Source organism: Pimephales promelas, chromosome 7, assembly GCF_988280905.1.
Source record: "Pimephales promelas chromosome 7, fPimPro1.hap1.1, whole genome shotgun sequence".
Classification (NCBI taxonomy): domain Eukaryota; kingdom Metazoa; phylum Chordata; class Actinopteri; order Cypriniformes; family Leuciscidae; genus Pimephales; species Pimephales promelas.
Genome location: NC_142775.1, coordinates 28,291,891 through 28,436,069, shown reverse-complemented (window position 1 = coordinate 28,436,069; position 144,179 = coordinate 28,291,891). Strand labels below are relative to the sequence as shown.

Sequence of the window (144,179 nt, the reverse complement as noted above, 5' to 3'; positions counted from 1 at the left end):
AACAATAATCAAATCAGTCAGAATACTGTCAAAATTCATAGTGTTATTATTTGCACTAGCAAATGTAGAAGCCAAACTGACATGTTTGCAATGATGCGTGACAGTTCAGGTTGACATGTCAGTGAGCCAAAAAATGTATTTTAGCACCTAATTCAGTCGAGCACATATTTATAGACATATACTGTAGGCATTTCTTTTTTCAATTCATTCATCAATTGTCTCCTGCCATTAGTGGTTTACTTAAATCTCTAATGCCATATGTGATATTAAGAAAGAGCTTATTTTCCTTAAAATGACTAGCAGTTTCCTCAGCTGAAGTTGAAGAACCCCAAATTTGACCCTTAGAAAGATGGATGGCTCTTCCCTTCAGCGCCTGCAATTGCTTGTCTATATGTGTGTCACAGAACAAAATCCCCCCCCTGCCAACCCAGTGGTCAATGCTGAAGTAAGTCACAACCCGTTCTGTCCTCTCAAGCCGTGCTGTCTCTAAAAGCATCCTCTGTGCACTTTAAAGATGTCACTCACTGGTCTGAGTCAGCAATTTCTGCACTTTAGTCATATCTGTGTTTGCTGATGTCAGGGGTCTTCAATTCCCCACTTGAACACAATAACCTGTTCTTCAGGTGAAAGGGAGACAAAAAGTAACCCTTCCTAAGTTCCTTTCCAATCGTTGTCCATCTATTTTTCATTCTTTTCCTCTGCCCGTCAAAACCTGCAGAAAGGTTGAAGTGGATCGCCGGGCATATGTGCTGAAACGGCGAGGACAATAATCATCTGAAGCAAACAGTCATTTCTCAATGGCCATTTGATTCCACTCAGGATTCATTTTCCACCTTAAATTTCTCCAGAGCATTTTCTTTTATCGTGAGAGAGTGATTTATACCCTCTCACTGTGAATAATAGACCTCTGCCACCAATTAGATGATGGCAGTTGTCTGTCAGGCTGTCTGGGAAGTCAGCCTTGTTCAAATTTATTGTTCCTTGATTGAAGAGAGAAACTCATACGATACGAGTGTGAAGCGATACTGCTCACAATCTATCTCCTGCCAGCCCGTCTAATAATGCATTTAACTTTTTTTCTAAGATGCACCTATATGGGTTTTAATGAGATGACGAGGGACCTGAGCAATTAGGTTTTTCAACTGTCAGACACATTTTAAAAACGATGAAAGAGTCCTCTGAAGCATTGCCCCATCAGTGTGAGAGATAAGATAACAGTTTGGCTGGAATTTGTTTCATATGCCCACTCCATATTTTAAGCACATTAAAGTCATGTTGTATTTCACAATTGGCTGAATGATTGAAGAGCCGCCGTCGTCAAGAGAAGAGCAAGGGAAAGGTGATGGAGGCAGTCACCCCAAATCATAATAAATGCATCAAACATGTGTCTAAAACTTTTGTTCCGGATTGAAGCCTCACACAAGAATCCGCCAAACCTCCAGATGCAGTTTGGGCTCGTTTCCATTTCATTGAGGTCGTCTGCACTCCCACGGCTTCATCTCATAAAAAAATAAACCCCCTCCTCGAACATCACACGCAAAATCAGGGTAAATTCCTTTTGAGCGTTGAGTATTTGTTTAGAGAACTGAAGCTTAAAGAGATTAAGATGACATTTCAATGTTCACAGTGTTTACGGTTCTGCTCTATTTGTGTCTTAATGTCTTGCATTTTAAACACATTGGGCATTTCCTGCTAAAAAGTGGATCATCTGCTCTCTCCTGGATACGGATTTAGAAATAATACAGCACAATCTCCAGCTCCTCAAGTGCTGGGGTATTTTGACAGTTTGAAGTTGAGCCGAGTTTCAAACAGAAGCATCTACAGCAAGCTTTGGGAATCAAATTCAGGTCAAACTCTATGATCCAAAGCAGATTGCTTTTATTTTCAACATCACAAACACAATTGCCTTTTGCAAACCTTGCCACAAAGAGAAAACTTTAGGTAAGATCCGTTTCAATAGAAGTCAGGCTCGTGGCCTCCGTATAGAGCACCAACCCATTGGAAGTGACAGAATCGATACCCACTTGCCTTAAAGCTGAGAATTAGAGTATTGATGCTTTTGTGACTTTCTTAATGGCTTACTGGCAGGCTGAGCACTTAATTATCTTAAAATGATTGAGAAATATACTCAGCTAGATGATTCTACTATGAAACGCGGTGTAAAATTACAGAGAATGTAAGCATAATGTGTACAGCTGCTCAAGTTGAAGATAGAAAAACATAAGCATCCCTCGTACGATGGCTATTATAATTGTCGTTGCTGCAGCAACCAAGCCTCCTCGTCAAATAAGTGCATGCCAAGACGCACGCTTTGATTTTTAAGCTCATTCCACATAGGTTAGAAATGAATAGATTATTGAAGAGATCGAATGCATTTGGTGATATGTCTTTTGTTTTTCATTTATGTTTAACTGCTGAATCGATTTGGGGATATGTACTGTATGTGGCAAGATGTGATTTTTAAGAGAACCATCATTCTCCTAACTTCTTATTGTTTGTGCAAATGAATGAAAGATTTTACTTAACACTAAAGAATAATGCTGTCATTAATAACTATGAAGAACTAATGCAGGACAAATGAGTAGTACTACATTTACACTTAAGCTACTACTATTAACAATATGGATACAAGCTTAACTAACCAGTATGTAATAGCAAATTTAGGAGAAAGATAATTCCTTATTAGGTAATCAATGATTACTGAATGAGGAGAATTTGAGGAGAGATTGTAAAGCACTTTGGGTGTACAGTAGTAAAGCGCTATGTCAATGCTTAATTCCTTCATATCAAATTATAAAGAATTACCAATTAATTACTAATCACAACATTAGCGTGTGTCTCAGACACAATCAACTGTCTTGTTTATGTTTAACATGGTTATAAAATGCATCAATTACTCAAGTGGTACATAGTCACTGTACTAACTGCTGTAATCTGGTCTATTGTTTGAAAGTTAAAAAACACATTTTTTTTTTTTTAAATTAATACCCATTATTTTGAAATTTTGAACATTTAAAAAAAACCTCTTAAAAATTCTGTTATATTCAAAACTGAGTTTTCCCCATTGAAAACTGGTTCGTGTCAAAGGTATAGCAACTATTATCTTTGATACCACAACATGTTTAAGATTCTTAAAATTATTTGAAAGCAGAAGCTCTTTAATGAGTTTTATAACTGGTTTGAAATCAAAAAGTCAGTCCTTACCTTTTCCCCTGGATGGTGGTCTCGCCAAATGGGGCCAAACATAGATTTAAGAAGCCAGACCTGGAAGCTGTCAGTGTAATTGTGCCATCAGAATGTGCAGTCTCAAGCCTGTCACTTGTGAGAGATTTGAAGAGAGGCTAAAACTGCATTTTAGTGCATTGTTAACCATCATTTTTCTTGCTTCAGATGAGACATCTCACAAGAACCGGAACTCAGTCCTAATTTTTACCTCTTGTCTCTTTCTTTACATCCTTCTCTCTCTTTCTTTACATTTCTTACCTACATGAGCTGATGGCGTGTTGGTGTGGATGAGCACCAATGAACTACAAAAACGAAATGGAAACCTATTTACTGACATGTGATGTTGGGCTGTTATCAGCAAAGACCGACTTCCTATACACCTCTGTATTCTGTCAGGCCTCGGCAGGTAGAGATTGAGAGAGAGGGAAAGAGATTTCTGCTTTCTCCTTCCTGATAAGTGAAAGACATCTCCACAGGCCAGGTCACTGTGTGTGAGGCACGACAAGATACTTCTGATTGGAGCTGCGCATTTAGCTCTTATCTGTCCCTGCTGAGTCTGTGTGAGTACAAAGGTAGAAAATGGTCAAAACAGAACAAAATGCAATCATTCAGGAGACCTAAATGATGTATGGCAAACAGACAGCGTCTTTCCCGAGCTCACAGGTAAACTCTATAGGCTAAATGTATTTATTCGTGTATGTGTATGACATTGTTTTATGTGTATGCCTGTCTTGCTGCAACCAAATTGCCTTTGGGAAATGAATAAAGATGAACTGAACTGAACTGAACAGAGCCATTATAATTCTCGGGAATGGTAGAAGTGCCCTTGTTGTGTAGCTGGTGTAATGACTTATGTTTAATGCTTATCGTTGTGATACGCTCGCTCCTCTACTCCTTCGTACATTGCACCTTATTTTGTAGGTGTAACTACTGTAAGGTACATTCTTAAATCCCATCTACACTTTCTATCAAATTTTACGTTAAACAAATTAGTTATTAACTTGTTGTGCACATCCTGCCCTTGTGCTAAATCTGCTGAGAGGCATCAGCAAAGCTTTTAAATAAGTAAAATGTGAACACTGAGAAATAACAATGAAGTTGTTAAGTAGCTCTGTAAGTCGTGCGTCTATGAGGTAGATGTTGCCATGGAGAATTAGGTTCTAAATTCAAACCGCATCTTATGCTGAATGTTTGTGGTCTATAATAAAAATAGATGAGGATTGAAAACTTTCACTGACCTCTGACATTTCCAATTAGCTGTGTAAAAGAATATCAGACATATATATATATATATATATATATATATATATATATATATAGAATACAGTGTGTGTATATATATATATATATATATATATATATATATGTATGTATTACTGTAAAAACTGTACTGTAACTGTACAGTAAACCCTTACTGTAAAAAAATCCCATAAAAAACAGTAAACTGTATAAAACGTAAAACAAGTGTAAAATATTTTAAAATATAAAAGACCTACTGTGACTATATGTCACTGCATCAGCAAGTACACAGTTACTGTATGTTAAATAAAGCAACACACAGCATTTCACCAGGGTCTCTCTGCTCATCCTGGACTGAAGCACAAGCTCTACACTTCAACACAATGGTGACATACAAAACAGACCACACAAAAACACTTTACATCCCAACAGAACATTAAACAAACACAGTTGACAGGTGTTTGAGAACCACTGTCCTACCACACCTATATATTTAATAATAGACAGCATAGTCTGCCATTATGCAAATGTCTTTTCTAGTGAATAAGAATCATAACACAGTTTGAATTACAAATGACTTGTATAGGTGATTCTGTGTTGATTCTTTCTTTTGGGAGCCAATAACTTTATTTATCGAGGACTTTCGTCTTTCCAATGTCAATGTTTTCATTCACAAACAGCTAAATTACACACTGCATGAAAGGGAATATTTGAAAAAAAAAAAAAAAAAAAAAAAAAACATAATAGGGGTAATTTAAAATACAAGTGTTATTTGAAATTTTAATATTTCACAACATTTTTGTTTATTTTTTTACTCCATTTTTGACAATAATGCAGCATTGGTGAGCATAGGAGTTCTTTCAAAAACGTTACCGACCCCAAACCTTTGAATGGTAAGTGTATTTTTTTAAAGAGTAATTTCTGCCATACCTTGTATTTAAGAAAGGACAAGCCAAAAGCAATTAATGTTTCAAAAGCATCTCATATGAGTCTTTTGTGCTGATATCTATTGCCAGTTGAATTGAATGAGGCAAGGCAGTACTTTCATTTCTACTCCGGGGGGTTAACACCGCCACCTTTTCTCACACTCTCTCTGTCAATCTCTCTCTCTCACATTATGTGTGTGAGTATGTGCAAGCATGCATACACAAAAAGTGCCTAGAAATGTCTATGTTATTTTGGTTGTTTGCTTTTTCTTCTTCTTTTTTTTTCTCCACATTTATTATGCAGTTTGCAGCTCAAAGCCTTGGGGTAAACGTAGGTTAAGGCTTCCTGTGGCATTTCAACTTTGCATAATTTCTTTGCTGAGATCCTCCAGCGATGGCTGTTCTACTTTAACCAGCTACACAAACTGGAGAGGTTTATCAAAATCGCATGTAGCTAATGACAATGTGGCGCATCATTTATTTTCATGTCGGTATGCATAGTGGAAGCGTGAGCCAGTAACATAAAGGTTTCTTTGTTTGTACTTTAAGTGGATGTGTTACTCTGTGAAGTCCTTATTTCTTCACCTTTAATTAAGATATATTTGGTATGTAGTGTAGTGTCTGTAAGGTCATAGCTTGGGGCTGAAGTACCTGAGTAGTGCTGGTTTTTTTCGAGTATGCCATTTTGTAGTCTGGCTCAAAAAGCGGGCTTTAATCACAAGGTCAATGACCACACTCTCAGAGTACAATCGCTTGTATATAACTCAGAGATCATGCACCTTCTGTGGTTTCATTATCAGCTATATAAGTTCACATAGGCTTCCTTATAAAGCCATTTCCAAGTGTTTGTCTCTATAGCAACAGAAGGAAATAGTTTGAGTGTTAAAAATGTCCTTGTAGTTAAGAAACTCATGCACACATCAAGTCAAGACAGATTAGCATAGAGGCGTGCTCTCTCTCTCTCTCTCTCTCTCTCTCTCTCTCTCTCTCTCTCTCTCTCTTTCTTTCCCTCTCTCTTCATCAAATAACTTCTCAGCATTGCATTTTCTCCTCTCTCTGCAGATAATTCCCCACCACTCATCATTAGATTAATTCCAATGGCGATTTCATGTCTTTGGAAGTTAAGTAATTTAGGGATTTCCCTACCTAACTGGAGACATCCTTCACAAACAGAAAGGGATAGAGAATATCTCACACATGCTGAGAGATTAACTAAATACATAAATGCAAAGACATTTCCATATACTGTACGAGTGTTTCTTCAACTCCAGGAACTTTTGGCACCGCAAACTTTAAAAAAAAAAAAAAAACATTTTTCAAACTCTCACTGTGTAATTTGTCCTCTATATTTCCACCACATCCCAAATAACATTAACCATAAACCTTTCACACAAACTGCACTGAATAATGTGAAATGCAAATGCCTTTTACAGTTAGCACTCATTGATTAACTTGCAGCAGTTCAGTGCAGCGCAGTCTCATCCGAAGACGTCATATTTCTGACGTTTTGGGACGTCTTTTGACCATATGTCAATATCCGCCTTTTTAGGGCCCCCCTAAACGTCGGTAGATGACGTTATCGGATCCTAACTCTACCCCAGAACTAAACCTACCCCTAAACCTAACCCGTCACCTAACTGACATTAAAAATAAAGCGTCAGTTGTATGACGGCCCGGGATCGTCATCTACCGACGTTTAAGGGGGCCCTAAAAAGGCGGATATTGACGTATGGTCAAAAGACGTCCCAAGACGTCAGTTAATTGATTTAATAGTTAACCCTTTAATCATAATTAATCCTCCAACCCAAGACATTCAAAGCAGACTTGTCCATCAGTAATCCCATCTGAACTGTGCATTTTCCAGAAGGAGAGTGAGTCATAGTTTCTCAATCCTGTGTACCTGCACACATCTGCTAATTAGTTTTCCTCATAATTGCCACTTCTGGTATGGGCTGCGCTTTAGTGGTTCTAATCACTTTGTCCTTAAAACTCAAACTGACAAAAACAGCGATGTAAATCACACATTTGTATGCTGGTCTGAAGTATATGCACTCATGCATCAAGATTTTGGTGTGTGTGTTTGATGAGAAGGTAAGCCTCTTAAACTCTCTAGCAGTTCTTTGGCACTCTGGGCCTTGAGAGAGTTGGAAAACTGACCAAGTTTATGATGAGCTTTGCTCAACAGACCACTGACTTCTTAGTTTTTTTTTTTTTCCACCTAAGCTCCTTACGCAGCACTGCTCATCTGTTTCTCAGTGTCCGGTAAATAGATGTGTTCAGAATCTCTTATTTTGCCCATAAAATGACTTTTCTGCAAGGTGAAAAAGTCCCATTTGAGCGGTGTAACTCTCATCAACCCAACAGCGGTGCTTTATGCTTGCAACACAGGAACGTTTTTGTTCCCCACTTATGAGTGATTTATGAAGTAATTCAAAGGATGGCAGCTGAAGTGAGAGTGCTGTTTAGCCCATACTGTGAGCTCATCATCTTTGCAGTAGCTGTGAATGAACTTCCCAGGAAACAGCTCTGCGTCTTTGGAACCATGGGGACAAAGTCACTTAGCTATTCCTGTTAGATTACAGTACACCTTTACAAGCTCTGTGTCATTATTCATAAGGAGGTGCATTTGTTTTGGTGCTCTTTTGCCCATATACTTACCATAACATTAACATGTACGGGCATTTTCAGAATGGATAAGGCTTTTTCTCACATTGTTAAACAGCTGATTTCCGAAATGTCATGCCAAATCTATTGCTTCCTTTTGGAAAACCTCAAAACACATTTTGTGTTTTATGCATTGAATGTACAAAGTTACAAGATTTCTGATGAGAAAACTATGGACATTCAGCAATCTCTAATGGTAGGTCATATTCTGTCATATTCCTCTAAGTGACATTTTTTTTTCTCCAGAAAACTTTATGAACTGTGATGACTGTTCACAGTAAGGGCCTGTCTATACCAAGAATGATACATGTATCTACATCTGACTCACTCGCTCGAAGGACTATAATGTTTCCTATAAAAGTGCTTTAAAGATATATTGTAATTAGGTTTCAAGATGTTTCCATCCTTCATCATAAATATATCACTCTTAATGTAACCATACAAATCTAAAATTCCTATTTTTTTAATTAAAGAATGTTGCAGTGATTATTGTAAATATCCATGCACACATTTTTTTTCAAATTAATATCCCAATTCTTTAACCAAAAAACGCTAACCTCCACTCCCCTTCACAACGACATCTCTTTATGTCTCGGTGGACGGTGGTGCTAAACAGACATTTTGATCAGCCGCCATTTATCCATCGATCCAATCAATTCCCCAAGGATGAAGTCAAATCCTGCTCTACTTTTTCTCATTCCAGAAGCCATTTCACTTAAATATGCTGTACGTCATAGGGAAGAGAAGACTATTGCAACTGCCGTTTCATGCTGACTTTCAGGTTTACCACTGTTACGGTAAATAACGAATACATGTGATCAAGAATTTCACACAAACATGAACGGTTTCCCCATGCAGATTTTGCGGGTTCATTTTGGTCATGCAAATTCACTGTGTTGTTGACGAACAGAAAGCTACTTGGCTTGAAATTGACTTTTGTGTGAGCTCAGCTGTGCAAAAATTTTGGTTAACACTTTACTTAAAGCCTTTACATTATAAGAGTATTTTTAATGCATGAATTATGCCTTTAATGCACTGTATGATGTCATGAATAATTGTAATAACAGTTATAATACTTTAGAATTCTCACCAATAATATGTTACACCTTTAGAAAGGTGCAATTATTATGCATTTTAACGTTGGTTACAATCATTTATGGAAAGATATAATGCATTGTAACATACATGAATACCTTCACAATTCATTATACATAAATTATTTAAGTAAAGTGTTATGTAATTTACTAACATAACCATACCTTGTTCTTGGTGTGAACGGGCCTTAATTCACAGCACCCTTGTCCCCCCTCAAAATAAAAACGGAAAAGTTGAAACCACAAGCATTCACCCATAGTGACCTCCCTAGGCCCATTCATCTGCCCGGCTCTTTTCTCACTGTCACATAAAAGCATTAAACACGAGGTTGTACACTGTGATTCTCTCTTTCAGTCCTCTTCTGTTATCTGATGTCCTCCAAAGTGGCTAGTTCATCACAGGCTGAGCGTCTGATGCCAGAGACGCAGGGACAGGACCCCGGCCCTCCTCTGTCGACGTCACAGGCTGTAATAGAGACATAAACCTTGAGAATCTGCTTGATTGAGTTGCATCAAACACAAAGAGGATGCTAATCTCATTATGGAGCTCCGCCATATCACTCCTGTCCCAAACCCCTCCATTTTATGGGCTTGTGTAAGTTTTACGAGACATCATTTAACAATTACAGGAGCCTGTCTGTTTGACCTTAAAGGTTTACAACAAGTTGATCTCCGTCAGCTGAATTTGCAACATACGTTATTGCTGATTAGAACAGAACATAATTTTCACTTGTGCCTTTTTAAAAGGAATCGTGGTTACAATAAGGCATTAAAATCGAAGTTAATTTGAAAGTATGTGCCATTTAAATACAAGACTAAGACAGTATATGCATTAACAAGATACTTGTGTGAAAAAAAAAAAAAATGCTTAATTACCCTGTCTGTGTAAAGTTAGATGCACTCTTTCCACTTCGTTGTCATGACAACACTAGCCAGAACCAGAAAGGAATGTTTTGCAATTATCTATAAAGCACTGTTTACTACAGGAATTATTGTGAAATTTTAGATATCTCATAAAAAAAGATTAACGGTAACACCAAGATGTGAATAATTTCAAAATATATATAAATAAAAATGACGTTTTACATTTTTTTCCCTATGATTTGGTAAATAAAGGATTTATTCTACTAAACATCAATGATGCTCATCAAAAAAGTATGTGTGAATGTGTAAATCCTTTTGCTTTAGTATTTGTAAATGATTAACACTCACCAAATCAGTGTTATCTAAAACTAAAGCTGTCAAAATTGTTTTTAATAGTTTTTTTGTCATTTAAATAAAGTACATAAAATAATTATTTTTATTTAATTTTTATTATTTATTTTTATTATTTTACTTCAATAAAATATACATATTATGAAAAAGTAATAAAATAAAAAAAAAACAAATATCAGAAATCTGAAACAACAAGGAATGATTAAAATTATTAAAACTGATGATACAAATGAAGGTTAGTAATTACTAAAATTACTAAGGATTAAACTCAATGAAATCATAAAAATAAAAGCTAATTCAAAATATTAACATCTTATGTAAATAATAGTATAATACTTAGATAATCGGCTATGATGTTGTCCACACAATTTCGTTATTACCGTAATAACCTTCTTTTCTGAGCTGTTATCATCCTCGAAATTATGGCCTTCTATGGCAACACTATCAAGAGCAAAATTAATCTGCTTCAGTCAGGTGATATAGCAGCCACTTGGTACAAGCTGGAGCTCTTCAAAAATTCATAGTTTACAAGCTGTAATTATGAGTAACAAGGTAGTGAACAATTTACAAGTCAGAATTTCATAATTACAGTGATTCAGATATGCTGTGAACGCACCTTAATTCTCAGACCCATCCGACAATACATTTATTTTGCATCGATTTTCCTGGAAGTGATAATTTTGAAGCACAAATTCTTTTTTCAACTTAGATGGAAACAATTGGAAACAAGTGCACTACTGTAAACACATTTTATTTTATCTTTTTAAATAATGGACCGAGTATGTAAAAATCAACATTGTACCATACGTTGCCGATCGAGCTTAACTTAGAGCTTACACCACACATGTTGCCGATAGAGCTTAACCCAGAACATTCCTTTAAGATTCCATTAGAAAATCCTGGCTATGGGTTTATTGACTGAAGGAGAGTTGTGGGAATTTAGCCATACCGCTGTGTTGATAATGCATGTGTCTAGAAGGTGTTTTATCTTGCATTTTTAGCATAGTCTCATTTCTCATAGCATAATTGTAAATTATGGCCGACACGTCACATATCTGTAGCCCACATTTTATGTAAGAGTCAACACAAATCAATGAGCTGCCCTCCTTGTGATAACCACAGACCAAGGGGCTTCTTTTGAGTTCAATAATAGTGATTTATTGGCTTTGTTGCTCTAACTGGATTTCTCAAGTTGCACTCAACACACTCAGCTCTCTGTCACTCAAAGAATCACGAACAGGTAAATGTGAATTTATATTACATGGAAATATTCATCCACTGAAATATTTTCATCCATTTCTCTTTACCAGTTCAGTGTTGACCTTTCACTTTGTGTTGTGGCAATCATAAGTTGTCAGCGTTCGAGAATTGCATTCACAGAGGAAATGAAAAGATGATAATCTTCTACAGTGATAAAAAGAATCCCAGTGCAACAAGGACGTTTTGGGATGCCGTTCGTCTGGATTCATTGTGGGGGGAGGGAGTTGTAGTGTAAAATCCCTTTACTTCTCACTCTGTGTGAATGTGAGAAAATGCCTCAGCGTATAAAGAAGCCTCTAGAGATCTGATAAACCAGCTCCCTTTGAAAATGCATTCAGCATTTTCAGAAATGCTAAATTTGTCAAAACATGCAGCATTTTTCGAATCCAAGTAAAGTTTAAAGATGATTTAGCATGTCTATTTCACTTGATCAAAATTTTGTCCACTTCTGTCAGGTCATACTTACCGACTTATGTTTGTAACACCAAATATTTATTGATTCATAGACATGGCCAAAAATCTATGGAAATTAACAGTTTAACCTCCATTCAAAACTATCAGGTGCATATAATCAACCATACAGTAAGGCAACTTCTTTACACAAACGTTTTAGTAGAATGGGGCATACCAAAAAGGTATAAATGCAACTTTTAGCTCAATCGTGGCAGTTAGGTGTGTATATCTGTCACAATGACGTGATCTGTTTCTATATCTGCATTCAGATAGAACTGGATGTGGCTGGGGCTTAAAATGCTAGTGTGTCAAAATTAAATAGAAAGTCATTTTTAGATTTTATTAACTATTTTATTTATAATTTCCAATTTATAGCTTCCATATGCGTTTTATAATTTGAAATAAAAACACAACAGTGTTCTGTGTTTTTTCTCTACAGGTCACTGCATTGTTATGGACCGTATGCACCAAAGAAACAAGTGTTCAGCCATCTTTAGAATTTGTATATTTCTATGGCATCGCTGTGGAAGAGTAATTAGCCGGTGAAGTGGATTTACTTATTGTAGAGTTAACAAAAGTTATCACAAGCCTTGTAATGTTTAAAGCAGATATCTTAACATGTCAGTAGACCGGGAAGATTTAAAAACGTGCAGTTCATTCATAAATTCTTAACATTGCTGCGGAAATACAAGCTGGAAGACAAAAGACAACAAGCGCAGTGCTGAAAAGGGGTGGGGCTACATAACGTCTATACCTGCACTCTTATTGGTCATCTTGGCCCCTCCTTTCCCCTTTTACACAGTGTGTTTAAAGGGACACTTTACCCATTTCCATTAAGCTTTCCATTGTAAGAAACCCAGTTATGGTTGTGTTACCATCCTCTTTTTCCCGGACATGTCCGGCCGTCGATGTCCAGGATTCAGGTTTTGCTTTCTGCAGTCGCCATACAATGTTTACATACACAGCTTTTGTTTCAATCTAACTGAATTCATTCTGATTGGTGAATCTGAATGTAGTGTTTACATGAACGCTAAAAAAGTGATCGGCTGATGTGCGTTTTAACATTGCTAAGAAAATTCTTGCTCCTCCGTGAGAGATACGAGACCGGTAATCCAGGGCGATCTCGAAACACATTTTCGGGCAGACTCATCACGGAGACTCACTAGTAGCCCTAAACTTGTTGTTTAACTACTGCGCTGTTATCAGTAGGCGTGGCCTCCTAGGGCAGCGAAGCAAGTGCATTCTGGGAGTTGTTCATCCATATAAGCCAAAAATACATTTTCTGGCTTTTCTCAGTCTAGAAAGCTCCAAATTCAAAATTAATTTTGCATTTTTTCTCTACATAAATGACCCATTTTAAAGGTGTAATAACATTTTTGTACAAGTTAATATGAATGTTTAGGGTCTAAATGAAAACATTGTAATATACTTTTATTAAAAAGTTCTCATTAATATTTTAACAAAACACTAATTTTACCTGGTCAAAATCAGCTCTGTTTTCAGTATGCCTCTTTTCATGATTTCTGCTTTTTAACACCTCATGCAGTTTAAGTAAGAGATATGTAAAGACTGTCATATTTAAAGATCTGAGTGAGCACTTTCCTAAAATAAGCCCCCTTGGTAATGTCAATTGAAAGACACTGATGAAACCCAAGGAACAGACAACATAGTCCTAACAAGACATGGAGAGGGAATGAGAGGGTCTGCTGGGATACCTGTGCTGCTGAACCACACACAGAGCTCATCATGTCCAAGCTGAAGGCCCTGCAACCAAAACAAGGTGAAGGGGAAAGGATCAGCAAGGAAACAAATCAAGGAAGCAAGCCTTGGTACTGGCTTTCTTACAGAAAAGTGAGTGAGATGTTTGACAGAGGAGAATCCAATAAGAGTGCTGTTGGCTGAGCATTTCAATTACCCAGTGGGGAAGCAAGCAGACATGGGGAGGTATCAGATGGTGGTTTGACATGCTGTTGGTGGACAGGTCTCAGCAGCTGCCCACTCCTGCAGCCCTCAGGGCAGCTATCACTGTAAACATACTGCCATAACAATGAACACCAGCAAATGCAGGCATGGCAAAAGCACCTTACTAAAGTTATTTGCAGCCCGTTCTGCCTGCGTTCCTACACACCCACATTCGCTAGCTATGCCGACATTTTTAGTATTTTGATGGGAGTTTTTTTTAAAGACGATATTAAGACGGTATTCTTGGTGCCATGTGTAATGGTTTTCAAACATTAGCATAAGCTGATGTTACACATTATTGTCAGGGGGCTGTGAGCAAGTCTGTTCAGCATTAATACTTAATGTACCCCACAGCACCTAATGCAAAAAACAAACAATCAATTTGATTATGCTGTGTTTACTTTTAAATAACATGCTGAGCGCTTCCATGGAGGACTGCCATAAGCCACCTGCACTGTTAAAGGTCACAGACGGGAATTGGCTCTACACCCTGACAATAAGATGATGAGCAATGGTGATGACAAGAGATTTTATCCCTTGCACTCTTTTCTTCATTTTCGAATAACCGGATTGCGCACTGCGAAATGCACTTTGACCAAGGCCAGACAAAGGGTACGAACCAGATTGTTAAATGCTAACCCCGCACTGATTCGATTTTTCATTATTTTGAGATTTTCTTGGAGTGGGTCAAATAACGGTTGTTATGGAGGTCCAGGGTCTCATTTATAAAACTGTGCATAGGATCCTTACTAAAAGTGTACCCGAAAGCCAGAGGTGAAAAGTAAATAATTACAAATACTTTCGTTACAGTACTTTCGATTTTTAAAATATGGTACTTTTACTCCTACTTGAGTAGAATGAAAATGAATTATTCAACTTCGCTACATTTACTTTTCAGTGTTCAGATATACAAATGAACACAAACGTATTTTTTAGTTCCTTCATCCGAGCCTCTGAAGAAACAATGAGTTAATTTTATTTTCTCTGGAAATGCGCCGACACAACTCCCCCACTGAAGACTGTTTCCTCAACCTGGGCCAATACAGAACTGGCCTCGATGAACGTCTGAAAATAAATCGATCAAGCTACCCAGCAACAATTTCTGATGTGTAGCCTAATTGTTCAAATTCAGGCAGGTAATCTTTCTCTCAAAATTGTTCAATACTGTTTATGCATGAGTCAACACCTTCACTGCTGGAACCGCTGGAACAGCCGAGTTCAGTCTTGGATCCTCACCGAAGAAACATATCTACATATTGCCGGCGTCCTCCTTTATACCCACAAGGTGGGGTGGAGTTGCGCCATGCAAATTCCGCAGACCCATGGCATTGCTTTGCCATTTGGCTCGTTTTGTAATAAAGTCGATATGCTTTCTAAGCGAAACCCCATTTGTCGTCATTCGACGGAAGTTACGAGCGTTACATACGTAACCGGGACGTTTCCCAGCACTAATTCTAAGATATTAATTCTATCATACATTAACTCATCTTGAATTATTTGGGATATGTGATTTAAATTAAATTTACAACTGCTTCTTCATAAGGAGAATCTCAATATTGTCATTAGACTGCAAGTGCTGCCTGAAAGAGACTTTGTTGCCGCTCACAGTTGATCCGGATACGGGTTGAACTCATATAGCAGTAATATGAAAGTCCCTTTTCAGGAATGTCAGGGGTGATGTTTTATCTCCATATAAATGTGATCTCTGAGTGCTTTTCAGAGGCTTGCTTTGCCTCATTTTCTCACTAATTATGGTTCTGATGATGCATTCTCCACTACAAAATAATTGTGACTTAAGGCTGTTACCATCTAAAATCACATCTTCATAATCACACATTGGAGATAGTGTACAAACAGTGTATCTGGAGAATAAATGCTTCTTTTTCTTAAAGGTACAGTCTGTAGCATTTTTGTGGGGTGTGTGTGGGGGGGTTACCATTTATCTAAAATAGATATTTGAGAAAATACATAACTAGCCAGTGTTAAAAACTAACTGCTTGCTTTAGCTCGGTTCAAAGCGGTGAGCTTGTAATAATGTTTTTAATTCCAGTGGTACTGGTGGATTTCCGTGGGAGATTCGAGCATGTCTTTGCGTCATTAAATGTAACACGGACCTTTTACATAGTTAGTCAGGATCAAGCAGGTTGTCTTTCTGCTCTTTTTCTCTTGCTGCCAGAAGACAGTCTCCAGCGAATTTGCGGAAAGTTTTGATAATATTTCGTGAAGATACTGGACAAAGAGTGTTTTGACACCATGCAAGTAATTTTTTTTCATTATAGTTTTTTTGGGTTTCTGAGTTGGGTGAATATGTTTCCAAATCTAACTTTATATTGCCTTAATCACTGTCTTATTGGCTCAAACATAGCACCGTGTCACCGTGTTGAATCATGTCAGCAATTGTTAGCTAGGCTTAAAATATGTAATACACAGCAGGGTTAGTTGTAACACATTGTTACAACTAAGCCGCCAAGTGTACAATGATAATCAAATGAAAACAGGGAGCCACACAACTTTTCAGGTTTGAGTATTTATTTATACAATTAACTTTGTTGGACTTTCACAAACAATGTTGAAATTTAAAATGTTTAAAATTTAGTTTACTATGCATTGATCACTTGTTTATTTATTAAAACATGGCCTGTTTTTAATGCAATAATGCTATTGCTTTTAATGCTAATTTGTATTATTATTACTGTTATTTTTATTAATAATAATAATTTTACATTATAATATTTTATGATTTAATGTATTATTATTTATTGCGAAACTGTGCAGCCCTTTTCTATGTCTCTATCCATGATATTGATCCACAATAGAAGGATGATTGGATGAGGATGGATGTATAGATATCTGTCTACACAGATACACAAACAATATCAAACTATACAAATAAAATAGTACTGAATTATGTGTGTTACACACAAGTGTTACAACTAACCCCTCTGTCTGTTACAATTAACCCTGCTTATGGGGTAATTTGTAACATTTTCACTTCTGTCACTTTTAGTGCAACAGTACAAAAAATGGAAGGTCCTAGAATAAAACTTTAAGTGAATCTAACTTAAATAAAAAAAAAAAAAAAGTTGAATCTAACTTAATAATTTTTTTTAATAATTGAGCCAAAACCAAAATATGTTAGGTTGTGCCCCACTCTCCCCTATCGGTAGGACATACAGTCATACAATGCTTGCTTACGTTGTTAAAATTAACAATTCGAAAACAAATTATTTGTATGGTTTTGCGTATATAATAAATATAAATAATAAGCAATTGCTAGATTTAATCAGCGTGATTTACTACAATGTCAGAACCAGAACAAAAGTGGATGTTTCTTACTAGTGTACATGACATTTTCCGGTGAACATTCTTATGTTGGTCATACTTCCAAAAAGAATAATCTGTGATTCTGAATAACAGTATCCACATTTGGTGACTGACAGCCTCACACTCTCCTCAAACATTGTTTTCATCTGCGCTGTGCTGTGTCGAAGGTGTTGAAGTACAACTCACGTAAAGTTGATAATTCCACGAATGACTGCAATTGCAGATTTCAAACAGAGACTGGACTGCAGCTTTAAGTAGCCACGAGACTTATTGACGATGATGTTGTGTGTTAATGAAGATAAAAGGGGAAGAAATGACTGGACAGCAAACAGATGTAGATGATCTGGATGCTTTTGGGTCAGTGATGTAATTAGATTTTTTTACTAAGATCATCTGAGGCTACAATCCATTAAGGTTCAGGAGATTTTCTGTGAAGTCATGCATGTATTTACCATCTGCTGTGTAGCAAGGGCATCCTTCACAACAAGTGCTGCTTGGAATGACTTGATTAAGTTCTTATCACCTTAAAATGCATCTGTTGGTTAGTAAGTGATTATGATATAATCTAACATGGCTAAAATATTTTTCATTAAAGAGCTCACATTTTTTTAAAGAATGATGTGCACAGATACATCGTTTATAAAATAATAATAATAAAAAAAATAACATTCTATAAAAAAATAATAATAATTGTCCATTTTGATATCATGGTGACTTTAAATTCTCCATGAAATCATTATTTATTATTTTTTATTTAGGCTTTTATATTTTATTAGGGCCCAAGCCCTGAAAGGGCGAAGGCCATTTTGTTTTCCTTAGGATGATTATTATTATTATTATTATTATTATTATTATTTATACGACTATTTGGGCACTTTTGGGGCCCTTAACGTGCTCGAAAACTCCTGAAACTTTGCACACAGGTCAGAACCCGCGGCCGTCAGGGCCGGGCTGAAGATGGTACCCGGGCGTGGCAGGGGGGATAGACAGCACCCCCTGGAATGGGGTCAGAAAACTTGGTCCATAAATCAAATACGCTTGCATGTAATAACATGAAACTCGGTGCACATGTAGATCTCATCGATTCATATACTTCATACTATTACTTTTTACCCCAGCCCAACAGGAAGTCGGCTATTTAGGGTTGTTCGTAAAACACATGCAATGGAATTTGAAATACTCCTCCTAGAGAATTCAAACACACAGCACGAAACTCAGTCAGCATGAAGTCAAGACATTAGGATGAAAGTTTGCGAGGGGATTTTTAATATGGTTTGGCCGTGGCGAGGAAACAAATTATGGCGAGAAACGTGACACAGGAAGTGTGTTATGACTGCAGCATACATTAACTGATCTTGATGAAACTTCAGCAGTGTGTTCACTGTAAGGGGCCGATCAAATGGATGTGACTATTGTGAGTCAAAGTTATAGTGCCACCAACACCAACAAATGCTTTGAAATCACCCTCTTATTCGCTTCAAACTTCATCTGTATAATGTAAATACATGGCAGATGTAGACCTGTGAATGGATTCTTGATATCTTTGATACTGTTGCCGTGGCAACGCATCAAACTTTAAAATTCTTTTAGGATGCTTTTGAGACTCTTAGCATGCTTAAAACCGCATGAAACTCAACAGACACATCACATTTATTAGCCAGTAGAAATGTGCAAAGTTTCAGAAATGTGCGTGGTGCAGGGACTAAATAGCGCCACCTTTTGACAAAAGTGGGTTTGTTTTATCTACAGTTACAAAAATCAGCATGTACACTGTACTCCTCAAGCCGGACAACTTTCTAAGTTAACTTTCTAAGTAGATGGCTCAATCAAAGAATTGACATTTTGCTGAACTTTTGTATTGTGTGATTAATAAAGAATATCTAAGTGCTTTTGTTGCTTTGAGTTGAACTTTTGTCACTTTAACATATTAAACAAAAAGTAAATCTTTTAAATGAATACTGTAGCTAATATTAACCATGTTAAAGCTGATGATTATATTTTCATACATATTACTGGTAGTGTTAACTCATGCTTTTCAATGATACATGATACATGCCATTTTTGATGTCATGTAAGTTCAATTAATGTAAGCGTCTCTAGAAAAAAATTATACAGCTTAATTAGTAGACTCCTCCTCTTCTTTCTGATTTGGTTCATTAACAGGATGAGCTGCATTAGGTGTGTGTGTCCACAGATGTGTTTTGTGTTCATTTATGTGCATGTGTGTAGCTGTTACTGTGAGCCTGAATCACAGTTTCATTTGTGGTTCAGTTTGTAATATTTTACTTCTTTTGAGAAATGTGTTGGAAGAAATCTACAAACCCTTGGCAAGTTTTAATTTCATTTTTGGAACTCTTGTATGTGCCCAAACGTTTTGATTTAGCCAGTTGAAGGATATTATTGCTGCTATTGGGGTGGTTATCTGGAAAAAGACAGCTGCTGGGGAAATCACAAAGGATATTAATGCCATGAATGAAATAATAATAATGTCATACATATAAATACTTCATAATGAGTCTCTCCTTGGATTTTCTTTTGCTGACACAGCAATAATGGGAAGAGCTTTATTGCTCTCCGTTAAGAGATGAGGGCTACTGATATTGCATATCTCATGCTTGAAATGTCCCTGAAGGATTTCAGGAAAGAGTTTTCACTCAGCCTCAGGAAAGAATAGAGAAATTTTACTTTCTCAGCCCAGTTTAAGTTTCTTCCTCCTTATCATTTATCGAGAGAACCAACTTGATTAGTTGCCACCCACCATTCATTTATATGGTGGTTAAACAGGGCAATATCCTTTCCAGATACTTTCCATACATTACAAAACCTATAGTGAACCTCTTACAGATGCAGCAACATGGTGTATTAAAGTTGCTTTAGAGGTTAAGACTCAGAATTTATGCCTCGTTTCCACCGAGCGGTACAGGACAGTAAAGTAGAGATTTGACAACTCTAATCCAGATTGCGTTTCCACTACCAACAGTACCCTTACTTGATGGCCATGGCATATGCTTGGAAAGTAGTGATCAATGTCATTCTCGCACGAAGAAGAAAGAAACACACTAAACAACAATGCAGGACATACAGAAGATCTTGTTCTTGCTTCTCAGCATGTGGCTGTTTGCCACAAGAAGAAACGGTATGGTGTTACTGTAAACTGTAAAAAAAAAAATGGCCCCCTCATGTGTTGTCATTCCCCTTGTAGCACGCAAAAGTGACGATTCTCTGTCAACCAATCAATGTTCTGCAGTGAGTCCAGCTCCACCCTTTAGTACTGGACTACTGTGCTAGGTTCTCCAACGGAAGGGTCCCAAAAAGTGGTACGGTACAGTTCGTAATTAGGGTACCATTCACAACTTCTGACAATGGAAATGGCAAAAATTGTGCACTGTACTAAACTGTACTGTACCATACAGCTTGGAGGAAATGAGGCACATACATCATTCTTGTGTGCCTTTCTGTAAATGTAAATGTTGTATTGGACGTGTTATGGCAGTATATTGTGTTCCACTTGCCTGGTCAGAATCCTTAAAGTCACTTGCACTACTCATGCTGAAATAGGTTCACTTTCAGAAGTTATTACAGTAAGTGGCCAGTACTTTTGTGTACTCAAAATCCAAGCCAAACTTTCCATATTTCATTGGAACTAAAGGCCCAGTAGAGCATGTGTTTGAAGTCCTGATAAAGTCCTGGAGCATATTGTTTTGGAGGGTTATAAACACTGAATAACCAAGCAACTTCCATATGCTAATTGAAACTGACCTCAGAACCCTTTTCTGTCCGCCAAATCAATGACCCTATGAGACTCAAAATGCTAATATAAACAAATCAATATCCATCTAATTTATTCAGGTGATTAGACTTAAAAAGGATTTTGTTACAGCCACTGCTGCCAAAAACCAGCCACTGCAGCGCCTTCCTCTAGTATCGCACGTGACATTATTTGAACGACATCCAAGTAAGCCATTTTCGCCTATTTGTTCCCCTCACCCCCACCTCCAACTTTTCATTTTCTCATTCAAGCTATACAAGTGGCAGTGACGGATCTGCTACAAATACATATTCATTATTTCAATTGATCCGCAAGCTTAAGTCGTCTCCCGAGGAGAGGTTGCATGAGTGAGGTGATGTCATGGAGAGATTGTTATCTCTGTTTTCCCAGTGCTGCTCAAATGGAAAACATAGACCGTTTGCTTAAGGATGAGTTAATGGGAATGTTTTGTCTCTCCACTGCCTTAAAGAGAGACAATATTTCAATGTAAACAGGTTTGCCAACTCCTAATCATGATAGAGTAGAATTTGTTTTCAAAAGCTTTTACCCTTTAATTACATTAGAAGCTTTGCTGCAGGGGTTGATCCTGGAACAGTTGAGGAATTCTGCCTGTGACTTAGTCAGCACTTTGAATGGGAATAATACCAAGCCACTTAAAGCTATTAAGTCTGCCAGCGAAACCACATCTGCAGTGTGGATAAACCTTGGCGTCTTGGCTGCGAAATCAAGCGTTGCATTAAGTGTGGGACTTATCAAGCCTTTTAAAATATTACAGTGGGTGTATTAGCCTCATCTGCTATTGATAGGGTGCCTATACCCACTGACTGAATGAAAGTGTGGAGTCAACACATTGCTGGGCTTCTCTAGGATGAGGGCCTTGCCCTTCACATCACCCTGACCTAGCTAACCGCTGTGCTTCAGTTAATGACTCTAGCCTGAGTTGTGCTTTTTCAGCCCCTGCTGTTTAGAGGACAGCTGCTAGCAAATATGCTACATTCATATGTGGAAAGAAAGAAGTGGGTCCCTCTGTGGGCAATTTGATGGTGTGCTGTAGAAGAATTTTCATCTTAATGCACTATGGAGTTGACATTTAAGAGCACAATTTATTATACAGTCAGTATTATGGTGTGGCCTACTTCTGTGTGGATCAGTTGTGTTTATGAAATGAGAGCTTAATTTTACAGTGCCTCTACAATGATGAATTTCTTTATTACTGATGTAGATTTATGTTTTGAGTGGTTGTGGGTTGAGATTTAATTCAGATCTATAGGGAATAGGGTGATGTATAGTGCGGCTGGGAGAATGATGTGTTTATTTCTCTGATTCTTACTGTAGTGACTTGCTTGACTTTTAGTTAATCTCTGACCACTGCTCGCCACCCACTGCTGCTCTTTACTGTGACCACTGTGCTACAAAAAGCCTCTAAAATGTCTCTCTTGTCCAGGCTGATTACAGAGTACTGGTGAAGTATGTGGAGGGCCTAAAAAAATGTGATAAACTTTTTTTTTTTTTTGTCTAGAAAGGGCCTAATCTTAGCCATCCAAAATGTTATCTGAGAATTTCAAAAGAAAAATGGGCTTTAGGGCATTGTGGCTACCTAGATAAGGCAGGTACTGTAGACAAGTTCAACTGATCATGTGATCTCAACATGGCTGCCCCCATGAGGCAACCAGCTTCATGTAAAATAAATCAGCTTTTCTTAGACTGCTGGAATGACTGAATACTTTCTCATGTACAGTAAAATCTATTTTAAACATTTATGTAGTAGTTTCTTACAAAAACAAGTTTAACTTTTAACTTTCATATAATGCAAGAAATATGACCAAAGCAACAACAATGATTTTGCCTAAAAAAAGTAGAATAAATTAAAATTATAGAACAGAAACGCATAGCTTAAATGTTGAAGAATGTGGGAATGTGCTTTTTAATGTGGGGATTTGTCTTCCCATTGACATCCATAAGTTCAGGTGACTGGAAATGCAATTAAGTTCATGCAAAAAAGTTTCACATTTTTCTACACTCCAAAGTTTAAGTTTCGTGAACTCTGACCTGCAAATTTGTATTATTTGAAGACGTGTTGCCAAATATATCCTGGCATGACCTCTTAGTTTCCATCTTCCGTCGTAATAATCTGACAAATTCCCGAACAAGTTGTTTTCGGACTAAAGGCCCTTGCACAGCTCACATTCGGAATTTTCGCACGTTAAAAATTAAATGCGACCTCGCGTTGTGTCAATCCAGCTTGCACACTGCCTCCGAAACTTTCGTCCATCATTAAAAAAATCATTAAAAAATTCAAATCTGGTGAGATTTTATGTTTTTCACATTCGTAACAAGCAGTTTGCGTGTTTTTTTTCTTTTTTTTTTTTTTTTTTTTTTTTTGTAATTCAGAGCCACCGAATCACAAATACAAAAAAAAAAAAAAAAAAGGCACACAAAATTTTCGGACTCTGTGAGCAAGGACCTTAGTTTTGAGTTCTGAAACATGCAGGATGTTTTTATAGTACAATGACCTTTTATATGTCAAAATATCAAGAAAAAAAACATTCTCAATTTATGACGCCTTTAAAATAAGAAAAAAAAAAAAAAAAGGTTTTTGTGGGTGCAATATGTATAATTATTTTATAACAATTATACACAGTGCACCCACATATATTATATAAACACAAACTTTTATTTTGGATGTGAGTAATCGCGATTAATCGTTTGACAGTTTTTTTTTTACTAGTATTTTTATATTTTACATAATATATTTTAATTATTTAATATGCAAATATTGAAGGAGTGGGGCATCTGAACTTTGTGAATGATGGGAGTCTGCAGAAATCTGCTTGAAATTGTACATGCTGAAATACAACTGTAGAAGTTACAGAATCATAAGGCAAAATACATCCTCAAGTCCTGCACTGGTGACGAGTATATTATCAGCTGCAATTATTTTAACACTACTGTTCCGTATTGCATTTTTTTCTCACATAAGTGCAATCTGCATCTCTGTTTTTACTTGTCTGTGTGCTAAAATAACTGTTGCATGTGTGAGGGTGGGGGGGTTGGGCTCCATGGGGAGACTATATGGGTTGTATTGAACAGTGCCTTTGGCAAGAGATGACAGAAACTGTAATTATTCTCCCTAGAATTAGCATAAATGTATTAGTCTATGTTGATGTGCCCATTAGCTATTTTTGCTACAATTTATGGCCTTCAAAGCAAATCAATAAAATATGGTCAAGGATTTGTGTTTTGGTACGCAAACACAGGGAATTAGATAGTCTCACTAAAAGACTAATGCAAGCAAATACTCAAAAATGGCAGAACATAACGGCAGAGGGAGAGATTATGACATAAATGTCTTTATTCAACTAATTACAGGCTGTTTAAAATTGTGTAATTGAATTAATTCAGTCTCTATTTTCAAGCAGTCTTTTGTGTGTATCCAGAACTAGTGGAATGGAAATAGTCTCTCATTGCCCACAAAGGCATGAGGGTGGCCTATGGTGACAATATATCAATATTAAATCAACCAAATTAACCAGAATCCTTGAAAAACTGGATCGTTTCTCATCATTAAATGAACAGAGAGGGTATATTCAGAGGTCTAAATGAAAATTAATGACTGCACTTGCAGTTACATGCCTGTCAGGTCCTAATAGATCTTCTAAATCAGCACTGACTACAATGTTGGGAGGTCTGATCACCTCCTCTCATCCTAATGTCTCTTAAGTTTCCTGTGGATTAGAGGAGCAAGACTGTGCTTCTCTTCTACAGGCACATATTTGATCACATGTTACCATGAAGGTGACATTCTTACTCTCTCCTTTTGTCTTTACCAAGGGAAATTTCCATATAATCGTCACACTTAAGATCCGCTTAAGATAAAGATCAGATTTGGCTTATATTTCTCTGCACTATTTAATGGCTCTGATGAACTGATACGGTATCTTCCATCTCACTCAGACAGCATGGTAGTGCTTTAACCCTGATGTTGTTTTCACATGTACACACTTGGCTCTTTAAAATCTGTGTTTAAGACTTTATCTCTTCATACAATAACCTGACAAAAGTGTATGTTCTGAACTTCGAAAGACTAATGGCGTGTTTGTTGCAATTTGTCATTATCTACACTGGGGCAAGGGAGCACCCTCTCAGGATGATATTTGCCCTGTTTTAGTTGTTTCAATGCTGCCAAATAAATTGAGCACCCCCTCACGGCGTTATGAGCCAATTATGTTATGGTAAATTGGCCTGTCTAGAGCGCTTTCTACTGTACTGTTAGAAGCTGCTCAGCAGCCAATATAGCTTGTGTTTACTTATATTTTTTTTTTTTATGTCACACAGAGGTGGATTCAATGTATTGAGATTCTCAATCATGTCAAACATTGTATCACATACTGAAATAATGATTTTATACACATTGTAAAGATGCTGTAGGAGTGATTTTTGTCAGGTAAATGGCTTTCTTCTGGTGCAAAAGAAGCAAGAAAGGAGCTTCATTTTAGAATCTGGGCCCTGCGATAGGGGAAATAGGGAAAACTGCGAAAATGCGACTTAAACGAAAAATTTTATCAATTTAAACTAAATGTGACTCAATATAGTGTTCCTTACAACTTACTAAAGATCCAGTGATCCATGGATATTGACATGCAGCCAACAATCGTGTTGCCTGACATTTATGTTTGCCTGATTTCGACACCGGGGAAATAAAAGCAATATAGACCTAAACATAAAGCTAATTTGCCTGTGAATGCTTTATATAAATACAATATAGGTAGGTCTAAATCCGGGTGATCACTTACATCAGTGTTATATATAGCCTATACATATCAGATTTTGGTTTGATATTGACAGTTGTTTGTGGGATTATTTCATTGCATTCAAATCCCTCTCTTTTTTTTACTGTACTGAAAGACTAGCTAAAAAGCCTAATGTCTACTTTACTTTATTACTTTAACGGTTAAACTAATCAAGAGAAAAATACAAATAGATGTGTGTATATTACGAAACAAATGCTGTATTTTGTTTTTACCAGTTTTAAAGTTTTATTACATATTTGTTCCTGAAATCCACCCTTATTCTGGGATCAGGATAATCCTGATTTTTTTTAATCAAAGGTATCCCAATCTTACTAAAAAGTTTTGAACAACACACATTGATGATTTCATCCAGATCTAAACCGAGATTGGATTTTGTGATCTAATCTAATTTCAGAATCCTTTTTTCCCCTTTGAACAGCTAGGCCCTGCTTTTTTTCTATGTACATCACAGTTCAATGTTCTGATTAGTATTGATCGGTGAACCTGTTAAATCCCACCAGATTTATACTTACTACATTAATCTAAAAAGATGAATGGAGAATATTACACATCAGAAAAGGTTAAATAAAGAGAAAAGTATTTAAAAGGCAATTTAATTGTCTCAAATGTCATCACTGTCTGACTCCATTAGCAATACTTTTTCATTCCCAGTTCAAAATTGTGCATGATGAGACCACTTGCGGGCCTATCTCATGGTTCTCAGCAGGGTAGTGTGCCATTCACTGCATTGAAAATGCCTTTTAAATTCCAATTTAGTTCCAGTTTGAGGTTTTGAAAGAAGTTTCAAAAAAACTGTGAAATCTGTAGGTTTATACTGTAGGCCTTATGGACAGAACGATGGATGGATAGATACAGTTTATAGATAGAGATCAATGGATGGATACAGTATATAGATGAATATGGATGGATGGATGGATGGATGGATGGATATAGTATATAGATGCATATAGATGGAGATAGATGGATGGATACAGTATATAGATTGATAAAGATTGATGGATGGATACAGTATATAGCTTGATATAGATTGATGGACAGATGGATGGAGACAGTACGTATATAGATGGATATGGATGGGTATGATACAGTATTATAGATGAAGAGTTCAGATGCAAAAGCCTCTAAATGCCATTTGAAATTTTCTTCTTTAATGATGATTTTTATCAAACTTGTATATTTACGTTCAGTAATTTCACTTAAATAACAATTAATAGGTAATTATCATTGCCATTTAAGTGAAATTACTGAACTTAAATATACAAGCTTGATAAAAATTATCATTCTAGAAGAAAATTTCAAATGGCTCTTAGAGGCTTTTGCATCTGAACTCTTCAGATGGATATGGATTGATACAGTTTATAGATATGGATGGATATGGATGGATACAGTATATAGATGGAGTTGGACGTTGGATGGATGGATATGTGGATATAGGGGATATACAGTATATATATATATATATATATATAGAGGGATGGATGTATATATAGATACACGCACATGCACTCACACACACACACACACACACACACACACACATATATATATATATATATATATATATATATATATATATATATATAAATATATATGAAAAGTTCAGATGCAAAAGCCTCTAAGTGCCATTTGAAATTTTCTGCTAGAATGATATTTTTTCAATGAAGATTACCTATTAATTGTCATATAAGTGAAATCACTGAACTTAAATATACTGTGTGTGTGTGTATATATATATATACACACACACACACACACAGTATATAGACGGACAGATAGATCCCAATTCAATTTCCTGTGAGGCACTACAATTGTATTTCAAATTCACACTCATGAATTCAAAGGGAGCTAATTCTTCCATTCTTAATTTTGCTTAACCCTGGTTCACAGGGGGCCCTTAAGATTATGTGCTACACCACTGACACTGCTATGAAATGCTCCAATGAATGAATTAGATATTCTTTTATACCTGCCGCAAGTCTTAATTAACAAAGGCAAAACCTGCTGATTTATATCAGTTATCACACTGATGATCTGCTTTAATGATGGGTAATGTCTATTTCAATCACAGCACTTTCCACCCTTGTGTTTCTCTTTTTATGTTTTTAATTGAAATCATGCCCTGCCCTTGAAGATTATTACAATTTTTGTCAGTAACACTGGTGCGTATCTGTTCATCACAAAAGTACTCCCTAACGCCAGGTGACTTTGAAAGGCCTTTTGAAGTTCAAGAGCCATACAGTGGTAAAAGAGATGCAATATCATCAAAACCACAGGTTTGACAGATGAAAGAAATCCAATAAGACAACTCCTCTTGCATCATTAAACCAAATCACTTTTAATACACAGTAGCTCCTCAGGGTCAAGTGGGGCTCAGAGAGGGTCTGATGAGCCATTAAAGTAACTCCCGTCTTATAGCCGCCTCTGATATGCATGCAGAACAGGCATGCAAAAACTCCATTAAAAGGCATTACGGAGTGGAACGATGCCTAATCAAGCAGGGCTCGAAGGCTTTTTCTTAGTGACTTTCTCACCACAGCTTGCAAGCTATACCTGAAACTGCTTATAGGACATTATTACGGCAGCAGGCTATAATTATGGATTCTTCATTGGGCCGTTTTGTCACGTTAGAAAAGCACATTTTCTTGATGGGAAGCTGAGTGCCTTCAGAAACAAAAACAATCTCCTGGAAATGTTTCTATATGTGTTCTTTGGATTTTCTGTCAAGGTCTGATGCCTTAAAGGAATATCCAGGGTTCCTTACAAGTTAAGATCAATCGACAGCATTTCTGTTGATTACTTTAAAAAGAAACAGAATTGCGAGTTATAATTTGTAGATAGATATTTGTAATACACAATTGCAAGTTTTGAGAAAATAATTTCATTCTAAAATTATAACACGCAATTGCGAAAAAGTTAATTTTACTATATATATATATATATATATATATATATATATATTAAAGTCTGAATTGCGATGTATAAACTCGCAATTGATAAGATAAAATAGATAAAAAAGATGCAATTATTATTTGTTTTATTGTGTGGTGGAAACATGCTCCTATAATTAAAGGCCACACTGTGTATCTGCTAATTGTTGCAAAGCAGTTTTTGTGCAAGTACAGAGATCGACCAAAATAAAAACAAACAAACAAACAAACAAACAAAAAAATATGTCAGGTTACGGATCTTTGTTTTGAGCAAAAACTTTCCGGTTCCGATTTATGGCCAACCAGTGCATATTAAACATCTAAAGGCCCCGGGGCAAATAATTTGCTGACGGGTCCCCTTTCCCCTGAGCCCGGTGCATGGACTACAGGACCTTATTGAAGGCATTAACAAAATGAAGGACTCCTAATGCCAATGAAAATCTCTTGATCAAGTCTCCATCTCTAGTGCCATAGCAATTCAAATCGGTCCTTGTTTAGAAGTCTTGCACTTGATGTTTTCACATCATGTAATCATTTATCTTTATGATTTTTTTAAAGTTTGTTGCAAGCATGAATCACGCTGTTGACTCTTAACCTGTCTGCCTTAAATGTTAGTGAATGATTCTTAAGATCTTTTTTTTTTTTTTGGACTACCTCATTACTACTGTGCAGAACACCCAAGTTGAACGGCAGCTGTGCACGGGGGAGAGGAGACGTCAAAAGCATTGATATGCAGCTCTTGACAGGGTCAGGTGAGGGCTGCCGCCTCCTTGTGAAGATATTTTAATTATCTCTCTGTGGATTTGTGTACTATGTGATAAGCTTTGTGAGACTTGTGAGGCAGAGCTCAGATTTAGAAAGCAATAAATGTTTTCATCAGTCCCACGTGGTTACGGGGTCATCTGCAAAATAAGCCCTTGGAAAGGTTTCATGAGATGGAAATTTTAGACACAGCACAATTTCATTAACTGGATTACACACCAATGGCTCAGTCTATTTGAAAACTCATTTTTGATTGATTTACAATTCATGTATCCTCTGAAAACTTTTTTTTTCAGTGCAATTGTTTACTTGCTGTTTCTTTGTCTAAATCATTTAATAAATGTGTTTTGCATGTTGTTTTCTACTTTTTTTGTAAAAAAAGAGTACTTTTTTTGTAAAAAAAGAGATAAGAAACAATGTTATGTGTGCCAAACTGCCTGACATTTTAGAGCAAGCCTGTTCCAAATAATATCACAGATTTAATTGACATTTTTTAATGACTTGTTCATCTAAATCAGCCTGAAAGCAGATTTAGAGTTGGCTCTCATTACTGTTCAAAATAACATTGTGTTGCGTGTGACTTTTCAAAAGATATGCAGATTATTTTTGTGCTTGACATTATGCTGCTATGTTCTTTATTAACATTTTAAGCATTTCTTTCTCTCTCTGTCTTGGTGAATGTGACTGTTGTCCTTGATGAAATGGGTATTTTTGCATTTGTTTATTGTGTTTTTAATGAGTGCCCGACTTAGGAGATGTACAATTGCGGTACATCTTACAACAATTTTCCTCAAACTGTATTCGTTCTGCATCAGAAAGAGTATCACTGAACCTTCTTTTTTTATCAGGGTCACAGAACTGAGGTTTTAATATTTTCATTAATAACCTCCCAAACCTTGAGCTTTTATCTTTTTGAGTTCAGTTATTGCTTTGGTGAAGTGTAACAATTCATTTTCCATCCCTAAAACCCAAATCAAAGACAATGGGCATTTCATGCCTTTGAGGTATTTCCATTATCTCCTTTAATGTTGTCCTCAGTGCAAACAAAAGTAGTAAGTAGCTTACAATTCTGCACACAGTAAATATAGTCTCAGAAGTGATCCCTTGATGAACTAGTTTGAGCGTATGTTTGCTCTTGGGGTTCGCTGCAGTTTTGGACAGCACCTTTGCTTGTGCTGTCTCCAGGAAGTAGCCTAGCAATGAGTACGAAACTATATCGTAACTACTATAATTATAACGTGATATGCATATTGATGTGATTTGTGATTTTGGTCAAAATAAACTTGCTGTTGAGTTGGTGCTTTTGTCTGAGCAGGATGGTGGTGTACCATCTATTAACCACTGTTCACAAAAATACAGCAAGGTTTTAATTGACAATTTAATTAACATTTCCAGAAAACGAAGAACAAATCTGCATCAGGTGAGTTTTGCTTTTTAATGTTTTTGATTAATTTATGAAGGTACTGTAAACTTTATTGTTATAGACCATATTCAGAGCTGCGCCATGACAGGTATGACAGTGAGGCTGTGAGGGATAGTCTTACCGTGTTTCCCATGTCATCTGCTGTCAAAAGCTGAATAAAGCTCCTAGATTACTTACAATTTATATTGTCAGGAGTTTTTTGTCAACTAAATTTCTCGGAAAGATATTTTTCCAGTGTTTCATGAGCAGAACAAAATGAAAACACATTAAATAACAGTACAGCCCATTGAAGAGATGCATGTCTATCCCTCACAGCCTCGCTTTCATTCTCATTAAAAATCAAAGATAGCGCTGCCGTGAATAAGGCGTATTATATTTTTATAATACAGTGCCATTATATTTTGTTTTGTTGTAAATAAAATATGTAATAAATACCTATAAATATTGTCGCATTCTCCACGTTTCTCACTGACAAGCACCTAACCCGTAAAGATTGGGGCTTAAAGAAAATCCTAAGCTTTCCACTTGTATTTACAATTTTGTTCATGTGTGTTCAGCTTGAAAAAATACAAATTTTCAGCATGACTTGAATGCACCATTAGTTTCTGTTATAGCAATTCCCCTTTCAGCATGCCCATTACTCTGACCTGTAGCTCCTTGTCTCTCCAGAGCAAGATATCCACTAATAGTTTTGATCCGTGCCCACTGGCATTCAGTCGCCTATTTTGCGTACACTGGATGTCATGTTGTGTCAAATGCAAATAGAACCCATTATAATAACTGATGCTGTTGATAATGGATATTGTATACAGATGCGCATTCAGTTGACATACTCCATGCACTTGAGTTTGTTGATAAATGGAAAAGTGTGAGAACGTATGCTTTCATTTGATGCGTCCAATTTAAACAGCTCGTCTCTGTACGGATTTCAGAATGATCCAGCACCTGGAAACAAGTAGATGGTTTATGGCGTCCTGAACGTGTCAGACAATTATATGTTTGTTCGGAACATTTTTATTTTTATTTTTTTAAGTAAATGAAGCACACAGAGAGTGTGCAAAGAAACTTTTGTTGAAAGATTAAAACAACCAACTGGATTGGATCTGACAGTAGCTGAATCACAAACCTTAAAGGTGTTGTATGTAAATTTTTTCTCTACTAAAGCATAAAAATACCATAACACGTTTTCAGATATTTAGTTACTTACTTGTTTCTCTGAAAAACACTTCTAGAGACAGTTATTAGGGCCCAAGCCCTGAAAGGGCGAAGGCCCTATTGTTTTCCTAACGATTATTATTAGGGCCCAAGCCCTGAAAGGGCGAAGGCCCTATTGTTTTCCTTGGGATTATTTTTCTTTAGTATTATTATTTTACTACCTTTTTGGCACTTTTGGAGCCCTTAACATGCTCAAAAACTCTTGAAACTTTGCACACGGGTCAGAACCCGCGGCCATCAGAGCCGGGCTAAAGCTGGTACCTGGGCGTGGCAGGGCGGCTCGTCAGCGCCCCCTGGAACGGGGTCCGAACACTTGGTCCATAACTCAAACACGCTTGTATATAATAATATGAAATTCGGTACACATGTTGATCTCATCGTTTCATCTATACCTCGCGCTCTTACTTTTTACCCCAGCCCAACAGGAAGTCGGCTATTGAGGTTTGTTTGTAAAACGCTCGCAATGGAATGTCAAATACTCCTCCTAGAGCTTTGATCCAAATTCGACGAAACTCGGTCAGCGTGAAGTCAAGACATTGAGGATGAAAGTTTGCGAGGGGATTTTTGATATCTCGAACGGTTTGGCCGTGGCGAGGAAACGAAATCATGGCGAGAAACGTGAAACAGGAAGTGTGTTATAACTTCAGCATACATTAACTGATCTTGATGAAACTTCAGCAGTGTGTTCGCTGTAAGAGGACGATCACATGGATGTGACTATTGTGAGTCAAAGTTATAGCGCCACCAACTGGCAGCAGGAAGTGTGTCACTTTCAAAATGCTTTGATATCACCCTTTTATTTTTACCCGATTTGCTTCAAACTTCATATGTATAATGTAAACATACGGCAGATGTAGACCTGTGAATGGATTCTTGATATCTTTGAAACTGTTGCCGTGGTGACGCATCAAACTTTACCATTCTTTTTGGATGCTTTTGAGACCCTTAGCATGCTTGAAATTGCATGAAACTCAACAGACACATCACATTTATTAGCCAGTGGACACGTGCAAAGTTTCAGAAACGGGCGTGGTGAGGGCTCAGTAGCGCCACCTTTTGACAAAAGTGGGGTTGTTAGTTTTATCTACAGTTACAAAAATCGGTATGTATATTGTACTCCTCGAGCCGGACAACTTTCTAATTGACACTCATTAGCTAGGACCCACAGAAAGTCAGATATGTTTGTTTGAATGTAGAGAAAATCTCAGAATTTTGCCAGTGTCTCAGTGTCCCTCTGTGTGAGTGAGAGGAGGGGCGCCTGTCAGGTTAATTTTAACCCTTTATTTGCTGTGTGCGACTTCACTGGCATTTTCGGGGGCCTTAACATCCTCAAAAACTCTTGAAACTTTGCACACGGGTCAGAACCCATGGCCATCAGAGCTGGGCTGAAGCTGGTAACCGGGCGTGGCAGGGCGGCTCGACAGCGCCCCCTGGACTGGGATTCGAACATTTGTCCATAAATCAAACACACTTGCATGAATTAATATGAAACTCGGTACAATTATAGATCACATCAGGCCAAACAACTTTCGTGCTCTAAGTTTTATGACAGTTCAAATGGAAGTTATTTATGAATTATGAATTATGGGTTGTTTGAATAATTGTCCTAGGAGAAATACATCAAATCACAATGCATGTGTTTACCAATCACAACCAAACTCGGTGTGCATGAAGTCAAGACATTGAGGATGCTAAATTCCGGACGGATTTTTGATATCTCGAACGGTCTGGCCGTGGCGAGGAAATGAATTTTATGACTAAAGAAGGACACAAAGTGTGTTATAACTTTGCTCAATTTACCTACAGTTACAAAACTTACCACGTATATTGTTCTCGTCAAGCCAATCAACTTTCCAATTTAAAGTCATTCGCTCTGAGCAACAGAAAGTCAGATATTGTAGTTTGAATGGATTTATTTCCCCTGCGATTTTCTCTCTCTCTCTCTCTCTCTCTCTCTCTCTCTCTCTCTCTCTCTCTGTGTGTGTGTGTGTGTGTGGGTGTGTGTGTCTGTGTGGGGAGGGGAGGGCTGTTGTCTGTGTTTATGTGTGTGTGTGTGTGGCTGGCTGCGATTTTTCCTACAAGTCCTTGTCTCTAAGTCCTTGTCTTTTTGCATAACAATTTTGCATAACAATATTTTTAAATGACAAAATAGGCATATAACCCCCATCTTTTAAATGTATAGTTTGCTTTAAATAAAAGTAAGATTCTATTTGTAATTGAAGTTGAATGAATTTAAAATTCATGTGCTATATTTCAATATATTTGTTTTCCTTAAGATTTTAAAACACTAACTTCATTCTTATCTGAATTACAAATATTTGTTTCTGTATAAAATAATACTCTGACTAAAAACACATTTGATGTTTTTTTTTTTTTTGGATTTTTATTTACATGTATTTATGTGTGTGTGTGTGTGTGTGTGTGTGCGTGTGTGTGTGTGTGTGTGTGTGTGTGTGTGTGTGTGTGTGTGTGTGTGTGTGTGTGTGTGTGTATAAAGTGAAGGGTTTTTTTTAGATAAAGTAGAATTTCTATAACTATGTGTTGAACTAATAAATCACTCTTGTGTGTGTTAAACACAATCTACTTAATACAGACAACTTCATTATAAAGATAAATAACAAATCCAAAAAATATATGATTATAATCTGACAAAAAAAGCCATTACAAACTATATTAATGGAAAATACACATTGCTCTTTGTATTGTTGTAAAATATTCATGAAAAACAAGATAACAAAAATCAAAAAGATAAATTATTTTAGATATAGCCATGTTTTAAATGTATAGCAGAGATGTTAATTGAGGCAGCAACATACAAACTTTCTAGAACAACATGGACCTGAATAGCTGGTTTTTATGGAGGACAGTGAAGAGGAAGAGGGTGCAAATCAAACAGCTCATTCTCAGACTACACAGCAAACAGCTTAAGTTTTTAGTGCTTTGTTTGAGGTTTTTAGTGCTCTGTCCTATCTATTATCAACATATAATAGATGGAACAGAACAAGAAAGGCAATTAATAATCTGTCATTGCGTCACTGCATTATGATATGAAAGGCTCAGTACAGTGTGGCACAAAACGCTTATGCGCATCCCGAGTGGAGAATGATGCGCTTAAAGCCACATGGAGTTACAGCGCACAGCGCATCGAGTCCGCATTGATGCAAGCTCTACAATACACTTCTTTTTGATAGTCAAAGCGGGGGTTACGTTTTTACACGTCGTACAGAATAACCCTAAAGGCACCAAGGTGGCGGTGCCACCGGCTTTATATTAAATAAAAATATAGCTGTGAGCAGCGATAAAGCGCCAAAGCCGGCGGTACCGCCATCCCGGTGCCTTTGGGTAACTAAAGGCATCAGGGTTGCGGTGCCACCGGCTTGGGCCCGCAATCGCTGCTCGCAGCTATATTTATTATTATTATTTATACGACTATTTGGGCACTTTTGGGGCCCTTAACATGCTCAAAAACTCTTGAAACTTTGCACACGGGTCAGAATCCGCGGCCATCAGGGCCGGGCTGAAGATGGTACCCGGGCGTGGCAGGGGGGCTAGACAGCGCCCCCTGGAACGGGGTCCGAAAACTTGGTCCATAAATCAAACACGCTTGCATGTAATAATATGAAACTCGGTGCACATATAGATCTCATCGTTCATATATACCTCAAACTATTACTTTTTACCCCAGCCCAACAGGAAGTCGGTTATTTAGGGTTGTTCATAAAACACTCGCAATGGAATTTGAAGTACTCCTCCTAGAGAATTCAAACACACGGCACGAAACTCGGTCAGCATGAAGTCAAGGCATTGAGGATGAAAGTTTGCGAGGGGATTTTTGATATCTCGAACGGTTTGGCCGTGGCGAGGAAACGAAATTATGGCGAGAATCGTGAAACAGGAAGTGTGTCAGAACTTCAGCATACATTAACTGATCTTGATGAAACTTCAGCAGTTTGTTTGCTGTAAGAGGACGATCACATGGATGTGAATATTGTGAGTCAAAGTTATAGCGCCACCAACTGGCAGCAGGAAGTGTGTCGCTTTGAAATCACCCTCTTATTTTTACCCGATTTGCTTCAAACTTAATCTGTATAATGTAAATACATAGCAGATGAAGACCTGTGAATGGATTTTTGATATCTTTGATACTGTTGCCGTGGCAATGCATCAAACTTTAAAATTCTTTTTTTTGATGATTTTGAGACTCTTAGCGGCTTTTGGGGCCCTTAACGGGTTTGAAAACTCTTGAAACTTTGCACACAGGTCAGATCCCACAGCCATCAGAGCCGGGCTGAAGATGGTACCTGGGTGTGGCAGGGGGGCTAGACAGCGCCCCCTGGAACGGGGTCCGAACACTTGGTCCATAAATCAAACACGCTTGAATGTAATAATATGAAACTCGGTACACATGTTGATCTCATCGTTTCATCTATACCTCATACTCTTACTTTTTACCCCAGCCCAACAGGAAGTCGGCTATTGAGGTTTGTTTGTAAAACGCTCGCAATGGAATGTGCAATACTCCTCCTAGAGAATTCAAACACACGGCAGGAAACTCGGTCAGCATGAAGTCAAGGCATTGAGGATGAAAGTTTGCGAGGGGATTTTTGATATCTCGAACGGTTTGGCCGTGGCGAGGAAACGAAATTATGGCGAGAAACGTGAAACAGGAAGTGTGTTATAACTTCAGCATACATTAACTGATCTTGATGCAACTTCAGCAGTGTGTTCGCTGTAAGAGGACGATCACATGGATGTGACTATTGTGAGTCAAAGTTATAGCGCCACCAACTGGCAGCAGGAAGTGTGTCACTTTCAAAATGCTTTGAAATCACCCTTTTATTTTTACCCGATTTGCTTCAAACTTAATCTGTATAATGAAAATATACGGCAGATGTAGACCTGTGAATGGATTCTTGATATCTTTTAAACTGTTGCCGTGGCAACGCATCAAACTTTACCATTCTTTTAGGATGCTTTTGAGACCCTTAGCATGCTTCAAATCGCATGAAACTCGACAGACACATCACATTTATTAGCCAGTAGACATGTGCAAAGTTTCAGAAACGGGCGTGGTGAGGGCTCAGTAGCACCACCTTTTGACAAAAGTGGGGTTGTTAGTTTTAACTAGAGTTACAAAAATCAGTATGTATATTGTACTCCTCGAGTCGGACAACTTTCTAATTGACACTCATTAGCTAGGACCCACAGAAAGTCAGATATCTTTGTTTGAATGTAGAGAAAATCTTAGAATTTTGCCAGTCTCTCAGTGTCTCTCTGTGTGAGTGAGAGGAGGGGCGCCTGTCAGGTTAATTTTAACCCTTTATTTGCTGTGTGCGACTTCTCTGGCATTTTCGGGGGCCTTAACATCCTCTAAAACTCTTGAAACTTTGCACACGGGTCAGAACCCATGGCCATCAGGGCCGGGCTGAAGCTGGTCATCGGGCGTGGCAGGGCGGCTCGACAGCGCCCCCTGGACTGGGATTCGAACATTTGTCCATAAATCAAACACACTTGCGTGAATTAATATGAAACTCGGTACAATTATAGATCACATCAGGCCAAACAACTTTCGTGCTCTAAGTTTTACGACAATTAAAATGGAAGTTGAGAATTATGGGTTGTTTGAATAGTTGTCCTAGGAGAAATACATCAAATTACAACGCATGTGTTTACCAATCACAACCAAACTCGGTGTGCAAGAAGTCAAGACATTGAGGATAAAAGTTTGTGAGGGGATTTTTGATATCTCAAACGGTTTGGCCGTGGCGAGGAAACGAAATTATGGCGAGAAACGTGAAACAGGAAGTGTGTTATAACTTCAGCATACATTAACATATCTTGATGAAACTTCATCAGTGTGTTCGCTGTAAGAGGTCGATCACATGGATGTGACTATTTCGAGTCAAAGTTATAGCGCCACCAACTGGCAGCAGGAAGTGTGTCACTTTCAAAATGCTTTGAAATCAACCTCTTATTTTTACCCGATTTGCTTCAAACTTCATCTGTATAATGTAAATACATGGCAGATGAAGACCTGTGAATGGATTCTTGATATCTTTGATACTGTTGCCGTGACAACTTATCAAACTTTAAAATTCTTTTAGGATGCTTTTGAGACTCTTAGCATGCTTGAAATTGCATGAAAATCAACAGACACATCACATTTATTAGCCAGTAGACATGTGCAAAGTTTCAGAAACGGGCATGGTGCAGGGACTAAATAGCGCCACCTTTTGACAAAAGTGGCGTTGTTAGTTTTATCTACAGTTACAAAAATCGGTATATACATTTTACTCCTCAAGCCGGACAACTTTCTAATTCATAGTCATTAGTTTGAATCAAGAGGAAGTCAGATATTTTGGTTTGAATATGGTGAGCCTCTCTCTGAGCCTACTGTACGTCCCTATATGGCAAGCCTTTTTAACATTTAAAAGCTAAGTTTGCCTATCCGGAATTAACATTGTAGATATCAACACGCCACCTTTTGACAAAAGTGACTAGTTTTAATTACATTTTGAATAGTTTGTATTATCATTTAAGATATCTGTAATGTAATTGTGACTAGTCGAAACGACAGATAGAGTATGGCAAGCTGTTTTAACATTTCATTTAATCATGAAAGGGCTAAAGCCTGCGACACCGCCACCCCGGTGCCTTTAGGTAACTAAAGGAACGGGGTTGCGGTGCCACCGGCTTGGGCCCGCCATCGCTGCTCGCAGCTATATTTTTACTTATTATTTTACACGTTCCGTGTTGTCTGTCGGTTTTTGTTTTGGTCTGTGTGATCTTGCCCACTGCCAGTTCATCCAATAGTATTTCGACAACCTGGGATGCCAGTTGGCAGGAAATACAGCGAATTGCACTCTTGAAAATGAGCAAACAAACTGGGTCAGAGATTACAGATTCCACACAACCTAAAAACGCCTCGATATCCATTTAAAAATCTCTATCAACGAGAGCATATTAAAATGCTGATAAATTAACTCTTAAAAGTACAGCCTCCTTGGCTTTCGTTGTCAAATCTAATCGTTCCTGTTGCTTGTCCTCAAACTAGCAACCCGCATGGGCGTCGAGTATGAGGCGGGGGAAACAGCATATTTTATATATACATACATGTGGTTCTGTGGAAGTATAAGAACAGGCTCAACTAATGTGAGTTTGGGGACAATGCTGTTTGTTTGACTGACCAATGACAGATGGTGGGAGTTTGTAACCTGTAACCTGTTTGAAGACCTGCAGAAAACCTATTGTTCATTATTTTTCCAGTTCTGCAAAACTATTTTGGAAAAACTGGTCACAAATAAATTGGAGATCAACCTGTATTTCCTTCCTTTCTCTCTTTTTTCTGCAGATTTTTTTTTTTTTATGTTTTGACCTGTTTGCGCATTTTGCTCAAACGATTTTGCAGATTTTAATGATGGAGGCTTTCTTCCGTGAGCTGGTGCTGACTGCACCATGAATCATCGCTCTTCCACTTTACTCGTCCAGGTTACATTTACATTTTATTAATCTCTCTTTAGCTTTCAGCTTTTTCTTTTCTTTTTTTCTTTTACAATAGACATATTTTGAAGGCAATCCATGTATTTTATTGGTGAATGTTGATAAATGTAAGGTAAAAAATTCTCTCCTTTGGATTGCACACTTTTTCAGTCTTTTATATTACTAAAGCCTGGTAGAGGTTAGATAGATACTGTTGAACACAGAGACAATTAGCTACATTACATTTACATGTACGCAATTTGCAGACGCCTTTATTCAAAACATCTGACATTGCATTCATATACACAATGCATCAGTTGGGGCCATGAGCTTGGCATTAAGACTGTTTGAGCTACAAGAATTTTTGAGGTTACTGCTTCTATGGATATTTGCTGAGTATTCCTCCCTAGTAAACAGCAGGGCATGGTGCTAGCAACAACAAGGTCACAGGTTTGATTTCAATGAACTGTGTAAATGGCTTCAATGGAATGTAGTCACTTTGCATAAAAATGTCTGCCAAATGCATTTTATATGCATATGATATAAACAAATATAAGGAAAGTCGTTTTTTCCTTCTAGGTTTGCCATATTGTCTGAGGTCAGTGTTGCCCTTATGAGTGCTGTTCTTGGCTGTTCTGAAAAGTGCTGTTTGCAGCATTCTCTGAAATGCAATGCCATCTCAGCAGTGGCCGCAACATCCCAGGCCCCTGTGTGTGTGTGTGTGTGTGTGTGTGTTAACTGATACTCTCCTAGATTCAGCTATAACACCCCAAACAACAAGGCTTCAACATAACCAACAAAGGGCTAGACAGAGAATGTAAAAGATCCTCAGCTTGTTTTGTTTTTTTCTTTTCGGAAGATGCTAAAAGTATATGAGAGCCCCACTGCAGCAGTCTCAGACTGATATCCTTACACAGGGAAAAAGACATTAGCAGCTGAGGCATTTAACATCTGCTGATAATGAGAGGTAGTCTGATATGTCTGACATGCTGATCCATTACCACAGGTCATGATGTCCTTTGACCAATTTCCTCCCATCTTTGTGCATTTTCTCTGGTATTTTAGCAATATGTCAGAGATGGCGTGAACCCCTGACATTCATAAACTTAAGAAAAAATAACATACTTTTTTGTACATCAAGTTAAGAGCACAACATTTTGATTCTTGGAGCAAAGGGCTGTCTAATATGTGTTGTTGTTAGGCAAACTGATAGATGAACAGATGGGAACAGTTATTTATAGACCCCATTATCACAGTCCATCAAACACTCATTTATGCCACATGCAATAAGATAATGCAAAATGCCCCCATCTCTGAATTCAAGCCTATAGCCTTATATGCATTTGGCTTCAGGCTTCCTTACCCTTTAAATTTGATGGCTATGACTACACAGCTAAATCTGTTTACAGTGGTTGGCGCTGGTCTCTGGTCGTGCCCGTGTTGTTGCTGTGTATTGTATGCTGTGTCTCTAGGGAAAGTGAGAGATGCTGAAATGCCTCCCTGACATTTACTGAAGGATCATACTCTGGGAGGATATGCTCTGCTTTTGTCAAATGAGGTTAAAACCCATTGACATTTTGTAGGCTGCTGGATACCATCTGTGGCGACAGTCTCTCGCTGGTCTCTCTCTCTTTCCACTCCGGGTTAAAAACACAGTGACATTTGCCCGGCATGTCAAGCACTTGCCTTTTGCCCCTTACCTTGTGTCCATTTCAAACATATCTGTATATCAAGTAAGAATTAGTCTAACCTTCCTTTTTTTATTTCTGATTCCTTAAACATTTTTGTTCTTTCACTGCCACGAGCATGAAGATGTAATTGGAAGCAAAGTTGGATGGAGATCTCTCTTCCCAGGAGTATCTGGCTCAAACAAAGCTGAGAGCGCAATATTTAATCTTTTCCTGTCAGGTCAGCTGTTTCTGAACACCTAAATCTTTTCACAGATTTGTAAAACAGGCATTCTGTCTTGGTTTAATCTAAATGCCTCAAACTGTGTGAATCACTCAAGTCAGAATGAAGCATCCCCATGTGAATGTAATCAGTAAACATTAGTCTAACGTAATCGTTCCTAGCCAGGGGTATGTGTACAGTATCTAGCTATTTTAAAATATTTTATTACTTTTTTATTTTACTTAAATGTTTAGGTACTTAATTATGGTACTTAAAAATGGATAATCATCTTCCAAAGATAATTTATTAACGTAAGGGTCAGTAAGAGGTTTTTGAAAGAAGTCTCTTATGCTCTCCAAGGCTGAAGTTTGATCAAATATTCAGTAATATTATTTCAATTATTTTAATTTAAAATAATTTTCTGTTTAATTATATTTTAAAATGTAATTTAGTCCTGTGATATCGTAGTTCAATTTTCAACAGCTGCTGCTTTCACGGCATGTCGTAATTACAGCAGTCTCGGAATAACGCGCAAGGTTCTATTCTGAGCTGAGCCTCGGACAGGGATTTATGCCTTTCTATGGCACCACTATCAAGGCCTGAATAAATCTGCAGTGGTCAGGTCAGGTCAGCGGTCGCATATTATAAAAATTCCATTCTTACAAACTGTAATTACGAGCTCTACGAGAACATGAACGCTTTTTTCAACTTGAAATCTCGTAATTATGGTCATTTGAACATGACGTTAATGCATCTTTACTCCAGTCTTCAGTGCCACATGATCCTCCAGAAATCATTCTAATATGCTGATTTGCTTCACAAGAGACATGTATTTTTATCATTTATGTTGTTGTTGGGGAACGCGTGATGCACTTTTTTCTAAAGCAGCAATTATTTGAAACTTTTTTTTAAAACAATATACAAGTTTTTACTGTAACTTTTGATCAATTTAATGTATTCTTCTTGCTGAATAAAATAATTAATCACAAAAAAAGTCTTATTGACCCCAAATCTTTGAATAGTTGCATATTATTTGGTGACACTTTGGTTTAGTGTTTGTTTATAAGTTACTTTAACAATGTTGGCTATAATAAACACAAGAGGAATGGAGTACAACAAACTTGCTGTAATAATTTCAAAGGTTAACACGCAGGAGGAGTAACAATATCACAACCACTTAAACTAAAACGAGACCGGACAACAGATCACAGGAAACTGAAGGCTTATACACGGGACGATTAAGTGAAAAAGAACAGGTGTAATCTAATTAAAAACCATGGAAACTAACTAAAACCTGGCAGGCAAAATGGGAACAGAACACAGAAGGGATTTTTAAAAAAAAAAAAGAAAAAAAAAGGTGTAATTAGTTAGTAATTAATTTAATAAAAAGTAAAGTAATAAAGTTTGTTGTTACTGAAGTGATACTTGTGTCTTACTTGCAGGGCTGTAGGAGACTAGGCGTACACAATATAAAAGATTTGGGAAGGACTGGTCTAACACATTCAGCAATCACATACTGTATTTGTTTGGAATATTTGGCCCAACAATAAAAAAAAGGTTGTCTTTAATTTCATCAATTAAAAGCAAACACGACATAAACATTGCCGGTTATACCTGTTACCATCCTAAACGTTTGCATGTGTGTTTAAGTTGATGCAAATGTTTTGCCCTGAGGTAAATTTAGCTGTACACAGGAGGCCTGGCATCATGCAGATGTGTAAGCAGGATTAAACAGTGTTTGCAGAACTATGGGGCTGCTCCCTGCCCTGAGAATCCTGCAGAGAGAAAGAGAAAGGCCCATAGAAGAGCTTGGTACTGTCACTCTAGTGTGGTGATGAATGGAAGCAGAGCACTGTTTAATTGATCTACAAGCTGTGCGGGGCAGCAGGGAGGCCTGTGCCTTCAGGCAGAGCAACAGTGTAAATGTAACGCTTGCATACATGAGCCCTCGCCGCCACTGATCCTATACTCTTGATTCTCTGGTCCCTGATTCACTCATGTTCTCCTCGTATGGGTTTTCAGGGAATTTAAGTTTATGTCTTTGGTTGAATAAGAAAACAATTATTTTCAAAATGTTTTATTTACATGGTATTATGTGCTTCATCTTGCTTAAAATGCCACAAATAACCTTAACATTGATAATAACACAAGGTAATGATTCTAAAGGTGATGACAAAATCAACATCAGTTCTATAAAATGTCAAACAATGCAACATCATTCATTATTTTTGCTCTAGCGTGTGCTGAGAAGTTGATTTTTACCCTTAATTAATTAATTAATGTAATGAATGCATGATCAATCATGGTAATGAATAGTTTTAATGCAGTTTCGTAAAAAAAAAAAATAATACTGTAAAAAAAAATCCAACCTGCTTGTTGGTTTCATTTTTGTAAGCCACATTTAATAGAAATGCTAAATAGTTAAGTAAACCAAAGAAAGAAATAACAGCAATTAAGTAAATCTTTTCAGCTTTAATTCATTGAGCTAAGAATTATTTTTATAACGAATTATGTTATTTTTTTCTTATTTTTTCTTATCACAGTGCTCTCTACCTCCTGTATCTCTCCATGCTCATGCTCTCTTCTCATTACAGACGGATTTTAGGATCCAACCTCTTTTAGATGAGAGGATCAATACAAAGACAGCCCTCACATGTGCTCATTTCTCTGACATAGCCTCACCACTGCCATCAGTACACTTCATGTACAATGGTCACCTCATATGAGCTTCTAATGCCCACTGGTGACCTATTTTAATGATCTACATCCACTACACATAGATGATGAAACCATGAGGAGTAAAAATAGTTGCACCACTTTTTACAAAAAAAATATCTTGTTTCCCGTAAAAAAAAAGATCTAAACATGCTTAAAACAAGATTAATTTACTTGCAAATCAAGATAATAAGTCTGTACTCTTGATTTTATTGTTTTTGATGAATTGTGCTAAAAAGGGTTGCCTGTTTACTGTATGAGTATTTACATATTAATGGCAAGTTAAAAGCGCAAACAAGCCATCTTTTTAAGGCTATTTAGGCAGCAGCTAAGTTCAAATACTGATACACTAATGCAAATTGAGAAGAATGAATTTCGAAGGAAGAATGTAAATAGCAACAAAAGTATTTTGTTTACAAAGTTAATATTTACTCTTACTATTACTAATATCAGTATTGATATTTACCAAAATACAATATCGGTTACAATAGCAACAACAACGCTCTTCAACAATCGTCTCGCGATACTCTTCTTTTCCAATCTCGTGACCTTTTAAGATATGCCTTCTCCAAGTCTCGTCTGCTAAGCTTTTAGCTTAAAATTCACAGACATAAAATATACATAATTCATACTGTGCAGATAGAGCATGAAAAGAACAGAAATATTAAATATAAATAAAGATAAATTACAAGACATCATATATATATATATATATATATATATATATATATATATATGAAGAGTTCAGATGCAAAAGCCTCTAAGTGCCATTTGAAATTTTCTTTCAAAATTTTCTTTCAAAATTCATGGCAATGATAATTACCTATTAATTGTTATTTAAGTGAAATTACTGAACTTAAATATACAAGTTTGATAAAAATCATCATTAAAGAAGATTCAAAGAATTTCAAATGGCATTTAGAGGCTTTTGCATCTGAACTCTTCATGTATATATATATATATATATATATATATATATATATACATATATATATATATATATATATATATATATATATATTATAAATAGATGCCACCTTAATTTGGGACTCTACTTGTCCTTGTTTCCGGATGTGCTTTTATGCTTTCCTGGTCATGCCGTCACCCGCCCGTGACGCTCATTCTCGCCATTGGACTAGTTGACTAGTGCTCAGAAGTGCTCAGACGCATTCACACAGAGGCATTCCCACAGCGTCATTGACACATTGCAAGTTCCCTCGAAAGGGAACTTAATTTCCCCCAAAAATTAAAGAAGATGTTTGGGTATATTTTCTAGGGTGTTTCATTAATTTGAAATGAGTCATTCTAAACCCCAGATAAATAGAATCTTGTGTTATTCATGTGGACGTTTCACACTACAAATTTCTAAACCCTGTGCTAACATTCTTTTTTGAATATTGGTAGTGTCAGTGTCATTTATTGGACAAATGCAGCACTTCTATATTAGGTGTGAAACCTTTCTCCACCCGGAGTTTAGGATGACGTGTCTAAAAAAACCCTTCTGCCAGTCATGGCATAAAAGGGCATAAATGCAGATGCATGGTTTACTCAAGCACACTTTCTGCATTTTAAAGTTAGTTACCAGATTTGCATAGTTCCTTTAGTGGATTGGGTTCTATAACAATGCAGATAGTGAATGGCTGTGTCAGTGGCCGATAATCATGAAATCACCCCTGAAATAGCGGCCCAGAAAAAAAATAAAATAAATAAAAATAAATCAGTTAATAGTGAGACAAAGATTCCCAGAACATCCTTGACTATGTGAATTTTTATATTAGTTGTGATATTCGTGTGGGAATACAATCGAGGGGTTTTCAGAGGTCTGACGAAAGGCTCAGGCTGGGAGCAGATGGCGGGACTGTGCTAAGCTCACGCTGCATTTTGCATTGGGCAGCAGTTTGAGTTCAGTGGTTTGGCAGGAATTCCTCAGAGCCTGGGTCTCATCTGCTCTTATCAGTCGCCTGCAGTTGGGGAACGAGGTTAAAGACAGAGTTACAACATAAGGCATAAGGCGTAAAGCTTCAGGGGCAAGGTTGAGAGAGAGAGAGAGAGAGAGAGAGAGAGAGAGAATATTCCCCAAGAAAAGTCTGATAAATGCAGTGTACATTTTGAGTAGTCCGTCATGTTGCGGCCATCTGCACACTCTGTGAGTCTTACATTCATCACCCAAGTCATTTTTAAATGGAAATGTTCAGGGCAATAAATGGATTCCTTGCCCCTGACATACCAATTTAAGCACAGTGCAGAGCTGGAAGGTTTACTTTCTTACTAAAAATACAGAATATTAATTTTTTCAATGGACTTTTAATCCTCTAATGCTAAATTTCTAGGCAAAGTTACATATTAAAACGAAATGGTGCAGAGATGATTATCAAGTGTAACATGTAGATTCAGCTAGACTCAAATGGAAACACTATGTCATTTTCTCATTGAAAAAAAAAAGAACGCCCTTCCTGAACCTCCACAAGGGAGACACCGGCCCCCTGAGGATCGTTATCTTTATGGCAGTGGTGACGATACACTGTTAACTTCGTGTTCACCTCATGCCAAAGATACAGTTAAAGTTCATCCTTAAAATAAAATTGATATCAATTGAGTCATTTCAAATTCTTATGTCTTTTGGGACTCTGAAGGAAAAATTCTGAAGATTATCCTAGTCACTATTTTACATGCAATGGCATTGACTTTGGACTTGAGTTATCAGTGATATAAGGATATATGGACCCTGTCACAATAAAACAGCTACAAAACAAGGGTAGCAAATCAAAACAGTATTGTGAAAATAGTCTTTTGTTTAACGGTACAGAGACTGTTTGGACCCACAGTATTTTACCTGTACTGTTGTATTTTACCTTTGCTTTCGCCCCTAGGATATATTTTTCTGACTTTCCTCTGTTGTGTAGACAATAACTGAGCACCTTTGTTTTTGTGGAAACATTAAACTTGTTAGTGGGCAGCGAGGCATGGAAAGATATATGCCCTACCAGCTCTCTCACTCTCTTCTCTTGTTCTATAGTCATCCAGACACAAAGACAAGGTTGCCGGCTCATTGGTTGGTGTCTCATTTGCTGTAAATATTTATAAAGCATGAGTTCTAAGATCAACACAAATCAAGGAGAGACGAAGAGACCCGGGAGAGAGTTTTTAAGGTAGTAATATTTAAGTCTGTCTTGCTGCCACTGGGATTAATTTTATAATCGGAGATGATAATATATCTATGATAGTAATAGATATATTATCATCTCCGATCATAGTTTATCTATGAAAGTAGTAGTACACAATACGATCATACATCAATACGAGCTTAGTAGACTATGCTACATTCACATCTTCATATAGAATTGTTTTCGGTCTGCTGGCTGAATTTACTTGACATTTCGACCATGAGTACAACAACTTTTACAGAGGGCCAAAAAGTATTTAGTCAGCCACTGATTATGCAAGTTCTCCTACTTAGAATAATAAGAGAGGTCTGTAATTTTCATACCACTTCAACTGTGAGAGACAAAATGAGAAAAAAAAAGTCCGGGGAGTGAAGATTATGTAGTGACGCTAAACTGTGTGCGACTGCTCCTCCCAGTCTGCGTGTTTGTTTTGAGTTTTGAGTGCATTTTGAGTTTTGTATGGAGGAGATTCTAGCTGTGCTGCTTTTGTGTGCGATTGGTTTACTAACGAGGTAACAAAACGGCAGAAAAGAGACGAGCACCCAAAGCGTATTCAGAAAGCTCGTAATGCTAGATATAAAAGTAGATGTTTGTTGTCAGCAGACATTGACCGTGAGATGGATGGGATGAACGCGCGCCATCGGGCAGAAAGAACAACTGGTAAGAACCAATCAGGTTGTGATCCTGTTCTGGATAGAACTAGCTTACAGAATTAGAATATTACAATAAGCAAACAGGGATGCAGACTTGCAAATCAGTCCATTTTTAATGTAGTGGAAATGAACCGAAATTCAAAGAACTTTTTTGTTTGTTTTATAGTTTAGCTTAAGCGTTTTTGCGTTACTCGGTTCACTAGCTCTGTGATGAACGAACCCTCCCTATCAGTGTTTACACCGTTTATGCCGTTCATGTACATCTAATTAACAGCATTCTAGAAATATTAATTTGTATCTCATTGGGGAATTGGCTTGTCTGGATGTGCAATAGCATGTTGCATTATTTTTTTTTTTGATTGGTAACTATGCTCTTTTATATAATTGTTTGCCTTTCTCCAGTTATCTGTCATCAGGATTGTGGGCTGAGATTGATGACATTCTGCAGGCTCTGTGAAGCCCATTGTGCGATCATTAGGATATTACTTGCCGCATGTCGTCATGCTACATTTGCCAAATTACACTGACATCTTAATGAGAGAGAGGAGGCCTGGTCCTTAGTGAGCCTGACTATAGAAACCCTGCAGTTACAACATGGCAATGTATCATTTCACCCTTTGTTCTCCTTACAGCTTTTTGCCTCTTCTATTTCCCTCTCTCGCACATACTCTCCATTTCTCTCTCGTTCTTTTTTTTTTTCCTCCTTGTGCACACTCACACATGCAGGCACGCCATTTGACTCTTACATCACATAACAGACAGCTTGTGCAAGGCCCTCAATTCGGCCAGAGAGCCTGAGCAATTACTCACTCAGAGAGCCAGGCCTTCACTCAGCCCCGCAGCTACACAGCCAGACCAGTTATCACTCGCTTTGTGCTGTTTGTGGAAACTCCTTTGGCTCAATTGTCATGATTTTTCATACGTCTGCTCTAAAAGGCTGTGAACTGAGAGAAACGGGGGAGGACCAGCAGTACAATACCTCTTAAAAAAACAGCTCTTGAACCTGTGGTGTGTAAGAGACAGACTGAGCGAAGAGAGATGAATGGAACGAGTGAGATTGTGGGTAATAGGGGGGGAACGGGTGGGGAGCAGAGAAGTAAAGAAAGAGAAACATAGACAGAGATGAGAGGGAAAGAAAGAGCAAGAGGGAGATGAACTGCCCTGGGATGTAAATGCTGACAGAATGGCTGTAAGAGTGTACAGCGTCCAGCTGGAAGATGGCCACACTGGGAGATCTCACACCACTCTGAACTGCCCGTCAGTACGGCACTCATCACAACAGGCCTGTTTGAGGAACTTCTCCAAAACACAAAATGATAGAAGTTCAGAAGCACTAATTAAAGAATCAGTTCAACTAAAACCTTTTACTCGTCTTCATGTTCTTCCAAACCTTCCTTCAGAAAGAGATACATTTTGAAGAATGTATTGGCCACTCATTTACAATTAATGGAATTTGAGAATTTTTGTCATTGAATAGCTTTGTGTGTATGTATTCTCGAACGCACCGCCGAAGAGGCTGGCCAGGGACATGGGAGTGTCAAGCAGCCGGGACCACTCGGCATCCCCCACGTCGACCAGTTTCGGCCAAAAGTGTCTCTCCTGGCCTACGGCTGTGGACATCACCAAACCCAGGGAGCGTGTGGTCACCTTCGTTAACCACCCGGAGTGCAAAGTAGGTGGCAGCGCACAGCTCATTGATGAGCCTTGGGTCTGTCCTGCCCTCGTGCATGTCTCTGAGCATCTGGCCCTGGTAGCAGAATGACCAAAGCATGCAGCAAAGCAGCTGCCTGTCCTGCCACACTGTAAGATTTCGCCACTAGCGTAGACGAAAAACCACAGGCTTTGGATGGGTGCTTAGGCTCGCCATGAGAAGAAGCACCCTGTAGACACAGTAGCATCGCAACAGAGTGATCAACTGGGGGGAGCCCAGTGTACCCACGGGCAGAGGCTCCCTTGAGCAGAGGAAAGGTGCATGAAATCAGTGAACGGTCATGGGAAGACATGGGAGACTTCCAGGACTTCGAAATATCTCATCATGCACGTCCAGGAAGAAAGGAATTGGGGTTGGCTGTAGACATGAATCGGCCAACCCGGTCTCATCCCAAGACGTCATATAACTGACGTTTTGGGACGTCTTTTGAGTATACGTCAATATTCGCCTTTTACGTCGGCAGATGAGGTTGATCCTAACTCTACCCCAGACCTAAACCTAACCCTAAACCTAACTGACGTTAAAGGTAAAGCGTCAGTTGTATGACGGCCCGGGATTGCCATCTACCGACGTTTAAGGGGGCCCTAAAAAGGCGGATATTGACGTATGGTCAAAAGACGTCCCAACACGTCAGTTATATGACTTTTTGAGATGAGACTGTGTTAAATCGGCAGCCGCACCCAAAAACCAATCATCTAGCCAGGAGTGCTCTGGAAGAGGTGGAGGGGTCCACTCCAACTCAATGCTCGTGGCCGCTCAGGAAAGCATGGCAGTCATCACGGGATCCGACTCGATGAACGACTGTACACCCGAAGGAGGCAGCGCTGTCGGGTCTTCACTCAATGAATCCTGCCCACCTCGTGATGCAGCTACAGACATGGCGTCATCATGGCGTCATTTGGGTCGTACCTCTAAAGTTCTACCAATTGCTTGTAATTCTATTAGTTGGACTGTTTTGTTTAACACTGTACTTTTAAAGTGGGTCTGCTCAGTGGAAACTTCTCTGTCATCAAATTCCTCTTTTAATAAAGCTCATTATGCATTAAGCACGTGTAGATCTTGATTGGAGTGCAGGGTTTCAAAGTGAGGTTTAAAAATAGCTTCAAAGACTTCAAAATCGTTAGAACAAAAAATCAACACAAGCATGCAATGACCAACATTTGGACGATGCACCCTTTCAAGACAACAGACAGTTTTAGGTAACATGAACCCATCGTCCTGCTTCTTAACTCAACATTTACCCTGGGTAATCCCAAAATTAAGATCTCTCTCAGAGACTCGGAGCATCAATTAGAGATGGGTACATTTAAGCACTGCCATTCGGAGCTTCCTGTTGAAGGTCTACAACTAAAATATCAAAGAAATGGAGTTTCATGTGTGCTGTGCTGCATATTTCATAGATTTCCCGTTACACTTGTTTCCTCTATGCTTGTATCAGAGTGTTTGGAAATCAATGTATCCTTTTATGCATGTACTTGCTCACACTGTAGATAGCCTCTGGTCTGAGCCTCTGTGCCCGAGTCTGCTTTCATGGGTGCCAGTATAAAGACAGAACCTGTCACCACACCAGGTTTGATGTTGTTTTACCGCCTACACTGCACTTCTCTTCTCTTTTGTGTCAGAGGAGGGAGTAGAGATAAAACAGAAATCAGCAGTTGAGGGAATGTTGTTTTAGAAGATTATTGATTAAAAAATTACAAATAAATCCAGGAATTCATAAAGATATTTTCCTTCACCCTCAGCTAGTTGTCAATCTAAGATGTTTCATAATGGCATGCCATGCATAGAGCTTTTTCCCTTACTCTATAGATGTTATATAGGTGTCTTAGAGTTCATTCTGAATCATGGGTGTCATGGACAATATATATATATTTAAATCTTGACCACTGTTATAAACTGTTACAGTGTATTAACTATGTATCTAATGTTTTTAATGTTCAACAGATTGGGGCCAGAAAGATTAAATGTTATAATAATAATAATAATAATAATACTGTTGTACAGCTGTTGTAACATTTTTTTTACCATTTTTTTTACCATGTTACCAAATATTTCTTTTTCAAATGAATGCAAAAAACAAACAAACATTATAATGTGCAAATAATGTGACACGACTGGACTAGTAATGGTGCTGAACAATCAGCAATCATGTGACTTAATTTAGACATGAATGTGTGGTTCGTCACAAACACCTTTTTTCATGATTACCTGTTCCAATCATGGAAAATCAAAGATACAGTATTTTTTGGACGTTACACTGTGATTCCACTTGGCTCAGAAATCGGAGGGGGCACGTGGGCATGACACTTCTGTGCTGAATGTTGAATTTCAGCAGTTGCTCTTAGCAGGCAGCAGTTAATAGCACAGAACGAAATGAGAGAACCCAGAAGTTCACATTTGAATGCAATGAAAATGTTTTTCTGAGAATGATGAGTCAAACTCGCTCCACTGCCTCACCCACTTAAGAAATCCATCATATTAAGTTTTATCAGTGACACTTCATTTGCCGAAGCCATAAAATCAAAGATGTGTGTTAACCATTGATCATTACCATCAATCAATGGCTTTTATTAATTAAAACAAGACATGAACTGGCCCTCTGTGGGTCATAGCAGGAATTGCCGCTCTGAGCTGTTACTTTGTGGCACAAAAGCGGCGGTCTCCTTTTTTCAGGTGTCACTGAAATAGATGATCTCAATAAATAGGGACTTCATTAGCACTCAATCGAGATGCAGGGGGAGGTGCTCAGTGTAAACTTAATCTCAAATGGAATGGATGTGTTTTAAGTGTCCACACCTTGCCAATCTGTCTGAATCGCTGGAGGCTGGATAACCTTTGGTCCTGTTAAAACTTAATGATGTGTCTGCTGCTGCTCGAAGTGCCCACCTCCCGATAATTAGCACATGCACAGGAAAATTAACTGCTTCAGTTTTGAACTCAAATGGATTTGATATCATTGCAGAGTTATTGTGCACTGAGTGCATGGAGAGAGAACATAATTTAATAGATGTTGAATTGGGAATAGATAGAGCTAAGTATGTTTCAAGGTGTGATTGAGAAAGTTAAACTGTAAAAAAAAAATTATAACTGAAATTAACAGTAACTTGGCACGTAAGCTGGATTATTCGTAGGTATTTGTACTTTTACGTGCTAAAGTAAATGCACAATATACAGTAAATGTATGCATCTAAAACGTAAACGTATACACATGAAAAGCTTTAGAAAGATACAATTTATCAATACTTTATATTTATATTATAAATACATATAAATAAATAAATAAATATATATATATATATATATATATATATATATATATATAAAAATCAGAAAGTAGTGTAAGAAAAATTAAAAAGGTACAGGCAATTTCCTTTTAGGGAATGATTAGTTTATGGAAATTTTACTTATAATTAAATTTTAAACCTAAAACACAACACAATGAAAAGGGTGAAAAACCTAAAAAAAAAAAAAAAATTCATTTTAAAAGTACATTTAACCCTGTTTTCCGTCCGTCCGTTTGTTCATTCATTCATTACATTTTCTAATAGTGTATATTTTGTTACATTTTATTGTTATATACTGTAGATATTGCTGCTATTGCACACAGTACATAACAAAAATACAATAAAATTAACCTTTTATTTCCATAAATGCAATATTATATGAACCTAAAAGGATTTGTAATATGTCTCTAAAGTTGTTCATAAAATGCTTATTTCACCCAAACTTGACAAATTCTGTCATACTCTCATGCATGTTGTTCCAAACCAGTAAGACTTTCATTCCTCTTCAGAACACAAATGAAGATAACCTGACATATTTCGGTCCCTCAACAGCCTACACAACTACCACTATATAACAATAAAAACACACACTTTCTCTACTAATACCTAGAGTTAATAGTCCAATCATATTGGTCTGGCATGCTTTTTGCATTGCCTCTGATGTGAACCAAAATCAACAAAAGAACTGGTTTATTTATTTATTAAATACAGTTCAATTTCAATTATCATTTGGGTGCATGCATGGACAATTTATTGTACAAGAGCCAGTAGACAATTGTTTTTCTCTTCATAAGGATATTTTTTTTTCTTTTGCATTTACTGTACTGCATTTGGTTTTTAAAATGTCTTCAGCCTTTTTTTTTTTTTGGAAGGATATTAAGTCTTTTAAATTAATCTTTTTAATGCCACATTTTGAAGTAAAGCATTTTAGTTAGCTTTATAGGTAGAGATTGAACTTTTAGTTGGCATATCTCTTCAGATGCTATCATGCTGTGCTTCATCTCATAGACATTAGCACCATGGCTAATAGCACTGTAACATTTATGGTTATGACTTTTGAATTGCTTACAGTCAGGCACAGTGTAATTGGCATGGCCATATTACAGAAGAATAGGAAAAGTACTGTACTGACCTAAAAGATGAGGCGTTAAAATCTATCTGTTGAATGCAGCGTATTTCATGCTAACAGAATGTTGATTAGCATAGTTGCTCCCTGGTGAGAAGACTGGTACAGTCTTTCTCGCACCTAAATCTCAAGGTGTCTCTGGTGTTGAAATGTGTGTAGAAGCCCCACTGAGTTTTCTCAGTTGCTCTACTGCAACAAAAAACGCATAATTAGATTGAATCGTTTGGCTACTCAAAGAAACTGAGCCCTCGCCTTCAGCACTGACCACTGGTTCTGCACCTGAAATGACGTTCTTTTGAAGTGCAGCGTGAGTGAGACCCATTAAAAAGCATTTAACCTCACCTGGAATTCTCAATAGATACACTGCTCTGTGAAAGGCGGGCACTCCTACACTCACTTAATCACTCCGTTCGCGGATGGCACAAACTCATATTCTGGTGTGCAAATTGGTCATGCTTGGAGTTTACTACAAAATGGCCACTTTGCTTGAAATGAAAAACGGCCTGGTGTCTCAGATGTGATTTATATGGCACTGATGGCTTCACGTGCAGCGGCAAGAGTGTGGGGGTGGATCCACCAGCTGCTGAAATATCACATGACCGGCCCTCATTTCTGTCTCCAGGAGATGCTACCTGATAAATTATGGTTATGTAATTTTATACCACACACCATTAGAGTGACTGCCCTTCACATGGATTTAAAGTGCTTCACCTTCTACCGAGTTGAACTGAAGTGAAAAGGAGCACATTGCAGTCAATTTTCATGAACTGCCTTCAGAATTGTAGCGCAGCACTGCACCTGCCATGTGGTGGTGTGTGAGAGGCTGCAAATAATATGTGTTCTTGTGGATGGATGTTCAGAACCAGAACAGTTCTCTAACGCTTAGGCACATACTCATGCAGCATTTATTTGTCTACTGCACTGTTGTGATTGCTGTCTCCTAGATTAGTACGAAGAGCTTTCCTTTGTATTACAGCCGATAAAAAATGTATCTAACGGCGGGTGACCTTCTGTTTATTTACACAGCATTGGACAAGGGAACAGCTGCTGTTTTGGCAAGGTCTGTCATTGTTCTTAACATGGGTGTCACTTGGTGGTGAGGACAGTTGTGAGGTGGGACACAGGTGCTAGTTATGGCATCAGTTTAGCTCTTAAATATTAATCAGATTATGCACAATTTAATCATAATTATTCAGAGATAAGGTCTAGTAGAGAACTTCCTCATTTTTGGTTTGAAACTGTGACTATACGTAACAATATAATATTTCTATTTATATATAATGCAGTAGATATGAAATATCACTTTTTGGTCTGGTGGCAATGTTTTGTCTTGAGAATGAAGAGATTTGAGTTCCAATTAATTGTAATGTTACCAAAACTGTAGAAGGGACACATTTTGTTTTATGGTTTCATTAGAGCAAGCTGTAGAATAACTAATTCCAGCACCAGATAACAGTCGTTATAACATGACCGTTATCAAACCAAAATGGACACCCCCCTTACAATTTTAGATGTTTCCTTTGTACATCTCTGCCACAAGCTGTTTCATAAATCGGTGGGGATAATATCGGCAGTGGCAGAAAGTATGTTGCCTTTGGTTGCTGCAGGAGCTTGAATCTGCATGAGCCTGGGCAAAATGGGATCAATAATAGACCAATGAGCATTCGTAGTACACTGACTTTCACAACAGTTTTTCAGATTGTACTGAGGGAAATGTCATTGGCGAGACAGTGCATTGATACCAGGTTATTGAATGGCAAAGAAACTAAAAATAGATCATTTTAATGAAAAAGAAGAAGGAGATAATGCGAGGCATAGACATTAAGTATTTCACCAGGCTGTTTTATATCTTGAAGAAGTGTAATGGATCAGACTGCTTTACAGTCTGGATGACATCTTAACTATGATCAAACAGTAGGGTATCTGGCTCTTTACCCCCTGGGATCAAGCTGGTAGAAGAGCATGTTCTCTGTTGTGTAGTGAAAATGGTGTTTCGGCATACATCACTCCTTCCGAGTCAAGATAGGAGGTTAATGGAGTAAAATAATTCATACACATTTCAAACTACGACTCAATCTTTTTAAACTTCAGGGAAGGGTGCCTATGTATATCTATTGGAACCCTCATGCAGTGCTGTAAAAAATATTCACATGTTTACGTGTTTTATCCGTACCTCAAAAACTGTAAAACACTTCACTTAGTAAGAGTGAATAGATTGGTGTTACAGATCATCCATGTTGTGAAGCATTGATCGGTGAGATCTATAAGGCCCAGTGCTTTTCACACCAAAGAGCGAACTGATCTAACCTTGCGATCTCTGAGTAAAACAGCATATTGTTTGGAACTCGGATAACAAGACAGCAAGTAAAGCATTTGAAAATCAATATAGAATAAAACTGGCTCTTAGAAGCCTGAAAGTATGTCCAGGAGCTACCTCGCTTCCAATTCACCCTGCTGCCACGTAGCCTTTCTGTTCTCGGTTGTTCTTTGCTCTGACTATCTTTCTCCCCCCCCCCTCCTAGTCCTGAGGGCCCAGAAGCCCAAGAAGTGCAATCTTGATTTTGGGACGCACTATTATTTGTAAAGATTCCTGACAGCTCCACGCGTCTTCCCAGCAAAGTGTTGAAAATGAAGCGCAAGGATGATGTAGAGAGACAGTCTTTCACGGCCCCTCAGTCTTTGTTTCTGTCACTCGTTCTCTTTCCCTCTCTCTCCTGACACTTTTGCATGCGCTCAGTCTTACCTGTCAGCTTGCAGCACAAAAGTTGTCCTCATCACTGTATTCGGCCCCACCGAAGATGCAGCATGTGCACTCTTGGTGGAGGAACGCTGATTGATGTTTCACTGCGTGCCACCATCATTTCCTATTTAGCTCCATAGCTGCCTCTGTGTAACCCTTGCATATATTACTGGTGCAGGATATCTGACTTTGCAGTATACACAGTATGTAACCACATTATTGATTATAGATTTTTTAAAAGTTTTCCTTTTAAATGTCAATGGAATTTCTCCTGGGGCTTCTGGTGCTTCAAATGACACAAACACCAAAGACTGGAGTAACGATGCTGGAAATTCAGTTTCGCCTATTACAGAGATTAATTGAATTTTAAATATATTTGAATAGAAAAAAAAATGTATTCAGAATTGTAATAGTATTTCACAATATTACTGTTTTTAAGTGCAACCTTGGTGAACACAAGCAGTTTTCTTTCAAAAGCATAAAAAAAAATTCTACCGACCTTAAACTTTTGATGATGCATATTAAATTGCTTTTTGTCCACCTCATGTACTGGAAGACTAATGTAGTGCTTGCAGTATGAAAGGGCTTTGTAGTCACCCTTTGTTGCCTTTAAGATTAGCTCTTTGCTGGGATTCCTGTATGTTGTGGATTAGGAGTTACAAGTATCTTGTTTATGAAGGGATTTGAAGAATTAGGGATGAAACAGAATTGTATACACGCAATGCAAATGTGCTCATTTCCCTCTCCAGTGCGAATATGTAAATGAATACAGTTTTGTAGAAACCTCTTGTTATATCTATTTGCATGATATAAAATGTGCTGGTAAAACTTGCAGCATGTCACAAGAATGTTTTACTATACTGCTTTTGAGAAAGCAGCTATTATTCAGTTGTCTTCTCATAAAGGTTTAATTTGCAGTAAGACGTCCCACAACAATGCGCAGCCACAAATGGAGATTATTGATTCAGTCAATTGCCATAAAATCACATCCATTTCCTGCCTATTCAGCAGTCAGCTGCATAGAGTGTGGTGAATGAAATATCCACACAAGCCCATTACTGAGCCAAAATCCGAATGGAAAAAGAGCACATCAGGCCATCAAGATGAGAATAATCTAATATCTGCCTGCAATTGAAAATTCCTCCATTCAGCGAAATGTCCCTTTTTAAATTTGAGGTCTGACTAGATAGATTAACAGCGCATATTATAGTGGTAATTTGTGTGGAGAGTAAAAGCTTTACCTAGACCTATTACCAAGACAAATAGGAAGGCTGATGCATTTTGCTGGAGTGGATGGGGTGGGGAGGCATCTTGGCGGTCGGAAAAGACGGAGAATTCAAACTGCAAATAGAATTTCTCGAGCGAACAAGATTTAAAAGCCTGCTTAGTCCACCTTTGTTGATGGGCAATGATGATATTTTTACTATGCAAATATGTATTATGGAGAGGTATGCACTCGGTTTCATTTCAACAGCGTGCGACTGGAGTATGTAATTACTTTGTTTAAGATGGGAGCTACATAAGTGTATCGGGCTATTATTTTCCCCATCCCTTCCCTTATTCTTCTGTTTTTATGATGGTTAACTGCGGGCAAAACATTTTATTGCTTGGCGGCGAGGGAGATAAGGGATATGTTCACTCTAGCATTATCACCATAAAGCTCCATTTACTTTCATGAGATCCAGCATGACAACGCGGGGCCGGACGCAGGTCGTTATAATTATATGATACATAGATGATTCCACTCAGGCTGAGAATTGCCAGCAACAGCAAAGCTGGAGAGCATGACACCCACTAGAATGAGATCATTAAATGAGATGTATTCTGGGAGGGGAACCATCTGTCTTGTGCGTACTGGCTGGCTGTATCTTCGTCCATTACCAGGGATGGGTCGCTGCCACCCCACAACTCTGCAGCCACTTTACATGCGAATGATTGTGTGACCTGGGCGTGCCTTTGGCACAGCTGAATTGGATGTTCAATTTGAACCCAGTGTTTCTTTTTCAAATATTTATGGAATCTTTGACAGTACTTTTATGCGATATCCATGGATAATGTAAGGAGAATTATTTAGTTCTTGAGAAATATTGAAGCAGAGAATCTGTAAGAAAAAATTGCACTTATGTGGTTGTGTTCACAAAATGTCCCACAAAATCTTCTTTTAAAGGCAATATATTATTTTCTTTCTTTTTGTTTCCCTGCTCTGTGAAGTGAACTTAATAATAATAATAATAATAATCAAGATATCAAACATACTGCAGTTCTACATAACCTTTTTTCTTCTGATTGAACTTATTAAAATTAAAAATTATTACAAATATTACTAGAGGGCGTGGCTCTCGGGTGATGTTTGACAATCATTTAATCTGCTAAAACTGCCATTTTCTTCCAAATGACTGCAAATTTACATTCAGACCTACCTCCAACCATTAAACAACCAATAAACATCCTACATTTTTTTTTTATCACTTATCCATTTCACTCAGATGTATGGAGAGAAATCTGTTGCTGCTTCTGTTTTAGTGTGACTAAATATTGGTTGTCAGTTTTTCCAATTTTCTAACCTGCACACCCCATAGTGGCATACCAAGCAATTACCAAACTGTGCCTTACTGAAGCATGACAAATTTGAACAATTACTCTTTTAAAAAACAGACTTAAAGGAACCATCAAGAAACCAGAACAGGTTTCTGAGGGAGCTGATCATGTCTAGACTGGAGATGGATTCTCACGATCAAACATTTTCATTGTTTGCGGGATGAATTGTAAGATTAAACCCTTTGACCACAGAGTATCGTGTTCAGTCTGGCAGAAGAAACGTGCGTCCTGGAGTTAATGCAGGACACCAGGCATCGATCAGTCTGTCTGAGCCTGAGACTGCAGCCCAAGCACCTGCTATCACTTTAGGTATTGGTTGCATCAGAGGGAGATAGTGAGTAGCATCCTGTTTTCTTCCAGGTTGTCTTGCATTGATTTCTTTTTCTCTCCTCCTCTTGATTTTGTCGCAGGATTGAAGGCTGACGCCTCGTCTCTGTGTTTGAATGTGATATCTCATGCCCGCTGAGCACAAAGGGCACGAGAGAGGGTTGTTTTCCAGCAGGATCAGGGTCATCTTCAAACAATCACCTTCACCACAGCATTTGGCTGTATTGTTTATATCCGCACATACACGACCACGGGCATTGATCTGCTGTCAATACCAAGGCACTCGGTTCTGAACACACTGCCATCTTGTGTCTTTCTCTCCTTATCTCTCCAATTACTGCACCATCAGTCTCCTGTGACCTCTGCTTATGTACAGTAGATGGCTTTTTTAATCATAGTCTGAGCCTCAAATCCTAGATTCTGTATTGAAAATCATAAGAACAGCTGCGTTTGCACTTAATGAAATGACATTTGAAGTGGATAGTCCGCAAAATCATATTCCATTCGCATATGGATATTTGTACAGTCAGTCTGACTCCCTACATGGTTTTGCACAAAGCTTTAAGTGGTAAACAATATTATTTACATGAATAACTTATTATACTTTAAAAAGTTTAAACTGTTATATAAAAAAGTTAAATATTGTATTTAACTTTTTAGTTAAGTTAAATATAGATTCTTATTGGTTCTTTTTCAAATATATTTTTTTAAAGTTGGTAAAGTTTATGTAAAATAAATATAAATTCTTTTATAGATTATTTTAGGTAGAGAAGGTGTTGCAGGATCTACAAGCAGCAGTAATCTATAAAAAAACAAAAAACAAAAAAACAAAACTGGAGCTCCATTTCTAAGGCACTTGACTCTAAACCGATAGCAGTTTAGCCTGTAAGGCGGGAGCTTCTAGGTTATAAAACCTTATAAATGTAGACGGGGAGGCCCAGCATGCCACCATATAAATATCTTGTAAAGTAATCCCACTAGGCCATGCCTCTGGTGGAGTGTGCTCCAACACCTGGGCACTTTGTAGTGTATGCCAGTGCTATGGCATCGACTATCCATCTGGATAGGGGCTGTTTCGAACGAACGAAAACAAAGAGCTGCTCGGTCTGTCTGAAAAAAGATGAGCGAGATACGTAGGCTCTTAACACCCTGACTGGGCAATGGAGACCTATGTTTTTTTCCTCATTATGAACTGGTAGGGCAGACAGGGAAATAATTTGGGTCCTGAATGATGTGTTGAGAGATTTAGGCACGTGTCCGTGTCTTGGCTTGAATATGACCTTTCATTAGGCCCAAATTAAAGACACTTTGTGCTTACTGAGAGTGCTTGTAGATCCCCTATGTGCTTCATTGATGCAAGAGGTTCCAGGAAGAAAAAAAGACAGTCAGCAGCGTTTCAGAGATAAATTCCCCTTAATATGTATAATGCTAAAATGCTATTAAATGTATTTCCCCCAACCGAGGTGGGACGCTCTCAGACGCGGTCTTCGCAGGGCTGGGCTTATCTGAGGACAGTCATTGTCGCCAAGAAGGCCGTGTCGAAAAAATCCTGACACAATCAACGCTAGGACTGTTCCTCATTGTGAAAGACTTGAGTACACCTCACAAAACCACGGTGCCCTGTCTTTTCCGGTGCCCTCAGGGGTCTGTTCTACTAACCTAGACTCGGCGAGCGATTTCCTGTCGGACACTCGCCCCCTCCGAGGTGGGCTGTGGAGGACTGGTTTGTCACGATAGATCTAAAAGACACTTACTTCCCATGTATCTATCTTCCCTCAACACAAGAAGTTCCTGAGGTTCACTTTTGGGGGCAAAGCATACCAATATCGGGTTCTTCCTTCCAGCCTAGCATTGTCACCCTTAACAGTCACAAAGTGTATGGATGCAGCTATAGCCCCGCTAAGGCTGCAGGGCATCCACATTCTGTATTATATCGACGATTGGGTATTTCTAGCTCAATCGGAACAACAGGCGGTTCAGCATTGAGATGTCATTCTTGCTCACATCAAGAGATTGGGGTTGAGGCTCAACGCGAAGAAGAGTGTGCTTTCTCCATTACAGAGAATCACTTTTCTCAGGGCAGTGTGGAATTCGACGACGATGCAGGCTCAATTGTCACCTGCTCGCATTGCTTCGATTCTCGCCACAGTAGATCAGGTCAATCTAGGCCAGTCATCCACTGTAAAACAGTTCCAGAGACTGTTACGTCTCCCAAGGGGATGCCAGGAGTATGGCAGGACACACAGCGTCCATCCCTTTGGGGAACTCGTTCACAAGTGGAAAATATCATATTTTCCATAGCACGTGAACGCACCATTAATCCGAGACACCTGGGGAGACTTATAAACAAGACAAGGAACACCTGTGGGCACTGAGCAAACAATTAACAAATGACAAGACACATGGTGACAGTCATGTCACAAATCACGTGACAGACAAGAACAAGGAACAAGACACAAAACCCACACCATAACAATATTACCCAGATAGCAAACTGACATTGAATCAACGAAGAAACATGACATCGAAACAACGTTGATCTGACATTGTTTTGCTCATCGAATTAACGTTGAACCAACGTCAGACGCGTCATTCTTTCAAAACTAACGGAAAATCAACAATGCATTGTTTCAACATTTTGAAAGCAAACCAATTTTCGATTTTCATTTAGCTTTGAAGAACGCCGCGTCTGACATTGGTTCAACGTTAATTCGATGAGCAAAATCAATGTTGTTTCAATGTCATGAGAAACGTCGTTTCCACGTTGATTCAATGTCAGTTTGCTGTCTGGGTAGTCAATCCAATCTCACGGCAATTAATAAGTATTTTACGAGGTGGCTAATTTGTATGAATTCATAAGTCCTCACTTGTACGAATTTGAACGATTTTGGCTAAATCATACATATTTTACGAGTTGCCCAATTCGTATGAATTCATACGAATGACATACACCTGACCCCAACCCCTAAACCTACCCATCACTGGGGTTTATAAAAATCGTATGAATTGTGAGTGAGGTTGTACGAATTTGTATGAGTGCACAAAATGTAGCATTGAAAGTTAAATCTATGTCTTGGATGACTAACAATCTTTGTCTAGCGGGGGCAAGAGGGTAGACTCTCTTGTAAAGCAGGTACAGAAGAGAATACTGACGTTAATGAGAGCCAACAGTATCTAAGAATAATTACCAGCCCAAAATGGCTGTTATTCTGTGAGTACCGTCCCACTTCATGCACCAGCTGTACATCAGTAGACACATAATGCTGCCTAATCAGGCAAAGTATATTTTTCTTTTCCCCAAGCATGTTTTGTTGGAGAATTTATTGCCATCAGGCAAATGCCATAAGTCCCCCATCAGTGTAGCAGTTGTGCCCATTGAGATTATTTAGCAATGGTGATTTCATTAACATGGTGGTAATTGTCATATGAACAGATACAATGACAATTATGAAATGGATTTGTTGTGCCACATTCACAAGTGGGTATTTTTCCAGATCTCTTGGGGTTGTCAGGTAATTGCTGCTTTACTTAGCTGCCTGGTGTAATCAGTGCCATAGCTCACAGTATGTTCATAAAGGGCTGATTTGCTCTGAGCTTAGTGAGAGCTGCTATTTTTGTACCGACACTGGTCTCCACAATTACCATTTGGTATGTTAGAGGTATACTAGTTTACTGGACCGAATAAAACACATGCACATGCACATGCACATACACCTGCACACACACACACACCCACTCCCACACACTATAACAAACCATTTTCATAATCAGTATTTTTGTCTCGTTTTCCAGTACAAATATCTAAACATTTATGTAACCAGACTCATTTACTAGAGAATGACAATTGTCTATGATAAAAATACTTGTTTTAAGAAAGCACAATATGTATAATAATGTGTTGATTTAAATTGTAATATATCCCAATGACAAATTGTTGAAACAATAGGGAAAAAAATGGCAAAAAATGCCAATGGTTGAAAACAATGTTTTAATTCAAGATAGGTTATCTTACAACAATTTACATTGTCCATACAACTGTAACACAATTTTGCTTCAACTAAAATTGTAAGGTATAATGTACAGTCAGGGTATGAGAAGCAGGGTCTTGTTCTGAAGAGTTTTATTTACTGAAGAGTCACGGACATGATAGTATGGACATGAACTATGAGTTTGAGTTGAGATTTTATAATGTTGTAAACCCCTAAATGCTGACTGACTGATCAGAGTTCCAGAGAATTGTGTAATCTATCTTGTTTCATTGATGTTTACAGTATATCATTTGATTGGCAAACAGAATACAAATTGTCTGAGAGAAGAGAAAAAAAGCTTCAATGTATTAATTTCCTTATGATGAAGAGATGGGAAAGATCATAATAGAAGTGCTATTTGAATTGGGTTGTGAAATGATATGTGCCACTGCAGTGAACACAGTTGATCATCTTGCATATTGAATTCTTCTAAGTGCTTTTACTCTCCAGTCAATTCATTTTATTGACTCACATATGTGCTTTATTCATAGCTTGTAGTTTTTCATTCAAAAGCAGGCACAAAAACTTGAAGAGACATGCAGTTGGTGCTTGTTCATATTTAATAGTTATTTTCTCACTTCCTGTCACTTGATATATTTCTCTCTGCCATATCCTCTTCTGGAAACCAAGTACAATGAATGACTGTTCAATTTAGTGTGCTGCTTGAGTTTCAATGTGACAACTATAGCCCATTCACAAAGCTCTTTTATTTGCATATTTTACAGAATTTCTGCACCCTTGATACTGGACAATCTGCAATATAGAAAGGTTATTATTCGATTTGTGTAGATGCTTTTTATCCAATTCAGCTTATAGAGTACTTGATGGGGAGCAAAGTCCCTGGAGTAACCTATAGGTTTAATTACATTGCACATGAAAACAACAGCCAGTTTTAAAGACCAGTTCATGTTCTCCTCTTGAGTTTGAATCTCCAATTTTTTACCCCTTTACCCCCACATTATTACCATTCATTGAAGAGAACATATATCGCTGACCTATGATAATATAAATGTAGCATATTCATGTATGCAACATTCTTTTTACTCAATTTATTTATTTATTTATTTTAAAGTAAATTTATAGCGTAACTTTCGGTTTTTTATAGTGTACATACAGTACACGTAAACATACCTCATTGTAATAATAGTGTAACAATATAGCCCATGCTTTCTTAAATAGCGTGGTGCATATTCGTGCATTTATGTGCTTCTATGTTTTAAGGCAAGTAAAACTAAAATATTGTATGTTGTTTTTTTGTGTTTTTTTTCTTTTTTCTTTCTTTTTAATGTACTTTTGTTCCATGTAGTTACAGGCTAAGTGGTGCTTTCTACAAGTTCAGTATCTTACATCTAAAGCCCTGTTTCAAGATCGTTTCTGATAAAACAGAAAGGTTAAGATTAAAATTGGGACACATGCTGCTGTACCTAGAATTTTCGTTTTCTGTGGTTACTTTTTTGGAAGTATGAACAACATAAAAATGTTCACAGTAAAATGTTATCTTAACAAGAAACATCCACTTTTGTTTTGACCAAGTAATGGAAAAACAATCATTGCAGTAAATTGCGCTGATTAAATCTAACGCTCGCTTATCATATCACATCAAACCGTGCAAAAAGCCCTTCCGATATTTATCCTTGTTTTCACATAGGCCCGGTTGCAGTATCTTTTTTTCTATAGCCACTCCGAAGTCTTTTGCATTTTACAACGGGTGAATCTCCAGTTCTCAATGGTGTTTGTCATTTGAACCTTTCTGGAGCCGTCATCAAATTGATAAGTTTAATTATATCAAGGGCTGTGAGAAAATGCTATAAATCTCAACAACATCCTCACACGCAATATAGCCGACTAGCCGAGACTCCTTCTTTATGTACAGATGTAATGACGTGTAATGACACAAATACATTCTCGAATTTCCCACGGAAATCCACCAGTAGCACTGGAATTAAAAACATAATTACAAGCTTACCGTTTTGAATGGAGCTAAGGCAAGCAGATAGTTTTGAACACTGGCTGGTTTTGTATTTGGTCTAAAATGTATTTTGGATTATTTTTTACCCCAAAAAGTTACGGACTACAGCTTTAAATAAATGTTTCATTTCAAATACTAAAGTCCTTATAGAAAGTAATACGTTTTGTCTCTTTTTTATTGTTTTGAGTGCATCATGTAAATGGTTGCAAGAGAAGTACAAACAACTTCAGTACTTTCCCTAGTCCCGTCCTGTTATGTAGGTACAGCATTGTACAATTTTTCGTTTCAGAAGACTTTCGCCTCTTCTGATATCGATTCCCATCCCGTCCCCATCCAATAAATCGCAATGCAATAACCTTTGTGCTTTATTAATTTAGCTATGAAACAAAGTCTCAGCATTCAATTTCAGAAACGTTGTGGTGCTTTTTAATATGGCATGACAGATTGTTGTAGATTGTTGTAGATTGTCGCCTCAGTTCAAGAGAAGCGTCAGTACGAAAGCACATGTGAACTGATCATCTGTTCCTCTTTACTACTATAGCATGAAATAAACACTAATGAACATCTAAAGTACTGTTGAAAGATACAGGGCAACCTACTGAAATGAAACAATCCTGCAATCAGTGTTTCGAGGAAAGATGTCAGTAAAACAGCTTGGAAATATGTTATGTAATGTTACATTTACCTCAAAAAAGCTATTTAATGACCATAATCCTTTGAATTGGTACCAGATTGGTCGTGTTGGCAAGAGATGGAATCATACTAATATATATATATATATATATATAAGCTACATTTACACTTACAATGCTTTACATGAGGCATTTTAAAGACAGCATAGAGCCTCTGCTCCTACACACACCGGAAACTCAGCAATTACAGAAAAGAGCAATTTCACAACATCAAATATGTTTAAACATAAATCTCCCATCAACTGATATTGATCTGTTAAAGCTGTAGAAGTACATTACACTTTGAGAGAGACATCAAAAATAAAAGGAAGTTAATCTGTCAGCAGTATATATGTCACTGATGGATTCTACCAAATCCTCTTAGTATTTGTTAAAAGCTCCTCAGTGGTCTGTTTTTCGCTGTTTTGCCCAGAGGGTGTTATTGCAATATACATGTCTGTGGTCAGGATGTTTGTTTTTGGGAGTTGCAGATATTCCATTGCCCACAGCTGTGCATGAACACCTCCAAGCACTCCAGCTGTGAGGATCAGCACTCCTTTCAGTGGTAGATGGATGAGATGAACTAAGATAGGGCAGAGCTCTGGGGGAGATGCTATCATATGGTCCCTGTTGATGCAGAAACGATAAAAAGCCATACTGTCTCAGACTAAGAGGATGCATTTAACCCTGGACTAATAAGAATCCTGAATAACAGCCAGTAAACCGTTTTTGGCTAAATCCCAATGGACATAAGCAGTTTTATTATTAGCACAGTTGTTATTAATTAGCAACATGTGATTAACTGGCAAGATGAGTTGAATATTTTGATAAGTTGGTTTAGCTTGCACTGTGCTGTAATTTCAAATTTTGATCATGCATAATTTAGATAGGTCAGTCGAAAGTCTTCAGTACTACAAATTCAAAATTTTCAGTAAACAGAACACATAAAAATCCTCTCTCTGTGCCTTACATCACTTTTGTGTGTATGTGTGTGTGTGTGTGTCATTTGCCTCTAAAATTCTGTCATGGAGTATTCACTGAATCATACACATGTAATGAATGATTTGGTGCAATTTGAATTTTAAACCACTTGAAAGGATTTAGGATTTTCCACAGGAACATGGCAGTTGGCATGTTTCCTGTGTGCTGGATTTTCTCATTGTGTATGGATATTAAACAATGGCAAAACTACTACATGCAGAACAAAACCCATCCCTGGAGGACGAGGAGGTGTTGGGCTTTCTCCACACCAGTTTCACCTCTGTAATTACTGACAGAACCCCTGAGGACTTGGAAATGGGAATACTTTGAAATGTTGATTAAAAATAAAAGCAATTTAAAATATAGACTTAGACATCTTCGTGGGAAAACTTGCTAGTCAGATTAAGGGAATAATAAACTATACCTTTAACCTAAAGGGGGTTTTAGCCAAAATGTATACTAACCTTTACTTTATTTATATAACTTTTAACTTTTTATTAATTTATTATTATTTAAATAAGCTTAAAATAAATTAAAGCAAGAGGTCCATTCAATATTTATTTATTTAAATACACTTACACTAAAATAATGCAATTCATTAAACATTTATTTAAATAGTTTATTTATAATAATATTTATTTGAATGATTTTATTTACAATATTTAATCAATAATATATAAAAATACAAAACAACAGCAATACCAACAACAACAACAACAACAACAACATTCTGATGTGAAAAACTGACTGCGTGTTTATGAAATGGCTTTCAGACAATCAATATTGTTGATTAATTTTTGGTGTCTCCCCTGCTCACTTTATTATGCTTCAGCGTCACAATTGATTTGTTTTTCTTGTTCAAGTAGCAAAACATTAATCTGTTACCCTGACGTACCCACTTTGAATATTGATAGAGATTATACATTTACTTTTTTCTCCTGAGATGAACATTCCTTCAGTGATGAATGTAAGATTTTAAAACAAAAAATAAATCAATTGCATCACCCACAGCTTTTTTTGTGAAGAACTGGCCTGTGTTTGAGAGCTCATCAGTGTCACTGCCTGTAAGTTGAAAGGAGGGCTCAGCTTTCTCTAGATTCACCAGTCCTGACATGAAGCCATATACTGATTCAGAATGAGGTGATGTATCTTTTACATACAGTATGTTTGTTCTCCCTAGAGAGTGTAAATGGAGGCACACTATATATGCTAATGTGTCTTGTCCGCTATGATAAGAATGATATCAATCATTGTGTTGTTTTACATTCTTCGTGTAATTTTTTTCCCATATTACGTTAATCTAATATTATATAATTTATTCTAAAGTATGTTTGACACAATTGTTGGGGTGTAACTACTTCCTTAACGGCATTTTTCAGTAACTTCCAGTAGCTCAGCAGTTTTGAAATTATCATATTCCCAGTAACAAGCTACTTTTTTTTTCCAACAGGAGGTTAGGGTTAGGGTATGGGCTATTTTTGTCAAATTGTTTATCGCAATTTTTTTTCAATTGGCTTTAATTTCTAGGAATATACAAAATAACAGGTTTAATTAATGTTGCTGTTAATCAAGGGTTTAAACTGTGTTGTATAACTTATGATGTTATGCAAATTATAAATAGATTAAAATGATAGAATTAAAATGGCCTCCACAGTCAACAGATCTCATTCAATAGATCACCTTTGGGATGTGGTGGAATTGGAGATTCGCATCATGGATGTGCAGTCGAAAAATCTTCAGGAACTGCATGATGCTATTACTGTATGTCAATATGGACCAAAATCCCTGAGAAATGTTTTCCACGCCTTGTTACATCTATGCCACAAAGAATTAGGACACTTCTGAAGCCAACAGGGGTCCAAACACCAAAAGAGGGATTGTGCAGACGGAAGCTTTTAATAAATTTGGCTACATGTGGCCAAAAACTGGTGTGACCGAATTCAAACGGATTTCAAAAAAAAAAAAAAAAAAAAAAAAAGCATGGACAGTATTGTTTGAAAGGACATACCTTCAATTATTTCCGAATGAAATGATTATGCATGTATAGGCGAGAGTGGGGTAAGATGAGCCAAGATAAGAGAAGAGAAAATTAGGCAGAAGTATAATGTAAGTGTCTATAGTAATTTCAGGGTGTTTCCTATCATTTTAAATGATCAGAATACATATATAACGAAGGGTTCTAGAAATATGGCTTCTTGTAAAAAAGTGTTCATGTGGCTGCATATCCATGAAGATTGTTGTATGATAATAACACAGTCATGAAAGTGCGTATCTATACCACGAATGTCATTTCTCGTGGCATTTTTACGCCAAAAATGTTTTTTGAGTGCACATGCTACGCACTGAAAACCCCATTTAGGGGGAGGGGAGTGTGGAGTCCGCGCGAATTATACGCCATAAAGTCCGTATCATATGCACGCGAAAAATGCATACCATACACGCAAAAGCTATTTTTGGCATACAAATGGCACGAGAAATGACATTCGTGCTATAGATACGAACTTTCATGAGATCGGGCTCGATAGTACACCATGTAAATATGCCAGAATTAGAAAAAGATACTTTTCATCTGCAGTCCCTAGGCTGTAACAAAAAAAATGACAAAAAAATAACCAACAGTCCGCATTCATTCACTATGACAACAATACACATAGATAAGAATATACCCAGGTTAGGGGTTAGTTGATCCGAGTCATTGGGGAGGTTGCACCATCTGGGTATAAACTGGCCCTTAAACTATATGATTAAGCATATTTTGGTTCTTTTCAGAAAATGATTTGGTGTACTTGTACGTTGTTCCTATTAAATAAACCCAAACTAAAAATAACAATTATATATTAAAAAAATATATACTATTTATACTGTTTATACTTTTTACGACATTTAACTTAACTACAGAGCCTTATTGTGCCATTGTGGGCAAAACTAGCTTACCAATTCAGGCTAATATTTAGCTAAATGATTTGCATGGTTTTATACATTGTTAAATCACCAACATGGATCATCAATATTTTTAGATCTGGAAAAATTTGCTTTGATGTAACAGCCAAATGGATGCCTTCCACTCTTCCCATGTGTTTCTCCTTTTCACAGTCTGGCAGAAATTATGGGTGGTTCCAAAATATAGTCACATGACAATAAAAGTGTACGGTTGTCAAGATAAAGGTCAGCTTACCCCACTCTCCCCTACACAGAATGCAGATTATTTGTGTGCATAGAACAGTTGGATGACCATTTTGTAAAATACTGTATTCAATGCAATGCACTTGATTGGTCCTTCGATTTCCATTGGGAGGAATTAACAAGAAGCTATATCAATCTATTTTTAATAATGTTTTACTCTCTCATACAAATGTGAATTTCACTACACAACACCATTTACTGAATTGAACATGCAACAAAGAAAAGTCATGCAACAACTACGCATCAAAATTTCCTACTGTTCAAAATGTTTAACTTTGCATTCTGAACATGGCTGTTGAGATCACCCAGGGCAGTAGAGAGCACCATACAGCTTGCACCCATATCAACTTATGTTGAGGAAGATGGAAGGTAGAAACATGGCACAATGCCAGCAATTGTGTGACAAAGACACTTGACGCCACAATAGCTGTCATTCTTTATGCCATCCTGTCTGAATCACTCCCTCGTCAGAGAAGATCCTCAGAGCTGTGAAGTGTCATTTACAGATTTCTTGCATGCTGGGAGGGTGTGTGCTTTGTACAGCCACTGCTGAGTATTTTTAGTATCCACCTTTGTAGTTGCCGTGGAAGCTGTGCTAATAAACTGCTCGTCTCTGAGGCCCGTCAACTTTTCTGCTCAGAAGTGAGGCGAGAGGCGGCTTCGTTGATGCTAGATTAGCACCCATAGGAATATCAGACTCTGATATCAAGTCAGGCAGAGACGACTGTGTCCAGATCAATAATTTTCTAAAGGGTAAAGTGATTACTGTGCAGTTATTGAATTTCAGCTGCAACTGCAACACAGAAGTCCATTTACGCACCGACTGTAAAACTGGGTTAGAAATGACAATATTCCAATATGACTTCACCTCAGATGTGGACCCATCCATTTAACTAATTAGTTTGGCTCTGTGCTTTTCACTTTAGCCACAATCGTAGTTATTTTCCATTATAAATCGTAAAATGGCAACCGACATATGTGGCATTAAAGCGGTTTCCCTTTGAACTCTGTTTCTCAGGGTTTCATCAAAGGTTCAGCTGACCTTCCGTAAGCGGCTCTATTAGGACTCTATCAGAGTTGTTTCACAGGCTGTCACGACCCATTATGTCAGACTTGCATGATAGCATTACGCTGACATCATGACAGACATGTTCAAATAAATTTGAATACGACAGACTGTGACACGAGTTAAACAATTTTCAAATGTCCCCTTGTGCTACAAATTAACGACTTAATTAATTTGGGAGCAGGCTACGGATCAGAACACCACAGCCTGATGTCCATATGGCACACCGAGAGGAAAGCTTCAGTTCTTATCTGCCGCACAGTATAAAACAAATTCTGGAATCCAAATGTGGTTGAAAATGAGTTATAGTTTCGCTCTTGGAAGCTATTATTGCAGTTCGACTAATATTTAGAACACGTCTGTATAAAGTGGCTATATGGTTTCTTTAGTTGCTCTTACACTAAGATCTTTATAGCCCAGCATCTCGAGAGACTTTCTGCAAAAATGTCTGAGATTAAGTGGGGTAGAACCTTCCAGCTGGTCAGATTCTCTGACATTGTCTGTTCTCCTGTCAGCTGGGTGAAGTTTGAGTAGTTTTCCCCGAGCAGCGGTCGGCTCATTGCTCCATATGTACTCTTGAGCTCAAAGCTTTAAATCTGTTGAAGCTGTGTGGTGGTTGCCAAAAGTTCCCTTGTTTAACAAAGCTCTCTGTGTGTTATCCTTTTAGATTCACTTCTCTCTCTGTGCCAACATGAGCTACTGTAGCGAAACAACATGGCATAGCTGCTGTTCAATTCGAAAGGGAGAAAATACCCCCTGGTTATTCACTTTTAGCTCCGAGTCTATATATTTAGATGTTAGCATGGTTGGACACACTCTACATTAACTCTGCACACTGTAATTATTACATAAGTATTTGCATGTTACGAGGGTTGTACTTGAAGCCTGCACACAGTAGTGCTGTCCCATTCATGAATGAATCAGTGTTTTAGAAATAAATAAAGATAAGTTATCAAATTGTGAATAAAAATTGAAGGGAAAAAAAAATATTAGATCTGCTTTGACGTAATTCGCAGGATGCTTAAACACTTTTCCTGGTGCCTTTTGAAATATGAACATATATATTTTTAAAAATATTTTAAAAGTCAGCATGAAATGAAAATCTAAATGCATGATATAGACGTCATTGTGAATGATTTGCACTTGTAGTTTAATTTTCTTTTTCTCAAAGCTTGTATCTTAAGCTTGAGCAAAAGTAATGATTATGAATATGTCAAATATAGCAAGGAGATATTTCAATTGTTTATTAATAAACAGGTGTTTTCTGTGTCAGTGTCGGCTGCAAAGATGAAGTTGATGATGCTGACTCCTGAGTTGTGAATGCGCTAGAGAGAAATGCACATTTCACAGTCTGTTTTCTTTAGTTTTGAATTGTTCTGTTTAAAAGTAGATGTTTGTGAGGCAAGTATGCTAATTTTTGGTTCATTTATGAGACAGCTCCAGTTCATGTGCCGGCGCCTCCGTGTCGTGATTATCTATTGTCTGCTATAGCCTATTTACCTCTTATTTATTGAATCCAGGCAACTGGTTGATAAAACATTCATTACACCATGGCCATGTCCGTAACATTGTTTTTCCCTTATAAATGTGATTACGAAAAATAAAATAAAATGAAAATTTTATGTTCTGTGGAAATCCAACCCTTCTTCATCCGGTGGGTAGTATTACTTGTGGTGTGTGCAGTGTAATTCACAGAAGTACTAAAACAATATTTGTTTGTGTCATGCATGCTTATTTGCCTCATATTAAATACAAAACACATGTGTAGAAAGATATTTTTCCTATGTCTTGACTCCTTTATAAGGCAGCATGGATATGAACAGACGTTTCAATATATTGGTATTAAATGCATTTTTCTAAGAATTTATATTTTAAGTTTTGACAGGAAATGTCACATCCATAATGCTGGAATTGCCCAATTTTAAAGGGATAGTTCACCCCAAAATGAAGATTCTGTCAATAATTACTTACCCTCATGTTGTTCCAATCTTGTAAGACTTTCGTTCATCTGTCACAGATGTTGACAGGTTGATCATCACAGATCAACCTGTCACTCACATGACATCACAGCAATAGCAAACCAGAACCATCCAATCATTTCCCGTTGGACAAAATCAAGTCCCCTCCTACTGTTTTTTTTTCCAGAAGCCGTTTTACTTGGATATATACGTCACAATAGGGAAGAGAAGTTTTTTGCATTTTTCGCTTCAAGACGACTTTAAGCCCCACCCACAATCGGTTCTAATGGAAAGCAGAAAATTGATCCTCTCAGCAGAAATCCTGCTCTTCTAACAACATCACTTCTGTTGAAAGTTTTCTGTCATGCCGGCAAAAACTTTTCTACTACCTGAACCACGCAGGGGAAGATGACAGCAGATCTGTTTAATTGCCATGTTCACAATTCCAGGAACTGCTGTGCTAACGCATAAGAGAAATGAAAGTTGTTGCATGCTTGGCTGCATATTTAGAAGAATAATGGGGTTTTGTAATTTTCTGGTTTATAAAATGTCATGCATGTTGGGTGGGAGGCAGTGCCGAGGCGATCGCACAGGTAACAATCAGTCAAAGCTAATTTTGTATTTGTGCACTCGGCTCATTGTTCAGATCTGAATGCCATTATTATAAAGAACAAAGCCTGTCCTTTCCAACAACTGAGCTTTATCATCAGACCATGAAACAGCGCTGTAGTTACAAGATTTGGCTGTGTAGCTATGTCTTTGTTGGGGAGTAACTGAGAGAAATTACTTTGGATTGTGTCTTTATGTATTGTAGATGTTAAAAAAATAAAAAAAGACTGCACCTTTTACTGCTGGTTCTTGATTATGACACGTCCTGCTTTCCAAGATATAGTCATCATAAGTCTGCTGATTGCAGAATATATTAAGATTGTTTTCTGAGAAGAATCGAACCACCCACACGCAAGTTATTTCTAAAGCCTGTGGTTGCACATTGTCTTGAACTGCAGAGGTTGGTAGGCAGCTCAACGAGTATTGACAGAAAGACAGATGGAAACAGGGGCCCAATCTGCCTTATGTGCATGGCCTTAACTGAATACCACTGTATGCTGCATGACCACACCAATAGCACCAGCGAAGTGCAGCTTTTCACTTGGAACAAATCTCCCTGACAGCTGACAGGTCAAACTAAGAGACTTCTGTGGAAAACTTTCTTCTTCCTCTTCCTTATGGTTGCGGTTATTATTCAGTGATATTTCTCTCCACAGAAACGGCTGTTACTGCAAGGAAAGCAGGCCATTCTATGTTTTTTCCATTAGTTTACTAATAATTGTCTTCTTGTGGTTGCAGTCATCGGCTGGTTAAGGGGAATAGATGCTTCTTTATCGGAAATGCATTTGATGCTTTCTCTCAGCGAAATGGTCCACACCACACTCATTACAAACCTAATGATTCAGTGGTCAATAAATGCATTTAGATAAATAATAAATGATGATTTGTTTAAGCAGTTTAAAGGCCATCTCAAAATCATCCATCTTTTGTAAAAAAAAAAAAAAAAAATGTTTAGGAATTGCTGGATTTAATCAAAACTGAATGCTTTTCATTCAATGTTCTTTTATAGCATTAGTATGTTTAAATAAGTATGCATAAAAAAACAAAAACAAAAAAAAAACATTTCAATACAAGCATAAGGCCGGACTATGTGGGATAGCAGAAATGTTAAACAGTAGGCTATATTTTCTCTATAGTGTTTACACAGCAGTATATACATAGTAAGATTAAAGGGGTGATGAACTGAGAAATCAAATTTTCCTTGAGCTTTTGACATCTAAGATCATCATTCATATTATAAGAAAATCCTGTAAGTTTCAGAAATGAAAACGAGATCAACCTCAAAGTGTTGTAGCCAAAGTAACAAAGCAAGAGCTTCTTTTTCGATCATTGAATAATTCAGTTGACGTCTGTTAAACATACGAGAATAATAACTGTTCTATGGCATTGGCATCCTCTTGAATAAGACAAGCACCCACGGCACTTGCATTAACCTCCAATTTAAAATGCTGAGCACAATTAGGTGACAATTAGGTCCCACAAAATAATACATAGATTTTCATTTAATATACTGCATTTATACAACTGTTCTTTCTGGTTCTCGAATCTCCAATTGAGAGAATTTCCATCAGTGCTATATTCACCCAGTTACAGCACTCTAACCATTTCACCGTTTGTATCACTCCATATTTTTAACCAAATCCACCATATTTTTAATTTTCGAAATGGAGTTTAAAGATGTTTTTTGGTGAGAATGTAATTATGTAGACCTCAAATATGTGACAAATATATAATCATAGTGCTTATTTTACAATTTTTTTACAATTCTTTCGCAGATGCGAGCTCCACGCCGTGAACGGCCGTTCAGCGCTCATGTATTCTGTTTTTACAAGTGAGTCAGAACAAAGAAGTTGTTTTAGCACTGTTATGGGAAAGACAGAGACGAACATATTGATTTCCTTTGCATACATTCAAACTGATTTTTTGGATATAATATTGTGGACATCAACCTGAAGAATGAGATGCTGGTACTACAGTCGTTTAGTCGACCCTTCTCTCATAATATCATACTCAACATAAAGTGATGTTTCTAAAGTGACGTTTTAGAGTTAGTAACAGAGGCTTGGCCTCAACTGTTAAACTGTTAACTCGAGGTTTGAATCTATGGCAGAAGGAAGTAGTTCTGCACAAAATGTGTATTATCATTATTTTTGTGTGTGGTTGCATTTCTTGGACAATTACTAAATTACTGTTTCAACGTTATCTAGGCTGCTCTGGGACACATGAATTATTTTCAAGAGCAGGTTCAAACACTTATGAAACAAATACCAGCATTTGTTCTCTCATTTGAAATCAGCCCCTGATGGTTAATTTTAATTGGCAGTTGGTCACAGTGCTTTTCAAGATATCTGTCTTCCACTCCATTCAATTATGCTGCAGTCTCAAACATGCCAAGATGTCTTCCTGTCGCTGGAGTTTTCATTAATATAATCCACAAATGACACATTTCCCATCGTTTATTTATTTATTTTTTTATATGATTATTATTGTAAAGGTGCGGTTACAATGTCTCTTACCATATTGAAAGACACATTTGTACATGTGTGCACCCACTCGTCTTGCCCCTTACATCTGCCTCTCCTACTGTATGCAATTTAGAATTGATTCAGAAACTGCGTTGCTTAGTTACAAGGCTTTATTGCTCTTCTAAAATTGGGGGGTGGGAAGGGAACTCTCTCTCTCTCTCTCTGGCATGTTTTCTTGCCACCACATGCTCTGTAGAAGCCTGTATGGTTCTTTCTTTCTTTCTTTCTTTCTTTCTTTCTTTCTTTCTTTCTTTCTTTCTTTCTTTCTTTCTTTCTTTCTTTCTTTCTTTCTTTCTTTCTTTCTTTCTTTCTTTCTTTCTTTCTTTCTTTCTTTCTTTCTTTCTTTCTTTTTCTGTTTAGTGCTGCAGTCAGTATAGTTCTTATATATAACTCTGACAGCAGATTCCCAATTCTCAAACGGCACACTGTTTTGAAAATTGTTTTTTTCCACTCTTCATTAAAATAAAATGAGTTAAAAATTGCCGTTTGATCTTTCTTCAGTTAGCATCTATAATGTAATTTTCTTCATAAAGAAGTCATGAGTCTTCAGTTACATCATACCAGCATGCAAATTATGATTATAGCAATAGCATTATGGATTTCCACAGTTCCACATTGGGAAATAGCCAACTTGTGTAAACTTCAGCATCTGGACCTTTTGGTTTCCAGGTATCTGTATTCTTACACATACATCTTTTTATAGCAGCTCTCACATACATTAACGTGGTAAAAGATGGATGATAGTGGATGTAACACATACCGAAGCGTCTCTGTCTCAGCGCCTCAGCCTTCCTTTACCTGCTCCTGACTGCTGCCTCAGCTCCTTCCTGAGAAAGAACGCACTCACAAGAGAGAGTGTGAGAGAGAGGGAGAGAGAAAGAGGACTAATGAGGGAGAGAGAGGGGGTGTGTGAGAGGAAAAAGATGCTGAATCCTGGTTGGCTGGAGAGTAGAGGCTGACTCAGTGGATCTGGAAAAGCAGCATGTGACAGATGCAATTCTCATCCCAGTCCTCACCATCAGACCAGAGGCTTGTTCGCCATTGGCCCCGTTCATTGGACCGGCAACGCACGGTGCGCTATAACACCATGCTTTCCTTTGCCAGACCCAGCGGAGCTCTCTCACTAGCGCGTATCACTTGCGCATCGAGCAGGAGACTCAACCCAGACACACTTCAGCCCAGCGCAGAGAGCCGAGACTGAGGAAGAGGAAAGAACGAGTTAGCAGCTCTCCTTTACTCTCGTTTCTGCTGTACAGAAGAGGAGAGAGAGTGGGATAGCGCATTTGCTGGAGGCTACTATAAGAAGCAGAGGCACACCACATAAATCCCCCAAAGTGACTGTAACAGACCGAGCTGAAATGACTGATGTTTGAGGATCCGAGAGGATGAGGGAACCTGCTCGCTCCGTTCCTGACTGAGGGAAAGTGAGCTTGTGCCTATCATCTGAAACAGAGAAACAAAAGAAAAGGCGTGTTGGGTGGACTTATTTCTCTCTCTCTTTGGCTGAACTCTGTGCATGGCAGCTTCGGGTCCCCCATGGCGTGTTACTACATTGTCATCAGCTCCACACACCTCAGCAATGGACACTTTCGAAACATCAAGGGAGTTTTCCGAGGTCCCCTCTGCAAGAATGGCAACAAAAACTTGGTAACTACCACGTCTCCCGTACGAATGTGTGTTTGGTCATGTGCTTACTTTTGAAGCCAGTAATCTTGCCTCTAGAAACTTTTCTGGACTGTGGTAACACTTTACATGTTATACATTTGACTCTAATGAATCATTATTGTAATAATACTGTTATTATTATAGTACAAATCTTTACAACTGCAAGTGTTACCTTAACAAGCTATTTCTACCTACCATACCATACCCCTTTATTTATATAGCACAATTTAGACAAACAGCATGGCAAGGTTACCTGATTTAACCCATAAACATTTACTATGAATTAATGAATTTAGGTTGATTCAGTGATGTTAAATAAGGTTTTTGACTTGAGATGTTACCATTTTTTCAGAGGGATCAAATTGAAAATTATAATGATAGACTAGGCATCCCAAAAGTAATTAAACTTTAACAGGAAAGTAAAATGAAGTTGCTCAAGGAATGAACCTTTAGGAAAAGTGTTGCGACATTACTTTATTTTCAGTACTTCCTGTTTGAAAGTTGCAGATGGAGAAAGCAAAAGCTGCTCTAGCCTGTGCCCATAACTAAATTCCTGACAGATGGATAGGGATGAAATTAATCTCTACTACACAGTCATGGCCTGGGATTTAGTCTAACCATACTTTTACTGGCCATGCCCTCAAAATAATCCTCCTGTTTGTGCTCCCAGAAAACTGCCTATATTTCCGCACAAATACTCCGCTATGAACCCGCTGTATCTAGGACAGCACAAAGGGGAATTTTAAAATAAAATCAGTCTCGGTAAAATATTATTTTTCATAATTACTCTAAGAGCAGTGTGAATAATGTTTTTCAGTTTAATTTAATTAATGCGATTGGCTCCTGAAAGGAAGTATGTTTCAAAGCTTTTAAATGTGGAAGTGAAATTTCATACTCTCTTTCACTGCTTCCTTCGGCAAGCCTTCCCGTGTCATCTCTGTCAGTTGGGGGGAACAGAGATTTCTTGACAGCAGCCTCCTCCTTTCAAAAGAATCAAAAATGATTGGAGATGAAATATTGAAGCTCTTGGCTCAGGATCAAGCGCCAATCCTGCTTATCTGCCTCCCGCCTCCAGCTGAAAGGCTAATGCTGAGGGAACGTTTGGGTGCATGGCGTAACTATGAATGCAGCAACAGATTGTTTCTCAAGCACGGACGAAAAGTAGAATGTTTCGGTGGCCGTTGTCGGCTCGATCTCTATGCAATTATCAGATTTGACACATCTCCCATTCTGTTGCAGGGAGGTGTCAGTGAACTGTGTGCATCACTGACACTGCTCTGTAACACAGTAAATTCCGTTCATTACTCCCTCTGCTGCATAGAGTAGCTGTAAATCTCATATACTTGGGCACACGCACTCTCAGATGTATCGGTATGAAAGGCAGACTAAGAAAGCTGTGCTTATCCCAGCGCTGGTGCAGTGCCATCTGGCTCTCTTTCCTGGTGCAGTGATATTTTAGTCCAGAAGAAAAGCTTTGTGCTGTAGAACATTTGTTCAGCGTGGCTCAGACGCAGAGGAAAGGAGAGGAGGAAGGATAAGAACGATATAACTGCGAGTATAAGTGTTTGACTTTTGCTTTATGAAATCCATCTCTGTAATTAGTAGTATTGCTCTCCCGGATTTCTCAGCACATCAAAGGGCTTGGTTCAAACAATAATTTTGAGAGAAAAAAAAAACAAAACAATATGTGCGTATCTTTATTGAATGACTTTGACACTTACAATGTTCTACTTTAGTGGAAAAGAGATTAGAAAATGGCACGAAACCCTGTTTTGAAACTTAAAATGACTTAAAATTATTTTTGGAAGAGAAGCAAAGTACTTTCTATTGTGTATATATGTCTATAATTTCTTAAATTACTATATTTTATTTTGCTTTGTTTTGCTTTGCTTAGTCCAGATGCGACAAGGCAGTAAAAACATCTTCCTGATGTATTAAACTGAATGAGTACCAGTTTGGAGCTGTGCCATATCAGCGGACTCTTATAAAGTCAGACGTAAGCGCCTGAGCTGAATTTTGCCCCTTGCTTTAGCTTCCATGAATATGCATATCAACGGGGTTATTTCAACGCTCGTATTGATTTCCTCACAGTCGCTGCTAAGTCAGCCCATCTCCCCGCTGTGCAATGATGTGAGCATCCATTTCCACTCAGTGATGCCACTTTTAGACACCACTGTGCTCTGGGAAAGGATCCTTATGCTGAATATCTATACGGTATGTATTGTCACAGTGCCTCTATTGGCAGATGCATGGCAGAATGAACAGGTGTTATAATCAGCTCTTGTCCTGATTGTGCAGGGGATCAGGGCGATTGTGTAGATTGGATGTTGCTAACGTGATATGCATGGAATTCAATTTCCTTTGTCGCTCTCATATTCATTTTCGTCACATGTATTATGGTTTTTGTAGTTTGCCGTGATCCTGTGGCTTGCTATCTTCATGCCACCATCCAAAGCACAAACGTATGTGAAGCCCTAATCACCACTGCATGTGTCCAAGAGCTGAGGCAGCAGCAGACTAGCTTAATCGCAGAGAGTGCCAGACAAAGAGACTAAAACCGAGGGAGGAGAGGAAATGAAAAAGGGCAAAATGTTATTATGTTCCTCTTACCCTTTGTCTTTCCCTACTGGGAAAGCTTGCCCGACAATTTGCATTGTGGGAGGACAATGTGTACAGTATGTGTGTGCGGACGCACTCCGAGTTCCTTCCTAATTGAGAATTACAGCAGAAACCCAGCTCTTGCCATGACCAGGCCCCGCGCACGAGCTCTTCTGCGGGGTAATTAATGTAGCAGCGCGGGCGATTAGCCTCTGCAACCTTTCGCCGCGTTTTACCTCTCGGCCCCATCCAGGTGTGAGGGAGAAACGAGCGTTTAGATATCGCACCATGCAGCATGCATTATTTACAGACGGGGAGAACCCAAGGCTTGTCATCACTGCCGAATGCAGACAGATGTAGTTAACTTTACGCACGCCCGAGACAAATGTGTGGCACGCTCGCACTCGGCTGATTAAAATTCACTCCATTCGTGGCCTTCTGTTACTCATAAACGCCAGGTTCATTTAAATACCCTGAACGTGGCGTTTTGCTTCTAGTGCTGCATCAATTTCATTTCACAGCGCTGTTAACTTTATAACAATGGAATCATTCTCTCTGAACCCCGCAGACACGGTGTTTGTTTCTTTGTGTGTGTTTTGGAGGTATTCACTGTGACAAATCAAATCTCTTGCCCTGGTTGTGTTGTTCTCCTCCTCTCTGCACAAAAGAGGCACGGTGCAGATTCCATGGGCCCTTATAAAAGTGCTAATCCCATGTTTTTTTTTTTTTTACTGACGGTGAACCCATTTTCACACTGATTCACAGAAAATACCCCATTGAATAAACTGTGTACTTAGAAGGCACAAAGGCACAGCGGGGTTTGACTGTAGGCTTGCTGCTGAGGTATAATAGCACAATTACACAGTAGCGTGGCAGCTTTACCCTTTCTCCTTTCTGTATTCGGCTCACCTGATGTTCGGAGATGAAACGTTTGCGGCGATCGTCAACGCCGTCATTGTTGTCATCTTATACTCATACATATTTAAGTTGCTGGCCACAAGGTCTATAATTTACCCGCTGTTTTAATGCAGAATAAGCGGCTAACTCGGTGGGACCGATCTCCTTCTCCGAAGCGCTCGTCTCAATATAATCGCTTGCACTTTGCCAGGCAGTTTTCTACGTGTCGGAAGGGTTTTGCACTCGTAAGCAGTGGAGTAAAAATACCCTGCCAGCCCTGAGCTCTGGCCTTGTATAACTGAAGGGCAGCATATAGTGAGGCTTCCTTGCAGAGTTTCTGCCTCCTGAGGGATGTTTTCTGCCATATCATTGTCTGTTACACATCCACTCTGACCCTGAAAGCATACCCTGAGTCTTAAAAGAATTGTTCACCCGGAAATGAAAACTTTGTCATTATTTACTTGTATGTTCATCCAAACCTGCATGCTGTTATTTTATTTTTTCCTAGTGGAATGCAAAAGAAAAAAAGTGAGAAATATATCTGCAGCTGTTTTCCATTCAAAGACATTTCATAGTTACCACAAGCCCTAGAAAGTAGAAGAAAAAAAAAACTTAACTTTTTCTTTTCTTTTTTTGTATGGATTTGGGATACATTACATTTATTGACAGTAAATACATTTAAAATGTTATAAAGGTGTAAGAATGATTTCTGTTTCAAATACATTCAGTCCTTTTTAACTATCTATTCATCAAATAACTTTTTTTTAAGCAAACTATCCCTTAATCACTCCTTATGCTTTTGTGTTCATACTAAATACAGATGCAGAGTGAAATATATAAATAAATGCAGGTATGGGAAGGTACAGGTGCAGCTCTGGAAAGGAGCCCTGTGGTTGTGCCAGTAATTGAACGAGTCCCCATCATTGCTCATAGCCACTCACCGCAATATGAGTGCTGAGAGCCTTTTAATGTTCCTCATTCCTTTGAGTGATATTATAATGCAGAGCAACCCAGCTGCCTCGTCTCACTTGATTTGATGCTCGAAAGAAGTGAAGGGCTCCTTTTCCTCCTTTAAAAAAGTGCTGCACACCGAGCAAGCTTGCAAACACCGAGTAACACAGCGGCAGACCCTGATCTTATTGAGCTTCACCGCTGCCCACCTTAAACTTTACCCGAGCTGATCGCAGGGAAATGACTGCCATTGGACCGTGTTTGAGATTGAGCACAGATGGGGATACAGAGAAAGAGGTGCAGAGAGGGATCTTGAGGAGGTGACCACAGTCTTTCTGATGAGTTAAGTGTGTATGTTTTCACTGAATCTACCTCTCTCTATCTATCCTTTTATCTGCCTCGTATTCACATACTTCAGCAAGCAAGGATATTAGAGTTCTGGATACTCGGCCCTTTGTCTTTGACTCAAGTCAATTAACTTATGCTACTCTCATCCTGCTCTTTCATTCTCTCTCTCTTTCTCACTCTGCCTTGTAACATTCTCTTTTTTTCACTTTCTTTCTAAATCCAACCTGATCTCATTACTATTCATTACAATGCGTGTGGCTATGCCACACATAATTTTTTTTTTACATTTGGAGAGAAGCCAAAATATATGTTATTCATTTATCTGGACAGCATCTATAATACATGGAATTTATAGCTTGATTTTATTGTATTTACAACAAATAAAATATTAGCATGTACAATACTAAATACAATATGCTAAAATCATATTTAACACTTCATTTTACACTTATTTTCATACTTACCTATTTAACATTGTATTTAATTCAGTGTGATTTCTGAACTGTGAGAAGTCTGAGACACTGTGCACACAAAGCAATGGTTGTTAGACTGTAACGTGAATGCTGCTGTTTCAATATTTTCTGGAAACCATGATACATTTTATTTTTTATCAAAAAATTAATTGAAAAAAAAATCATAAGAACAGCATTTATTTATTTTTTTCTCTCACATCAGGAGAACGTCTAAAAGGAACTATCGAAATACTGTTGGCAGTGTGTGTAAACATTATACATAAATGGAAAACAACACAATAATGAATAAGCACATATTAGACATTAGACTCTACAGCAGATAATGCTGCCGATGATTGAAAAAACTCAATGAGTTAGTGCCATAAACTGCACAAAATGTGGCAATACAGTGACTATTTGTTATCGAGTATGGGGCATCTGAGATGGACACACAATCTGAGTTAGCCTGGTCCATGCTGCTGAATCATAAATGTCCCAGAGATGCCAGAGCAATGGTAGTTAATTTAGTGTAAAAATGTAGCAGTGGCACATTTATAGCACATTTCATTGTCAGCAAGTATGGAGTGCTTTTGTTGTATATTTGAGTGAGTAAAACTTTTACCTTAAACTTGGGTTGCATTTTTTTATAGTGCGGTTTCTGTTAATGTGTAGAATGCATCATTGCAAAAGGGTGCTATATTGGGCCTGAATACATAATGAAATTGGAATAAACTAAAACTATAACACTGATCTTTGTGCCTTGAAAGTACGCCGGTGTTTCTAAGAGTGGGTTTTCTGTCTCACAATGTTCTATTTTCTTCTACTCCAGAGAGAGAGAGAGAGAGAGAGAGAGAGAGAGAGAGAGAGAGGGAGAGGCTTAAAGTCTCTATTTGTGGTTGTTAATTATTCAAGTGTCGTCACCTTCGTCTCTGGGCAAAATGGAGTCAGACTGGGGCGGCAGAGCCTGTGCTGTCTCCTGCCAGCCACTTCTTAATCTGCAATCATTTAGATCCAGGAGGCGGAGTCAGGGTCAGACTCTAGCACTTGAGCTTGATAGCAGACTGATTTATGTTTAAGTGTACAAAATAACTGTAGGAAATAGATCCATCATAACATTATAACCATGAACATTCACTACAAAATGCTGATTTTATTTTTTTTGGCTATACAATTTCAAAACTTGTGTGTTTCTACGCCTTGTTTTCTTATTTCTCAGTGCACGTCAATGTGTTTGTGTTCCAAACGCATTTAAAACCTCTCACCAGGGTTTGCTAGTCTGAGCTCTGCATGAGATCAGTTTCTAATGATCAGAACGCGGGCTAATTGATGGAGGTCTGCATGTGTTTAAAGATCATGAGATGGTGGAGAAGGAAAAACAAAAACAAAAAACCTCAAGTTACCAAACTTTTCAGCCTTGGCCTGTCTGATTTGGGCAATGTTGTTTTGAATAGAATGCAGTAAGTGTTAGTGTTCAATTGAAATCACTTTTGAATGACATTATACATTTTCAGCAGCCATTTCTCCAGTCACATGATCCTTCATTCTAATATGATATGAATAAGAATATGATGATTTGCTGCTCAATAAATATTTGCTTCATCAATTTTGAGCACAGTAGTGCTGCTTAACATTTTTTATGAAAACTGTGATTTCAGAAAGTTAAAAAAAATCTATATATATAAATATAAAATAATATATATATATATATATATATATATATATATATATATATAATCAGAGTTATGAATGTGGACTATAAATGGTTTAAGAGCTACACATATTTGTATTTGGGTATGTCATTTTCAGAAAGTTCTCAAAAATAGGGGCACTGGGTATATTCAATAAAATTTTAAATCCGCTGGTTAGATCATTCCTGATCTCTTCCCCATAATTACGTCTTCTCAGTCAGTGAGGTCTATGATCTGGACTTCATAGAAGAGAAAACCACCAGCCTTTCATGTGGTAGCCATGGCGATTATTGACATTTAAACCTGTTTCAAAGCTTTAATAAACACCTAAGCAGATAACAAAGCGATTCTCGTTGGAGTTCGGTTCAGAAAACCGGTTGACTTGTGACCCTGGGATTTAAATGTCGTCAGTGCTTGTAATGCATTTATAGCCTGTGTTTTTTTTTTGTTCACTTCATATATTGCACGTGCACACGATCACAGCAATTTCACGCCTTCTGCCCCTGAGCTCTGGTGTGAGACTGCATGTCTTGCTGTGTGCTTGGTGAAATGAAAGTTTTACAAACAAATGTGCTGCTGCTACAAGGTTTCAGCCATAAACTACATAGCATTTGAAATCTGGTTGAAAAGTTCAGCTGGTAAAGTGTAAAGGCCCTTTTTTATCATATCACACAGATCGACAGTTTAAAAGATAAAGTTTTAATATGTGCATATTTCACACTGCAGAGGCACACATTGTATCAGACAAAGTTGAAAGGTCTCTGATTTGGGACACTTCAATTCTGCAGGATCTTTCTCAGCCTCTGAGGCTGACCAAAGGATGGTGTGTGTATGTGTGTGTGCATGCTATCCAATAATCCTCCTCTCCCTCTTGATGGCATTCTAGTCCCAAAGCAACCTTTGAATGACCCATGTAATCTATCCTTTCTAATGACATCACCAATCTCAATCTAAACTTTCTTTTCAAGCATTTTTTTTTTTTTTTTTTTTGCAGACAATGCTGCCAGCACCGGTCCAATAATCAATATCACACATACAAGCAGGGATTTAAATCTAAAGATAGATGTATCTAAGAGCCAACAAATAAGATAGAAGAGCTGTGTTTGCGAGTGAGATGATCACTGTGCCAGAAGAGACCGATGACAAAAACAAACCCTTACATGTTTTGGCTCCGACCATTAATTCAGCATCTTGAGGTGACCTATTCACCCAATGCAAGTAGACATATCTGACTGACAAACAGATGGCTTAAAAGTGCCCCTTTTGACACATTAGAGCAAGAGGATTCTTCATTTTGCATAATGATTTGCACCGTCAATTAGTTCTTTCTTTAGTTTACACAAAGGGTTCTGAAGATCACATAGAGCTTCAAATGCTCTAAACCTGCCAGTGATTTGTAAGGCTAGTTCCTCTGTACCTTCATTAGAATTCTCCCATAGAAAAGGCATTGATTTTTTTGGTCTGGCAGCCTAGCAGATCCTCAGAATTTATCTTCCTCTGGCCTCTCATTTAATCTCTGTTTGAAACAACAGCAGCGGTAATGGCAGTGGAAGGATCCCGGGGAATGTGCATGGTCAGCGTGAAGAGAGATAGAGTTGGTGCGGGCTGTGTAAATTAAAGCAGCAGAGCTCAAAGAGACAGTTTTATGGAGCCTGTCCCTGTGTGTGTGTATATCTGTGTTTTGATTTCTGCTTGCTGGGTTTCTGTGGGTGTGGTGTTGCAGTTGAGAGCGTAAATGTAATTTCAAACACTTTTGCTCTTTATTAGAATGTTTCCACCTGTGTGAAAACATTATCTCCTTTATTACTTCCCATTTCCTTTTGTATTCTGGATGAAAAGTGAATTTGATCCTGTTTCTATACCTTCTTTCTTTCACCTTAAAGGGCACCTATTATTCCCCTTTTTAAAAGATGTAATATTGGTCTTGGGTGTCCCCAGAATGTATTTGTGAAGTTTCAGCTCAAAATACCCCACAGTTAATTTATTATAACCATTTGAAAATGTCATTTTTGGGGCCTGTTTTTAAATGAGCTGTTTTGAGGCATACCACCTTAAATGCAAATGAGCTGCATATCCCCACCCTGCCTTTGGATGAGGGCGTAACTTGATACATGGCAGTCAGTCTAAGCAGAAGGGCTGAGAGAGAGAGAGAGAAACTGCTGTTTTGAATGTCATTTAGCATACGTTTGAATCGGAACATATACATAGTACGAAGAGACTCAGGCAGAATAAACACAAATGAGAATGGAGCAGTACGTCTCGGTATGGTTATTTGATACATTTATGTACTTATAGAGTTGTAATCGGGTCCCATTTGCAATTATGAATGTGCAACACACACACACACACACAGACAAACACAAACACTAATGCTGGCGCAATTTTTGAAACTACATAGGCTACAAATTCTGTGATAAAGTTTGCTATGTACAAGCGAAATTACATTTATGCTTCTGTGGCAAATGTGAGAAGATGGCTAACTTACACAACAAGAACATATGCAGTTTTAATACTATATATATATATATATATATATATAAACGTGTGGTTACACACTATACAAACAAGGTTTACATTATATAAACAGTCATCCTATGACGACGACAACAACAACTTTAGATGCATTTGACAGCAACTGAAAAGACTATTTGCTCAAAAATCATAAAACACACTTACTGTTACTGGAGGTGTCGGTGGATCGCAAACAGTAGACGACGATCCACACTTGAGGATTAACTTTTAAGCCACAACAACACGATTAACCCACGACAGATCATTTATGTTTCCAAGAGACATTACCGGCTGTCATTGAAACAATGGAGGATGGTGTACAGATCACGGAGGGCGGGGTCTATGCAACAACCACACTGTCAATCAAACCCCTTGCTCAATTCTACGTCACAAAGCGCTGAATCTTAGAACACCTCGTTCTGAGACAGTGCATATGATTTATTGAGATTGTAAAAAAAACACTGGGTGGATTTTTATCATTCTAGGGTGGTTTTGCTCATATGCCAACACACGTTTATGTTCAAACACCATGTAAAAGTGAATTTTCCATAATAGGTGCCCTTTAATATATATTCAGTACTGATTTAAAATGCGATTTTAGGTCCTGCAACTCTCAATATTCAGCACATGAATTGAATGCTTAACCACAGTGCAGGGTTTGCAAGAGAAGACCACCTTCAGATCGCTTTTCATTCATCAGAGAAACCTGTTAAGAAAAATGCATCACGATTTCCACAAAGACATTAAGAAGCACAACTGTTTTCAACACTGATTGTAATATAGCTCATCATTTATTCAACCTTGTTTTGTTCCAAACTCAAATGACTCAAAAAATGTATACTGAATATATTGAAGATTGTTTCAGCTGCTTTTTTACCGTATTATGAAAGTCAAAGAAGTCCAGAAATGTCAAGCTCAAAAAAAGGGCATGAATGTAATGTAAGATTAGGTCTGATAGAAAAAAAATATGCAAAAATTATACATTTAGTGGTACAGAAGCTTGTCACTGCAAAGGTCAAATTGTACCATATCTGTCTTTAAATTGCGCAATATAGTTCCTTAGATTAGTAATGTGAACCTTTAAAGGGATAGGTTGTTTTTTTTGGACACCCAATTTTTTTTACAATTATGTCATTGATTACTCACATTATATATCATTCAAAAACCCATAAAACTTTCGTTCATTTTCAGAAAACAAATGAAGATCTTTTTCATGAAATCCTAGAAATTTCTGGCCCTCCAGCAACTACCACTTTGACGCTTCAAAAAGTCTGTAAAGAGATCGTAAAATGAATCAGTGTCATTTGAGAGGTCAGATTGAATTTAGGATTTTATTCACAAGTTGTAGTTGCATAGCTGTCAACCGAGGGACAGAAAGCTCTCAGATATCATCAAAAATATTTTCATTTGTGTTTAGAAGGTGAACGAAAGTCTTATGGGTTTGGAGCAACACGTGGGTGAGTAATTCATGACAGAATTATCTTTTTTTAATTTTTTTATTTAGGGTAGTACTATTAGCCTTTTAGTGGTAGATAAGGTATAAAAGTGCCCCACTACCTCAGTGACAAGCTGTTGTGCCAATACAATTTTTTGTATTTAAGGTGTATGAGAAATAGATTGAATTTCGGTCTTTATTCATTCTCAAATTAAATGAAAACATTGATCAATGCATGAATACACAGACTACATTATATTAGACATAATCAATGTTTTGATTTGATTTGAGAGGCTTAAATTTCAAACTGTTCATGAAACAAAAGGAGCATACAGCTGTGAGCATTCAGAAGCCTTGGAATAGAAGTCATATGGATAAAATTCACTGTTCCCTTTTTGGGTCTTGAATTGGTCAAACCCCACTAACTTTCATTGTGTGTCCAAAATATCTTCTTTTGTTGTTTCACAGATGTCAAAGTCATGCAGGTTTGAAACAACATGAGAGTAAGAAAATGATGATTCAATTTTCATTTAAAGGTGAACTATCCCTTTAATTGTTGCCTTTGGCTTGCTCAGTTGGGGATATTCAAATTAATTAACCAATCATTAATACCCTTGATCAACTCTACCAAACGTGGATGTTTTTCCACTAAGAAACGAACATTGTTATTATGTTTTGATTGATACTCTGAAGCTGCTTTGATGCAATTTATATTGTGAATACTTAATACATGCATTCTTGATTTTTGCAATGCTCAGTATCCAGCTCATGAATTGAGTGTTTTACCGCAGTGCTGGGTTTGAAAGTGCAGCCCACCTTGGGATATTATTGGATACATTTAATACATTGTTTTAGTTTCCTTGCTGCAGTGTTTATCCGTGTAGTGGCTCTGCTCAAAAGCTCTGGTTTGCTTGTAGAGTGGTGGACTAGAATTACATGGAGGGGAGGGGGGTAGGCTAGGACACAGGGGAGGGGTCGGGTTCGGCTCAGGGCCTGGGCAGGTGCCAGGAGTTAGCTTATGTTCTCGCAGTATCAGCAGAGAGCTCTGACTCGCAGAAGGTAAAAGCATTTCTGTGACCCCTTCCCAGTAATCCCAGACCCGTTTCATTAAAAGAAGACTGTTGGGATGCAGGAGAACGTACGCTCCCATCAGTATGACGGCTGTCATTGTCTACATAATGAGTTGCTTTGCAGGGCATCTTTGTGTGTTTTTATAAAGTCTTTGCTGGAGGCTGTATCTTTGTTGGACTACCCACGCTGCTAGCCTCCCTCTCCACCCACCCCCCTCCTCTCATCTGTCAGAGTAGTGCCCACATATCAGGCCACTTTCTTCTTTAATGCAATTCATTAGCCGGAGCATCTTAAAAGCTGGAAGACTAATTAAGCTTCTTTTTGAAATGCGTGACAGAGGGAATATGTATTGGTATTCTACATCGCTGCCAGAGGCAAGATTCCCTGCACTATGGTAGTCAACAACGGACCTTAGCGAGACGAAAGGGTCGTTTTTGCAAACAAAAGGCAACAAAACGTTGCTTTATCTATATTATTAGGCAAACAATTATTGACTTGGGAGCTTTGAAGGGATTTTCACCTCTTCATTGTGGTCCATAGGCATTGTGTCGGCCATTGTGCTTGCACAATGCTTTTGTAAATATTGGCGCGTTTGCCTGAACACTCTGCTCCCGTGGTCTTGCTTTAAATGGCACAATGACTTCAGCTGTCACCACAAAGTGGAGCGATGTTCGCCCTCACATTGCTTGCTCATATCCAGCCTCAATTGTTTGCCTTAAAATAACCTGAGCACAAGTTGCTGCAGTTTAATGGAGACGTGCAATCTTTCAGCATCTTGCTGTGCGGTGTGTACAAGCTCTTCGATTGCACAAATTTATCTCAGGTTCAGGGGCACTTAAGGGCCCTATTTGTGAGGTTCAGATAGCATCCCCTTGCCGCCGTAGAGATGTATCTGCAGTGTACATTTATAAGCCTGATATCTCTGTGTTTAATAATTAATGTGTGGTCAGTGTTTTTTCTAGCACTTACAACCGTCCCCTGTAAAAGCAGATTTGATTTGCCATTCTGGATTGCCCCAATCAGGGGCTCGGAGAGCCGATCACGCTCTGACTCTGACATATGCTATGTGGAGCTAATGTTAGAACTGTTCTGGCGCCTGTCCAGGTAGTGCTTGGTTATTGTATTGGGTTGAGTGCGCTCGTCGCTAATGCAATTCATCTTTGAAGAGCAGTAGTAATAAACACAGGCATTGAGGCTATGAACTGACTTAAAACCCACGTACATAAAAATAGAGTTGAGGTAATAAAGGGGACTGTTGAACAGATTGTGGTATTATGACAATGCGTGAACCTGAATTGAAATGTGAAGTGAAATTTGAGTTTGAATTGAATGAAATCTTTAATGCTTCACCATAATCCTGGCAACTATCATTTCTTTATTCAGTGTTTATTTATTTATTTATTTATTTATCTGGCACTGATTCTTCTGTTAATGTGGTTTTGATTAAATAATTGTTTTTACATTTATTTTTATTTTTGTATTAATATTTTTTTTTTTACATTAAAGGATTTTTTTGTTAAAGGAATATTCTGGGTTTGTATAGCCACAAGTAATGTAAACAATATACCTGTTAACACATTTCTCAGTCACTAAAGGCACAATATGTAGGTTTTTCGCCACAAGAGGGTACAATTTTCAACAATAACAAAAGGCATAGGTTGATGACGCAGTGATGAGCTGAATGATGGGACTTGCTGTCAAGCTGATAGATCTAATAATTTTTATGGATGAGTGAAAAAATTCATGTTTTTTAACATTACAGTGGTATGAAGCAGGTCGCAATTGCTAAAGAGACCGATATCACATGTGAGTCCTGCAGATATAAAGGAATAAGGACATATAATTCTACCAAACTACCCACAAGTGCTGGATTACTCACACAGGCGCAGTTGTCCACATCTGTCGCCATGGTTACGTCATGGCTATGGCAGTATGAACGGAAACCGAGGATAGTGCGGATATTGCGTCATTGACAGGCGACATTTTTATTTCCGGGACAGCCACTTATTTAAAATTGGAATTTCTCTGAAATGAAAATCTTTGGAGACTTTTGGGATGTTGTAAGTACACAAGTGTAGGAAGTATCACACTGTGCAAGTGATTTTTGGATATTTTATTACAAAATTCTTACATATTCTACCTTTAACAAATATTTTCTGTGTGGTTATATTTCAATCTTCAACTTGTTTCCATGACAATATAACATGTAAAAAACACAAGGCAGTAGTTAAATTAATTATATTTTCTGCACAAATCAGTACATCAACCTTATGCAACAAATCTTATATTTTATAACTGAAATATTCCTTTAAGACCACTTGTTTGTATGTATAATTTTCCATCTACGTCTATATCTGTGACTACGTAATGTGTCATTTCAAGATTTATATTTAGCTAGAAATTAAATGCAAACTGTCATTCAGTAGATACTTTTATCATTATGTATTTTATAACAGCGACACTCCTCCTGGCGCAACCTGGGGTTGGGTAGACACACACACACACATTTTTTTTCTATGTTCGGTACTTCATAGAAACCTGCCAGCCTTTTTCGATTTTCATTAAGACATTATTTAGTAAGTTTTTAAACCATTTTCCTCATGGGGACCATTGGCTGCCCCATAATATTAGTGATTTCAGGTTTTACTATTCTTGTGGGGACATTTTGTCACCACAAACCTGATCTAGAAGAATATAAATTACCATCAAAATTCATGTTCATTGACAAACAAGTTACAATTAATATCTAATTATCAATCTGTGGGTTGTATAGTTTAGGGAGAGGAAGGTAGCCACATTATAGGGTTAAGGTGTTGAATACAGGATCACGTATCATATTATTGAATTATCTACCTGTGGTAACTTATGGTGGTTTGCCATCAAATACTTTCTCTGTCAATCTTTCTACTGTTTTTTCATGATATGATCACACCCTGCGCACATCAGCAGTTCGGAGGCAATTCTCTCACGCTGCTGATCCCAGATAGATATCCACTGGAGCAGTGGCCTCAAACGTAACGTCTTTCTACTCTCAGATGTCATAGGCTAATCAAAGCCCTCATTTCCATTTGGCCTATCAGATCTGTTTCCGAGCCCAGGGATATGGCACGTGAACCCGAGTCAGCCTCCGCCACGCGCACTGCTAATTAATGCAGAATGTGTTTGTACCTGACAGCGTGATCTATTATTGATCAAAGAGCTTATTACTGTTGATTTTGGGTCTTGTGACATTTGCAACCGCAGTTATTTTTCTCTGCAGAAATTGGTGGCATTTGTGCTCTCATTTAAGAGGGAAAGACACTTGGCTGATGACTGATTAAGAGGGCTACTCAATAACAACTGCCTGATTCTCTGAAGGTAGAGCCCTGAATCCTAAGTGGAGAACAGTGAAAAACCATTAAACCAATGGGGTCTACTGGCTAGTTCACCAATTTAAGATTATTCTGTCATTATTTGCTCACCCTTGTGTCGTTGGAAAAGTGTATGAAGAATATATTGGCCATGTGGTTCCTTGGAGATGCAATGTAACAGAAGTAGTGACAGATTATTTTCTTCCATATTGTGACGTAAACTGATAATGGAAATAATGTGGGAGAGGGCTTGGATCAATATATTGGTTGTTGATTGGATCAAGGCTGCTCAAACCCAATCTCACAGGAAAAGGTTACTATTTTACAAGTGGTGATTTTGTGTGAATTCCTACAAAGTGATATGTTCAAAAACATACAATCTATGAAATGATAAAGACAAAACATGAGGGTCCATCCCTAAATATAACATAAATGGGTCATAATTTTCCACAGTTCTCCAAAATGTAAAAAAACAAAAAAAAAAACATACTGATTACCATGAAGTTTGTTTTATTAAAAAAGAAGGTACAAGTTGAATTTTTTTTTTTTTTTGTGGTAATCAAAATTATGCTACAAGTGCAGTAAATTATATCTTGATTCAAACCTATTCCTTTAACAAAAAAGTCCTTTAACCTTGCAGTCGATTGTAAGAAAGGAAAAATGTCAAATCTTTTCAATGATCTGATACTCATCCAATTCACAAAACTGGTCTGAATAGTTTGTTAACTCAGTTATCAATTTGTTGACACAATGATTCGATCATAGCAGAGAACAACAACTGAAGTGGAAGATTGTCTCAAAATAATGACTTTGATTTCAGCCTTCGCACAGAACACATATGGACATCTATTATGCTACTTTTATGGTGCTTTTCTGTCTTTTTTTTTTTTTTTTACAGTCCTCATTCATTGCTACTGTATAGTCCCCAGAATCCCCATTCATTTTTACTGCATAAAAAAGACCAACAGTATGTTATAGAGAATTTCTTCTTTTGCGTTCCACTGTAGAAAGAAAACCATGTTGTTTGGGACAACATGAGAGTGAATAAATGATGAAAATTTTCTTTTCTCTGAACTAATTCCTTTACTGTTCGGAAGCCCGATTAAATATTTGTATACAAGTTTCTCCTATCCCTCTTTTTGAGGTTATGTTCAAGCAGACACCCACAGGGAGACAGAAATGCCCTTTCTTGACAGGCGTCTTGTTTGCTGCCAACCCCTCGATCAGACATGTAGTGAAATAAAATTGCAGAGTCCAATATCTGCAGCTGTTGTTCAGCTAGTGTCAGCTGAAGGTCTGATATGGAAGAGAAATGGGTTTCCCAAGATCCAGCGTGGAGTCTGCAACCTATCAATTCACTCCTTTCATTTCACATCCACTGTCCTGTATCTAAATAATGTGTATTATATACTTCCTCATACGTGAAGGGGAAAAGCAATCCTCCTCCAGTTGATAGATTCTCCTGGGCACAATACTAGTTCCTTTTCTTCTGTCTGGTGGTACAGAGCGAAAAATACACAATTTACTGATTAAACTGGATTCGTAGGAGCTAGATGCCTGTTCAGGCACCTTGGGAATTTAAGATCCACAGAATAAGTGTGAATAATTTGCTGACAGAAAGAAAAAGTGACAGGGTCCTGTTCAAAAGACAAATGGCTGTGTAAGAGGAAGAAGGCTAAAATGAGTATTGATTTCTTTTGTGATGGGAATTCATTTTGCCACAACTAGCACCAGATTGGCATATTGTCTCCTTGAAGACTGGCTTTTCATTAAAAATCACCTTGTTTGACCTTTGCTCCATTGTTCACCCACACTGGTGGTTGCCTTTCTGTCAGGTCTCACAAATCCAATGGAGGTCAAGATTGACTTTCCGTAATGCTTCCTTTTACAGTAGAGTACTTACGTGCACTTGCAGTGTACTTACCTGGAAAGTTCATGGGTTAGGGGTAGGTTCAGCGTTAGTGCCTAGTTATTACCCAGTAATTGTAATTACTATAATAAGTATATAGTATGTACATGGGTAACAGGACTGTAAAAGGAAGCATTACCTGATTTTCTTGCTACATCAAGGTACATTCATTAATTTACTTATTCATTTCTTATAACTTTACAAATGAGGAATGTTGTACATGTTGAAATGTGACCCTCTGTCGGCTCAACAGAGGGATGACAGATTTCTATAGGCTCAACCGCACTGGGTGGTACGGTGCAGCTCCAGAAGGCAGGAGACACCCTCAGCGTGAGGCCCAGTCGTGGTGCTTTATCATCTCATTTCAGCTGTGTCCCAGTATGCCTCAATGTGTGCATGATGCTGTAGGCATATGAGCAGTTTGCAAAGCTCAATGTTCACAAATTAATTGGACTAAAAGAATCTACAAACAGTATATATGATACGCCTAATGTGATCTGACTAATTTTGCGGAATGAATTTTTTTTGAGGTTGAATGAGGTTTTTTATGCATTACGTACATGGAAAGACGGAATGTTTGCATACGTCAACACAATTTTAATCATGTGGAGTAGGGCATACACAGTTTGTTTACAAAAGTTTTGTAAATTAAGGAATTTTTTGTACATTGTTTTTAATTATTCAGCATGTCACAAAATGTGTTGTCCATGGAATTTTCCAATGCATTCTCATCCCAAAGCGCCATATACAACGCTTTTGCAAAAGCATAAATATCCAACGCACATGGCACCCTTTAACGTCTAATGAGACGCTTCGGTTATGGTTAAGTTTAGGTATGGTGTAGGGTAAGGGTTAGACCACTAGGGGGCGCCTTCTGCCCAAATATATCTGCGTCTCATTTGACGTAAAAGGGTGCCATGTGCGTTGGATATTTACGCTTTTGCAAAAGCGTCCTATATGTCGCTTTGGGATGAGAACGGGCTCAATTTTCTGTGAATGAAATATGAAAGCAATGAAATATTGTTTCTGTGAATTAAATTATGTTTTTTTTATTGTGTATTTTTTGATTTAGACAACCTCTTTTTTAACAAAATGTAATGCAGAACGAGCATTTCATACATGCTGATTCACACAATGGATTGTTGACGGAAAACAAAAAAAAAGAATTGTTGACGAATTGCAAACCTGATTTAAGCATTGAACATTTGATGGACGAAATGCATTTTGTGATGTGCTTAGTGCCGTTTTGAATTTAGTGGTTGAGTTTAGAGTAGCTATGGCTATTAATCACAGAACTAAAGAATTGAACCCAACATATTAATTTGACACAATTGACAATTTTGACAATTTCAAAATTAATTTAGAATTTTATTACCTCAAGATGACTCGGAGTAGTACCCACTTCCAAGTCAATTGTTAGTGGCTGTTCTTGTGCAATAACAGACCGCTAAAGGAAGTGATTTCCCCCAAAACCATACTGCATTACTTGTCAGTATGTAAAAAAAAGGGAAAGCAAATAAAAAAGAAAAGAAAAAAATGAACCAGAATCTGCCAGGTTCAACATTTTAGCTAAATGCATTTTTTCCTTGAATATGTCTTAGAATTAAGTTATTTAAAATAAAATTAAAAATACATTTAAACGCATTTTATGATGCAATCTGAGCAGTGCCATTGCTGCACAGAGTAAAACTGCCAATTAATAGAGTGCCAGTCCCTTAACTTTTTTTTTTTTCACTTCTTGTCATATTCTCACTCTCTCTTCAAATGTCGCACATTCTTGTCGCGCAAGCTGTGGCGAGTTCACAGTACAGTGAATTAGAGTGCCTCTATCTCACAGAAAGGGCTTTAGGGAACATCCCACGCCACCACACACACTGGCAGTCCTGGACAGATTAGATACGGTAACCCTAGCAAAACTCGCTTTTATCCAATTATCTCTGTTGTTTTGCTGCTATCTGGGCCAACAACAGCCACTCTCTCCTCTCCCTTTCAATCAGCTATCTCTTTATCTGCGGCTCAGATTCTGTTACACCCATACATTGCTGGATCTTTGTAGTGTGTCTCTGTAGAGGCAGGGCAGAGTGACTATGACCATATTAAATATGCTAGAGCTGAAGTATTCACTCTGATCCTCTGTACCACATCACAAGACAGAAATACACTCCCTCTCTCTGCTATGGCAACCTCGCATTCAGAGTTCTTTTGATTGCTATCCTTTTTAGAATGACGGCGCTTGTAATGCGGTCCCTGCTGACTTGCAACGGAGTAGAGTAGGTTAGTTACAGAGGCATTAGTATATTTTTAGTGCTCAGTCCTCCAGCATTTAATCTTCCCTCACTCTTGTGAATGTGCTTCATGCTGTTCAAGGCTCATAATGGAGTTTTTTGCTGCATTGGAATATCTGTTGCATGACCGTGTGTGGGTTGCTTCACGGGCCGTTCGCATATGTGTGTGCATTTCTCTGTGTTCGGGTGTGGCTAGTCATTGTTTATGCCTCCACGTCTCGTACTCTAGAGGGTCTGTTACAGAGACCCTTAATTGGGGGGTGTGGATGGGAGAGAATGTGGTTACAGATGAGCAGTGTTTGAGTGCAGAGGGATTGAGAGAGAGAGGAATGTAGACGCTCAGGGATGGAGGCAAGAAGTCATTATCAGTCTGTGTGGAAACAAGCTAAGAGGAACAACTAAATTACGCTAAACCACCAGCACAAGCTAAGGATAATCTCATAAGAATATTAAACAAGTAAACACGGAGATTCGTAAACAATATTTTTTTTTTTAAATGCATTGAAAAAGAATTCACAAAGGTGTGCTTAGTGATTCTTTTTTTATGTTGTGTTGGATTTTCTAGTTAGCCTGTTTGTCTCTAACTACACAATCTGAAAAAAAAACATCTTCTCTATTGAAAATCATTCAAAAGTAGCCATGTGTTCTGACAATACATATAGTCATTGATGAAGACAATCACATTTTTCATATCACAAGCAAATTTTTAATAAAAAAATAAAAATAAAAAAGCACTATTCAGTTCATTATCTGTTAATCTATTTAATGAGAAAATAATCTTTGTGCACCTTGAAATAGCCTATTTAAATATAAATGTTCCGGTTTTAAATTTTGATTGGGTAAGCCACGCTCCTTGTGACGTAGCAGATATGAACACCTGTGATCACACATCAGTTTCTATTAATTATCAAGTCATTCTCTCTTTTATTAAGTTGCTTGGAAACCATAAATGGCCTACAGTAGACTAATAAATTACAGAGGTACTTGCAGAAGAACTTAGATTGTTGTTGTTGTTATTATAAACACATTTATTTATCATATTGCTGTTTGATCCTTCACATTGTGCCTAAGCAACTCTTAACATTACTATAATGCAATGCCTCTTGAGACTTATTGCTTTCATTTACAGGACATTAATAGAGAAGATCCTCATTACAGCAGTGATACTGGAGCACAATCACAGCCCTGGGATGAACACATTGCTCCACCATCTATTGAAGTCACCTGACATCATTATGCCTTGACGATATGTTTGCTCACCTTCAGTCTTTAACCTTTAAATGCAAACATCGGAAATTGAGACATCATTCACTACCCTTCCCCTCATAATTTTTTTTTTTAAGTTAGACATCAACCTTCTCAGTATTCCTCAATCAATTCATCATAAACAATATGACAAGTAAAGCTAATCAAATTATAAAAGAACCTTTTCCCTTTCATTTTTAGTAAAAAAGTACTAGTGTATACAATAGTGTAACAACAATTGAATCTTTGATGACTGATCCCTGAATAAGTGCAATTCACCTTTATTCCAAGTTATCAATAGCCGCTTTCCGACCGGAGGGACTTTTGCAGTTCCTAGAACCTAACGTTCCCTTTTTTTCTCGTGTTCCGACCGGACTAAATTGGGGATTTTTTTAGTTCCTCAGACCGTAGTTCCTATAACTCTTCATAGTCTAGAGCGAGGACTTTTTTAGTTCCCTTTCCCTAGGTCTATGTTGATTGGTTCAACTTATAAGCCCACTGTCAACACGGAACTTGTAGCGCGCTGTCATGCTGTGTTTTTGCAAAACATTACAACGATGATTAAGACAAACATAACGCATTCAACCAGCTGATTGCTAATAATAGCTAAACTTACCCGTTGTTTTGTTTGCCTCCTGCGCTCTGCTCTTTTATCTTCTTCCATCATATTACTTAATATCATATTACGCTGGAGCCTTCGTCTTCTGTGTTTCTCTGTACAGAACTCAAGCATAATCTTTAAACGCTACTGTTCGTTCTCCGTTATTAAGGTCCCGGCAAGGCAGAACAGGAACCAGGAACACGTCTAGGAACGCCACGTCTAGTGATGACGCTAAAGACCGTCGCCTTGCTTGCGTCCTACGAGTTCCTATAGCCACTTGGCCAGGGCGAACGAAAGCAGCAAAACCGACAGAAGGACAGTTCCTATAACTAAGTTCCTGTAACTACTTCAGGGCCGGCGCTCCGCACACGCACATCACGCACTGCGCGTAGGGCACCAAGTGCTTGGGGGGGCACCAAAAAATCTGGGTCGTGAAAAATCATCACAATAGGCTACTAGTATAAATAACAAATAAAATATGTCTAAAGCATGTTAATATACAAAAGCAATACAAAAGTAATATGCCTAGGCTAGACCAAATTGGAGAAAAAGGTGAATCTCCTGTGCCAGTCTCCCTCTGGTGCCCCCCCTTCCCCACCTTGCAGTGGTCTGTTCCTCAATCAGTGTCAAATTTGGCAGACACCTGATCGACATCAGACATGGCCTCGAAAAGGCACCAAAAGTCGGGGGCGGAAAAAGGGGAAAAGAAGAGACAGCGGGATAATACTCGCTTGCAGTTAAGACAATGTTTTAAATAAAAGTGTTAGTTTTGTCGGCGCCCTTGCTTCGTGTATGCATGTCCAGGGGGGCGTCGCTAGTAGTTGTGCAAATGATCCAGGGCCACCAAGCATTTGTGCTTAGGGCACCCAAATGGCTAGTGCCGGCCCTGAACTACTTGGTCGGAAAGCGGCTAATGTGAATGATGACATTTCACTCATAGTTTCTGCGGAGAGGAAACAATAGAAAAAGTATCATCATCCAAACTTGAAATGGCTCAGCGATATACTGCAGAGCAATTACTGAACGCAATCAAATATTAGAGTCACTAGCCGTAAACCAGTACCCTTCAAATTGGAAACACGTCAATTTCGCAAAAACTCCCGTTAATCTCAAAAAAGTCTTTACGCTCGCATGAGGTGGTTATTCAGGCAATGGAAACAGTTTTTGCGCAAGGCGCGGCGTATTTAGACAGAATATGAGACAGAGTTCTTTATTAAATTCATAAAAGAAAAATCCAGGAATACTGGATTCTAAACCTCAAAGAAATGCCACAATCAAGACCTCAGAGCAGAAATGAGGGAGAAACAGAGAAACACCCATGTGTCGTTCACAGTTTGAGGGTATTTCCTTGCTGTTAATGCTTGGATAATGCCACATCTCCTTCCATTAATAATAATAATGCCTATTGTGGTGGCTCTGATATAAACCTACCAATGTTTCTTGCCATGATTTTTGGGATGACTTATCGTGAGAGGAAAAAAAGTCTTATAACATAGGTTAATGGAAACACTGTCATTTCGCGATCGTTTTTTATCGATATTTAGGGAAAAAAAAGCAAAAGTTTTGCTCAAATCTTTAATTGAAACGCGCCTAGTGTCACTTGATAGTGGAACTGGTGAAGAAGCTGTCCGCATTCAAAATATTGATTTTGAAGATTATGGTTTTGATAATATGTTTGAGGTCGCAAATATGAGCCAGATGCTGAATGCACTGAAATAAGCTCTGACGACGACAGTGATGATGGTATAAAAACATCTGCTTACACTAAACCCTTGCAAGCTTCAAAAGATAACAAAATATGCTTTATCTTATTCCTTTTTATTTGTTATTAAAATTTCAGAAGAGTTTTATATTATCGTGACAGGTAGAGATCCATCCGTGTTATGTATAGATCCGGGTCGCTAAAGACCGGAATAAATAATAATGATTGGATAAACATTCATGCATTTCATGTATGGCATGGAGAGATTCAAGATTACATCCAAATGACTTTAAAATGTAATGATCCATTGGGACTAAAAGCATACTTGCTGTGACATCACAAAATTGCGACGTACTACTGATATTAATTAGGCCGATGAATATTAATTACATTATGCACAGACCTATTATGATAAATATTTTTAATGTTTGTAGTAGTGTATTTGCTCATTAAGTGAAGCTGAAATGTAAACAATTATATTATAAAAACACCCAAGCCTGTGGCAACATTTGTGCAAAATGATATTACATTGCTTTTTGCAAGTTTCATGACACATTCAACGTGAAATGTTCAGAGAGTGGTGCTAAAAGCACGTTCAATTTTATCCGAAATATATGAACGTGAATCCATGTTTTATTACGTTGGTTGTTTAATGTTTCACAGCAGCTTGGAAGTGAATTGTATGGTTTAGTGGTGCTAAAAGGTTAATGCTTTATCGTGTTTAAAAACAAAGTACCTCACACAATAAATCTTACCCAAAATCAAACTGATATTGTTTACAAAAGCAAATTATAAATAAATACACTTTTCAAGTCCTTGAGGTCTGTTCTTATGACTTGTGTTTCACAGGACAAGTTTACGATGTCAGAAAAGTCAAACCTGTGGAGTTGGTTATCTTATTATTAGTTTACTAATCATGCACTTTGGTAAAAGTGTTTTGAGTTCATAATAATATATTGTGCGTGTATATATAGTGTAAAGGGAATAAGTCTTGTTCAACGGATAACCTGCCCTTGTAATCATAATATGTGCGAAAAGGAATAAACATTGTTGCGAGTTTTACTGCCGCTAGTGTTCATTTCAGCAACTAACCAAAAAAAAAAAAAAAAAAAAAGCGCTGGAGTTTTCAAAACAAGGGGGTACAGGCACCTTTTTCCAATGAGCCTAGATTGGATAAAAATAGTTGTATGTCTTCATGTCAAATTATGGATGGGAAACAATTGTGGGAATGCATTTGTTTCCAAATTGGTTTGTCATTTCATACATGACATATAGAGCCATTGACAAGTAATAAAAAGGGAACTGTGTGAGAACATATTGTCGCTATTCCCTTCTATTTGCTTTTCTGATAACGACTGCAACCACTCAGCGAAACATTAAAAACATTTCCAGTGCCACTCAATGTAAAACATGCGAACGAATTGAAATGAAAACTCCAACTCGACAAATGGAGATGCTTCCACTGTATTAGATTTATCAGCCATTGAAAAAAGTGGTAAGGGCATGTCTCCAACTCATTTTTTCATCATAAAAAAATAACACACTGACTTATGAATTGTGACATGGTGGAGATTAACTGTGTTGTGATTTTGATGCCAGATGGCTTTTTTTGGCATCCTGCTGATTGACAGTTTGAGTTTTGAACATCTTACCACTGCTTTATTATTCAATGTGGCCTTAGCAAAATGGTAAGTAGAGGGGGGTAATGATATAATATTGTTCTAGACCCAGACCTGACACATAATTAGATAAGCTATAAACACACACACACACTCACACACAATCTGACTGAGAGAAGGAGAGGATGGTCATAAAAAAAAAAACATATTACAAGCCAGATTCAAATGGCTTGGAGCTTCTTGTAAAAACCCAATCATGATATAGCCTCAGCTCACACAAGAGCAGCGCTCACTAATGTAAGCATCAGAGGGGATAAGAAAAAAAATCCATAAAGCAAAATGAGATCAGATTAAGAGAGAATGTTGCTGTTCTAGCCCCTATAGCGTAGGACTCAGGGGAATAGATGGGGAATTCCTGTGCGCTTAGATCTCAAAACCACTTCTATAACTCGCGGTATAATAACAACTCCCCCCACAAAATGAAATCTTTGTTCGCGTTGTTGCTGTCAACATGTGTCCACATTTTTGATAGCATTTCTGAACAAAGCCATCCCCCGCTGTGTGTAACTCAATGAATAGTTTCTAAAACTGTAATGACTGACCTTTAGGATCTGGCTTGTGGATGTGTTTTCTGTGTTTGGGTTTGCAGTAATGCCATTGGTTCAGTTCTAAACTTGAGATTGTTCTAGCCAGCATCTTTCCTATGCCTAATCTTATTAATATTTAAGCATTTACCAAGAAAGAATTTGTATTTACAGGGTGGTTTGAAAGCAAACGCTCTCTGATTGAGACAGAAGGCACAGCTTACAACCAACACTCTGATTTCCTTCCTCATGTTTTTGAGATGGCCAGTGAGAATTTCACATTGAATTGATTTTGACTCTAAATCTGAACATGCTGCTCCACAGTTGCTGCCAGATCAGCCTAGGGCCTCGATTCTAGTAACGTTTTAGCAACATGCATAATTAGTTGCTCACGCACTGTACCTTTTCACTCCGTCAGACTGCACTCATCATGTGAATAAATTCATTGTCATGATGCCCACGTGAAGTGGAACGAACGTCTCTCTCCAGTATCCAATGACGATTTTTACACATACGCTAACATAAAAAAAAACACATTTTCATTGAAAATGTCCCGCCCCCAACTAAATATCATTGGTTGAGCTAATGTTGCTGTCAGAGTGGTGCAAATTGTGTCACCGTTATATTCTTACAGACCTGAATGATTTTTTCCCCCTCTCATCTCAATGTTTTTTTTTAAATATATTTATATATATACACAATTCAGTGTTATTTTGGACCCCATTGACTGTCATTGAATAAGTAAATCAATCAAATCAAAAGGGAAATCATGTGGGTTTGAAACTACATGAGGGTGAGATTATTTGTATATTTGTTTGGTCGAAAATACACTTCAACTTTGAGAATGAATAAAAATTACTTGATTGCCTTCATATTTTCAGTTTAAAACTACTAATTGATCTTGACAAATCTTTCTCAGAAGTATAATGATAGATCATCAGGTACAAACACTGCACAGTCTTTGGTACTGTATGTTTGAAAATTCACAAGCCATGTTTCTTATCAACATCAGATACAGTTTTTTCCTCACTGCTGGTGAACTTAGTTTAACATTAACAGCAGGAAACAACTGTTAAAGAGATAAATCACAAGAATCAATGGCTTTTTATCTTCTACTTCAGAAGTACAAACACCTTCCTGTACAGGAATGACAAGAAGCAATGTCTATTGCTATAAAATGAACTTGGCATTAGACTGAATAATAGAGAGTCTATAAAACATGTGAGATTTGATAGAACCATAAGAACTATTATAACAGCTATTGAGTGTCAGTATACTTGCCATTGTGCTTTTTTTTTTTGTCACGATATTTCTATGCATCCTCCATATTCTCTTTAACCATGGTAGTGTTTCCCATGAATCCACTCATATTCTTCCAGCTTCTCACAGCCATATGAAATTGAGTTTCATTCCTTTAAACCCTCTAAAACAGTTCATCGCCAGCACTCCCATCTTAACCCGTTTCTTAGGTCAGTGAAGGTCATATTAAAAGGAGATTTTGAGAGCTTTCACCTTTTATTTCCCCTTGGAACAGCAGCGATGCCTGTATCAGTTCCTGTGATTGTGGCAGTCAAAACAGAGCTGACATTTCAAAATGAACCGAGGACCGAAACCGATGCAGTCAAAAGGGGCCAACACTTTTATGTGCAAAGCCATAGCCTTTTAGACATTTCACAGTCAGTTGTGTGCTTTAACTCTGTTTAGGCTTAAAGGCTGCTATTGCACTGTCACCTAACCTTAACACATACACTTTCTCTTTTATCTTATGCCTTAAAGAGATGGTTCACCCAAAAATTCTGTCATTATTTACTCACACATTCATGATCTTCCAAGCCTGAATGACTTTCTTTATTTGGCAAAATACAAAACAAAATGTTTTGAAGAACCTTTTTAACTATGTTGCACGATGAATCAAATTAAAACCAAAATTGCAATATGGTTTGGTGTGATTATGCAATCACAAAGGCTTTAATCAGATAAATATGTGCACTGCATGTTTCAGATTGACGCACAGCACTGTGTGCAACTCATGATACTTTCAGTGTCTGAACATTGGGAAATTAAGACAGCTATTAATATGTTAATTTTTAATATGTAATTTTATAGTCGTACTGTAGAATTAAATTGCCTTTTTAAATATTCCCTTTTTTAAGCAGTGAAATATTTACATTAGTAATATTTACAAAAGCTCTAGTTTAAATGGTAATATTTTGTTTAATATTTTTATTAATCATTATTTGTTTACTATTAATATTATTATAATTTTAAAATATATATATATATATAAATATATCAGCCCGTTCTCATCCCAAGGGATCATCTAACAGACGCTTTTGACCATGCGTCAACATCCGATGCACATGGCACCCTTTAGCGTCAATTTGAGACGCACCTCCTAATGGTCTAATAACTATGCTTAGTTACCAATCTAACTACGCTTAAACCTAGACTTAAACCTACATCTAACTACGCTAAAGTTCATCTCATCTAAAGGCTAATTTATACTTCTGCGTCGAGGGAATGCCATAGTGTACGGTGTAGGCTACGCATGTAGGCGACGCCGTCGTGAGCATTTATACTTCTGTCTTCAGGTCTTGATTGCTCTGCAGTACTGCTCCGAAATGCTAGTTGGCGGCAGAGAGTTTTAATATTCCACTGTGTTTAGATTCCTCGCGGCTAGGTTACTACAAGCAAGAGAGAGCGGATCATGTTGGAGTCGGAGCTTATTGAGGTGGAAAAACAGTTCATTTTAGTGAAATTACTAAAACTAAAAGGCAGAAATGAGAGAATATGTCGGAGGAGATGGTTACGTGCGGAAATGCGCGAGATGGTATGTGCGGAAATGCGTAGGAGGAAATGACATGCTACCAAGCCGACCAATCACAGATCTTGCGGTCCGCGTCGTCGCGACGTGTTGTTACATTTTTGAGGAGGTGCGCATCAGGCTGCGGCAAAGGGTAAGCGGTGTGGTACGCAGTATGGTACGCGCCTGTGCGTATGCTACGCCGTACCTACTGCGCGCACCCTACGCAGATGTATAAATTGGCCTTAACTGACGCTAAAGGTTGCCATGGGCGTCGGATTTAGAAGCATGGTCAAAAGCGTCAGTTAGATGACGCCCTAGAATGAGAATCCGTTGTATATATATATATATATATATATATATAAAGTAATATTTATAATCACTTGATGATTTTTCTAAATTGTGCAGCCCGACAAACATTTTGAATAACATTTTTCAGATACATTTTTTGTCTATTGATTGAAGGTCAATGGGGTCAAAAACGACAACATTGGATTCATTTTCATTGGACATTTTTTTTTCCAAATAGTTTACGTTCCATTGAAGAAGGAAAGTGATGAAATAAGGGTGAAATTAAATGAGGGTGATTAAATGATGACAGAATTTTAATTTCTATCACTAAGTTACATTTAAAATTTAAATAATTGGCTTCTGCTGGCATAGATTGTGAAGTTTCAGACATGATTGCATTGATACCAATGGGGCACAGATAAAAGCAATCATCACGCTAAAGGGAAAAGATCTGATTTTATTGCTAATATGTCAGAGCAATGTCTTTTTTCATGGGTTTCAGTTGTGGTTGCTCAGATGGACGGATTGAGTCAGTGTTGTCAGTAGCAGCATGTGATATCAGTGATGTACAGATGTACCCCATGTCCTCAGAGACCTTCGGCCCAGATGCTTCATCTTCCTCCCCTGGCCGTCTTCACGCAGCTGCCTGATCGTGGACTCTCCCAGCGAACGTAGCCCCCGCTGCTGCTAATAACCCACGACAGGATCCCAAACAACAGACTGCGCGCAGCTAGCGCCCGAGCTGCAATGTTTATAGCTCCTGACACCTGATTCCCGTTGTCCTTGGGACTTATCAGTCGACGCTTATTCGCTCTGTTGTTGTTCGTGTACCACTGAGACCTCTGTATCAAAAAAAAAAAAAAAAAAAATCAGATTCTTCCATGATTAAAAGTCTGCATCCTTAATCAAATTGTTCCTTCCAGCAGTTCTATTTCATTAACTTGATAAGAGCATGCTGAACTAGGGGAGCCTGGGTGCTTTGTGTGCAAACTACTGTAGGCTTTGAGCGCTCATAATCATCTTTCAGTCCTGGAGTGAACATTTCTGAACATCTGGAGAGATTCTGTTGTTGGTGAGGACCAGCGTGTCATGGAAAAAGTTGTTCACGCACATTAGTTCTGCTTGTGATGTGGTTTATACATTAGAATCTGAACTAATTTTCAGTGATGGCTTCTCAAAGGTAGATAATTTGTCAGTGGGGATCAATAGATTATGCAGTGTACTTTTAGTTTGTTTATTAGAGCATACTGATTAGATTTATACTGAGTAGATTTTGTTTTCTTTGTGTACTTGCAACAATTTAAAAAAGAAAGGAAAACGATTCTCCTAGCTGCACTGCAAAACAGTTTTTTTCTCTCATAAAAAAATGTGAATCAAATACAGTATTTTGTGTTGCAAAATTCTAAGTATATTCAGATGTAACAAGTATTCCATCTTAATTGGTTGTTTGCTAGGTTATACTTTCTTAGGTTTATGATAATGTATTTTAACTGGTTACAAATATCCATGAGATCTAATGCATTATGAGGTGCATTACTGGGCATAATTAAATACTTTTATAATACATTAAACATAAAGGCTTTAAGTAAGTGTTACCCAATGCATTTTTTTACTTCACAGCAACATTTGCATTTAAAAAAAAAATGAATATACATTTTTAGAAAAATAGACTTTTATTTACTTACAATGCAAAGGTAACAGCTGGATGTGCTATATTTTGATTGCATACATTAACTAAGTCCAATTGTAGGATTCCAGGTTATTTTGACAGGAACACAGATTGTATGGGACAAAGGCAGATGGACAAACTTTAGTGTTTTGATTTCTTTCCAAAATGTCAAAAACCTTTTTTCCGAAAGAAGTATTTTTTAGCCATTATCTAAGCTCATCTGTGTTCCAGTGGTAAATCTAGCATTATGGTAGCATAGCTGAGGGTTGGGATGCTGAGCTCAAGCAGACTTCGGATGAGACAAGACACATTATCACATCTCTGATCACATCCACACACGGTTCAAAAATACCACTCCAAACTCTCTCTTTGCTGCTTTACGTGAACGCAGGTCTCGTGTAGAAAGACGGGGTTCTTTTTCTGTTTCCATGGTTGCTTGTCTTAAGCCTGGTTTTGATAAAGCAAACGCTTCCCAGAGGGATGGAGATAGCGAGGATTAAAAGAATTAATAGAGGAGCACGGAATTTCTCTCTGAATCCAAACTGCGGATGACAGTGGGTACTGTAACCATTGTTCCAGTCTATGACACTCATTTTTATTAACTACCAAGAATTATTCCATCTTCTACAATTTCCATCACACCGTGAGAAGAAAAAGGCACCCACTTGTTTAATTGCCTTTCACTCGCAAATAAAGGCTAGCTTGCAATCAGTTATAGAAAAAAAGAAGAATATACAGCCTTTTGACAATATGAAGGGGTTCTCCGGAAAGCGTGTTCATTCTCATGTTGCCTGTGAAAGCTGTCGAGAGGAAAATGAGGCTTCCAGCATGGCTAATTGATTCATTTGACAATCAGAATAATTCACGTCTGGTTGATTTTCTTTCAAAGGTTAGCGCGGCCCTTCGTCGAGATTTGATTGTGGTTCATCTACATTACCCTGCATGGGAAATGGAACAGAGGAGCACATGCTGTTACAAACGTAGATTTCGGCTAGCTGTACATGTAATGCTGATTCATTTTATTAATTATCTTTGCTAATTATATGGTCTACATACTGTATTCTCATTGAATTATGTTTCAGTCATTTTCACCCTAATAATACTCTTGATTACTTTTTATAGAACCTTCATTCTTATGCATAAGGACGTAATTATGCATATTTCACTGTTTTTAAGATATAAGTGTAACAGCGACACTGTTACCAAAATAAACAGTTCCTCTGAAAATTATTTTCTATTAATAATTTAAATTGTATTATTCAATGATATGATCGTGCTATAGGTAAAACAACACTATAATATAATAATTATTATACAACATTATTAAAACATAATAAAACATTTTAATGCTTTCTAATTTCATCTTTTTTTCCAACAACTTTATTAAGTTATTATTAATCAACTACATGGTCTACTAATATGTAGCTATTAATTTATTTATGTGTGTTTTCTGAACAAAAATGTAGAATATATTAACCTTTTACATTTTAGCTTCTCTTTATTTCTGGGTTCTCCTGTCTGCTACAGAGATGAAATCTCAGTCTTCATGGGGCCTACAAAGGTTATGAGTTACCATATAATGTCATCACATCTAAATCACAGCTGTCAAGTCTATGTCACAGTAATTGTTTGCAGAGGCTATCTGGGATGCATTCATTACTGGACCACTGATCATTCATCACTGAATATATCAAACTGTTTTATGGGTAATCCATGTTATGTGACAGCTTGTAATGCAATGCCAATGGCATAATCTATTCCATATCCCTTCTCAAACCAAATCTTTTTTGAATGTCCACTTTTACAGGAAATGTTTATGAATTAATCAAACAGATTTTTCTGCGCAGATTGCAAAGAGGATGTAGTTCGTGAATCATTTTGTCAGAATCCTTGTATAATGAAATGAGTGAATTCCGAAAAAAAAATAGCAATGCAGTTTTTTGGTAAATATTCTTTACTGTTTTTAATAGCACATACTGTATGCTTGCACTTCAGTTCATCTTAATGCATGAAAGATAAATCTTCTTTGCTAGTAATTTTTTATTTATTTACACCGCTTTACTCTAGTGCAAGTGCTTACGAAACTCACCATTTTTTGCATGTAATTTACATTACAAGCAACTATCACAGCACAACACGGTTCGTTATCAACAAACCCGTCTAATTCATCACCAGTCCTCGTCCCGGGTCTTCATAATTTAGAAGTTAAACGCTGTCTGTGTGTATGCATGCAAATTCTCTTCAGATATTAAATGATGCCGAGATAATTATGACAACAGAAATATCAGCTCACATTGATCTCGGCCCACTGATCTTGAAGTTGTTTTGTGTATTCCTCCTCGGTCCTGCACTCTTCTCTACCTAGAGCCCTGTTATTATAATCCTGCATACAGATCCCTGTAAGAGAGCTCTGGGGGAAGAGAGTAGAAGTAGGTCATTAGAATTATTTTACATTTCCCCCCCTTAATTTTTGTTCTTTTCGGTCTCTGCTCCAGTTCTTGGGGGGTGGGAGGGGCAGAAATTGGGCCTCAGGATATTCAAATGGTAATCACATATCATGTCATCAAAGCCAAGACACTCTTTTTGTGCTTTGAAGTGTATTTGTGCTGTTGTTTTTGTGTGTTGTTGGTACATTCGATTTGACCAGCACTTGCTACAGGGAAGACATATCTGGAGGAAGATGTCTGTTAGTATTCCTCTTCATCTCAACGGCACTTGCTTGGTCAGCACAGGACACTACCATTAAAAAGTTTGGGGTCAGTAAGATTTTTCAGTAAGGGTAAGGGTACTCGAAAATAAGATTTGTTCATTTTGATGAACGAGTTTGATTGTTTTGTTAGATAAGACCCTTATTCATCGTCTGGCGTTTCAAGCCATTTGAAGCTGCAATAAAACGGTCATTTGGACCTTGAAACTCTTGGAGTCCATTGAAGTCCTTTATATAGAGAAAAATCCTGTAATGTGTTCATCAAAAACCTTAATTTCTTAAAATTAAGGAATTTTAAGAAATTTTAATTTCTTAAAATTAAGGACTGAAGAAAGACATGGGCATCTTGGTTGACATGGGGGTGAGTAAATTATCAGCAAAAGTTTTTTTTTTTTTTTTTTTGTAAGTGAACTAATCCTTTAAATATTATTAAAATTAAAAACTTTTTTATTCCAATATATGTTAAAAAAGTAATTAATTTCTCTGATGGAAAATCTGCATTTCAGTCACACGATCCTTCAGAAATCATTCAAATATGCTGATTTGCTGCTCAAGAAACATCGAGCTGCGTTAGAACGCGGTGGGTGGGAACGCTCTGCGTGATTATGTCGTGAAGCACATGTAAAATCAGTCCAATGGAAGCCCGAAACAAGGCGGGTGAAACTAAGCACCCCTGAAGTCAGACCGCGCCAGCTTCTGTACCTTCAGCAAGCGCTCTCTGTGAAATCTGCAATTTTTAACTTATCTCCACACTGAGGTGTCGAGATTGTGGAATAAACCGGTTTGTATTTTATGTGTTTAATCCCCAGATGTCTAACTATAGTAATGTTTGGGTATTGAGTATCATAGTATGACAGTGCCTCGGGTTAAAACGTTTGCGAGCTTTCTCTCTCCCGAGTCGGTGTCATTGTTGTTAACCCCAACGTTACCGTTACCCACCAGCCATTATAAATAATGAATATTTGCCATAGTTGCCCATAAATAGTCCGTGATACGCCCACAAGTTAATATTCATCGATTGCGAAATCATGTTAAACACAGAAAGGAAATTAAAAAAAAAAAAACGTAACTTCACTCAATGTGAAGTAGAAATTATCGTTGGCGAGGTGGAAAAGAGGAGAAAAAAATGATGTTTGGAGGGCACAGTGTAGTCATTACTAATGCCAAAAAGGCACTTGAGTGGCAAAAGGTTGCAGACGCTGTAAATGCTGTAGCCTCACAACCTCGGACTGTGGCCGAAGTAAAAAAAGAAATGGTCGAACATCAGAGTCGGGGCAAAAAAGCGTCTAGTCATTAATTCAATTAGAGAGGTGGCCAAGGAGTTGGGTGAAATCAAGACTGTCCTAACTGAAAGAAACTGCACAATGAGGGAATTCTTGAATAATATATTTTTTTCCACACCGTTTGTTGTGAAGATGATGCATTCACTCCGAATCCTTCCATTTAATCGCCACATCTTCTTAGAGCGCAATATCAGCCATTGTGCGTCATTACGCATTGTGATGGGGCATTTTATTTCCATCCATTTAATTCTGCATCTGACTACGGATGTCGGTTATAATCTACTTGGAAATGGTTAATAGTTCAGCGCAAATGTAATTTCTTGCAGCTTTCTGAATGGTTGAGACATATGTCATATGCTATTTTATCAAAAATAAAACAAACTAAAGGCATGCATGAATACCATGATTCCGTAGATTATGAAGACATTTTTACTATGAAAACAACTTTCCCCAGTGGACGAATAATACATCTATCTATTTATCGATCTATCAATTGGCCTATATCTCCCTAATTATTCATATATCTGACTGACTATCTAATTTCTATATCTGCTCCGTTAGACAGACACATTGGCGAGAATATCAGTTTTGTACATTATTTTGTTCTGTTTACCATCTTATTTATGAGGATGAATTGTATAACATGCCAATATTATTGCAGGACATATTTCACTTTCTTTTTGGAAATAGGCCTATGTGTTAGTTAATTTGCATTTCTGTTGCAGATCGATCAAACGGGTGTTCGTGTAGGCTGTTAATTGTAAGACTTGCTTTGTGAAGTCTTCGTGTTATTTATGACAGGCCGAATTGCCATTTATTTTACACAACCGTCTACAGTTTCACACACTTTCACGTGTTTTTTCCAACTGCCGACGGTGTCGCCATTTCTCATTTCACCCGCTTTTTGTGCGTACGCCTGGGTCAGAGCTTGCGTGAAGGACCGCACATTTTACCGTCAAGTTTGCATTTTATAAATACCAACTATTGCGTAGAGAGCAGTGTACGCCTTCTTTTGTGCGTACGCAACGTTTATAAATGAGGCCCCAGGTCTATGACGTCACCCGCCTTGACGTTTCGGGCTTCCATTGGACTGATTTTACATGTGCTTCACGACGTAATCACGCAGAGCGCTCCCACCCACCGCGTTCTAACGCAGCTCTCGTTCCCTCTCAGGGAACCAGGGTTACATCCGTAACCTGAGACGTTTTATTATTTTCAAAGTTGAAAGCAGTTGTGCTGCTTATTATGTATGCAAAACCCATGATTCATTGTTTTATGAATCTTGGATGAGTTAAAAGTTCAAAAGAACAAAATTAACAATGCAAATGTAAATAAGGTATATGTTATACATTTTTATTAGTTTAATGGGACCTTGTTGATTTGGAAACGTTTTGCTTATGGGTGCTCTGTTTTGTGGCTAGGTTTTTCAGATCCAATCATACAGTGTCATAAATACCATGATTGGCAGATGGCACTACAATAATATACACAGTCTCAAACCCTTTGCGATCCTGAAAGCAACAGACAGGTCATTTCCATTTCCGAAATCCATTTCACACGTTTAAGAGCCCTTCATGGTAAACATTTGCTATGAAATATGTATCATTTAAATGTTGCTACCAAAAAATAAGTAAGAAAACATAGATACTTTTTGAATGGAGAAAGATGCTTTCTGCTGTAAGACATTATTACTTGTACGTTTAAATTGTAGCCTGGGAAGTAACTCAATCCTACAACCCAGGAACGTTCAAATAGATTGATTCACATGTTTTCATTCTGCATTGCTTGATACTCCTTTTCTGATTTTACAGGACAAGAAGCTTGTTTGTAGAGTTAACAGACTGAAAGCATTTTCTGAGGACCCTTCAGACCTTTGTGCTTTCCCCTTGGCCTTTATGTGATATGTGTGGCGTATGTGTCTCCTGGCCCGTTTCTCTGTGTCATGCTGTGATTAAATGGTTGTTTCAGTGGCTGGGTCATGAGGCCTTTCGACATTATTAAGACAGAAGTGGCTGGCAGGGGCCGGCTGGCGCGATTGGAAGGATTAATTACAGCTTGTCTCATTTCGGCAGAGTCTCTCTTATTATTATCGATTGAGGTGGTGGAGATGAGACTTCGAAGACGTTGCTCATTTGAAGCAGAACGCTGATGCATAGACAGCGCTAGCAGCTATCAAATCGAGCCTACTCATTCATTACAGAGTGACTGTGGAGCCCAAACTTAGATTAAACCCTGTCACGTTGCGCATTAGTGTGACTCACATGCACATTATGCTACACTAAACAACATAGTGGGATTTTAGGGATAAAAGTTACAGCTTGGATTCATGCGCTCAGTCGCGATTGGCCGTCATAGAGTGAGAATTGCAGCAGGCTCAAAGCTCAAAGCATCACATAGCTCTGATGATGGAAAAGCTTATTGAAGTTATGTTATTGCTTACATGTGGTACAAATACACCCCATTAACCTGCAGTGAAACCTTCACCTGATGTGATTGAAAACTAGAGTTCAAGTTCTGGATGGCCATGTTAGCTTCTGCTGCTAAAAGCTGTAACTACACCATCTGGTTTGCAAAAATGTTGTCCATTGATGGCCATCTAAATACAGGTAGTGTGCAGTGTATGTTTGAACGGAACATACACTACTGTTCAAAAGTTTGGGGTCAGTACGATTTTTTTCATTCTCTTTCCATGCAGTTGACGATTTAACTCATAATTTATGAGAAAACGCATTTCTGCCAATAGGCCTATGTCATGGAAAAATTGAAGACCGGAAGTACGTCTTTTAGTAGGGATAGCTGGAAGCAGTATTTACCTAGGGACCAGCGTCCCGAGATAACAACAGAAAAGCAGACAGGAAATAATTAGCATAGCTGCTGTTCATAATATGAATGTATTTGATCTGATTCAACAGTAAAGGTAAGCATCATGTGAATTCTTGGCTAAAGAGATGCGTCTTAAATCTAGTTTTAAACTGGGAGAGTGAGTTTGAGCCTCGAATAATATCAGGAAGGCTATTCCAGAGTTTAGGAGCTAAATGTTAGAACCTTTAGTGGACTTAGATGTCCTAAGAATGACCAGCATATGAAAAATCATCAACAATAACCAGCATATAATTCAAAACGGACCTAATGTTACCAAAAGAAATGTTGACCCAGGAAGTGCTATATGACAGTGCACGGATTAGGGCTGTTGATGGACTCGATCTACTCCATCTGTATTGATCATCGTACTGAATCAGATCCAGACATAGATTTTCTCAGCTTTTTGCTCAAAATGTTTCCTTTTTTTTAAAAAATGGAACTTACCCACATTCAAGTGTTGATGAAAAATAATAATAATAATAATAATGTTTTTTTTTTTTGTTTGTTTAAAAGCATTTCTTCTTTTGAAATATTGCATGCGTTCAGATATTCACAAAACAAAATATTCTGGGGGCTATGATTATTTATTTATTTATTTTTAATGACCAAAAACCTTGGTGGCACGGGTTGCTTTAACCCCATTCAGACCTTGCGCCTATTTATTTATTTATTTATTTATTGCCAATAAAAAAATAAAATAAATAAATAAATAAAAAATAAAAATAATGTTTTTAGAACATGAGTGATGTCTGGTCAATGATTAGTCCCTGATCAACCAATCACAATGAAGATATAACCCCTAACTTAATCTGATTGAGCTTCAAGCATTACATAGTAGTAATATGATTTTATTTATGTCTTCAAATTGACCATGTACTGTCAATGTGTTTGTTTGTTGTTGTTTTTTTTGTTTTTTTGCTAATTTGGAGTACCTCATAGCAAAACTGGACAACTGACCGGATGAAATAATGGAAATTATCATGTAGAGTTTTTCCAGATATTATAAACCTCCAATTGTGATTGAGAAAATGGATAGAGTTTGATTGTGAGATCGACAGTAAATGAGGGAGATACAAACCTAGTAAAAAACAAACAAACACTTAAAACGAAATGAGGCACCTGTAATGGCCTTTTACAAGCTTGAAGCTTGCAAGCTGCAGAAACACTCAGACCTGTAAGTCCTGCACTTCACACTCCCAGCACACCATCATGCCAATGAGGGAATTAACAAATTAGTCATCTTTCTTCGTCATCATCGCCTGTGGGTTACTTTTAATTCGTGTTTGTTCCAGCTCATATTCTATTGCTGTTTTTACAAGCATGCTACTGAATGAAAATGTGCTACAAACTCACTATGCCCATGATTTTGTGACTTATTCGCTTGCCACAATGTGATTGTGCAAGAACTACTCATGTTGATTTTGAGTAGCGTGCTGCATATGCCATTTCCTTTTGGTTCTACAGCCATTTTTGGTCCATATTGCATTTCAGCTTCAGTGTGGAACAATAATAATGATGATACAGCTTCAGTGTGGAACCATAATAATGACGATACCGGCATATAATTATTTATGAATATGTATGCTTAAGATGAATATGCATGCATTAGATGAATATGCATGCATGAGTTGACTTTGATATCCCAGGCACACCGTAGATCAACAAGAGCACACAAAGGATCAATACAAACCACATTTTATCTGTTAATAAGGGATGAAAGTTTGAATCGTGTCTTTGAGTGTAGTTCTCTATTTTTGACAGTTGCTTTAGTACTGTGTTCTTTCCTCAGATGCAACTTCCTCAGCACCTGACTACAGCTGCAATATATATATATATATATATATATATATATATATATATATATATTTTAGACATTTGGGAAAGGCTTATCAAGCTCAGCTTCATCAAGCAGAAAAACGTCCCTCTAATTGCTGCATGCTCCCTGTGATTTATCCAAGCTCCCGTGTCGTGTCTCTGAAAAGCCAAAGAAAAACATACGCTGTTCCCTTCATAACCTCAGTTGATTGCAGATGATAATTATCACATCTCTCCCTCCCTCACAATAGGAGGGCAACCTTAGGAAAATTAGCAGCTGTCAAACGGAGGCACATCTCCACTGACTGCTTGTCAGCATAGTCACACACCCGTTCTTTTCCTTTTTTGTCTCATTCTTACATTTTACCTTGTCAATGAGTACTGTGCAACTTTCCTGTAGGAATTGCAGCTGCAAGTCAAGGGCATTTGATCATAGTCTTTACAAGAGAATTCTTCTTTTTACTCCCTGCCCCAAATCCACAGGCACAAAGCGGATGGAAACCAGCTTTTAACTGAGCCCTGCTTGTGTGTGTGTGTGTGTGTGTCTGTGTGTGCATGTGTGATCTCCCTCTTCTCTCTTGTCTTAATTCAACTACTTCCTTTCCCAGTGCCGGCCGGGGGGCTAGCGCTTATAGCGGCCGAATTGTAATGCAGATCACTTTGGTACAAAACCTCGCATGAGACGGATCCAGATCCCTGATGTATAAACCGAGAGCATAAAGCTGAATTTCTCATCTAGCACCTAAATTGTCCTTGTCCCAGTCAACGTAACGTTTACTCTTGTCTTTAGGGATTCTTCTCTCTCCAGGCTTTGTGTCTACAGTCTACACAGCCTCCATTTACAACCCTCTCTCTACAACTATTAGAACCAAAAAAAGATATTGTTGCAAAACAGTGATCTTTTTTATCATAACAAAGATAAAATCTCTCTCTCTCTCTCTCTCTCTCTCATATATATATATATATATATATATCATAAAAAAGATGCGAAGAAACATACACACATAAAAGTGAGAATAGCACTCTATAGTGCTATGTCTATCTACAATGTGTTGATCTCGGGAAATTGCCAGGAAATTGCCAGAACGCCTTCTGTGTGAACGCAAACACGACCCGGGATTGATACCGGCATCGATGCGGGGTTGGGGACCTAGTAACATTGCCGGAATCAGTCCCGAAATGCGCGCTGTGTGAACAAAAGCCAGGACCAATGCTGTAAAGTGTGTCATAGTGATGACGCCAGTGTCATTACGCGAGTCTGTTGCTCTTGGAAGAGAGTTTGTGTTCGTCATCAACAAAGAAGGACAAACAATGTCTGCAAACTGGAATGAAGCAGAGACCAGGAGCTCCTCACTATCCGTGTTGAAGCTGAGATCGTTCACCCGCTTTGTGAAACGGTATGCGCGGGTACATGTTTTTTACGTGTATGTTACACGTCTCATCCTGACGTCATGTGTCTTTCCGGGATCTTTACGGGTTGTGTGTGAACACACTCACAGATCCCTGTAAATCACTGGCAGTGTGAATGAACCAAAATCAAACAATTCCAGGACAAATGCCAGGTCACATTATCCGTGTATTTTCCAGAATCTTTGTGTGAAAGGGGCTTCCTTTTTTTTTTTGCATTCACAGCATACTGAACTTGCATCTATACGAATATGAGTAATATTCAGTGCCACATGCACTGCTATAGTGTATGATATTGTAAATGTCAGCACACTTTACAAACTCAGGACCAGGACTCAGAAATAGGACAAACAACATTAAGAACTCAAAAAGACTGAACTAGACGCAGGGCTTAAATACATGACTAATGACGAGACACGGAGGGACACCTGTGAACATTTAAACAATCAAACAGTAGGTGTGTTCAACATCAGCTGCAGCTGAATGTAACCGATCGGCGAGAGTTGCTGCGTGCAGAGGAGCTGCAAACAGAGATGTGAAGTCGGAAACTTTCTGGTTCCCGTAGTGACTTCTCACGTGGTGTTTTTGCCTACTTTACCACAGCTGAATTGAAACGAATTAAATTGCCAAATACACAAATATTTCAGACACATTTTCATTCAATACTTTACTGCCTCTTACAGCATCTGTTTGAACTAGAATAAAGTTCAAAATAAGGCTATATCAATGAAGTGGAGTCAACGTTTTTAATCAGTCTTATTTGAACAATTGTGACAATATAACATCACTACTACATAAAAAGACTGTTTACTGTTATAACAAACAGATTTGTGATTTTTAGTGGAACTAAAGGTAGAATAAACACGAAAGGTAGAATAAACACGAAACGCACTTGATCGTTATCACGCGGGTAACTCCGACAAATCGTGGAACAGCTGTGTCGTCATTAGAGCTTGTGCAACGACGTAATTTGCTGCTTCACTACCATAGTACGATGCATCGTTGGAGAAATCGACTAGCTAGTCACGACTGTTTCCCGAAACCCACTGTCACAAAGTATCGTTCAACCACGTTGGTTTCGCACATGGTGGTATAATAACTGCTTTTAATGAAATTGTTTGAGATCCAATTAACGCTAGATTTTTTAAATATAAATTACAAACATGTAATCTGTGTTGCAGATTGCTATAGGGTGTTTTGGATGGTGGCTTGGGTGTTGCTAGGTGGATCCCAGGGCCTTCTGCTTACTAGCACAAGCGCCCTACCCCAAAATTCTAAAATAGAATTGCAACTGTTGGGTTCAGGAAATAAAAATTAATTAAAGCCGCCAGCACTCGTTATTTAAGCTTATTTATTCTAAATATTAACTGTTTGGACTGTTTGCATATATATGCATACTTAGCAATAAACTTATATATATATATATATATATATATATATATATATATATATTTGTATACATAATAAACATCTGCTAATTAATAGTTTTCTATTTCTCCATTGTTTGATTATGTTGTTTGCAATGCTTCATGGGATTGCAGTTCTTTCCCTCACTAAAACGGTTAAGTACAGAGTCTTTTACCTTTGTCTTTTTGTCAAAAACTTTTTTTTAGAGTTGTGATTTACCTAGTAGCTGATTAACTCGGTTCATGGCTTATAACTTTTTAACAAAGACTATCTTAAAATACATGTGGGAAAAATGAATGAAAAAAGTACTTCTTTTTAAAGGTAGAATAAACACGAAAGGTTGAATAAACACGAAACGCACTTGATCGTTATCACGCGGGTAACTCCGACAAATCGTGGAACAGCTGTGTCGTCATTAGAGCTTGTGCGACGACGTAATTTGCTGCTTCACTACCATAGTAAGATGCATCGTTGGAGAAATCGACTAGCTAGTCACGACTGTTTCCCGAAACCCACTGTCACAAAGTATCGTTCAACCACGTTGGTTTCGCACATGGTGGTATAATAACTGCTTTTAATGAAATTGTTTGAGATCCAATTAACGCTAGATTTTTTAAATATAAATTACAAACATGTAATCTGTGTTGCAGATTGGTATAGGGTGTTTTGGATGGTGGCTTGGGTGTTGCTAGGTGGATGCCAGGGCCTTCTGCTTACTAGCACAAGCGCCCTACCCCAAAATTCTAAAATAGAATTGCAACTGTTGGGTTCAGGAAATAAAAATTAATTAAAGCCGCCAGCACTCGTTATTTAAGCTTATTTATTCTAAATATTAACTGTTTGGACTGTTTGCATATATATGCATACTTAGCAATAAACTTATATATATATATATATATATATATATATATATTTGTATACATAATAAACATCTGCTAATTAATAGTTTTCTATTTCTCCATTGTTTGATTATGTTGTTTGCAATGCTTCATGGGATTGCAGTTCTTTCCCTCACTAAAACGGTTAAGTACAGAGTCTTTTACCTTTGTCTTTTTGTCAAAAACTTTTTTTTAGAGTTGTGATTTACCTAGTAGCTGATTAACTCGGTTCATGGCTTATAACTTTTTAACAAAGACTATCTTAAAATACATGTGGGAAAAATGAATGAAAAAAGTACTTCTTTTTAAAGGTAGAATAAACACGAAAGGTTGAATAAACACGAAACGCACTTGATCGTTATCACGCGGGTAACTCCGACAAATCGTGGAACAGCTGTGTCGTCATTAGAGCTTGTGCGACGACGTAATTTGCTGCTTCACTACCATAGTAAGATGCATCGTTGGAGAAATCGACTAGCTAGTCACGACTGTTTCCCGAAACCCACTGTCGCAAAGTATCGTATAACCACGTTGGTTTCGCACATTGTGGAATAATAACTGCTTTTAATGAAATTGTTTGAGATCCAATTAACGCTAGATTTTTTTAATATAAATTACAAACATGTAATCTGTGGACTGTTTCTAATTGTTCTCAGTTGTTTTGCTTCATCACCAGACTCAATATTTGGCTCGTTCTTACATAGTAGAGCACGTTTGCACATGCACACTCTTCAAACACGTTATTTCTTTTAACAAACTAAAAGACGGAAATTCCTTTTGTATTTATTCTAAATAAAAGGCACCGGTTGTACTGAATGTCAGCTTGCTTATTTTGCTCAAGATAAGGATTTATTACATCCAAATGTCATGCAATATAGAAACGATGCCTCTAACCACAGGTCGAGAGTTTGTTCAAACCACACAACTTTGCGATGCTGTTTGCGAATGTTCGTTGGAACGATGGTTTCGGGAAACACCGACTCGTTGATCTATGCTGATAACGACGGAACTTGCGACCATAGTTGGCAAACGATGCTTTTGGGAAACGTACCCCTGGCTGAGTCCTCCGGCTACTCTCGAATCGCTCTCGCAGTACTTTCATAGCATACGTCACAGTCATGGAGCCAGTGCTGCATCAAGAGGGACAAAATTTCAAACCGGCATGCACTGCTTCAAGTCAGCCACCGACCGGTCTGCACAGAGCTTCATGAAGTAGAACAAGTCTACTGACAACATGACACAACAGACAAGGGAACACAAATCAAGAATGAATCTCTTGTGATCTACTTAAGCCTGGGGGGGAAAGTCACTTACCTTACTATCAATTTAAAATGCAATGCAATTTAACGGTACATCTAATTTTCAAGCCATCAATGTAAAAACTATTCACTAAAATTCACCAAAACATAATGTTGATTCACTTAAATTTAAATAGCTTTATTAGCATGGCTGTAAAAGTACAAGCATTCTTATTATTATATTAAATCTGACTATTATGTATAACAAACAGTGGTATTCACATTTCACTTATATTCCCAGTGAACATTCTACTGCAGTTCCATTGTCATAGGAGCAGTGCATCATTGTTGTTGTGGTTGGTCGAAAATTGTGTTATCGCAAATCGTATCAAATGAGTTGCTCCCCAGACACCCACAACACTTTTTCTTAATCCTCATACAATTACGTGTTGGAATCAGGTGGTCGTTGGAAGAGGACATTACAGCAAGCGAGAGCTGGAGACAAATGCAGGAGCTCCCATCATGCCCTCTAGAGGAGACTCTTCAGTCAATAATGGAGATAGATTCTGTGTGTGTCAGCAATTTAGAAACAACAGCCAACAGGAATCCCACCAGAAGGGATACAATTAATCACAACAGGCGAGATGTAAGCGTCTGCTCAGAGAGATCTCGCTCTCCCGCAGTATTCAGTGTAAAATACCATTGCATCATTATTAAGGCTGGAGCCTGTTGGGTTATTACACTGCTTCAAAGTCAGAGTGAAGTTACTGAAAATGGCTTCACCTTTCATTGCCGCGAAGTGTGGCTTGAACCTTGCATTGTCTCGTCTATAAACTGCAGAAGCAGTAGTGAGTGGTGTGCTATTTGAAGAGTGTGTATTGAGAACAGTTCAGTCAATGTTCCATCACAACCAATGTGCTAAAGGAAGAGTAAAATCACTCCTCTAAAAAACTACTTGAGTGGGTGGAAACAAGCGGATCATGTCAAAATACATTTATGCTACGGTTCCGCCAGCCAGCAGAGTTAAGTGTTGTGTTTCTTAGCTGTTTGCTGTTGCTTGAAGCGGAACCAGTGTACACATTGTATATTTTAATTATTATTCTAATTTTAAAAGACGTTAAAGATGAGAAAATGTGATAGTTAATCAAGAACTGAATCAGGCTCTTCGTAGACCGACACTATTAGATGAACAATGTAAAAGTAACTGTGTAAAAAGGCCACTTGAATTTAAAAACAAGTTCCCCCCACTTACAATGGAAGTCAATGTTTCTTGCCCCCAAGAACAATAATTTAGTTTTAAAATTAGACTGTAAAAATAATTAGACTGACTCTAAGTACTGTAATTACAGTACTTTTCTTGCTGTACATTTGATATTATATTATATTGTGTATATAAATTATAATTATATTAATAAATGAATAGCATTAATTATAATACATAATTAATAATAAATCATTTGAAATATTTTTAGTAGAATATTATTATTAAGTATATGTGAATGGTGTATTATATTTAAATTACCTCTAGAACGATTGACTGACATCCGGGTATTAGTGTTGCCTTCATACTTCATCAGTGGTTCTGAATACTGAGTAGGTTTGCTATGGATATTAATGGGCAACTTATTGCTGTGCTCATGACATCATTCTAATGATTGGCTCTGATCTATGTGTTTTTTTTTTTTCTCAAAGTGTTTCCATCACTGCTAGTTAGTATAAAAGCCCGTAGAGTCTTCACTAGAACTGTATGGAAATATGCATGAGAATTACAACAGATTTGCCCGTGAGTCATGTGCAAAGTTAATATTTTCTATTTCCTCATAAATTATGCGAGAATCTGTAAAAATGAAATGATCCCTGATGAAATTGCATTTTTGATTTTCGAGACTAGATATTGTTCCAAGACTTCAGGAAATGTGCATTAATTAATAAACAGGTTGTTTTTAATTAATATAATTCGAGACAGGGTTTATTTTACTGTTTAATTCATGAATCACAAAATGTGATTTTGTGCAGGACCATCTTCTCTATCTTCTCTACTTGCATCCAAAAACAGTTTCTCAACCCTTTGCTCAATTGCCCTTTTTCTGTGCCACATAACCCAGGTGTGATAAAAAAAAAAAGTAATCACAGTCTCTCTGATCACCACTCATGTACCCTCATGTCAATCATATTTAGTCTTTATGTTTCAATAAATTTCTGCAGTGAGGTGGCTCCGTGGTTCCCACCCTAGTGGTTGACCTGGTTAGGCAGTCCCATTAATGCATAAAGAGCCACTTGCTCTTCAATGGTTCATGTTCTCGTGCTTGATGTTCAGTACAAAAGAAGTCATGTTAAGTAGCACTTCAGATTTTGGAGATGCATTGTGATGCTTCAGAAGTGTGCTATTTATACGAACACCCCCTGTGTGTCAACGCATCGCAGGATTTGTTTTAAGTCAGGCGGTAATCCACTGTATGTAAATACCCTTGTCTTTTGATGTTTTAATAGAATGCCAGATTGAAGTCTGCTGCTACAAGTATTAAACAAAAGACAGATGTTTAGTTTGCAAAATGTTTCTAAATGTGGCCTGCATTAATTATTCCTGCCATAGGTTCTTGAGAAATGTTAAAGAGAGAACTTCTTGTCAACAAGGGGGACATTTTTTTAGTACACATCCATTGCACCTTAAAATCTACTGAGCAGAGGTTGGAGTTTCACTTAGTGCTTATAGGGCATCGGAGGTAGCAAATTTACCACAAAAAGTTGTGTTTACACTGATTTTATAATGTACATAGTCTGCAATCACTTACAGGAATCAGAGTAGCAGACAACAGTGTTTAATGTGCTGGAAAGTTTTGATTAATTGTTGATTTTTGTGCATGGCCTACAGAAAATAACAAAGTATGGACTTGTGCTGTGAGACAGAAGTGCCAGTAAGGCATGTAAATGTATAACGCAAGTTATAATGCAAGCACGTTGTGCTTTACTGTAATAAAGTAAAAACAAAAAATAACTAATTTTGCCCACATATTTATATATTCCTTACACTGTAAAAAATAAATAAATAAATAAATAAATAAATAATAAATAAATAAATAAATAAACTTGCTGCCTTATATTTATATGTAGAATCAAAAAAAAAATGTCAACTTAAATTACTTTTAACTGATGAATGTTGTCATGACATTGATCATGTCAGTTTTTTACAGTGTATAGTTAGCTAGGTGTTGCAATACGGTTGCTATAGGGTGTTTTGGATGGTGGCTTGGTTGTTGCTAGGTGGATGCCAGGGCCTTCTGCTTACTAGCACAAGCGCCCTACCCCAAAATTCTAGAATTGCAACTGGGTTCAGGAAATAAAAATTAATTAAAGCCGCCAGCACTCATTATTTAAGCTTATTTTGCAGTTCTTTCCCTCACTAAAACGGTTAAGTACAGAGTCTTTTACCTTTGTCTTTTTGTCAAAAACTTTTTGAGTTGTGATTTACCTAGTAGCTGATTAACTTGGTTCATGGCTTATAACTTTTTAACAAAGACTGTGGGAAAAATGAATGAAAAAAGTACTTCTGGAACCAGCGCCACTGAAAAAGAGGGCGGACACTGTTCCGCTCTATTCTAGATATGGTTCTGGCCTCTCTTTCAATGCTAGTGTATGGGCAGGGGCGCAACTACCCAGTTTCAGAGGGGTATGCAGCAACACTTTTAGCGCCCCCACAGTTTTACCTTTAATTTTAGGTAAAACTGTGGTAGGTGGACCTCTATTTCTCTAGGGGGGTTCGGGGGCATGCTCCCCCGTAAGAAAATTTTGTGTTCTGTAATGTTAAATTCAGCAGTCTGGTGCACTTTGAGAGTTCAAAATTAAAAGCTCCAACCCATATTCAGGGTGCAAATTAAACAAAGAAAAATTTGAACCTCTTTTAGTTAGTGTCTGTCTACATTACACTACTAGGCCTACATAATAATAGTTATAATATTAATCCCATGATAGTAATAATAGCCATAAAGGCTATTGTAAAACAAATGCACAGAAAAATAAAGGAAACTTTCATAATTAGTTTTGCACTAATTTCTATACTTGAAAGATATAAGCGCATAATGACATGTTTCATGGGCCAGTGTGTCAGAAAAAAAAACTAAAGCTGACTTTTTTTGACCAATGCATTACACCAGCACAGCGCCGCCAATTAAGCAAAAAACAAAACAACAAACAAACAACAAACAAATGGGCCGCCGATGTATGAGTTTTGTGGGCCGTTAAGACAAATAAATTAAAAAAGGATGAAATGTATTGGCTGAAAAGCACGTCGGCCCAGCGGGAATCTCCCGGTAGTCCCGATGGCCATGCCTGGATGTCACATTTTAAATCCTACCTGTTGGCTTTCAGCAATGCATGCAGTTATTTAGCTGCTGTTGCATCAATTGACATGCCATGTCCTTTTCTCTCTTTCTTTTTCTATTTTTAGCCCCACAGCATTTTGTTTTATCCATCTTTTTCGACGACAACTCACTACTCGTACCTGCTCGCTCAGCGCTCACGGCGCCCCCGCCCGCTCGCGATATTATCCGCCCCCCCTTCTCCATGAGGGCGCCTACTCTAGCCTGGCTGTTAGTCCTCTAAAATTTTATATAACATTGAAGGAATGCAGAAATTATTTAGAAACGCACAATGGCAGCTACTTATAGAAATACAATATAGCCTATATATAATTTTTTTTTTACCATCGCTTTGGCGCCCCCCATTGTGCTGCGCCCCTATGCGCCGCATATAGCGCATACCCACTTTTTGCGCCACTGTGTATGGGATTTTTTTTTTTACTTATGCAATAACATCAGAAATCTGCATGATTTCAAGTATCAATTATGGTCCTATTAACAGTGGGAGATGCATTATGTGAGGTAATTTAATATTGTTAGTGCTAACTATGAGAATCAGTAATAGTGATGTTTGCCTTAGAAAGTACGACTAAAAATAATTAAATTAAACAATACAATTTGTATTTGTTTTATTATAATTTTTATTTTATTTATTTATTTATTTTGTTTGTTGCTATGGCCACATGCCCTTGAGAACAACCTCATTCTATTTTGAAATATTGAAAGGAACAGAGAGGTATAGAGGGATTTCTCAGCTTGATAGAAAGTTGTTGTTAAGTGGCTGCTTCCCCCCATGCAGTGATTAGATCTGCTGTGTAAATGAGTTCACAGCTTCACACCACATCACTCGCTTTTGGTGTTTTTTCTTCTTCATTCCATATATGAGTCCTGTTGTTTAATTTCGCTCCAAAATACTTTCAAGTACAAAAAAAGTGGCTAAAACCAACTTGGATTTTTTATTTTATTTATGTATTTGTTTATGTGAAAACTCTCTTGACTCCACTGTTATCTTGAGATCCAGGGGGTTGCTAATAAGTCTATAAAAACAAGGGCGTGCTTCTCAACAGTCCAGGTGCTCAGAGGACTTTCCCAGAAGAAGTAGCCATTTCCTGATATAGAGCAAACGAGTTTGTACCAACCTTTCAGGTCTATCGAGCTAAAGAAAATAAGGGTCACTTTCTCTAGGACATCTAGCTAATCAAGCGATTCAGTTTTCATTACCTGCAAGCTAGCCACTTATTAAGTACCATTGCATGGCAATTGTTTCATGCTGTCTCTCAGTGGGAGTGAGTGTGAGGGATATTATTATTTTGCATATCACAGACGTGTGTTTAGCAGTAGCGTATTCTCACCTAAGATGAGTGAGAGACAGACTATTTTCACAAGGCATGAGATCATTTGAATGGGCCGGGATTCCCTGTTTCTCAGTCTAATGGGTTTGATGCAGTTGTGAAAAGCTCACGATCATGTCAGTAATAACACCAGACATACGTTTGTCAGCTTTGACTGATGATGACAATCGTATATCATTTATTGGCCATCTCATTCTGGTTGACACTTTTGATAGTTCACTTAATCATCCTTGGCTGATTTACTAGTCCTCCTCTGCATGCTGTTGTTCACAGAAATGACAGGTTCACATTTGAGTCAACGGTGAGTTTTATGGTAAACTGATTCCAATTAAAATGGAAGTGCTTCCTCTTCCCTGCGGTCATTTGGATTGGAGACCTTTTGGGAATAGACTTCTCCTTTTTTATTTTTTATCTTGTTTTTAAATCTGCAAGTTTCCATATTTCTAGGGCGTCAAAGAAATTAAATTTGAAATACAATTTGCCCCTGGTAAAAGTATTCCCATCTAAAATTTGTTGTAAATCAATATTTAATAAAGAGTATTAAAGAAGAGGAAGAAAATGAGGATAGCATCATGGGAGCGGAGTTCAGTTTTATGAGCATCATTTTCAAAGAAGAGCACCACAAATATCCACCCTCTCAAATTATGAATATATATCAACATGACAGCAACATGTGTACTGTGTATATAAATCTGTCTACCAATATCTCTGTGTATATTTGTGAGTTTATTTGACTATATCTGGCAAATAGTGTTTCTTTAGGGACAAGAGTCTCTTTGTATTAATAGGACAAATGAACACTTATGTGTACAATAGAACAAATAATTGACAGGCCATTTTAATTTCTGTCATGTGATTTCCCCATCAATTTCTTTTTTAGTATATTAATGTATTGTTGAGTAATAAGACTAAAAATATCTACATCTCAATTCAAGGACCCCATGAAGGACATTACATTGAGTGCCATTCTAAATTATGTGTTTTAAACAAGTTGGAAGCTATTTTCCTGATGGATTATTATGTTTAATTTTGCTCCAGGATTATGCTGAGAAGGGGAAAACCTTGGCCAAAGCCCTGGAGGACCTCAAGGCCAACTTCTACTGTCAGCTGTGTGACAAACAGTATTACAAGCATCAAGAGTTTGACAACCACATCAACTCGTATGACCACGCTCACAAGCAGGTAATGGGCCTGTTGTCTGCCCCTTGAGACTTCCACTGATGCAATGCATAGCAATAATAGAGTGTTTTAGAATACGACAACAGATGGATTTTGTAGCTCACATGTAAAGCACAAGACAAATGACTTCCCCTTCGACTCAGAGTCAGTGGAGTGGAGGTGGTTATGGAGTTTTAATTTAGGAGGCCATGGATCAAAAGCAGGCAGGACATTTGACCTGTTCTTAAAGGAGTAGTTCACTTTTTAAAAAACCTTTTGCTGATAATTTACTCACCCCCATGTAATCCAAGATGTCCATGTCTTTCTTTCTTCAGTCGAAAAGAAATTAAGGTTTTTGATAAAACATTCCAGCATTTTTCGACCGCTTTGAAAAAAGATTTGTTCATTTTGATGAACGAGTTCGAACTGGAGAGTCACAAACGTGCGTCGCAGAACAGAGCAAGGCGAGCATTTGAGCTTATAAAACTTAAACTTTGTTATTTATTTATTAAATGAGCGATCTTTTCGCTTGATAAGATTTCGCTTGATATTAATCATATTATATTTCAATATTACTGTTGTGCTTCATTCAGAAAGTTAATTAACAAAAAAGGTTAAAGGAGCATTTCACCCATGGGAACACCCGTGGGTAGTCGAAGCATTAAATAAATTTAGAATTTTGTGCTTTCTTGACCGAGGAAAGACAGAAATTAACTTTAGGGCGCATTTGTATGAGAGACAACAACTCCCCAATGCACCACATTGCACAGCTCCGCAAGCCACTCCCACTAATCCAGAACAGCGCAAATATCAGAGAAATCACTCTTCCGTCTACAAGGCTAGCTACCACCAGAGCTCAAAATTCATATCACACAAAATTTCTAGTTAGTTGGCGAACTCATTAGTGAATTACTCCTCATTTGTATTTCTTTTGAAATGGTGAATTATTGCATGATACCAGGATGTTCGGTCAGAACATATGCAGTACGAAACTAGGATGGTTCATAACACAAACGTCCGTGTCCTCATCTGATTCAGAGATTGCGTCCTGGAGAAATTGGCATCATTGAAATTCTTTGCAGCAGACGGACTCTCTATCTCTATGTCCGTAGGTGCAGTGAGAGCACAGGCACCACCAGTACGCCCCAGCTTGAGCCAGTCTGGGCTCCTCTTCCGAGACAGGCAGGTCTTCTGCCTTCTGTTCCTCCATCAGTCTCAGCTGTTCTTCACTATATTGCGGCTCATAAAAGTTGCCACGAACATTTGATTCGAGCATCAGACTTTCTACATCCTCTTCTTCCATATCATATTGAGTACAGTTCGCCATTGTCGTAACTTTACATCTGGCTTCACAGCGCCTGTTAGCTTAGCTTCCAAACAAGATGGAGAATATTGTTTTTAGTTTCTGCAAGTGAAGTCCCACCCACTGATCTGTAATAGGTCATTAGTGTGAGTGGGTTGCACCCCCTGTGAAATGAGGAACAGTGTTTGTAGTCTCAACCCCTCTACTTCCTGCTTAGAATGACGCAAAATGGTGATTTTTACATCATTATAACACCAAAATCCTTATTTCTCCCGTCTCAGAGAAAAAGTGGGAAATAATGCATGACCATTCAAAAATATGACTGGGTTTCTAACAATACAAAGCTTAATTCAAATGGGTGAAGTGTCCCTTTAATGATGATGATAGAGATAGATAGATAGATAGATAGATAGATAGATAGATAGATAGATAGATAGATAGATAGATAGATAGATAGATAGATAGATAGATAGATAGATAGATAGATAGATAGATAGATAGATAGATAATTGAATTCTTCAATTCTGAGAAATTCTGCAGCAAACAAACAACTTCAATGGAGTTTTGTCACTCAGTGTATGTTGATTTATGAACCGCCAGCATCTAAAAATAGCAGTATAACCTTTAATAACAAGTTAAAGCTTTAATTCAACCACTTGTCCTGCTGTTTGATATCGGCCCTGACCCCTGTGCTCTGACTCACTCAGAAACTAAATGCATGGAGTCTCTGGGGCCTGCTGTGCTGTCAATAACAGAGCTCACTGAACTATTGACTTAACACCATCTACAAACCCTCCACTCATGACCTTGCTATTGAACACTGCAAAAGGAGTGAAATTAATGGATTATAAAGGAAAAAAGGCACTCCCCCACACTCTTTGATAAGGGTGCTACACTTGCTAGATTGTGTCATTCAGATGTGTTCGTCACATGGCCTCGAGTTCAAGTTCAAGTTCATTTTATGTATATAGCACATTTTATAACAGACACTGACTGACCAAAGTGCTTTACAGAACTACAAAATTAAAAAACAATAATACCATGCAACATCACAACACAGATAAGTACAGCAAAGCTAAGAACAGACTTAAACAGGAGTAGCAACAACATTGTCGAACTTATAATATTAAATAAGAAAACAGAAATGGCAAAAATAGTATCTGACTTATCAATAATAAAACAGAAATGGCAGTATCAGTCTTAGATAAAAAGGAAAAACAGTATCATACTCAAAGGAGAAATAGTCAAACGCACCAACCATATTTATAGGCCAAGGAAAACAAGTGCTTTTTTAAAAGTGTAATCCTCCTATCCTCGGCTTCCTATCTGCAGAGTTCAAACTATTCTACAGCACAAGTACATGCTACCATTTGTACCTCCTCAATGAATGAGGTTGATGGATGAATAGCACAATTTCCCAGCAACCCTCTGAGGCTGGCAGAGCATGTCTGCTGAGAATATAATGGAGTATGGGAGACTCACAGACCCACAGGAATCCTAGAGCTATAGAAAAGCCTGGTGTTCCTGTCAGTGTGTGAATCATCACTGCCAAGACTTCACTGTCTGCCTTTGACTGGTCTCAATGTTGCTTTTAATTGAGAATACATGTCCGGTCAAAAAATTACTGTGTTAAAATTTTCATTCATTCTCAAGTGACCTGTCAGTCATGTCTGCCCCCATTGTACATGAAAGGATTTCACAGGGTATTTGCAGTACAGCTCTCTCACATCAGTCTTGCATCCTACTATAAATGATGTAACCACATCCAGTCATGTGAAATACAGGCTCCATGCATTAATGGCTCATTCCAGAGCCAAATATATTAACAATCAATAAAGAACAGCTCCTCCAAGGAATGAACCTGAGAGTCAAATAAATATAGCCCACGCCAACCTGTTTGCTATTTTCTGCAAGGATGGTTGACAGTGAACCAGCGCAGCGGATCAGGTCTGAGTTTGCCTATACTGTGCCAGCAGAGAGTGACAAGATAGGTGATGAAAGATGGAGGGCAGGTGCACAAAGAGACCCTATCCTGATGGGATCAAACTAGTTACCCTGATGTGCCCACTCCACACTGAGCAGCCCTTTAACATGACAAAATTATATCTGATGTGACCGCCTCGCATTCTCCTGACTATGAGCCCCAGCCACGGTAAATGCAATCACTGAAGCCTTCTCAAATAGGAGAGGTTACAGCGCCACTGAACTGTGTATAGCTGTGCAACCTGAGTGGAATGCGTAATGTTGGGCCAGATGACTCTTTCTTGTCTGCCTGGAGAAATCATCGCTGTTTTTATTCTCAGCTATCGCTAGCACGGAATCTAACTTGCCCAAGTACAACACATAGTCTGTCCTGCAATAAAAATGCTTTTCAAAATGGCGTGTCAGCTGTCTTAAAGCTAAGCATCAACTATTAGTGGATAATTGAAAGAAAGCTTACAGGATTAATTGGATGTGATAACTGTTCTAGAACTGGTTGTTGCTTGGAGACATCTGGTGCTTTCAAAAGGAGTGTAGTCTTTAAACATCCATAAATATCATATCCTTGTGAATTATTAATGAAAGTTAATTTAGATTATCTAACAGACCAAAGGGACTGTGCACTGCATGTACAGACATAATCCCAATCGATACATCTCACTGCCTGAGATGCATATGCGGCTTTAGCATCAGACTCTCGTGGCAGCTTCCATCAATTTTGCATTCAAAGCACAAAGCCTTTCAGACCAGGAAACAAATGCAAATTAGCACCACTGAGTTTTATCTAAAATAAATAGGACAATTTCATGGAGTTTAGCAACCTCATCCTCAGCTTCTTTTTATTTGCACAGAAAATGGATTTGATGAAACATAACATTGGTGTGCAAACACCTTAATTACCTTCCTTCTCTCTTGAAGTGATTTTTAATCTTTTTTGTTGTGTATCCCTCAATGTGTGATACACAGCAGCGATACCCCAGTCTTCATAATGAAAGGTTGTTAAAGCATGAAAAAAAAAGATTCATGGCCTCAAAGAGGATTATTATTTAAATAACTTTTGTTGCTTTCGCGTAGTTGACATACTAAGATAAGTGAATGAATGAGAGATTCTTTGTCATCATCCCTCCCCCCCCCCCCCCCCCTCAGAGGCTGAAAGAACTGAAGCAGAGGGAGTTTGCCCGCAACGTGGCCTCCAAATCGAGGAAGGATGAGAGGAAACAGGAGAGAGCTCTCAGACGCCTACATGAGCTTGCTGAACAACGCAGAGAGGTGCAATGGTGGGGGACGTTTTGTTAAATTGTTATTTCCATATTGATATACAATGTGCCAATGTATACATATATAGACTGTGATCTAAAAGTCAAGAAAATCTGCTCTTTTTCTTCTAAAACATTCTTTTAAACATGTAAACAAAGTGAATAATATTTACAAGTCAAATAAACATTCTGCACTATTTACTGTAAATCACTGATTAAACATGCCCTTTTTTCACATTGATAATGTTCACTTCTTTGTATGACATGTCAGGTGTTCTTGCTTCCATTGAAGCACATGAAGCACAAGATGTAATTTTATTTTGACGTCATTTTGGAAACCATGACACAATCATCTCGTTTCCCTGTGGAGTCCAATCATCATTTCCACCCCCTTTTTTGGTTAGTTAAAAAAGTGTAAATAAACCTGGCACATTTCATGATTTCATGATTTTGTCTGTCTTTTCTTCTTTTCTGATGCAGTGCCCCAGGAAGTGGTCCTATGTTTAAGTCTACCACGGTGGCAGTGGAGGGTTCTTTCAGGGAGTCCTGCTGTGATGATGCCCAAGAAGAAAACCACAGCTGTGCGGCTCAAGATTCAGGGGGTCCGATCCATTCCAGCAGTTGTGGCTTAGCTAGTAATCAGTCACTGTGGCCGTACAATGGCAGGGCCAAAAAGCAAACTTTTAGACGCAAAATTGCATTCTCTTTTTCCTTTCCAAAGAAAGCGTCTGTTAAGCTTGAGTCCTCAGCGGCGGTTTTCTGTGAGAGCATAGAGGAGGGATCGATGGAGCGGAGCCGCAGACAAAGACTCAGAGCACCCCCTGTCGAGCTTGACCTCCCCAGCTCCCCCATGGAGGAAAAAGTACTAAATTGTGAGGAGGCAATTTACAGCACTGGCACACAGCTGGGCAAGCACTTTCAAGAAAGTGACAGCACCGGAAGTCAGGGGTCATCAGATATCCCTGTGGCGAGGGAGAGCCCCTCGTCAACGGCCTCAGATTTGTGTGCTTTGCTCGTTTACTCAGAGGATGTGCCCAGTCCTGCCGTATCCCTCATAAACACTTCCCCCTACCATTTAAACAGTGCTGATATTGTTCTTGACTCTGAGGACTCTGTTGAGAGCCTGAAAAGCAGCATTGCTGATAATAAACCTGAGACCTCTGAGGATGTGACAGTAGAGGAGAACAGCATTACAGAGGAGGAGCACTCAACCATCATTGAGCCTCTGGAACAGACTTTCTCAGATGTGTCACCTAAGAACGATTCTGCTCAAAAACAAGAACAAGTGGAGGAAGCAACTGCAAAGACATCTTCCCCTTTCACAAAACCAAGCCAGCCTTTTTTCTCTGTCCTAAGCAGAGATGGTAACACCATCTTCCAGTGGCCCTCTGAGATGGTGTCCTTCACAAGGACAGAGCCATCCCTGTCTTTCAGTTGCAACCCCCTCCATTTTGATTTCAAGAGGTCACGGATTAGAAGGTCTGCTGACACTCAGGAGATGACTGAGCTCAAAACTGATGAGGAATTATCTGTCTGCTCAGGTTTCAAATCCTGCCACTCTGACAAGCACATTGAGGAATCCACAGCCAGCCACAGAAACAGTCCCAGCGAAGGCCCTGAAGGCAAGGTCAGAAAGTGTTATCAGTTTTCAAATGACACAGAGAGTTGTGTCAGGCTGAAAACACATGACAGGTGTAGACATTCCAAAGATTGGATTCATGCAAGTAAGGGGGCTGAAAAGAAATTGCGGACCAGGGAACGACGTCATTACAGGAGCAACTGCAAAAGAAAGCGAAGGAAGCGAAAGAGGAGGAGAGACATATACCGGGAAACAGAGAGCAATATGGTGAAATCTAAGAAATTCCACAGACGACCTGAGTGTGTGGAAGGACTTGATAGCCAATTTAGAGGCACCACTTCACAGCAAGTGCATCCATTAGAGAAGTCAAAGCAATCAGCTCAAAATCAGACTCAGGACATCAGCACAGCTCCCGTAGTTGAGGAAGGGGTGGGAGGCATGAGGCAGGAGGCAACAGCCGATGTAAACGGCTCAGCGGGCTGCATCATTCTCTCTGATGAGTTCTGTGCTGATGGTGAAAAGGTGCTTAGGAACAGCAGGGAAAAGCCTGACAATCCAACTGCAGGGGAGCCGACGACCATAGCACAGTGTTCTCGTAGCCAGGACACATCTCACTTTCAGAGATCCAGTGCAGCCGAAGGGTGCCAAGAGGAGACGCCTTCATCACCAGAGACTAACAGAGATGGACCATGTGAAGGACAAATTTCGAAAAAACGACGAACAGATTTTATGAGTGATGTAGATGAGTCTTACAACTCCTGTCAGTCACCGGCAGAGATTTCTGATGGGTGCTCAGAAGTTACCTGTTGTTTGCATGGAATTATGAGGAAAAGAAAGAGGTTGTCACATGTCCAAGATCAAACTCCATGCCTTGCAAATGAATGTACTGCTGTTAAAAACAGTGTTCTGGAAGAAAAGGACAAAGCTGTGGAGGATTCAAGCCTGAAATGCCTTGTTTTAAAAGGCATGTGTGACAGCTCAAATGGGTCAGACCAAATCTCATGCAGTATTGATGATGTAGAGAGCAGTGCGGTTGGTCCTCAGACATTTACTTCCATTAGCAGTGCCCCGGGTCATACTGTGGTGGAGAGCAGTGACTGGCAACAGAGTGCCTCCTCTCAGATCAATGCTTCATGCACCAAGGGTAGTCTAACTCTACTAGAGACAGATTCAAAGCTCTCGGAAGAGCCAACAATGGAGAATAGTAACATCGTTAGTAGAGAGTCCAAGGCAGCACAAACGCACTCAAAGGACCGTAACAAGTATTCAGCGGTTGCTCAGGCCTGCCTGCTCGATGTGAGAGAGTTAGCCCTGCAGAGGACTGAAAAAGCTACTCACGACAAATCATGTCAGCACAGCATTCAAACCCCACCGCAGAGATTTCACCTAGGCATTCAGGCTGAGGAGAAGTTGAGGGAGTGCTTCCACACCACCAGCAGCCTGTTCCAACAACCCTCTGCATCTTTTCAGGCCCCCACAGAAAGCATGGAGAGACACTGTCTCCTGCAGATCCAGAGTCATGGACAAGTTCTACACCAGCAGATGTTCCCCACCAAGCTCAAATCTGTCCTATCCAGGCCTCATATGCCCATGTCATCTGCCGTCCTTCATCCAGTTCACCTGCCATCCTCCTTGCCTTCTGGCTCCATCACAATACGTCACACCATATTACAGCACCACACCGCTTTCCTGCCCCCACAACCCCCTATTTACCCCCAGGTAGTGCCTGTTTCTCGACTCCCCATGGGGCCAGAGATCTGTCGGCCCACTGCACCTCCCTTTGTGACCCCTCAGCAGGTATCGGTAGTGGCACCCCCTAGTATTCACCCAATGACTGTGACGTTTCATGCTCTGCCACAACCTGCCATGTTTCCGCCCATGTTGCCCCCTCATCATGCTGTCATTCCCCTTCAGCCTCTCTTCTAGCTGTGTGTGTAACAAAATGTATTTTGTACTTCAGAAGTGAGAGAAATATCTGCAGTGCTGCTCCCTTAGAAATAATTTTGAGATAGGAAGTTTTCCTTGGGTAACATACAAATGAGTTGTCTTTGCAGTTTGGGAAGGATGCTGTCATATTGTCAGAAGAGATTCGTGCAAACACTTTTTATTAGGAAAAAAAAACATATATAACTCACCAACCTGATTAAGTCCAATACCTATTTTATTACGATTTGTTGTTTTGTAGATTTTAATCATCTCAAAGACCATCGGTTTGTTGGATCAAAAGCAGCATGATCATTTGTAACACAATTTAGGTGCACATCTTTCTAGAAAAAAAAAAGATAAAATAAATACATAAATATAAACACACAGACACACACACACACACACATATATATATATATATATATATATATATATATATATATATATATATATATGCGCTTTAGTCTAGATAATAACAAAATACGGTTATAATAATGATATATAATAACAATAGAACACTCTAAAAAATGCTGGGTTGTTTTAACCCAATTTTGGGTAAAATATGGACAAACCCAGCCAATTGGGTTAAAAATATAATTTAAAAATGTAACCCAATGGCTGGGTTTGTCCATATTTTACCCAAAATTGGGTTAAAACAACCCAGCATTTTTTAGAGTGAATATATGATGGTTGCATATATGTAGTGAAATGAATACAGGAGGTCCTAAAGGGTTTAAGTGTTATTATGTGCCGTTTACAGAGCTCCATAGTAAACCTGCAGATAATTGATGTAACACAGACATTCTTCATATGTGACAGCATTTAAAATAAATCACACTGGCACTAGAGTATGATAATAATTACTACTTTATTAATTATTTAATGCTGCTGTACCTGTCAAAGGCTAGCGGAATGCAGCAAAATTGTGCTATGCACCATGTGCTACGACAGCATTGTGTTGAACACATTTATAATTCTCATGTTTATGAATAGTTTTTATGCAAATAAAAATGCCCATAGTATATAATGGGTAAACTAAATGTCCCTGTCGAAAGCTGAACTGATATGGGAAAATTATATTTCTTATTTAGCTAATTATGATCAACCTCAGTGCAGTGAATAAACAAACAGAATTAAGGTTAAGTTAAGACTACAGGGTGTGTTATGTGTGGTTTAATATTTACTTCAAATTGTAGATCTTACATGCTGTTGCCTAAAATATTTGAAAAGAAGCACAAAAATTACCAAGTGCAAATCCATACATGGGTGTTTCCTGTATCCCTCATATAGTAACCTGCTTGGATTAGGAGAACATAGACTAGACCTATCTGTAGAACATGGGGTACCCTGCCCTGTAGCAGTTTTTAAAGGATTCAAGGATTAAAGGATTTTTATTATTCCTATATATTTTTTATCCAGTGTGTAAATCTGAATGTTTACATATCCAAAAATGACCAATGGCCTGCCTTGTGGAGCTGAAGTTAACATTAACAGTTATTCAAAATAAACACACAACTAAGGCAATTCCTCTTCTCCATTCATTAATATTATTGTTTTGATTTACACATTGCATGTAAAGCACAATAATAATTTAAAAAAAAAGAAGATATTACAAGCTCTGGTGATAAAATTCTGGTAATATGATTAATTCTAACAAATATTTAACTGAACTTTATTAAAATCCTGCTTCAGGGTAACTTCAAAACAGTGTGGTTTTGTTAGCAAAGCATTCAATTTCTCCTGCTTGCATCAGATGAAAGAAGAGACTAAACTCAAGAGAAGGATTCATTTACTTATTTAAAATACTAACTTCTAGGACACATGAATCCAAAAGCAAGTCAAGTTAGCTAGTGAAGAACAGTTAAAATTATGTGTCTTTGAATTCTCAAAATCCTTTCATTTTCAAAGGAGATGTGTTGAACTGGAATTAATGACTTAGTTTTGTGGATTTTGCAAATAGCCATATGGAAAGTAGACTGTACTTAATTCTTGATAATTATGCTCAACCATATGTTTTTTTTTTTTTTTTTTTTTTTTTTTTTAGTATATTTTATTTATATATCTTTTTATTTAAAACTTGGGCTATAGAGCTCCACATTAATATTGCACCACTGCTAGTAAACAGGACTTTAAATTAATCAATAATGACAACAATAATAAATATTAACAGGTAATAGCTGTATTCAATGCATAATGGGTAAATATTGAAAATGTTTCTATTAAAAATGTCCCAGTGGAGGAATTTAAGCAGAGCATGCAGTCTATTTAGTTTTTTTATCACGTAATTTCATTACTTAATATTCAAATTTGCATTAAAAAGAGGTGGTATATGAAAATAAAAAGTGGTGTAGAGAAAGAGAGGGACTGGTGTTTTTTTATTTTTATTTTTTTTATTTGTTTTTAACATCTGTTCAACAAAGCCCTGAATACCACCAGATTGCTCCTTCTTAATTCATGTTGATTCTTAAACCCTAAACACATAGGAAATTGTGTAAATGCACAATGTTAAGTTTTTTTTTTCCCTGCAGTCAAAATTGTATATGCTGTAAATCAGTACTATTTATAAATCATGTAATATGTAATGTACATGTACATATGTTTTATGTTTTTATTGTGCCAGGTACTCTCTATGTATGAATTATTTAGATAAGACAAAAACAACTATGTTTTTTACGCCACTTTGCCAACTGAATGATGCTAAAGTACTATGTAATAAAACTAAGAAACAAGCATTTGCTTTCATGTGTGTCCATTTAAAATGTGTTTTTGGGTTCACCACACACTCAGGTGAAAAAAAAAAGTCCACAGTATATGACTACAAACACACTGGAAATGCATGCTTTTTGAAGCCAGGGAAAATCCAAGGTTTTTGTCACTGCTAGGAAAGAACTGTTGAATATTTCATTTTAAGGTCTTGCACAAGCGATGCAGAGGTTATTGAGTGAGACAGCCGTGGTCATTTTTCTAGCATCTTTGAGGCAGTGTTAGACCATCGGAAGCTTGAGCTTCTAGTACGCTAGGCTTACAATTCACACTCTAGTCGGCAGCTTCCTGCAGCAGCTCTCTGAGAGAGTGACATCATTATGCAGAATTATTCTGCCATCCTGTATGAGACTGATTAGCTCAGATGTTCCGCTGTTATTTCCCCTCCAGTCCTTGAATCACATCTCTCCAAGGCTCCTCTGTTTTTAGACAGCATTACCTTCTTTCTGCTCGCCTACAATCGCAGGCTCTCTGAGCCATTTTGTGTGTCGACCTTTTTTTTACTCAAAACAGCACTCGGCAGATTTCCTCATACTTTGTGACTCATAGGCCCAGTCACAGCACTCCCTTGTGCCATTTTGTTTCCCTGGAACGGATGCGAATGATTTCTGCACCCGCTACCTCTATCCCACAGAGCTAAAGCATGGTCTTCCTGCTGTCTACACTACTGCTTAAGCACCTCTCGCTGAGCCTGGACGACCCGGATGATGGCTGTCGGGCTTGTGTACTTGTGAGAAATAAGCTAAAAAAAACTAAAATCCATACTTATTTCCTTTTTGCAAACATTGACATGCAGCATTTGCATAAAGCCTTTGTTATATAAAAGCACCAAATTGCAACATTTTGCCAGCTAAAACATTGTTTTTCCTCGGAGCGTATCTTGCCTGCAGACTTACGGACCATCTCTTTACAAACACCCACGTACGACATGCCTCTCACATCCAGGGATAAACAAATGCCTGGCTACCCTCAGACAAAAGGCATTCTCTGCAATCTGAGCATTGCACCGGTCTAATCATGATTTCGCATTCATCAGAATCGGAGCATTATCGTAGTCATCTTGTTTGTATGTTGATGAGAGTCTCACGTTCAGAGGATGGATTCTATATTGGGGATGCAATTAAAAATCTAGGCATCTCATTTGTGTCATCTCGTTATCCTTTTTGTTTGTTGCCTTTCTTTTTATTTTCCTCGCAAGGTCAAGGCAATACACAAGAGAGTGATGCAGGAAACTGCAAAACACACAGACTCATGCAGGATTGTCAAGCTGTTAAATAAAGTTTAATTAACGCTTCCATTCTCTTAGAGCAGGTTTTTATTACTAAACGAAGATGAGCTCCTGGATAATTTTACCCTCATTATTATAGAATGAAACAATAGTCTGTGTGGCTCTGAATGGCAAGAGAAGCATCTGAATTAGGGACTAAACTATTGAATCTTCTTTCAGTTTTTATTAGACACCATCTGTGGTGTGTGTTAAAGTCTGACCTCAAGTGAAGCTCTTTGTAGCTTTTCTTCATAGGGACTGCCTGGGACTCTTTAAGTGCTTGTGTTACAGCGAATCCCACAGTAAGTCAAATAAATTGTCAAGAAAGTTATTGCTAACCTCAATAAGAGCCGATTCGACAGTAGCAAGCTTACAAATTTCACTGCCTGAAGTCTGCATGAAAAATTCATAGCGTATAAAGAAATATATCAAACACTATAAACATCTAAACACATTCAAGAATCATAGGCTAATGAATATGACACCAATAAGCCATGACAGGCCAATCATTTTACCAGGGCTGAAACGTGTTCTTAGAGATTCAACTGGATTGCCTATTACCCATTCACAAATCACTGACTTATGTTCAGTAAGTACTTACATTTATTGGAATAAACAATTCTTCCACTACATAGTTGATTGTAACAGTAGGTGTTTCCTAACTTTGCACAATAATATACATCATGAACATAGAACACAGAACTCTTTTAGTACATGAAGTACATGGCTACACGGGTGTGTGGTATACTGTATATTCTACATCTGCAACAGTATTTTGTCATTGTCCTTTGACCATTGTGATCTTTGACCCACTGGCACACGAACAACCCTGCAGCCCCCCAGTGATGCTGATGAAGAACCTTAGATGACGTCTATTATCCAGGTATCATCTGCCTACTGTATCATGAATACTCAGTGTACATTTAACTCATGTGACTTATTTTTGCCTATAGCAGGGAATGTATTGCGCTGTTTCAGTCATTTCAGGGGGCTGTGGACATTTCCCCGGTGATGGGAAAGAGGTCACTGGATGTTAACAATCTGAATGGTTTGTGATGGCTATGAATTGCCTAGTTGCTCTCATGACACAGGCTATATGCATACTGGCCCCAATGACTGTCCCCTTAGACATTTTATTGATCCTGCTGTCACTGATCTCAACACACCACACTGGTACTGAGATGATTTCTGTCAAAATAGGGGTCAGAGGCTAGTCATTTCACAAAGAATTTCAATAGAGAGGCCTTGACCTAAACTGACAATATATAAAAAAAGTTTGGTAAGATTTGTTTATTTGCATTATTTGCTTTAAAAATGTACAGTCAAAACAACAATACTGTTAAAAACACCAATATTTCAATCTGCATAGGGTACCTAAAGGGATAGTTCACTTTGAAATTAATTTTTGATTTGTTTTAGCTTACCTCAAGGGCATCCAAGATGTACAGTAGGTGTCTTTGTTTCCACAGTATTTTCAATTTTGACATTTATCAGTCAAACCGTTGTGTTGAATCAGTCATACACTGGAGGCTAAGGGGGTCCACCAAAAAGCATGCACAGAGAAGTCAAAATTAAACGTGATTTAATGACTCGTAAATGTAAGTACACATTGATGGCCTAAGACACGAAACGAGCGGTTTTTGTGAGAAAACGAACAGTATTTATATTGTTTTTACCTCGTGTAATCACAGTGACGTCCAAGTGATCTGAATCAGTTGTGCAATGTCCAACTGAACCGAACTGAATCATTTCAATGTTACGCCAGAAGTGATCGCTTGCGTGTGACGTCACTCAATATTTACACGGAGATTTCGGAAGTTTTACCTTTTACTAAACATATTTAGATATACCCAAATCGTCTTACATTGCAGTATATCTAGTGTTAAAGAAACATTTCTTATTATAAAGGTTGAATATTTTTGCTTTAATTTTTTTTTTGAAAATGTTTAAAAGATGAGCATTTACTTGAAAATAGAACAATGTAAAAGTATTTTCTGTCACTATATAATATATAATAAAAATATATATAAAACTTGAAAAAAAGTACTTCTTCAGCAGTAATTTATTTGAAAAATCTCACTGACCTCAACAATGTATAATCTATAGTCATTTTTATATCATTAGTTTAAGTCTAAAGATATTTTCTTTAAGGTGTTTACATTTTTTTTATTTACTACATATTTATTTAAAACAAGGACTATGATTACAGATTGTTATATTATATGCTCAGCCCAGATATTGCATTTGTGTTATCATTCATTCATCTACCGGTAAATCATGTAGTAGTGCCTCTTAGATAGTTTGATGGATTTTTTAAATGTTCCATATTTACATTGATATATGTCTGTAAAAAATGTCACTGTATCAAAGATGCATCGATATCTTGTCATTGAATGAAGCAGTTTAATAAAAAAGTCAAAGGTTTCCTCAGATACAAATTTAATTGCTATTAAAACTGGTCATCTATATTGCATTAGTTGGACCCATTTAGATTACACTATACTAGCCTAAATATTTTTTTTATTTTTATTTACCTTTCTGAACACCAAACCAACACAATATTGTGTATTGTGTTGGGATCATTTCACATTTATAAATAATTTTCACAGTTGAATTAATTCTAGAATTCATTTCTGTTTGCTTTTTTATTATTTATTGTCACCACTGTATCCATTGATTGGTTTATTTCCACCGAAAAAAAAAAAATTAAATCTCCATTTAAATCTCCCTCTGAGTAAGTTTAACCGAAATAAATTAGCTTTAAGTGTAAGTTCTACCAGGAAGACCCTAATGCCAATTATATTCATTCATACTAATAGGTCTGGCCAATCACTGCTTGACACCTGGGGTATATAAGCTTGAATCTCTTCGTTTCACTTTCGCAGTTGATGACGCTGACATTTTCGATTATCGATGGACAATGTGTCGATTATCGATGCAGCGCGAGTTCCCTCGAAATGGAATGTTACGACTGTAACCCGACTGTTCCCTGAGAACAAGACGCTGCATCCCTCGGCCACACT

The 144,179-nt window shown here is 37.9% G+C and overlaps 1 protein-coding gene across 1 annotated transcript; it reads left to right on the top strand.

Annotated features, from left to right (window-relative positions):
• The first annotated feature begins 78,148 nt into the window (after positions 1-78,148).
• Positions 78,149-137,221, top strand: znf804a (zinc finger protein 804A). Its single transcript, XM_039656081.2, has 4 exons — positions 78,149-78,593; positions 128,963-129,106; positions 133,512-133,642; positions 134,102-137,221. Exons 1-4 carry the CDS (start codon positions 78,483-78,485, stop codon positions 137,124-137,126), a joined length of 3,411 nt encoding a protein of 1,136 aa, XP_039512015.2. The 5' UTR covers positions 78,149-78,482; the 3' UTR covers positions 137,127-137,221.
• The last annotated feature ends 6,958 nt before the right edge of the window (positions 137,222-144,179 follow it).

Coding starts and splice junctions, on each gene's coding strand:
- znf804a (XM_039656081.2), top strand. CDS start 78,483: ATGGCGTGTTACTACATTGTCATCAGCTCCACACACCTCAGCAATGGA. Junction 78,594..128,962: donor AGAATGGCAACAAAAACTTG/GTAACTACCACG, acceptor ATTTTGCTCCAG/GATTATGCTGAGAAGGGGAA. Junction 133,643..134,101: donor CAACGCAGAGAGGTGCAATG/GTGGGGGACGTT, acceptor TTTCTGATGCAG/TGCCCCAGGAAGTGGTCCTA.